The sequence below is a fragment of the Phaethon aethereus genome (assembly GCF_964289735.1).
Source record: "Phaethon aethereus genome assembly, chromosome: W".
In the NCBI taxonomy this organism is placed as follows: Eukaryota; Metazoa; Chordata; class Aves; order Phaethontiformes; family Phaethontidae; genus Phaethon; species Phaethon aethereus.
The window spans coordinates 22,690,944-22,835,122 of record NC_138581.1 but is presented as its reverse complement, the minus strand read 5'-3'; the positions used below and the strand labels follow the sequence as shown (position 1 = coordinate 22,835,122).

The 144,179-nt window shown below is 46.2% G+C and overlaps 1 pseudogene across 1 annotated transcript; it reads right to left on the bottom strand.

The window, feature by feature from the left end:
* Positions 1 to 52,073: 52,073 nt before the first annotated feature.
* On the bottom strand, positions 52,074 to 135,952 carry LOC309415144 (complement component C7-like; annotated as a pseudogene). The gene is made up of 19 exons: positions 135,835 to 135,952; positions 135,411 to 135,505; positions 135,065 to 135,190; positions 134,796 to 134,875; positions 134,020 to 134,083; positions 133,841 to 133,927; positions 132,992 to 133,096; positions 120,765 to 120,914; positions 120,443 to 120,559; positions 59,076 to 59,218; positions 58,130 to 58,269; positions 57,158 to 57,296; positions 56,093 to 56,233; positions 55,329 to 55,571; positions 54,557 to 54,668; positions 53,970 to 54,132; positions 53,261 to 53,489; positions 52,515 to 52,693; positions 52,074 to 52,141 (listed from the first exon to the last, which is right to left on the bottom strand). The product of its transcript is annotated as a complement component C7-like (transcript).
* Between the last annotated feature and the right edge of the window lie 8,227 nt (positions 135,953 to 144,179).

Genomic DNA, 144,179 nt, shown 5'->3' with positions numbered 1-144,179 from the left:
ATTTAATACAAACTGGTGCCCCTGCCACCACTGTATCAAGCTGAGTTGAATAATAGGTAACTGGCCTGTGATGGGGACCCAGTTTCTGCATTAATATTCCACTGGCTACCCCTTTACGTTCATGTACGTGCAAATTAAAGGGTTTTGTATAGTCTGGGAGTCCTAGGGCTGGAGCAGATGCTAATGCTCCCTTTATTGCTTTAAAAGCCTGTTCCCTTTCTGGTCCCCATGTAATCAGCTCTACCTCTTCATCCTTTGTAGCCTCCGATAAAGGTTTGGTCAGTTCTCCTAATCCTGGGATCCATGGTCGACAGAACCCTACCGTTCCCAGGAATCTTTGTATCTGCTTCTTTGTGATAGGGTGTGGTAGTTTAATTATGGTTTCTATTCTTTCAGGGTCTATTTCTCGCTGGCCTTCCTTTAGGGTAAATACTAAATATTTAACCTTTTCTGACACAGCTGAAGCTTGGATGGAGATGCACAATGTCCCTTTTCAGCTAAGGTTATACATAAATGAACAGTGTCTATCATACAGGTGTTATAGGAGTCACTTCCTAGTCCAAATGGAATCCATTGTATAGCATTAGTAAAAAGCCTTAGGTTGCAAGCTGTGATCTTTCACCTAGGTACTGATGAACTTATACTGAACTCTTACTTAGTTACATGAGGGAAGGCCCCAAAACTGGTGTAAATTAAAAAGATAAGATAGGCACATCCATCAGCAGAAGTTGCCTCCTCGAAAAAAGAAAAAGAATGGCCCGCCTGGAGACAGTGAAAGGCTCCAATGAGGAACAAGGAGACCCCAGACCCAAATACTACTATTGGACTGAACCACCTCGTGAGGGGAGGGGAACTTAGACTGTAAGGGTATAATTGCCCAGAGATTCTTTTGTTCGGGGTCCCTCTCCGGAGGCACCCAGCTCGAGCTGTTCTACAACGCTGTACCACCTAATAAATTCGTCTGGCGTACGTTATGTTGGAGATTCTGCTTCGGGAAACCTAGGGTCGAGCCTGAGGGAAGAGGAAGTGCCCGAGAGTGAGTGTGTGTGTGTGTGTGTGAGGAGTCGAAAGGGGCACCCGTCGGCTCACTGGAGTCGCCCGCTGCGAAGGGACTCTGGTCCTAGCAGTTAAAGTCTCGGGTGGTGCGTGTGCGACTCCTTGATTGGTGTGTGAGTGCTCAGGCAGCGGCTCCTCCCTTAACACAGGTACTTTCGCTTTTGCTTGCTCATAATAAGTCATCTACGTATTGTACAAGTGCTGATTCTCCCGGCAATTTTACGTCTTTTAAATAATTTCTTAATATCCACGAAAATATTGTAGGGGAACCCGCAAACCCTTGGGGGAGACACTTCCAGGTCATCTGCTGTCTTGTCCACGTAAACACAAATAACAACTGACTTTTTTAATCTACTGGAATGCTAAAAAAGGCTGCGGTAAGATCAATAACGGTAAAGTATTTTGCCCAATGTGGTATTTGTAAAAGAATAGTTGAGGGGTCTGGTACTACAGGATGGGGTCTTCCACATGTTGGTTAATTGCTTACAGATCTTATACAAACCAGTATTCTGGATCTCTGTCCTCATCTAACATGTTTGGTTTTTTTCTACTGGCAGTATCGGGGTACTGTAGGGTGACACACAGTTTCAGGATTCCTTGTGCCAAGTATCAGCACTTATACTTGAGCTAAATCAGATTAGCTGAAATAGCTAATTAGCTGATTAGCTAAATCAGAACTGGTCAGTGATTGCTCTTGCTTTCCTCCAGGCTATTGTAAACTGTCTGGGTTAAGTCCAGTACAGATGAAAAGTAAAGTTGAAGTATCTTGTCCTTGTTTCAGCCAGGATAGAGCTAATTTTCTTCACAGAAGCTAGTGTGAGACTATGTTTTGGATTTGGGATGAGAAAATGTTGATAACATGCTGATGTTTTGAGTTGTTGCTAAGTACTCAAGGACAGTCCAGCTTCACGTGCTGGCCTGCTAGCGAGAAGGCTGGGGGTGCACAGGAAGCTGGGAGGGGACACAGCCAGGACAGCTGACCCAGGCTAACCAAAGAGATATTCCACACCATATGACATCATGCTCTGTATATAAAGCTGGGACGAAGAAAAAGGAAGGGGTAGAGGGACGTTTGGAGTGTGCATGTATTTTCCTAAAGAAACCATTATGTGTGATGGAGCCCTGCTTCCCTGGAGATGGCTGAACACCTGACTGCCCATGGGGAGTGGTGAATGGATTCCTTGTTCTGCTCTGCTTGCGTGCGTGGCTTTTGCTTTCCCTATTAAACTGTCTTTATCTCAACCCATGAGTTTCCTCACTTTTACTCTTCCAGTTCTCTCCCCCATACCACCCTGAGGGAGTGAGCGAGTGGCTGCATGGTGCTTAGTTGCCAGCTGGGGCTAAACCATGACATATCTCGAGTACTTAGCAAGGGGCACTGGCTCCAAGTTAGAGGCCACGTCTAATGTCTCAAGCATTTCAGCACTTATCTAAAGCATCTAAATGCTTACATTCTGTATAGGATCCTATCTATAGCTTTGTGGAAAGGCTAATCTGTAACATTGTAGGAAAAGTAGTTTATTTTTAAAAATACAGGATCTACAGTTTAGTACTACACACTGATTTGATTTAGCTGCTTTGGTATATTGGGTTTGCGTGGCAAGGTTTTGGTAGTGGTGGGGGTCACAGGGTTGGCTTCTGTGAGAAGCTGCTAGAAGCTTCCCCTGTGTCCGACAGAGCCAATGCCAGCCCGCTCCAAGATAGACCCTCCGCTGGCCAAGGCCGAGCCAACCAGCAACAGTGGTAGCGTCTCTGAGATAACAGAGTTAAGAAGGGGGAAAAAAAATGGCACATAGCATTTGTAGCCAGAGAGAGGAGTGAGAATGTGAAAACAGCTCTGCAGACACCAAGGTCAGTGAAGAAGGAGGGGCAGGAGGTGCTCCAGGTGCTGGAGCAGAGATTCCCCTGCAGCCCGTGGTGAAGACCATGGTGAGGCAGGCTGTCCCCCTGCAGCTCCACCGTGGAGCAGATATCCACCTGCAGCCTGTGGAGGACACCCATACTGGAGCTACCCGAGCTCTTCTGAATAGGTTTAACATAACCCAAATGAACTGATTTCCTGCCCCTCACCAAGAATTTTAAAAGTTGAAAATGCAGTGGCTGTCAAACTGCTTGTACGTAAAAATTAATTCTTGCTGTAGGTAAAACTCCCCCTGAAATGAAGTTTTCAAAGTTACTGCAAGCCATTACAAGTTTCAGTCGCTATTACCTTGATATGTTGCATGTTATACAAATGCTCGTTTTTCAGGAGCATGGTACATCATAATATAATTCATGCTGAGGAACTAACACGTAGCAGCAGCAAATAGCTAAGCACTTGCCTTTGCAGTATTATATCACGTTTGCAGGTCAGTGTAATAGGCTGCTCATAACAAAAATCCCACATTACACAAAGAACATCATATAAGACTTTGCAAAGGCTTTCATTCCCACTCACAGTCAGAATACCTGCCATATCACTGTCCAACTGTACCATGGTTCAACAAGCCTTTAGTACCTTGCTGACCTGTTTTAAGATGCTGAGGGGTTATTCTCACTCTGAGTGTGACATTTATGATTACTTCTTCCTACATTTGTTTCCTAGTATATCATCAAAACCCACATTTTAGATGCACTCATGAGCCCTGTGAATACATAGATGTGCAATATGTACAAAATGTATTTTTAATTTAACAGCTTCAACACCACTTTCAGACTTTCAGGAGGACCAATTGAAAGTAGAGTGAGTACAGTATATTTGTTACATACTAAGAGAACAGCAGGGCAAGATTTCTCTCTCTCTCTTTTTTTTTTTTTTTTTTTTTTAGAAACAGCCTAAGTCGATACACTCAATTATTCAAAAGCATTAATATAAGAAAGTACAGTCAGGCACACTCCAATTTCAAACCTGGCTGAAAATTTCTTCAGTGATTTGCAAAAGCTGGTACATTTGTTGACTGCTGATCCTTCAGTACTGACAAAGCAGTATGCTACTTCTGGAAATTCATGATAAAACCAAAGTAATCATAGAACAGCCTCAGAAGCTTAAAGTGTCATTAAAAAAACAAAAAAAACCAAACCACCAAAACCTAAAGTATTTTCTCTTCAAGACATCTGAAAATCCTCCAAGCCCTTGCAGTGATTACGATCTTCTAAATTCCCAAAACTTTCATAACAGCATCTTATAATCACTTTTTTAAAGCAGAGTTTGAGAGCCAGCTGAGTGACCCAGTAACACACCATTTATTGTTTATACCCAGCATAATTAAGTCTGATCTATTTGTGTGTCAGCTTTCCACACGGACCTTCCCAGACCCTTTGGGTAACTTCTGTCTCAACTACAGCAGATCTCCAGTCCCTTTATGTCTGTCAGTATGTGTGCTCCAGGCTTGGGAGTTTCTTTTTACCCAAGAAGCAATGACCTACTATTCAGACAATACTTTTGCAGGCCTATCAGAGCCACATAACAGTGAACAATAGCTAAGACTGGGTATCCCTCTTAAACTATTCCCTCCCAGAACAGCACTTTAGAGCCATTATTCAAGTTACTATCTTTGAGATAAATTCTGACTCTCCATGCTAGGGCACAATGAAACTCAGTCCATAGTGCTGATATTCCATTTCTCTTGCAGGTGAGTTCTTTTGAGTAACACATACAAGCCTCTAAGTTCAGCACAGAGATAATGGTCCTTTTCAAGGTGGAGGTGCTATCAAATGAAAAGTCAATTAAAGGATTATTTTTCATGAACTGTGTGTAAACATATATTTTAAGGAACCCCATATTTCACTGAAGTAAAACATGTATAAAAGGTAACATTTTCTGGATAAGACCATTTATTTTCACAAAAAGATGAGTCTTCACGATGAACTGGAGGCTGCAACAGCTGCTCTCTTGGGCTTCGGCATGGTTCCCTCATGGAATCCATTCCTACAAGTAGAAATATGGTTACCACTTTTTGAAAGGATTTCTGCTCCAGGTTATTTTCTATCAAGTAATGTTTTAGATCAAGTTCACCAGTTTTTTTCAGCTTCTCTCAGTAATGCACTGAAATCACTATGGAGTTCATGTGTTCAGATATTTTTAATAAGAAACATCATTGACAAGCTGTTTGCAATAAGCAGTATGGTTTTCTCTCTTCTGCTGAAGTAAATTTGACTTCTTCAAACAGGAAGATTTCAGTAACTGAGTAAACACTGCAAGACTGAATCAGATACAGCACAACCCACTGAAGGCACTCCTTACTTTGTGTTCCTACTACACAATTCAGTAAATGATTTCACATTTGTTAGTACTGCAGTGCAAGTCAATTATGTCTCCAACCAGAGATTAAGACAGGCATGAGAAGAGTCAGCCCCAAGCTTGCTTTTGGATATGACATTTCTACTTCAGCAACACTTGGTGGAAATCAGGCTGCAGTTGCACATCATAAGGTATTTTCTGGCTGCTGCTGGGAAAGACTGCGCTCACCAAAAAAACCCTCCAGATAAATGGATCCCTCAACTACGCCTAGGTCCAGGACTCCAAGAGACTTCTACTTTTCACTATTAAATCCAATCTACATTTTTAGGAAAAGACTCTTGAATAGCTTGGTATTTTTCATCCAGCTTTCTGGTGTATTAGGCCAGAAGTTACAGAGCTCTGTTTTAGAACATGGAGGTCATACAAAAGAAATCCTTAATGAGTTTAACAGTACAGTACCTTGTAAGTACAACTCAAAGCTTTATAACACATTTTAGAAACCTGTAACTCAGAATCTGATGTTATAGTTACTCACTGTTAACTGAACTCCAAATTAGAGAGTGACTACTGAAGTATTTCAATCCTGAACTTTTTTTGTGGGCAAGAGAGGATTGGAACACATTTCAAGAATTCTCTCTTACAAAAACCCACACTTCAGCGCAACCAGCAATTTCACTGACTCACAAATAGAGGCAATGCTACACAAAGCATACCTTTTCAACTGTGGGCATTTTACTACAATACCCTCTGTGTTCTGTACTATCTACACTTAACAGAAACATCAGATCTTGCTATACATCCTATGTATTAACAGCAAGTGAGCTTTTTATAATTGTGAGCATGTTCCTTTGAAGATATAAGGCATCATTTATTGCCACAATATATTTAAAAAGAAAGACCATACCACATTAAGTGTACTAAATAAGAGTGTTAACTTTGAATAGTGAATTTTATAATTCTGTGAAATCCATGCAAGATTTCACATTACACTAGTTGGTAATGTTATACCTGAATCGACGGTAGACCCTTTTCAGGTGCCTCATGCGACCAGTACCAGTGGTATTGCGTCTTTTAGCCTTTGCGCTCCAGTTATCTAGAACACAGAAATTACTGTTACTCATCTGCACCAAATAATTAGTTGCACAGTACATCTGAATAGCACAACTATTTAATCTGACAGAAACAAAAGAAAAAAAAATTATAAATTAAGTCAATTTCTATGCAGTAATACTGCATGTTAGCTGAAATATATTTAAATCAGCATTAACTTCGGAAAAAAGCTCCAAACACTGCAAGTTGACACAGTATTCTTCCTTGGTTGGAAAAAAGCCAGACTACTGAAGATGACAAAGAAACACAAGTCTGTTACTTACACTTTCTCTTACGCTTAGCGGGGTAACCACATTTCCCGCAGGCAGATTTCTGCAGATGGTACGCCTTGGACCCACATCGACGACACAAGGTGTGTGTCTTATTTCGTCGCTTACCAAATGACGATGTACCCTTCGTCTGAAAAAGATTTCAGGACATTGCACATTTTAAATATCACTAGCACTTGCAAGTCATGTAAATCAAAGCATAAGCTCCTCTAAAAAAATGCACAAATTCACAAAGTCCAATAAACACGTCAGAGGCATACTGAACTCTGAAACACCAACTCAGTTTCACCTATAGGTATCCTCCATTTTTAGAAAAGTTCCTTAAACCTCTCTTCGCCGTTCCTACCGCCCACCCAGTACTGAAATAAAACGAAGCCACTGAGTGGTTATCTCCAACTCCCTTCTCATCTGCCCCAAATTCATCAGTGATAAACAGCAAACTGCTTTTTCCTGAGTAAAAGTATTTATTTCACGCAGATCAGCCGTATACTCACTACAAGACGTTTTAGCGACCAAACCCCTTCTTGCTACGTTATCTGAAAAGGCTGCCTCATCCCCAGGGAGAGCGCCGGCCCGGCCAGGCCCGCAGCAAGCACGGAGGAAACCCCGAAGGAGACCCCAGAGGCGCCCCGGCAGCAGCACAACCCCACACCCCACCACGGCCTCCCCAAACTAGGCCCTCAAATTCAAGCCCGAGCCCCGCAGCGCCCCCCCACCGCCGAGCCCGATCACAGCAGAGCGCAAGACCGCCCCACACCCCAGACGAAGCCCACGGCCCCACAGGACCCGGCACAACGGCAGATGGTAACAGATAACCCAGACCCCAGTACTCACCATCTTCTTCGGGCGTAAGCACCAAAGAGACCAAGCCCCACCCCGCTTCCGCTATAGCCCGGCAAGCGCTTCCGGGTGCGCGTCGGAAGTGTTTGGTTGAGCACGGCGCAGGGGTCCGGCCCGGCCCGGCCCGGCTGGGGAGGCCCGGCCCGGTAGAGAGCGAGTGCTCTCCTTAGCTTGGCTTCGCCCCAGGTTGTGTTTAGGAGTTCCCTCCGTGTGGTGGCCCCTTCCCGCCAGGCCCGGCCTGCTGGGACAGACCGAGGTTCCCAAAAGCCCTGGTGTCCTGGGTGAGACCCTCGGGGGCCTGAGCCCCAAAAGCTTGGTTGTCCCCAGTGTCACCACCCCAAAACTGGTGCTTATTAGGGCATCGCAATGTGTCCTAGGCCATGGTGCGACTGGTCCTGGAAATAATGACTAAGGGGTATCTATGTGTAAATATGTCTCTACCTGGTCAAGAAAATATTTAACACACCTAAGTTGTCTTACTAGCACATAATTTTTAACTCTAACATGTCTTCTCTCTGATAGTGCCCATGCTGCTATTCACAGGCACTTACAATTCCACTTCAGGCTGCAAAATCAAGTCCTGGCCCTATTTCTACCTTCAGTGAAAACTATTTTCATGCCTGAAATTTGGGGACAGGGTATTCTTGGCTGTAATACATATTTTCAAAGTGAACTGCCTTAAAAAATAGGCAGCCCCTACTGTATGCTCTGCTTGTCCATGTCCCCCCAAGCCCCCCATGACAGACTGCCTGCAGTCTAAAGCATCGCAATGGACATCGTTAATGCAAAATTGTTTCTTATTCAGATGCACCATTTAAATTCTCACATGCCAGCCTACCACGCATCTTCAGAAGACTCACAGTCTATAGGCAATTTTATCTTCGAAAAGTTAATTTTGGGGAAATAACATGTACAGAGAGAACTTGAAGAAATCTGTATTTATCTTATCACCAGTTCAACACCTACTTGTCTCAAAGTCAGAAATCGATAATAAAACCAATTTATTTAACCTTGATTGTAGAATTATATAACCTTGTCTAACAGCTCTTGATAAAAGTATGTATTTATCTGGCAGGCTAGATCTCATTCCTTCTGCTTCTGGTTTACTGAAGCTGACTAAAAATGCAGTTATTCCAAAATGCAGCTGTCCCTGCCTGCCACAAGCCAGCAAACTGTGAGGAACACTTCCACAATGAACGTGTGGACAGTTGAACCCCTGTAACATGGAGCTCATTGTCCAGAAAAAGGCATCATCCCATGGCACAATCCCCAAAGCAATTAAGCCGTGTCCAACTGCTGCATTTTCACTCCCGGACAAACCAGCCTTGTATGGTTGTCTCAATATTAATTTATCCTCACTTGTTTCCTGAGCGTGGCCTCTCACTGAATTCCTTTGGTACTGATTTATGTGCTGGGAGGCTTTTGACCTCTATTAAGGTTGAGGGATGGGGCAAAAAGCCATTTTTACTTTAGCTGCATTGTTTCCAGACACACAAAGGTATGGCTCAGTTTTGGGGCAGGTCTTAATATCTTTATTGATGACCTGGATGAGGGGATTGAGTGCTCCCTCAGGAAGTTTGAAGACGACACCAAGTTGGGTGGGAGTGTTGATCTGCTGGAGGGTAGGAGGGCTCTGCAGAGGGATCTGGACAGGCTGGATTGATGGGCAGAGGTCAACTGTATGAGGTTTAATAAGGCCAAGTGCCAAGTCCTGCACTTCAGTCACAACAACCCCATGCAATGCTACAGGCTTGGGGAGGAGTGGCTGGAGAGCTGCCCGGCAGAAAAGGACCTGGGGGTGCTGGTTGACAGCCGGCTGAACATGAGCCGGCAGTGTGCCCAGGTGGCCAAGAAGGCCAACAGCGTCCTTGCCTGTATCAGAAATAGTGTGGCCAGCAGGAGTAGGGAAGTGATTGTGCCCCTGTACTCAGCACTGGTGAGGCCGCACCTCAAATACTGTGTTCACTTTTGGGCCCCTCACTACAAGAAGGATATTGAGTTGCTGGAGCATGTCCAAAGAAGGGCAACAAAGCTGGTGAGGGTTCTGGAGAACAAGTCTTATGAGGAGCGGCTGAGGGAACTGGGGTTGTTTAGTCTGGAGAAGAGGAGGCTGAGGGGAGACCTTCTCGCTCTCTACAACTACCTGAAAGGGGCTTGTGGTGAGGTGGGTGTTGGTCTCTTCTCCCCAGTAACTAGCGATAGGACAAGAGGAAATGGCCTCAAGTTGCGCCAGGGGAGGTTTAGATTGGATATTAGGAAAAATTTCTTTACTGAGAGAGTGGTCAAGCATTGGAACAGGCTGCCCAGGGAGGTGGTGGAGTCACCATCACTGAAAGTATTCAAAAAACGTGTGGATGTGGCGCTTCAGGACATGGTTTAGTGGGCATGGTGGTGTTGGGTTGATGGTTGGACTTGATGATCTTAAAGGTCTTTTCCAACCTTAATGATTCTGTGTTTCTATGATTCTGTGGCCCAGGCTGTTCACTCAGCTCTTTCATTTTGATTGATTGGCAATTTCTACCCCTGGAATAACACCTAAAGCAGAGGTCTTTGCTCATATTCATTTTACCTCACCTGAAAATCCAGGCATTTAGTCCATCCATGGTCCCGCTGTAGTTAAAGGAGAGAGATAAATGGTTCCAAAGGGTAAATCATCTCATCTTAAATTAGCTGTCTAATGTAGCCTGGAAAAAATCATCCTTGGGAGGAACCCTTCTCCTTCCATTAATTCTAACAGGAGCCTAAAGAGCTCCCTTAGGCTAGGCACATAGATGTCTGAAGTTAGGTAAAATTAATTTTTCCCTGAGTGACTTAATGAAAATATTTGTATAGCAATTCTGTCTTCCTTGCCAAAAATCAAAAGAGAAAGCTCAGTGTCCTATGCATGAAATGCTATACAGAAAAAAAATCCCACTTAAATCAAAGTATGAATACATCCTACAGGCTGAAGTGGGTCATATTTCTCCCAGCAACCTTGCTGTGTGTCTTTTTAACTAGTGCCTCCTTTCCTCTTTCTTTCTCATTAGATCTCAGAAATCTGGAAGATGCTGTGAAGACATTGGACATATGCCATGGCAACAACCTACAAAGGAAGTATGTTGGTTTGGCTGCCTGCAAGGACATGCTGCCAGAGGAATTATTCTTGTCCTTTGTGGGATAAAAATAATCTTGTTCATTTACGTGTCTTCAAACCTGCTAGGAAAGAAAGAATTTTTTTATGTCATCATGCAATTTTCTTTAGTATTCAGGAGCACTAGATACTTCTAAGGTAGGGAATGAGCAGAGATGTGGCTGATCCAGTACAATCCCAGAAGCTCTTAGCCCCCGTGCAGGTCATGGGTGAGGATAGAGTTCACTGCCAATAGTGAATTCCAGCCTGCTCAAAACCCATAGACTCATGTACTAGCAACTGCTGAATGGCACCAGCCTAAATTCAGCACTGGCTAATTCACCCTTCTGCTTTGATGCATAGGAAGTAGTCCAAACAATTTAGAAGGTGACACATATGGATTTCAGGACTGTCTTTTCCATGTAGGAAACAGAAGTCTGTCACTACAGCCTGTGTCCCATCACAGCTTCTGCACAGCACTTTTGGTCCAGCCAGGTCCAGTGATGGGAGAAACTCTTTGTTGTGCCAGCAAACACTGTGATCCTATTAAATATCTAGATCAGTGTTTATTGAATACTGTGAAGGCGAGTGACTTTCTGTATCCCCTAACACCATGTTCTGTAGCCTGTCCAGTCTGGTTGGGGTTGAAAAACTGAAGCAAAATGCAACACAACATGCCCATCCATTTTTTTCTTCCATCCCTCTGTAGTACAAGCCCCTCTGCCTCAAGCTGATCCTATCCAAGATCCATAGACCTTCCTGACCTCCTTGCTCTGCCCTGGCACTTTGATGGGGAAGAGGAGAATCGCCCACAACTAAAGTAGAGCAGCCTTACAGATAAGTCCCGCTCAGGGACAGGGAGACCAAAGCCAGGGCTGGCTAGGCAATACAGAGGAAGGTGTGTATGAGCACCAAATAACCTCAGTGGCATTTGTTTTGCATAGGTTTGGTGTCATACTACGTAGCACCATTGCCAGGGTGCAGTGAGCCATACAGTCCCTGATGTGACTATGGTGGGATTTGCTCCAAATTGAGTAGTTGTATTGGTTCTATGAAACTTGAACACTGCTGAAAGGACTTGTGTGTGGCAAATGCAAGACTGATATCCAAGCAATTTCTGTCTAATGTCATCATATTGGCATCGCTTATTTGTGCACATGTGGAACGCCCTTTGTGCAAGTGAGGATGACTACAAGGTATAGGAATGGTGAAGGTTCAAGCTTGATATATGCTGATATATGCTAGAAGCTAGTCGGTGCTTGATACCAACTATCTTCAGAGCCAATTATCTTCAGAGATGCAGACAAGCTGAAGTCTTTATTTCTAAATGTGATCTCTTGGAACAAAGGAATGCTTTTAGGTCCTCTTGGATATTGAACACCTTGACCTAGGTAACAATGTTTCAGGAAGGGCTGCAGGAGAACTGAGGAATTCAAGGGCAAAATTTTCATGAGGGTCAGTTTGGATGTCTTTGTTTCTGGATATCATCTTGATTTGCAGAGGTAGACACCTCGTTGGAATTAGTGGGGAAGAAACTACCCTGAATATCTGTTACCAAGCAGCCACAAGAAGCGTAACTTTATTTGTATGGCATCCAAATTCTTCAGTTTGAAAAGAAAACTTTCACGTGTGAATTTGAACCAGAAACATTGGTCACCACAAGATGACAGGATAGTTCAACTAAAACTTTTCTCCTAAACAACTCTGTAAAAATGCTCTAAACAGTAACATTACATTAGGTTAATAAATTGAAAACAATATTATTTATACAGTTCTTAAATCTCTATGACAATAATGACAGAAAATATGGGCAAACAGCAATGCTTATGAAAAAGGCTGTTGCATCCTGCTAAGAAACTGATGATTATAATACAAAAAGCTTTCTATTTGTTTAAAATAAAAAGGGGTAGAAGAAAATTAAACAGCTGTCACTAACTTAGGAAATTGCTTGTTAAAATATAGTGGAAATGATCAAAAAGTTATCAAGCTTCTTTGTATAACAAAGCTTATACAATGTGTATAAAATACATTTGATACTGTTGCTTCCTATAGCCAGTCCTCAATGGGAAGGGAAGAGCCCCTTTATCACAACTATGTACTCTTTCTATGCTTTCAGACTCTTCTTTTCCATAAAAAACAGCACAAAATATGACCTCACATGTAGCACACTGAAATCAATGCAAGAGTTTAATAATTAAAAAAAAATTATCCAAACTTACACTAAAGAGGGCTTCTGAGTGTTTTTCTCAATATTGAAGTAGAAATTTTCCTAGTCACTCATTCTTTCTATTTATGATGTCATGAATAGGTTTGTACTGATGATCGCATAACATCTCTTCTACAGTGTTCATGAGCAGTGCTCATATAGGTAAGTTACATTAGAAGAGCAATAGTTTTTTATTACCGCTCCTTAGCATTGGACAGAGAGACAGGATAATAGTCTTCAGTCCACTGACAAATGCTCGGAGGGTGGCACTAATACTCGGTAGATCATGGTTGAAGCATGACTACCATCACAATCATAGCAGGAGCAAGAGCTTCCCACTCACTTCCTCAGTTGTATTTAACCTTTACCTTGGGATAGCTGGGAAGGATCCTGGGCCCTTCCCCACAAGAAACCCCACAAAAATCTTTCTTTGTTGTTACATCTTGCTAGGGGAACAGGGGCAACATACCTCTGTACAGCAGAGGTAACTACAAACCTGGGCCACGGATGTTACACAGTGTAACAGCATCTTACAGAATTTTAAAATTTCCCTAGGTTGTTTTTTTTTAAATGCTTATACTTAGACACATTACAGAGTTGTGGGGCATTGTTACACCAAAGCAGTAAGTCTCAAAGGGGATTTCACTGGCTAGCCTCAAGCTTGCAAAGTTGGTTGCGTGGCAATTTGGGCTGAGCACCAGAAGGGGTGCGTACGAGAAAGCTGCAAGTTCCTTTACAAGTAACAGCCATTTTCTTCTCTTTTCAGTTGTATAACAACTAAATATTCTTGTCTTGTTAGAATTCTTTTGATAACAAACAACCTATATTGATCTTGTTTTGTTTGATACTGTTGTCTTAAACCTTTGTTGCATTATTCATGCACAAATATATGAATACATAAGCCTAGAACAAAATTTTCACTGGAGATGCACAAAAAGCATTTGAGCCACCAAAATTTTAGTCTGCATTGCATTCCAGGTGGAAAGGTCCAGCTTCTAACCACATTCCTCTTAAATTGCAGCATAAAATATTTTAGTTAGTTCTTAGGAAAACTTTTGTACCAGTGTAGACTGCAAAGCACTGGACTTAAACTTCCTTCAGATGATTCTAGAGTTTTTGAGAAGAGACTGGACAAATGTTTGTCTGAAATGACTTAAGTGTAGCTGATCTTGTATTGAGGAGGCAAATAGGCTGGATGATCTTCTGAGGTTCCTCCCAGCCATATTTCTGTGATGCTATGATTGTATGAGGCCTCTAAGTATAAAGACATAACTGTATCTCTAGACTTCCTGGGTGTCATGTTCTCAGACAAACACATTTGACTAATTTTATGCTTGGAAAAAAAGGTCAGATCTTCACAAACTCTGTGTTCAAATGTTGTCTGCTTTTCCCATTATGTTAGTTGGCCAAATAAATGCTATGGCCTCTACCTTACAAACTTGCCTTGCACTGACAAGTTGACATTTTAAACATTCATCCTTCCTCAGGGTAATGTATGTCTCTGACTTGCATTTTCAGGATTATTCTAAAGCACATTAAACCAAAAAGATTTATTACTGAACAGAAGAAAACCAAATGTTGCCCAGTCATATGTGTATATATGTGTGTATATCTCTATGCAGGTGCACACACGTGGATGGTTACATACTTAGCAGTAGTAGCAATGTTTTCTTGCTTTTCTTTTCATAAAAAAAAAAAAACAAAACACAAAAGCTTGTCTGATTCATAGCTAGACACAGCCTAAATCTAAGCCCAGATATTATGGCTGAAATTTGCTAACTTGGAAGCCCAGGGCTGAGTGTCTAAAAATAACTAAAAATGTTAATTCTTTTATACTTCCAAATGTAAAGTTAGATTCAAACAGTTGGCTACATAACCCTCTCAATATTCTCACATTTTATGTAGAATTATGTGCTTGCCTAGGTATATCTCTGCCATCACATTCCCTCCATGTGTTACTCAGCTATGCTTCAAATGCATATGTGAATGATTTTACTTCTCACCAAGCATTCCTTAGAATGTGACTTGATGTTGTTCTTCTCCCAGAAGACTTCTGGGTAGCTGAAGAAACACACATGCATGCCTTATAGCACCTTCTGTCTCCAAAGGTAAACAGGTAATTCAGTTTTACAAGACCCATTCAGAATTGTCACCTGTTAGTGTTAAAAGCACTGGTACAGCATGTACATGGTACAGTACATTTTCAAATTTTCCACGTATGTTGCATTTAGAAAGCATCTGAGTACGTGAATAAATGAAAAGCTGTGCACAAAATGTGCATTAGGTAAATATAAGGTGTCTGATTTTCTTTCAGAAACACGTATTTGCTTCTCACAAATATTTGCTGTTTATACATTGCGGGAGAAAGATGGACTTCACAACTCTATGAGAGTTATACTCCGAAGCCGTTTATTGTCTTGTCTGACTCCAATATATATCATAATTCTTGTACAGTCACCGCACACACACTCATGATTGGTTACAGCTTGTTACACACATTATTGCCATTTGCTATATACAAAATATCACGCGCTGTCCACGCGCCTCTCACACAGTCATTTCTACATTTGTTATTCCACAAATATTACGAATCCAATTCAAATCTCCCACTAATTTTTGAACATCGTTCAATGTTCTGATTTTCGGTTCTCAACATTCTGTGGAAAAATTTGTATTTATTTATTTATTTTTTTTTTAGGAATTACAAATACAGCTGTATTCCATGGACTTGTAGTGGGTTTATTATGTTTCTTTTCTAATTGCTCTTTTACCAATTCCTGTAGCTTAGCGACCTTTTCTTGTGATAGTGGCCATTGATCCACCCAAACCGGTGTATCAGTTTTCCATGTCAATTTAAGTGTCGGTCGCTCCTCAATGGCCGCTCCACAAAATGTTCAGGAGTGCTACTCAGAACACAACTCATTTGTCCCAAAATGTCTCTCCCCAGCAAATTGATTGGGTTCGGAGCTACATATGGTTTAATGGTTACATCCGCTCCCATATCTATTAGCATGACAACTCCATTCTTTTGGGTCTGCTTGGTTGTTGCAAAAAGTCAGTTTTAAGGTAGGTTGTCGTTGCCCTATTTCGAGCACCCAAAAAACTTCTGGCAGATTGCAAGTTACCCAAAATTCTCTATCCCCCCAACTCTGTTACACCGTATACACCGTGGGGAGAGTGTCTTATTCAAATATACTCTTTGATACCCTGCAAAAGAAATGATACATTTGTGAGAATAATTACAATGACATAGAACAAGCCCACAACACCATTTTATAAATATGGCATATTGAAGTTCCTGCTCTTCACCGTCCAGGGAGTGCCACTGAAACGGTCAATGAGCCGTCATTCCCCATACAAAAGAGCGAAAGCATCAGCTGGCGATACGTCGGAGTCGGACTCTGCGTCCGTGGTACATGTGACAGGATCTTCTGGTCTTTAGCAGTGGGGCGGGGGCGCGGGTGGGGGGCGCGGGCGGGGGTTGTTCGTTCTCATCATCCCCAACTCGGCCTCCCTTCTCTCCCGGGGCTGTGGCGGCAGCAGCTGCTGCCGCCACTATCTGCTCTGATTTTTTTGCCTTTATAGAGTCTCTGACTAATCGCCAGGTTGTTAACACTTTCGCAGCCGTATGATCCCCTTTGGAGACTGCGTCAAACACCAATTTCCCTGCTTTCTCCCAAGTAGATAACTCAAAAGCTGTTGCAGAGTCTGCTGCTAGCCCCTGGCTCTTCAAAAGAGTCTCCAATAGCAATTGCCACATTGTTGCTAGCTCCGCTGCTTGCCCATCTCCTTTCGAGACTCGCCCCATTGATCTTTCACATGGGTGCACAGGGGAACATTGAGTACATTGTTCTGGGCAACGTTGTCCCGTCTTGCCCTCATATACATCATCGTAGATCTGTTTCTCTGACTTATCTAATGCAGCCGGTTCACCCGGTGCATCTGGCACCTCAGGCGGTGCAGTCGGAGTCGCTGAAGGTCCTGGACCCTCTGACTCGGTTAAAAAGGGATTGGTTGAAGGCGGTTTAACAGCCTCCTCCATACCAGCTGCAGCTTTTCTCTCTGCCTTCAAGGCTTTTAATGTGGTTAATATCAACTTCCACGCCGTCACTAACTCTGCGGCGGTTTTATCTCCGTTCCCAATATGTTCCTATAACATTTTTCCTATCTCCTACCATGTCTCTGCCTTAAATGCCACAGACAGTTCGGGGGGGTACCCTTTCTTTCAGGACCCAATTATGAGCCTTCTAAGTGTATATTCATCATATTTCAGTCCTCTCTTAGAGAGCATATGCGGGAGAAGGATGGACTTCACAACTCTATGGGAGTTATATTCTGAAGCTGTTTATTGTCTTGTCTGACTCCAATATATATCATAATTTTTGCTTAGCCACTGCACACACACACTCATGATTGGTTACAGCTTGTTAAACACATTATTGCAATTGGCTATGTATAAAATATCACGCGCTGTCCATGCGCCTCTCACACAGTCAGGATTCGCTGCTTGCAGGTGTTCCTGCGCTCCTTTGCTGCTTCTTAGTTGTTTACCACAGTTCCTTCTCCTCAAGGCCAAGCCGTGCAGATCAACGCCACAGCTTCTTCTCCTTAAGGTCGAACTCTTGCAGGGTGATCCCAACATTTCCCCCTTTTTGTTTATCTATAAACAAAACCTGATGGATCATTTGCAACCCGAGGACTGTGAGGAAGATGGACCATCTGTACATTCTTGTATCGTCCTGTGCTGCGAACTCAGCCCAGCAGTCGGTAGGTGCCAGCTTTGCGTGGGGGTCACCACAGAGGCAATGGTGGCCTTGCCGTACACTGGCCCACTGCCCTTTGGGAAATCCCGGTATTACACATTTGCAGAGGAACGAGTTTTGACACACGTGGCCAGCGAGTGTCGGAACACGCCTCGGTTGCCACCTTTCAACACAGGGAGCCTATGGCGCATGCACCCGCTGGCCAGATGTGCTGCACGCGCCGCAGCCATCCTGTCTATTGGTTCGTAGGCTTTGTTCACACGGCATCTTACCATAACCCAGCAGTCACATATCAACTATGCTTAAGCCAATAGCAGAATGTTACAAGGCAAGCAATTCTAGCTGTACTACTCCTAGCGATAGAAGCTACTTCTAGTGATGGAAAAAGTGCTTGTATAAAGCTATGAAAACCAATATTATATCTTACCAAAGGATTTGTAGTTATAGAGCGCTTTGCCTTAAAAGCTTTCCATGTTTGTCTAATGATACTGCTAATTTCAGTGTGATTAATTATTTGCAAATTAGGAACTAGGACACCCATGGTACAGTCCCCTGACCAGTTCCCGGGCTGCTGTTTCCCAGCCCATTGATCTCCACACAGCCACCATAACCCTTCTGGCAGATTGAAAAGGGATTGCCCGGGGAGGAAAGAGACAGACAGAAGGTGTCCTGTCCTGTTTGGTTTGCTAATGTTACCCATACGTTTTCTTTTGGCTGAGGTGGCATCCAGGTTGCGATGACACCTGACAGTGTCAAGATATGTCTGACGATGACGATGGTGACTATTTCACCCATGGTTTTACCCATTTTGCGGGTACCCAACGAGTTCCAGAATCTGTAATGACACAAGCATAATCTCGTCCCCAGGTTAGCAGTTGAAAAGGTCCTTCCCACATATTCTTTTCCAAATTTTTAACTTTTACTTGCACATTTTGTGTTAACTCACATAGGCTTCCTGTCATTCCTTTTACATGTTTTATTATGGGAGGCACTGTTTCTCCTTCTGCTAGATGCAAATAATTTAACACATATAAGACTTTATTCAAACGTTCTTGGGGTGGTGTGGTAGCCTCTCCCCCTTTTTGTTTTTGCAATAAACACTTCAGGGAATGATTCATTTGTTCAACAATAGCTTGTCCAGTTGGGGAATGCGGTATTCCAGTAACATGCGTCACTCCCCATTGAGCAAAAAATCATTGGGTTGACTGGGCTACATAACAAGGACCATTATTGGTTTTAATTTGTAGGGGTATACCATGGGCTGCGAATGCAGCTCGCAAATGCTTTTGTACATATCTACTAGTTTCTCCTGTTTGTGCAGTGGCCCAAACTACTGCAGAATAGCAATCAATTGAAACATGAACATATTTAAATCTTCCAAAGTCAGCAACATGTATCACATCCATCTGCCATAGTTGTAGCGAATGCAATCGTCGGGGACTAACTGTAATCGCGATTCCTGGGCCTATTTGTTGACAATCAGCACAAGTCTGTATAACAGCTCTAGCGTCACCTGCACTTAGATTAAATTGTCTCGCTAAAACTTTGGCAGATTGATGGAAAAAGGCATGAGAGGCTTGTGCTTGACCTAAACGGTCCGGGGCAGGTCCAGCCCATACTGCGGCAGTCAGCCGATCGGCTCTTGCATTTCCTTCCACCAATTCCCCTGGAAGGTTGGTATGGCTGCGTATATGCATAACGTAATAAGGATGTCGTCTTTTCTGCAATAAAAACCAAAGCATTCTAAATTGTTGATATAGCTGTTCCCGCTGTACTTGTCTGAGGATTGAACCTTCCAATCTTTGGAGTACTCCAACTACATATAAAGAATCAGTAATTATATTCACAGGTTCTTCAGACCATAATTTAAAGGCTTCAATTACTGCCTGTAGTTCTACCTTTTGAACTGATCCTGGCACGACAAGTACCCGTTCTTTCCATTCTCCGTGCTCTCGCCATACTATTGCTGCCTTGCCTGTTTTCCCACCACCATCCGTAAACACTGTAGCACCTTGAACTGGATATTGACTACACTTTGATTTTTCTTCTACTTCATGGTTTTTTAGAAAGGTAAACATTTTGTGTAATGGATAATTAATCTGAATGTCACCTTCAAATCCTGCTAATGCAGTTTGGAAGGGAACAGAGTGCTGCAAAGCCCAAGTCAAATATTCGTGTTGTAATGGTATTAAAATCGTTTTCGGGTCCTTTGCTGATATATCAATAATTCTGTTGCGCCCTTTCATAATCAAATTTGCAAAACAATCTACTTTCATGGTGATGGTTTTTCTGTGCTGCTGAGGCAAAAAGACCCACTCTAAAATTCTCAATGGGTCTGCTTTTGATTCTAGCTTTGTTATCTACTGTATTATAAGCGCATAGGGATGTCGCTCGTGATTGATGATCCCTATTGAGGGATCCCTATTGAGGGGTCTATCCTAGAACTAAATGCTTGAGTTACCTTTTCAGAAATGTTTGCTACTGCTTCCCAGGCTTCCTTGGTCAATTGCTGAGGAGAGTTTAACCTGCTATCCCCTCGCAACAGCTGAACCAAGGGCTCCATATCTTGGTTTGTGATCCCACAAATAGGTCGAATCCAATTAACGTCTCCTACCAATTTTTGTACATCATTTAATGTTTTAATCTGAATTCTCAATTCAACCTTTTGGGGGGTCACCGACATTTCAGTGATCATCCACCCCAAGTACCTCCAAGGCGCTTCAGCTTGTATCTTTTCCAGCGCCACTTGCAGCCCACTTTGTCTGAAAAGCTCAACGAGCTCCCCGATCATTTCTTCCGGATTTAATTGATCACCGGCCAACAATATGTCATCCATATAATGATAGATGAGATATTGAGGCCACCTTTTTCTGATTGGCTGTAAAGCCCAATTTACATAAATTTGACACATTGTGGGCGAATTTTTCATGCCTTGTGGCAATACTGTCCAATGATATCTTTGCATGGGTTGCGCCTTGTTTGTACTTGGGACTGAGAATGCAAAATGTTTGGCATCATCTTCATGCAGAGGGATTGTAAAAAAGCAATCTTTGAGATCTATAATCAAAAGCTTCCAATACTTCAGTATCATACAGGAAGATGGTAGCCCTGGTTGCAAGGCTCCCATATCCACTATAACCTTATTGACTTCTCGCAAGTCATGTAATAGTCTCCATTTTCCACTTTTCTTTGGAATCACAAAAACAGGTGTGTTCCAAGGACTAGTGGTTGGCACAATATGGCCTTTTTCGTCAATGACTCCAGGGAGAACAAAAAGTCCCTGCTTTGTTGCTGAAGATCGTCCTAATAACAAAGCACTCAATCCATATCCTAATGGTCCATTCGCATTAGTCGGGACATCATAAACCGACATGTCCCATAAGGTAACTTCTACTGTTGTTTCCACGTCCACTCCGGCGCTCCCTCTGGTTCGGGCGCTGAGGCTTGCCAAGCAGCCTGGTGGTGCTTCCCCATTTGCGTCATCGCGCAGGGTGCCTTCTCGCTCGGTCGCCCGTTTCCCCATTTCATACCATCCCGATGATACTTTGAACAGCATTCTGAGGCTTGATGACCAAATTTTTGATATCGACTACATGGTGCTCCTGCTGGGCCTGTTCCTTGCTGAAAGGGTCCTTGCTGGAAGGATTTATGACCTGTCTCAATCTGCCTAGGTCCTTTCCTTGTGGCCTTGCACTGAGCTCTAAAATGGCCTGTTTTTCCACAATTAAAACATTTTTTCTCCCCTTTTCCATTTATAAATGGCTTAATTGCTGCTGCAAAGGCACTTGTGAGTGTTTCTGCCTGATGTGTGGCAGAGCCTACTCTGTTGCAGGCTTCTACCATTTGTACTAACATTGCTTCTTTTGGCAAAGTTAACAAAATTCTTTTACAATCTACATTGGCATTTTCTACCACTAAAGTCAACAACACTGCTAGTTTTGCGTCTTCATTGGTATATGTTGGGATCACTCTGCACGGCTCGACCTTAAGGAGAAGGAGCTGCAGCATTGAGAAGCTGGTAAACAGCTGGATATCTGCACGGCTCGGCCTTGAGAAGAGGGAGCTGTGGCATTGGGAAGCTGGTAAACAGCTGGACATCTGCAGGGCTCGGCCTTGAGGAGAAGGAGCTGTGGTAAACAACTAAGAAGAAGCGAGGAAAACAGGAACACCTGCAAGCAGCAATCCTGACTCTGTGAGGGGCGCGTGGACAGCGCGTGATATCTTGTATATAGCCAATAACAATAATGTGTATAACAAGCTGTAACCAATCATGAGTGTGTGCGCAGTGACTAAGCGAAAATTATGATATATATTGGAGTCAGACAAGACAATAAACGGCATTGACCTGATCATATTGGTCGTACGCGTTGTGTCCGAGACTTCCGCGTCAGGTATACACTTTATTCAAAGCGTCTCTCAGACGATCAACAAAAGACATATATGGTTCATCTCTCCCTTGTCTAATTTGAGTGTAAGATGGTTGCCTCTTTCCCTCCTCAGGGACTGTTCACAACGCATTCAACGCTAGTCGCCCAACTAATTGCAAGGCTTCTAAGGGCAGCCGAGCTTGCAATATAACATCCACAAATGGTCCCTGGCCTGTCATTTGTTCCATAGTAATGTTCTGAAGTGGATCGCCATCTTGACGCTCCAAGTTTCTCAGGGCTTCTTGCATACAGAGTTTATACCATCTGTCTACCCACAATAACCTTTGGGTTGGTGTCAACAACATATCTATCATCTGCCGACAATCCCATGGTGTAAGAACCATTCCCGTGAATATGTTATCTAATAGAGCTTGCATGAAAGGTGATTGCAAGCCATAATTTTGCACTGCCTTCCACACTTTCTTAATCAAGTCCCAATGAAATGGGTCCCAGCGATTGGGCCCGTGAGGTTGTACGCTAACGGGAAATGCCATCAGTAACTCCAGTTCCTCGTCTTTCATTGCTCCTAAAAAAACGTCTTTCCACCGCTCCCTAGGGTTGCCTTTCATTCTAGGCTCTTGCCTCCCTATAGTCTCTACAACAGGCTCTTCTCCTTCATCGCTGCTATCAGGCAATGGGGGCCGTAAAGGTGGCAGGGGCTCGGCTGAGGGCTTCAAAACTACAGCTTTCAATCGGTTAAGTCTGGGTGGTTTCGGGGGTGGTGAAGCCCGCCCCATCAGTCTTTCACACAAGCACACAGGGGAACATTGAGTACATTTTTCTGGGCAGCTTTGCCCCGTCTTGCCCTCACATACATCATCGTAGATCTGTTTCTCTGACTTATCTAATGCAGCCAGTTCACCCTCAGGAGGTGCAGTCGGAGTTGCTGAAGGTCCTGGACCCTCTGACTTGGTTAAAAAGGGATTGGTTGAAGGCGGTTTAACAGCCTCCTCCATATCAGCTGCAGCTTTTCTCTCTGCCTTTAAGGCTTTTAATGTGATTAATATCAATTCCCATGCCGTCAATAACTCTGCAGCGGTTTTATCTCCATTCTCAATATGCTCCCATAACATTTTTCCTATCTCCTCCCACGTCTCTGCCTTAAACGCCACAGACGGATCGGGGGGGTACCCTTTCTTTCGGCTCCAAATTAGAAGTCTTCTAAGTGTATATTCATCATATTTCAGTCCTCTCTTAGAGAGCATATGCAGCAGGAGTCTGACTATCGCCCCTTCTTCATGCGATGCGTTCTGCCCCATGTCGCCCCGGTTGCTCACCTCACCTCGCTGGGTGCTTTTCCGTTGCAACGTATCCCTTTTTCTTTTTCCTTGCGTCAGTCCCGCTGACTGCAATTCTTCCAACCGGGCTTCTCCCGTGGCGTCCTCTGCACTCGACCGGTGTTCAACGATGAGATCCCATAGATCGTATCACGTCGGGGTCACCAGTTGCGGGAGAAGGATGGACTTCACAGCTCTATGAGAGTTATATTCCGAAGCCGTTTATTGTCTTGTCTGACTCCAATATATATCATAATTTTTGCTTAACCACTGCACACACACACTCATGATTGGTTACAGCTTGTTACACACATTATTGCAATTGGCTATGTACAAAATATCACACGCTGTCCATGCTCCTCTCACACAGTCAGGATTCGCTGCTTGCAGGTGTTCCTGCACTCCTTTGCTGCTTCTTAGTTGTTTACCACAGTTCCTTCTCCTCAAGGCCGAGCCGTGCAGATATCCAGCTGTTTACCAGCTTCTCAATGCCACAGCTCCTTCTCCTTAAGGTCGAGCCGTGCAGATCAATGACACAGCTCCTTCTCCTCAAGGCCAAGCCGTGCAGATGTCCAGCTGTTTACCAGCTTCTGAATGCCACAGCTCCTTCTCCTTAAGGTCGATCCGTGCAGAGTGATCCCAACAATACATTTCAAGTTTTACTTTAGATCCAACATTCAGGAAAAAAACCAACATAAGTTTACAGTGAAGTGGAAGGTCAGAGAAGAAAACATTGGAGAAAACTGGGACATTTATGTTTAATCTGAAAACAAGTCAAAAAAAGCCTAATATATTATGATAGGTAGCCCTTGTCCTTATGGGAGCCTTCAAGTGCCCAGACATCAATCGGGAATACTATACTGCTGTGATGAGCAAGTTTGGGAAATTCCTGAAGTTCGTGGAAGAAAACTTCTTGTCACAAGTACTCAACGAGCCAACAAGGAAAGATGCCCTCCTAGACTTGTTTGTTAATAGGGAAGGACTCATGGGAGATGTGTTGGTAGGTGGCTGTCTTGGCCACAGTGATGATGAAATGGTTGAGTTAAAAATTTTTGGTGTAATGAGAAAAAAGATCAGTAGAATTCCTACCCTGGAGTTCAGGAGAGCAAACTTTAAGCTGTTCAGGGAGCTACTTAGCTGTGTCCCCTGGGAGACCTTAGGAGTCCATGAGTGCCAGTCATTTTTTAAGAACCACCTTTTTAAAAGCACAAGAGCAGGCAATCCCATTGTGATGAAAGTCAAGCAAGCAGGGCAGAAGACCAGGTTGTGTGAATCATAGAATAGTTTGGGGTGGAAGGGATCTTTAAAGGTCATCTAGTCCAACCCTCCTGCAGTGAACAGGGACATCTTCAACTAGATCAGGTTGCTCAGAGCCCCATCCAACCCGACCTTGAATGTTTCCAGGCATGGGGCATCTACCACCTCTCTGGACAACATGTTCCAGTGTCTCACCACCCTCACTATGAAAAATTTCTTCCTTATATCTAGTCTGAATCTACCCACTTTTAGTCTAAAACCATTACCCCTTGTCCTATGGCAACAGGCCCTGCTAAACATCTGTCCCAATCTTTCTTATAAGCCCCCTTTAAGTACCGGAAGGATGCAGTAAGGTCTCCCCGGAGCCTTCTCTTCTCCAGGCTGAACAACCCCAACTCTCTCAGCCTTGCCTCATAGGAGAGGTGCTCCATCCCTCTGATCATTGCTGTGGCCCTCCTCTGGACCCGCTCCAACAGGCCCATGTCTTTCCTGTGCTGAGGGCTCCAGAGCTGGATGCAGTACTCCAGGTGGGGTCTCACCAGAGCAGAGTAGAGGGGCTGAATCACCTCTCTCGACCTGCTGGCCATGCTTCTTGTTATGTAGCCCAGGATATGGTTGGCCTTCTGGGCTGTGAGCGCACATTGCTGGCTCATGTACAGCTTTTTGTTCACCAGTACCCCCAAGTCCTTCTCTGCACGGCTGCTCTCAATCGCCTCATCCCCCAGCCTGTATTGATACAGGGGGTTGCCCTGACCCAGGTGCAGGACCCTGCACTTGACCTTGTAGACCCTCATGAGGTTCACAGGGGCCCATTCCTCGAGCTTGTCCAGGTTCCTCTGGATGGCATCCCGTTCCTCAGGCACATCTGCATCTGGTGTCATCTGCAGATTTGCTGAGGGTGCCCTTGATCCCACTATGTCGTTGATGAAGATATTAAAGAGTACTGGTCCAAATATGGACCCCTGAGGGACACCACTCGTCACTGATCTCCATCCGGACATCGAGACGTTGACCACTACCCTCTGGATGCAACCATCCAACCAATTCCTCATCCAACCAACAGTCCACCCATCAAATCCCTCTCTCTCCAATTTAGAGAGAAGGATGTTGTGGGTCACCATGTCAAAGGCCTTACAGAAGTCCAGAGAGAACATCGGTAGCGCTTCCCTTGTCCACTGATGTAGTCACTCCATCATAGAGGGCCACTAGGTTGGTCAGGCAGGACTTGCCCTTGGTGAAGCCATGCTGGTTGTCTTGAATCACCTCCCTGTCCTCCATGTGTCTTAGCATAGCTTCTAGGAGGATCTGTTCCATGATCTCCCCAGGCACAGAGGTGAGGCTGACAGGTTGGTAGTCCCCAGGGTCCTCCTTTCTACCCTTTTTAAAATGGGTGCAGTTGATGTCAGAGACAAATGAAAGATTCAAGGGGGGCAGGTCAGTAGGAGACAACACAATTAAAAGAGATTAATGAACTCACATTTAGTGGTCAAGAAGATGAAGTAGTTGTACTTAAGCAGTAAACCATGAAGACCGAGTTGTTCTTTTACTCTTGAAAAATGTAACTGTCATGAGGTCAGCAGAATCCACAGTAACTAGGGTAAAGGTAAAGGTGGCAGGGGGAGATGGCAACCACCGACTCAGTTGAGGGACTATGCAAATTGGCCCCCCTCTCTTTCTAGGAGCATGCACAATAATTTAAATATGTGTAACCAATAATAAGCAATGTGGCAACTACTAGCCAATGAATATATATTTGGGAGGGTTCTCTATTGTTTCCACTAATCGGGTAATGGGATAAATATCTGGTGATTCCTTTGTGTGGTGTGCTAGCTTTGTGGAATACCTCCTAGCACCCATATCTGCACAAATATGCTATAAATAAAATCCCTCTGCTCTGTGTGTATATGGGCGTGTTGCACACCGGGTATACGAACCCACTTTCAGGACAACACAATGTTTCCCTCTTTCCAGTCACCAGGGACTTCACCTGACTGCCATGACCTTTCAAGTATCATGGAGCGTGGCTTGGCAACTACATCAGCCAATTCCCTCAGGAATCTCTGCGGGTCCCATAGACGAACCTGATGTTCTCTTACAGTGGGAGGAACTTTTCTCCTCTAGTCCCTGTCTTGCAGTCTGTTGGGATCACCCTGCATGGCTCGACCTTAAGGAGAAGGAGCTGTGGCGTTGATCTGCACGGCTCGACCTTAAGGAGAAGGAGCTGTGGCACCGAGAAGCTGGTAAACAGCTGGATATCTGCACGGCTCGGCCTTGAGGAGAAGGAGCTGTGGTAAACAACTAAGAAGAAGCAAAGGAGTAGAGGAACACCTGCAGGCAGCGAATCCTGACTGTGTGAGAGGCGCATGGACAGCATGTGATATTTTGTATATAGCCAATTGCAATAATGTGTGTAACAAGCTGTAACCAATCATGAGTGTGTGCGCAGTGACTAAGCGAAAATTATGATATATATTGGAGTCAGACAAGACAATAAACGGCATTGACCTGATCATATTGGTCGTATGCGTCATGTCCGAGACTTCTGCGTCAGGTGGCGCCCGAACAGGGACCCTCTAGTCGATGCTTCCCGGAGCAGAAGAGACAGCAAAGGGGGTGCGGAAGCCAGCCGTAGCAGGCACTGCCCTGGTGCCTGGAAGTCGCTAGCGCAACCGAGGAAACTGTTGGAATCTCACCCTGATCAGGTGAGCGGCTGGGGAGGAGATGGGGTCGACGCTAACAAAAGAGGAAGAAGCACTGGTTAAGCTCCTCCAACATATCCTCTCCAAGAGAGGTGAACAGTATGAGGAAGCCGGCCTAAAAAGATTATTGGTATGGGCGCAGCAAAAAGGACTAATTCCCTCAGTAAGTGCGGCTTTTGAGATCCGATCTGGGAAGGAATTGGTGCAGCACTGTGGGAGGAAGTCAGCACAGGCAACAAAGACAGTATAAAGTTTCTGACGCTCTGGAGGTTGATCCTAGAGACGTTAAAAGAACTAAAGGCAGAACACATCGCATGAAGAAGGGGCGATGGTCAGACTCCTGCCACATATGCTCTCTAAGAGAGGACTGAAATATGATGAATATACACTTAGAAGGCTTCTAATTTGGTGCCGAAAAGGGTACCCCCCCGATCCGTCTGTGGCGTTTAAGGCAGAGACGTGGGAGGAGATAGGAAAAATGTTATAGGAACATATTGGGAACGGAGATAAAACCGCCGCAGAGTTAGTGACGGCGTGGAAGTTGATATTAACCACATTAAAAGCCTTAAAGGCAGAGAGAAAAGCTGCAGCTGATATGGAGGAGGCTGTTAAACCGCCTTCAACCAATCCCTTTTTAACCGAGTCAGAGGGTCCAGGACCTTCAGCGACTCCGACTGCACCGCCTGAGGTGCCAGATGCACCGGGTGAACCGGCTGCATTAGATAAGTCAGAGAAACAGATCTACGATGATGTATATGAGGGCAAGACGGGACAACGTTGCCCAGAACAATGTACTCAATGTTCCCCTGTGCACCCATGTGAAAGATCAATGGGGCGAGTCTCGAAAGGAGATGGGCAAGCAGCGGAGCTAGCAACAATGTGGCAATTGCTATTGGAGACTCTTTTGAAGAGCCAGGGGCTAGCAGCAGACTCTGCAACAGCTTTTGAGTTACCTACCTGGGAGAAAGCAGGGAAATTGGTGTTTGAGGCAGCCTCCAAAGGGGATCATACGGCTGCGAAAGTGTTAACAACCTGGCGATTAGTCAGAGACTCTATAAAGGCAAAAAAATCAGAGCAGATAGTGGCGGCAGCAGCTGCCGCTGCCACAGCCCCGGGAGAGAAGGGAGGCCGAGCTGGGGATGATGAGAACGAACGACCCCCGCCCGCGCCCCCCACCCGCACCCCCGCCCCACTGCTAAAGACCAGAAGATCCCGTCACACGTCCCACGGATGCAGAGTCCGACTCCGACGTATCGCCAGCTGATGCTTTCGCTCTTTTGTATGAGGAATGACGACTCATTGACCGTTTCAGTGGCACTCCCTGGACGGTGAAGAGCAGGAACTTCAATATGCCATATTTATAAAATGGTGTTGTGGGCTTGTTCTATGTCGTTGTAATTGTTGTCACAAATGTATCATTTCTTTTGCAGGGTATCAAAGAGTATATTTGAATAAGACACTCTCCCCACGGTGTATACGGTGTAACAGAGTTGGGGGGATAGAGAATTTTGGGTAACTTGCAATCTGCCAGAAGTTTTTTGGGTGCTCGCAATTGGGCGGCAATCGACTTCCTACTTTTGGCCCAAGGGCACAGGTGTGGGGAGTTTGATGGCATGTGTTGTATGAATTTAACAGATACCTCACAGACGGTAACTCAACAATTGCGAAAACTGAAGGAGTTAACAGACAAGTTAAAGACAAGTTCGCTTGGCCTCGAATCATGGCTGTCAAGTTTGGGCCTAGGCAGATGGTTACAAGACTTAGTTAAAGGGGCAGTTGTAATATTACTTGTTATCTTAATAATAATGCTTATTGTACCGTGTTTATTACACTGTCTACAAGGAAAGGTTCAAAAGGTAATAAGGAATGTCTGGCTAGCTAATAATTCAAACAAGTGTCTTACCCAATGAATGAGCTTTGTTAGATAAACACGCTCAAAACAAAAAGGGGGAGAAGCTGCCACACTACCCCACGAATGTTTGAATAATGCCTTATATGTGTTAAATTATTTGCGGAAGGAGAAACATGTAAAAGGAATGACAGGAAGTCTGTTTGAGTTAACACAAAATGTGCAAGTATAATTTAAAGTGGGAAGGACTTTTTCAACTGCTAACCTGGGGACGAGGTTATGCTTGTGTCATTACAGATTCTGGAACTTGTTAGGTACCCGCAAAATGGGTAAAACCATGGGTGAAACAGTCACCATCGTCATCGTCAGACACATCTTGACACTATCAGGTGTCATCGCAATCTGGATGCCACCTCAGCCAAAAGAAAATATATGGGTAAATCACACTGAAATTAGCGGTATCATGAGAGGAACATGGAAAGCTTTTAGGGCAAAGCGCTCTATAACTACAAATCCTTTGGTAAGATATAATATTGGTTTTCATAGCTTTGTGCAGGCGCTTTTTCCATCACTAGGCGTAGTTTCCATTGCTAGGAGTAGTACAGCTAGAATTCTTTGCCTTGTAATATTCTGCTATTGGCTTAAGCATAGTTGATATGTGACTGCTGGGTTATGGTAAGATGCCGTGTGAACAAAGCCTACGAACCAATAGACGGGATGGCTGTGGCACATGCAGCACGTCTGGCCAGTGGGCGCATACGCCATAGGCTCCCTGTGTTAAAAGGTGACAACCGAGGTGAGTTCCGACACTCGCTGGCCACGTGTGTCAAAACTTGTTCCTCTGCAAATGTGTAATACCGGGATTTCCCGAAGGGCAATGGGCCGGTGTACAGCAAGGCCACCGTTGCCTCTGTGGGGACACCCACGTAAAGCTGGCACCTACCGACTGCTGGGCTGAGTTCGCGGCACAGGACGATACAAGAATGTACAGATGGTCCATCTTCTTCACAGTCCTCGGGTTGCAAATGATCCATCAGGTTTTGTTTATGGATAAACAAACAGGGGGAGATGTTGGGATCACCCTGCATGGCTCGACCGTAAGGAGAAGGAGCTGTGGCACTGAGAAGCTGGTAAACAGCTGGATATCTGCACGGCTCGGCCTTGAGGAGAAGGAGCTGTGGTAAACAACTAAGAAGCAGCAAAGGAGCGCATGGACACCTGCAAGCAGCGAATCCTGACTGTATGAGAGGCGCATGGACAGCATGTGATATTTTGTACATAGCCAATTGCAATAATGTGTGTAACAAGCTGTAACCAATCATGAGTGCGTGAGCAGTGACTAAGTGAAAATTATGATATATATTGGAGTCAGACAAGACAATAAACGGCATTGACCTGATCATATTGGTCGTATGCGTCGTGTCCGAGACTTCCGCGTCAGCAGTCCATCCACTAGAGAGGTGTGGGAAGAGACACTGGCAGTGAGGACTGAGGCAAAAAATTTGTTGAGTACTTTGGCCGTCTCCTTATCTGTTGTTACCAGTCTTGCTTGTTAGTGGGGGATATGCTTTCTTTGACCTTCCTTTTCTGGCTGACATACCTGTAGAAGCCCTTCTTATTATTCTTTGTACCCCTTGCCAAGTTCAGCTCCAGCCGCACCTTGGCCTTCCTGGCCCCATCCCTACACAACTGGGCAGCATCCCTGTACTCTTCCCAGGATACTTGTCCCTGCTTCCACTGCCTGTGCATTTCCTTCTTGCCCTTTAGTTTGACCAGCAGGTCTCCACTCAGCCATGCCAGTCTCTTGTCTTCCTTTCCTGATTTCTTTTACCTGGTGATCAAGAGCTCTTGCACTCTCTGGAAAGCATCCTTAAAGATCTGCCAGCTCTGTTCTGCTCCCTTGTCCCTGAGGGCAGTTTCCCAGGGGGTCCCATTGACTAACTCCTTGAACAGCTAGAAGTTTGCTTTCCTAAAATTCAGGGTCCTGACTTTACTTTTCATCTGTCCCATATCCCTCAGGACTGCGAACTCCACCAGTGCATGATCTCTGCAGTCCAGGCTGAACAGGGAACTCCTCTTGGAATTCAGGAGGAAAAAGAAATTGTATGATCTCTGGAAGTGAGGTCAGGCTCGCTTACAGGAAGATTACAGATTCGCATGTGCACGGAGAAAACACGAAAGGCCAAAGCTCAATCAGAGTTGAAACTGGACAGTATTGTGTCAGAAAACAAGAAAGGCTTTTTTAATTATGTTAATAGCAAGAGGAGGTCCAAGGAAAGCATTGGACTGATACTTGCTGAAGATGGTCACCTGACTAATAGGGACGAAGAAAAAGAGGAGGCATTCAATGCATTTTTTGCCTCAATCTTTAATAATACTGATAGACCTTGGGCTGCCAGGTCCTCCGAGTTGGAGGACCATGACTTCGGGAACAATGACTTTCCATTTGTGGACACTGAAATTGTAAGAGACCAGCTGTATCAGCTGAATGTTCATAAGTCCATGGGGCCTGACGGGATTCATCCCAGAGTACTGAAGGAGCTCGTGGATGTTACAGCAGGACCCCTCTCGATAATCTACCAAAGGTCTGGGAGTCTGGGGAGGTCCCCGCTGACTGGAAGGTAGCCAATGTTATTCCAATTTACAAGAAGGTCATGAGGGAAGACCCATGAAACTACAGACAGAATCACAGAATCACAGAATCACTAGGTTGGAAAGGACCTTCAAGATCATCAAGTCCAACCATTAATCCAGCGCCACCATGTCCCCTAAACCATGTCCTGAAGTGCCACATCCACACGTTTTTTGAATACTTCCAGAGATGGCGACTCCACCACTGCCGGAGTGGGAGGCGATCCCGGAGTAATGATGAGTCCCAATGTGGGTATGGTCATTCTCCTTTATTTTAGCAAAGTACACAGCTTTTATAGGTTAACATACGGTCCACGCACCAGACATCGCCCCCCATTGGTTACAAGCATCTGATCACGCACTGTCCACGCGCCCCTCATACAGTCAGGATTGCTGCTTGCAGGTGTCCCTGTTTTTCTTGCTTCTTCTTAGCTGTTTACCACAGCTCCCTCTTCTCAAGGCCGAGCCGTGCAGATATCCAGCTGTTTACCAGCTTCTCAATGCCACAGCTCCCTCTTCTCAAGGCCGAGCCGTGCAGCTCAACGCCACAGCTCCTTCTTCTTAAGGTCGAGCCGTGCAGAGTGATCCCAACATCTTCCCCTTTTTGTTTTTGTATAAACAAAACCTGATGGATCATTCGCAACCCAAGGACTGTGAGGAAGATGGACCATCTGTACATTCTTGTATCGTCCTGTGCCGCGAACTCAGCCCAGCAGTTGGTAGGTGCCAGCTTTACGTGGGCGTCCCCACGGAGGCAACGGTGGCCTTGCCGTACACCGGCCCACTGCCCTTCAGGAAATCCCGGTATTACACATTTGTAGAGGAACGAGTTTTGACACACGTGGCCAGCGAGTGTCGGAACTCACCTCAGTTGTCACCTTTTAACACAGGGAGCCTATGGTGTATGCGCCCGCTGGCCAGACGTGCTGCATGTGCCACAGCCATCCCGTCTACTGGTTCGTAGGCTTTGTTCACACGGCATCTTACCATAATCCAGCAGTCACATATCAACTATGCTTAAATTAATAGCAGAATGTTACAAGGCAAAGAATTCTAGCTATACTACTCCTAGCAATAGAAGCTACTTCTAGTGATAGAAAAAAGGTACTTGTATAAGGCTATGAAGACCAATATTATATTTTACCAAAGCATTTGTAGTTATAGAACGCTTTGCCTCAAAAGCTTTCCACGTTCATCTCATGATACCGCAAATTTCAGTGTGATTTACCCCTACATTTTCTTTAGACTGAGGTGTCATCCAGATTGCGATGACACCTGATAGTGTCAAGATGTGTCTGACGATGACGATGGTGACTGTTCCACCCATGGTTTTACCCATTTTGCGGGTACCCAATGATTTCCAGAATCTGTAATGATACAAGCAAAACCTCGTCCCCAGGTTAGCAGTTGAAAAGGTCCTTTCTCCTTCCACAAATAATTTAACACATATAAGGCTTTATTCAAAAGTTCTTAGGGTAATGTGGTAGCCTCTCCCCCTTTTTGTTTTGAGCGTGTTTATCTAACAAAGCTCATTCATTGGGTGTGTAAGATACTCGTTTGAGTTATTAGCTAGCCAAGCATTCTTTACTACCTTTTGAACCATTCCTTGTAGACAATGCAATAAACACAGTACAATAAGCATTAGTATTAAGATAACAAGTACTATAACAACTGCCGCTTTTACTAAGTAACCATCCGCTTAGGCCCAAACTTGACAGCCATGATTCGAGGCCTAGTGAACTTGTCTGTAGCCTGTCCGTTAAGTCCTTCATTTTTCGCAATTGTTGAGTTACCATCTGTGAGGTATCTGTTAAATTCATACAACACATGCCATCAAACTCCTCATACCTGTGCCCTTGGGCCAAAAGTAGGAAGTTGATAGCTGCCCTATTTTGCAATGTCGCATGCCTTATTGAGTCAGTTTCCATTAACAAAGCACTGAGTGTTGCAGAAGTAGCATTGGTTTGTTTCGCTAGCCAACATCCCAATTTATTTAAAGTGGTTAAGCCTTGGGCAGCAGCGACCCCAGGGGCAAGGAAAGAGGTTAGTATGGTTTTGTCCGCAGTCCAAAAATCCAATTGGTCATTGCGCCCTTCCTGATATTTTCGAATCAGTCGTCTTATTCTATGCCGTCGGGTAAGGTTCAATATCATAGAAGTGTTGGGAGTTAGCAATGTCAGACGCCCCAATGTGCAAGGACCACCTCTCAAACGGGAGGGAACACCTTGCCATGCATGATCACCACAAATCAAAAATATTCCTTTAGGGAGTCTTATTGGGACAATAGTAGAGCACGAGATGTTGCTCGTTGTATAATTACACCAATTAAAATATAAACAGGTAGGGGCTGTAATGCATCCTAAAATACCCAACTCCTGCGGCTCCAACAACTCCTGTGGTCCGTGTGCCATCCATCCGTCCCACTTATCCATAGCTGCAGAGGTGTTTGTTATTTCTAAAAACAAGGCTAGATCAGGGGCGGTCTTCTTTACTACCATTGCCGAATCATAGTCCCCTAAGGGCAGACCAACCAAGCATGTTGTAAACGGATTCTCAGCAGTGGATATAGATAAGCAAAGGTGGCCTTGGCCCGTAGCTAGTGTAACCCAGGTATTTTTTCTTGGTTGAACGGAAAACCATGCCTGAACCTGGCATATCAAACACGTGACTATCAGACTCACGAACAACTTTCTTCCGCTTGTGGAGAGAGGTGCGCTCGGCATGGTCAAAGCCATCGACTTGGAACCCATCTCACTCCGCTATCTGTAAGAATACAAGCATAGCCTCGACCAGTCATTTTTAACTCTGCAGGTCCTTTCCATTCTCCAGTGACCACATCTTTATACTGTACTAAAATTCTTTCCCCAGTCTGGGACACACCAGATCGTAGACTTGAAGCATGAATCACCATTGGAGGGTCTTCCCTGTCTCCCGTAAAACGCAAATAATTTAACACATACACCGCCTTTGCAAGTCGTTCTGTCGTGTCCAGCACACTTTCCCCTTTTTGTTTTTGCAAAAGCGCTTTCAGTGTTTGATGCGCCCGCTCCACGATAGCTTGCCCTGTAGGGGAATGAGGAATCCCTGTAATATGTCAAATGCCCCAAAGCTGACAGAAATGGGAAAATTTTCGAGACACATACGCAGGCCCATTATCCGTTTTTAACTGTAAAGGAACTCCTAAGGCCATAATAGCAGCATGCATTTGCTTGATAACATGTCGCGCTGTTTCTCCGCCTTGTGCGGTAGCCCAAATGGCATGCGAAAAGGTGTCTATCGAGAATCCGAGACAACATTAACAGCCTCTTGAGAACATTTTTCGAATACCCAAAGGACTGCCCGAAGTTCCATAGTTTGTAAAGAATCTCCACACACCCCAGGTAACAGTTGATGTTTCCCTTCGTCATTTTCCTGCCAAGTGACAGCCGCTCTATGGGATTTGCGTCCTGCGTCAGTAAAGACTGTCATCCCGTTCACTGGGGTCTCCGATCGCATAGGCATTTCTTCAAACTGTTGATTAGCCAACAGTGACAATAATCTATCGGACGGAGAACTATTTGTAATGCGTCCTAAAAAATTGCGATCTGAAACTCCGGAGAACTGGCCAACAACCAATCTAAGTACTTTTGAGATAGAGGAACATAAATTATTACAGGTTCTAATCCAGATATTTCTACAATTCTTTGTCTTCCCTTAATAATGAGTTGTGCAAATAATTCATATCTGGTGGCCACTGTTTTTCTGGGTTGATAGGAGAGAAAAACCCATTCCAATACTTTCAAACTGTTTGCCGTATTTCCTAACTGCACGATCAATCCTAGTGGATGTTGCTGTTGCCCTCCTGAATTAACTATCATAAGCGAGATACTCTCAGTAGGGGAACATCTGTGAGCATAGGCTGTTGCTATCTTCTCAGTAATTTTCTGCAAAGCTTGGTGTTGATCCTCGTGCAGTTGACGTCGCTCTGGAGCCTCCACCGAAGACCCCACAAGCGGCATCAACGGCCTCAGATCATCATTAGTAATTCCGCAAATATTGCAAACCCACTGTATATCCCCCATTAATTTTTGGACATCAGAAAGATTTTCTATTTTCGAATTAATCTTTATTTTTTGTGGGCGGACCGCTCCCCTGGTAATAATCCAGCCCAAATATTGCCATGGTCCCTTCTTTTGAATTTTTTCCGGCGCTATTTTTAAACCCAGTTTTCCTAAATCATGCTCTAAGCGCTGTAGAATGTGGTCTGTATTCAATTGTGTCCCTGCTATTAATATATCATCCATATAGTGATACATTATTAAATCTGAATACTTTCTCTGCACCGGCTCTAGAGCCCATGCCACAATGTCTGACACATCGTAGGTGAATTTTTCATTCCTTGCAGTAACACTACCCAATGATACCTCTTTGCTGGCTCTCCTTTATTTACCGATGGTACCGTAAAGGCAAACTTCTCTGCATCCTCAGCTGCTAAGGGAATGGTAAAAAAGCAGTTGAAATATACTCTTTGATTCCCTGCAAAAGAAATGATACATTTGTGACAATAATTACGACATAGAACGAACCCACAACACCGTTTTACAAATATGGCATATTGAAGTCCCTGTTCTTGACCGTCCAGGGAGAGCCGCTGAGATGGTCAATGAGCCGTCATTCCGCATACAAAAGAGTGAAAGCATCAGCTGGCGGTACGTCGGAGTCGGACTCTGCGTCCGTGGGACGTGTGACAGGATCCGTCCCCTCCCCCTCTGCCAAGGCCTCTTGTCTCATGCCTCACCAATGTTGGGCAGGGTCGTATCTTGTCTTGGGGGAAGGATCGCCCCAGGCAGCCCCCTCCTGTTGCAGCATGGCGACCAGTGCTCATGTTCCGGGTCAGGAGGCGAGGGCCAAGGAGGACTCGCCACCTCCGTTGGTTGCATTAGCGGGGGGGGCAGGGGTGTGTGGGGGGGCGGGCGGGGGTCACTCGTTCTTATCATCCCCAGCTCGGCCTCCCTTCTCTCTGGGGGCTGTGGCAGCGGCAGCTGCTGCCACCGCCGTCCGCTCTGATTTTATCGCCTTTATAGAGTCTCTGACTAATCGCCAGGTTGTTAACACTTTCGCAGCCGTATGATCCCCTTTGGAGGCTGCCTCAAACACCAATTTCCCTGCTTTCTCCCAGGTAGGTAACTCAAAAGCTGTTGCAGAGTCTGCTGCTAGCCCCTGGCTCTTCAAAAGAGTCTCCAATAGCAATTGCCACATTGTTGCTAGCTCCGCTGCTTGCCCATCTCCTTTCGAGACTCGCCCCATTGATCTTTCACATGGGTGCACAGGGGAACATTGAGTACATTGTTCTGGGCAACGTTGTCCCGTCTTGCCCTCACATACATCATCGTAGATCTGTTTCTCTGACTTATCTAATGCAGCCGGTTCACCCGGTGCATCTGGCACCTCAGGCGGTGCAGTCGGAGTCGCTGAAGGTCCTGGACCCTCTGACTCAGTTAAAAAGGGATTGGTTGAAGGCGGTTTAACAGCCTCCTCCATATCAGCTGCAGCTTTTCTCTCTGCCTTTAAGGCTTTTAATGTGGTTAATATCAACTTCCACGCCGTCACTAACTCTGCGGCGGTTTTATCTCCGTTCCCAATATGTTCCTATAACATTTTTCCTATCTCCTCCCACGTCTCTGCCTTAAACGCCACAGACGGATCGGGGGGGTACCCTTTTCGGCACCAAATTAGAAGCCTTCTAAGTGTATATTCATCATATTTCAGTCCTCTCTTAGAGAGCATATGTGGCAGGAGTCTGACCATCGCCCCTTCTTCATGCGATGTGTTCTGCCTTTAGTTCTTTTAATGTCTCTAGGATCAACCTCCAGAGCGTCGGAAACTTTATACTGTCTTTGTTGCCTGTGCTGACTTCCTCCCACAGTGCTGCGCCAATTCCTTCCCAGATCGGATCTCAAAAGCCGCACTTACTGAGGGAATTAGTCCTTTTTGCTGCGCCCATACCAATAATCTTTTTAGGCCGGCTTCCTCATACTGTTCACCTCTCTTGGAGAGGATATGTTGGAGGAGCTTAACCAGTGCTTCTTCCTCTTTTGTTAGCGTCGACCCCATCTCCTCCCCAGCCGCTCACCTGATCAGGGCGAGATTCCAACAGTTTCCTCGGTTGCGCTAGCGACTTCCAGGCACCGGGGCAGTGCCTGCTACGGCTGGCTTCCGCACCCCCTTTGCTGTCTCTGCTGTCTTGCTTGAACCCCGACGACTTCCGCTTTTTCTGGAGAAGGCGACATTCTCGTCGAAAGCGGGGAGCATAGATTATCTGGCTCTTTCGTCTCCGAATCCTGCTCAACTTTATCACACAACTCAGCTACAGTCTTACACGTAGACCCCGTCATCCCTTTCACAGCAGGTAGCCCAAAGAACCGCGCGGTTGGCCCCGCCTTGGCTTCCCCGTTTTTCGCTTTCTCTGGCATCAGACCTGGAGTTAGGATCTGAGCAGCCACACATGCAACTTCTCGTTCCGCTTTCATAGCCTTTAAAGTTTCTATCACATCTCTCCACAGTTCTCTCACAGACTTTATTTCCTTTTCCAGCTTTTCATCTCCTTCAATAAGCTTCTGCCACATTTGTTCTCCCATCTTCCGCCACTCCATTATTGAAAACAACATGTGAGCGTCCTTAAAATGTCCTAGGCGTTGTCCTAATTTGATCAGCTTAATAAGCTGTTTTGCCGTTGTCTCGATTCCTCTCTTAGAGAGTATACTCGCGAGCAACGTAGCAGCTGCCTCACTCTCCATGATGGCAGCTCACCCTCTGGGAGGCAGTTAGCTAGACTGCTCCGTATCTGTCCCCACGCTTGAGGATTACAGTACGTCTCCCAGTCGCTTGTTTCCCACTCCCCTTCTCTCGCTGCGCTTACCGCAGTCACGAAGAATTGTAGCACGTAACCATCCTCTGCTACCAGATGCCGGAGTGGGAGGCGATCCTGGAGTAATGATGAGTCCCAATGTGGATATGGTCATTCTCCTTTATTTTAGCAAAGTACACAGCTTTTATAGGTTAACATACTGTCCACGCACCAGACATCGCCCCCCATTGGTTACAAGCATCTGATCACGCACTGTCCACGCGCCCCTCACACAGTCAGGATTGCTGCTTGCAGGTGTCCCTGTTTTTCTTGCTTCTTCTTAGCTGTTTACCACAGCTCCCTCTTCTCAAGGCCGAGCCGTGCAGATATCCAGCTGTTTACCAGCTTCTCAATGCCACAGCTCCTTCTCCTTAAGGTCGAGCCATGCAGAGTGATCCCAACACACCACCTCCCTGGGCAGCCTGTTCCAATGCCTGACCACCCTCTCAGTAAAGAAATTTTTCCTAATATCCAATCTAAACCTCCCCTGGCGCAACTTGAGGGCATTTCCTCTTGTCCTATCACTGGTTACTTGGGAGAAGAGGCCAACACCCTCGTCGCCACAACCCCCTTTCAGGTAGTTGTAGAGAGCGAGAAGGTCTCCCCTCAGCCTCCTCTTCTCCAGACTAAACAACCCCAGTTCCCTCAGCCGCTCCTCATAAGACTTGTGCTCCAGACCCCTCACCAGCTTCGTTGCCCTTCTCTGGACACGCTCCAGCACCTCAATATCCTTCTTGTAGTGAGGGGCCCAAAACTGAACACAGGATTCAAGCTGCGGCCTCACCAGTGCCGAGTACAGGGGCACAATCACTTCCCTACTCCTGCTGGCCACACTATTCCTGATACAGGCCAGGACACTGTTGGCCTTCTTGGCCACCTGGGCACACTGCCGGCTCATGTTCAGCTGGCTGTCAACCAGCACCCCCAGGTCCCTTTCCGCCAGGCAGCTCTCCAGCCACTCCTCCCCAAGCCTGTAGCGTTGCATGGGGTTGTTGTGGCCGAAGTGCAGGACCCTGCACTTGGCCTTATTAAACCTCATACAGTTGACCTCTGCCCATCGATCCAGCCTGTCCAGATCCCTCTGCAGAGTCTTCCTTCCCGCAAGCAGATCAACACTCCCACCCAACTTGGTGTCATCTGCAAACTTACTGAGGGAGCACTCTATTCCCTCATCCAGATCATCTATAAAGATATTGAACAAGACTGGCCCCAGAACCGAGCCCTGGGGAACACCGCTTGTGACTGGCCGCCAGCTGGATTTAACACCGTTCACCACAACTCTCTGGGCTCGGCCATCCAGCCAGTTCCTCACCCAGCGAAGAGTAAACCCATCCAAGCCACAAGCCGCCAGTTTCTCCAGGAGAATGCTGTGGGAGACGCTGTCAAAGGCTTTACTAAAGTCCAGGTAGACAACATCCACAGCCTTTCCCTCATCCACTAGGCGGGTCACCTGGTCATAGAAGGAGATCAGGTTGGTCAAGCAGGACCTGCCTTTCATGAACCCATGCTGGCTGGGCCTGATCCCTTGGTTGTCCTGCAGATGCCCTGTGAGCACTCTCAAGACCAACCGCTCCATAATCTTCCTCGGTACAGAGGTCAGGCTGACAGGCCTGTAGTTCCCAGGATCCTCCTTCCGGCCTTTCTTGTAGATGGTCAGTCTAACCTCAGTTCCTGGAAAAATTGTGGAGAAGATCATATTGGGTACCATTGAAAGGCATTTAAAGAACAATGCAATCATCAGGCACAGTCAACATGGATTCATAAAAGAAAAGTCCTAACTAATTTGATATCCTTCTATGATAAGGTCACCTGCCCAGTGGACGAAGGGAAGGCGGTGGATGTAGTTTTTCTGGATTTTAGCAAGGCTTTTGATACTGTCCCTCACAGCATCCTTCTGGACAATTTGTCCAACTGTGAGATGAACAGGTACATGGTGCGCTAGGCGGAGAACTGTCTGAATGTCAGGACTCAAAGGGTTGTAGTGAATGGGGCTACATCTAGCTTGCGACTGGTCACCAGCGATGTTCCTCAGGGCTCAATCCTAGGGCCAGTTCAGTTCAATATTTTTATCAGTGATCTGGATGCAGGAGCTGAATGCACCATTAGCAACTTTTCTGACGATACCAAACTGGGAGGTGTTGTTGACTCTCCTGAGGAATGAGAGGCCTTGCATAGGGATCTAGATAGATTGGAGCATTGGGCAATGATTAATGGGATGCAATTTAACAAGACCAAGTGCCAGATTCTGCACCTGGGACGGAGTAACGCCAGGCACAAGTAAAATTTGGAAGAGGAGTGGCTGGAGAGCAGCCCTGCAGAAAGGGATCTGGAGGTGCTAGTCAACAGCAGGCTCAGTGTGAGTCAGCAGTGTGCCCTGGCAGCCAAGAGGGAAACTGCATCTTGGGGTGCATCAAACACAGTATAAGCAGCCGGTCAAAAGAGGCGATTATACCGCTGTATTCAGCGTTTGTGCAGCCTCACCTTGAGTATTGTGTGCAGTGCTGGGCCCCACAATTTAAGAAGGCTGTTAAGGTACTTGAATGCGTCCAGAGGAGGGCAACGAAGCTGGTGAAAGGGCTGGAAGGCATGTCCTGTGAGGAGCGTCTGAGGACTGTGGGTTTTTCTAGTTTGGAGAAAAAGAGACTGAGGGATAACCTCATTGCTCTCTACAGCTTCCTGAGGGGGAAGTGCAGAGGGAGGTGCTGATCTCTTCTCCCTGGTATCCAGTGACGGGACGCGTGGGAATGGTTCAAAGCTGTATCAGGGGAGGTTCAGACTTGACATTAGGAAACATTTCTTTCCCGAGAGGGTGGTCAAACAGGCTTCCTAGAGAGGTGGTCGATGCCCCATGCCTGTCAGTGTTTAAGAGGCATTTGGACAATGCCTTTAATAACATGCTTTAACGTTTTGGTCAGCCCTGAATTGGTAAGGCAGTTGGACTACTTGATCGTTGTAGGTCCCTTCCAACAGAACTATTCTATTCTATTCTATTCTATTCTATTCTATTCTATTCTATTCTATCCTATCCTATCCTATTCTCTATAATTTGTTGTTTCTTTACTTTATCTCACATCTCACTTCAGGCATCATAAAGAATTTACATTTATCTTCCTCTGGGACTACCACAAATGAATGCTTTCCCTTGTCACTCTGGCTCTTCTCTAGAAAAGAAAATATAAGCTCGCTTTGAAGTAGAAAAGCCTGTCACTTGTACAGCATGGTTTACCTTGTATGGAGTTGTGTGGTTTGCCTTTAATATTTGTGTTATAGTAGTCACTTCCTAGTTCAAACAGAAACCATTGTATAGCGTTAATAAAAAGCCTTAGGCCACAAGCTGTGAACTTTCACATAGGTACTGATGAACTTATACTGAACTCTTACTTAGTTACATGAGGGAAGACCCAGAAACTGTTGTAAACTAGAAAGATAAGATAGCCACATCCATCAGCAGAAGCTGCCCCCTTGAGATAAGAAAAGGAACGGCCTGCCTGGAGACAGTGAAAGGATCCAATGAGGAACAAGGAAACCCCAGACCCAAATATTACTACTGCACCAAACCATCTTGTGACAGGAGGGGAACTTAGATTATAAGGGTATAATTGCCCAGAGATTCTTTTGTTCAGGGTCCCTCTCTGGAGGCACCCAGCTTGAGCTGTTCTTCACCACTATACCACCTAATAAATTCATCTGGTGTATGTCATGTCGGAGATTCTGCTTTGGGAAACTTAGGGTCAAGCCTGAGGGAAGAGGAAGCGCCCGAGAGTGAGCGTGTGTGTGAGGAGTTGAAAGGGGCACCTGTTGGTTCACTGGAGTTGCCTGCTGCAAAGGGACTCCAGTCCTAGCAGTTAAAGTCTTGGGTGGTGTGTGTGCAACTCCTCAATTGGTGTGTGAATGCTTGGGCAGCAGCTTCTCCCTTAACAATTCGGATGTGAGACACAAACTTTAAAAATAAAAGGTTTTGCAGTGAAATGAAGTGGACAATTGCAAGTTCTAAATTTACTGAAGATAAAGCCTCTTTCCCCAGGTGAAGTAAGTTTGCCTGCCTTCATCAAAATCACTGTTGCATTTTACTATTTTCACCAGCTGCAAACCTTCCCTAAGTACAAATGCTTTGCTGATGAAGATCAGCTCAAGTCTGCAGTTACAAATGTTATCTTCTGTTTATTCTGCAATATGTTTTTCCTGCAGTCCAGGCTGCCTCCAATCTTGATGTCTCCGATTAGCTCACTTGTTTTGGTGACTAACAGATCCAGTAACGCATCCCCTCTGGTAGGGCTGTCTATTACCTGGCTTAAGAAGTTATCCTCAATGCATTCCAGGAGTCTCCTGCACTGCCTACAGCTCGCTGTGCTACTTTTCCAGCAGATGTTGGGGTGGTTGAAGTCCCCCCGCAGGACGAGAGCTTGTGAGCACAATGCCTCCTGTAGCTGGAGTAAGAAGGCTTCATCAATAGACTCCCCTTGATCGGGCGGCCTGTAGTAGACACCAACCACAAGGTTCCCTTTGTTGCCTTGGTCCCTGATTCTTACCCATAAGCTTTCAACCTGCTCGTGGCTATTCTTCAGAGACAGCTCTCCACACTCTATCCATTTCTTGACATAGAGGGCAACACCTCTGCGCCTCCGCCCCTCCTTCTTTGCCTGTCCCTGCTGAACAGCCTGTAGCCATCAATAGCCGCACTCCAGTCATGAGATTTGTCCCACCAAGTTTCAGTAATGGCAACCAGGTCGTAGCTTTCTAACACGATGGTTTCTAGCTCCTCCTGTTTGTTGCCCATGCTGCGTGCATTGGTGTAGAGGCACTTCAGCTGGCCTGTTGGCCATGTCACCTTTTTAGAGGAACACCCCTTTGAGGTCTTTCACTGATGTTTCCCCATTGGCTCCTATCATCTCAGGAGCCCCTGGCTCATCTCTGTAAGACTTCAAGTATGCTCCAGTGTACCCAACATGTCTCAGAGCAACAGGTGGAGGGCCCTTGCTAGCACCCCGTCCCTCTAACCTTGGCATGTCATCCCACAGCTTGTCAGAGGCAAGCCTGATGTTACCCCCCTCCCCCTTCAAGTCTAATTTAAAGCCCTGTCAATAAGCCCCGCTAGCTTGTGAGCAAAGACCCTCTTCCCCCTTTGAGAAAGGTTAATCCCATCCGACGCCAGGAGGCCTGGTGCCATCTAGACCATCCTTTTCCACAGGATGCTGCACCTCAGCAAAACCAAAATCTTTCCCTTCTGTAGGACAGGGATATTACTGGGTACTTACCATTGACCTCAATAGCAGTGAGAGTGAGACTTTAGTTAAAAAGACTTCAGACATCAATTATTCTCTAATATATTACACATGCATAGACCTAAATACATACACAGAAACATTTCATATGCATATGATATATACACACATATTAAATTATTTTATAATTATTTCTTAACTATAAGAAATGAGAATGTACTTAAAGACCTTTTCCCTGCTGTCCTTTAAAAGCCTCATCTTTTACTAAATAAAATGTTATGATCCAACATCAGAGACCAAAGCTATTTCTGGAAATATGCATACATCTCCACAGAAATTTTATGAAAAACCTGCTCTTATTTATCCAGGGAATTTACTTGTTTATTCATTGACATTCAGACATTGTGCTAACACCCACAAAAATTAGTTTGTAAAAGTGGTAATAACAATTCTTGGGCAACCTTGAACAGCAGTTGCTTTGGGGACAATTCCAGGAAGTTGTTACCATTTGTGTTTCATGCTGTAAGTGTAGGAGGGGAGGAAAAAGTACTTCTGTTATTTCTGGATTTTAATCTCAAACCTCAAACTTCTCCACTTGTTCTCAATGCAATCAGTGACATCTGTGTGGAATGAACAAAAACATACCTCCCCATACCAGGGAATGCTCTCCTGGCTGCACTTTACAGCCATAGGTAAGGTGCTGTGCAGGGTATGAGAGAGCAGAGATGCACTCCTAGAGGAAAGAGAGCTTTGAAATACAGCTCTAAAGGCTTATTTCCCTTTCAGCACAGCTCTTCTTTTTGAGCTCAGAAACACTCCCACAGAAATTATTACTATCTAATGGGTCAGTTCTGAGGGTCAACCTCAGCTAAACAGGTGTTTGGTGGGGAAGAGAGACTGATGAGGAATGGGCAAATGGCCCTAATGAGTTTCATGAGGCTGCCTGAAGGGGAGGTAACAATCCATATAAAAGTGGCCTGTCAGGGGAAGAAGAATGTGGAGGAGAGAAGCTTTAGTAAGGAAGTTATGAGTCAAAGCTTGTTTGTGTACTGGCTAAATGTTAAGGTTTTTTTTTTTTCCTTGGGAATCAGAGCTGGGGTTTTTTTTGGTAGGTCTATAGCTAAGGTACTAGGGAAAAGTACCTGTTCTAAGCTTTAAGGATGGTTCTTTGAGAGATGATTGATTTTGAAGCTTTGTAAGAGCTGGATTTACAGATAGTTTAAACTACCTGTAACATAGCGCACCTTTAAAATACTTGAAGCCTGGTATAGAATTAATCAGCTGATTCTGAAAACTTTGATTGCTGTATTTACCTGCAACTGAATATGTTTTTCAAAGATTATTAACTGTATTATGTATCTAACTCCTATGTAAATTAACATCCTTAACTGCAGTGGGTCAAAATAACAGCTACTAAATCCCTAGTAAGCTTTTGTTGCCTGAATTTTCCTTAATGTTGTTCTGTTAACATGAAGAATAAGGTTAGTGCTCTTATTCTGAGGCACAAGAGGACAGCCCAATGGATGCACAGTACCAAGTAGCTAATAAAGGAAGCTTGTACATTTGTCTACATTATATTGTTTGTCTGGCTGCACAGACTGTGAGATAGCAGTGTACTATTACTATAATGTAAAGGCTGCCTTTGCAGGCAGAGGTGTAAGAAGTATTTTATGTTTAAATATCAGCTTGAATTTGGAAGAACAAAGTGTGATCCAGGGGAAGCTTCTAATCTATAGTGAAGTTGTTTGTTATGTTTAAAATTGTTCAGAGGCCTTCTTTATTTGCCTGAGGATGATAAATCTCAAGATCTGTGTCTTAAGGACAAAAACTTGTATATGAGTGTCCTGGTTTCAGCCAGGATAGAGCTGGTTTTCTTCACAGAAGCTAGTGTGAGGCTATGTTTTGGATTTGGGATGAGAAAATGTTGATAACATGCTGATGTTTTGAGCTGTTGCTAAGTAGTCAAGGACAGTCCAGCTTCTTGTGCTGGCCTGCTAGCAAGAAGGCTGGGGGGTGCACGGGGAGCTGGGAGGGGACACAGCCGGGACAGCTGACCCAGACTGGCCAAAGAGATATTCCCTACCATATGACGTCATGCCCAGTACATAAACTGGAGTTGGCCGGGAGGCGGAAATTGCTGCTCGGGGATGGACTATCAATCACTGGGTGGTGAGCAATTGCTGTATTGGGCATCACTTGTTCTTGTACATTCCTTTGTTGGTATTATCGTTGTTGTTATCATTGTTGTGTTCTTCTCTTTCTGTCCTATTAAACCATTTTTATCTCAACCCACGAGTTTGTTTTTTTCCAATTCTCTCCCCCATCCCACTGTGGGAGGGGGAGTGAGCGAGCGGCTGTGTGGTGCTTAGTTGCCAGCTGGGGATAAACCACGGCAGTCTTTTTTGGTGCCCAACGTGGGGATGCTCTACCGACTGAGCTAGCCAACTCAAGTTTATGTACTGGGCATGACTGACCCTAGTAACTGCTGTGTTTAGGATTTGTCTGGGAGTTGGCACTTGCCAAATATCTGCCAGGAGCTGCTTTAGCAATTTAGCAGCTCTAGTGCCTAGGATTGTTCCCTGGCTCTAATTGATGAGGATAGATGTAGCCGAAGGCACTCTTTCATGAGTGACAAATTACCCCTCACAAGCCTGTTGTGGGGTTTTGTACTGTCCCTGGACGTCTCTGTTGCTAGTCTCTTGGAAACTGAAAGGATGTAGGATGGGTCTGAAACCATGGTGTTCCTGAATTCCTATGTGAACTGTTGTTCCCAGTTCTCTTCCAACCAGAGGCTGCTGCTGAGCGTCACCATCACAGCAAAGCAAGCCAAGTTATTTCTAATCACTGAGGAAGGACCAAGATCTGCTTATGTGCCTTAGTTCTACAGCCTTAATAGGCTGTCAGATTAGTCTGCTTTGACAGCTGATGATTTATCTTTCTATTATTAGATATGTGATTTCAAGACAGAGTGAGAAGATGGCATCAGGTAACAGAAATGACTGTTATCTATCTTCCTGCCATTTTGAATGTAATTATAAAAAATAAACAGACAGGTAGTAGGTTAATTATAACTGAAGCCTGAAAGCAAAACTGAATGTAATTAACTTCCAAGGTTATTGTGACTGCCCAAGGCCTTCCCTAGCGTTGTGGACTCTCATTGTCTTCTATGTAATTACTATCAATGCACCCATAAACCAGAGGAGGGGTTGTTGCCTCACTTTAATGAGTATTGAGACAAAAGCATAGGACCCAATTATTTAAAATATTTAGGTGTTTAAGGTTAGGATTAGAGTCTTAGAGTTGTTACAAACCTGGCACTTACCTTTACATGCAAGCTAATAGCTTCAGATCCTAGGGAAGTGCCCAGTGGATCTACAAAACCTGAACTAAATTCACAAATTTTAATTTTGAGATGCTCAAGATGTGCCAATTTTGGCTGGGAACCAGAGTCACTGTGCAGGGAACTCCTGAACTGTATGGCTGATGTAGTACACATACTCCAATGAAGTTCTGTTAGCTTGAAATAACTTGTGACGGCTTCAAAATCTCTTCTGCCTGCTACAAGACGAAAAGGCAAATTGGGTCTCTTGTCAGAGTTTTGTGTTGGGTCTGGCTGAGATGGAGTTAGTTAACTTTCCTCATAGCAGCCTTCATAGTGCTGTGCTTTGTATTGGTAGCTAGAAAGGTGTTGAGAACACACCAGTGTTTTGGCTACTGCTGGGCAGTGCTCGCACAGCATCAAGGCTGCATCTCCAACATTCTGCCACCACCACCAGTAGGCTGGGGGTGGGCAAGGTTTTGGGATGGGACATAGCCAGGACAGCTGACCCAAACTGACCAAAGGGATATTCCATACCATATGTCATCAGCTCAGAAATAAAAGCTAAGAGAAGGGGTGGTGGGGTGGTGTCATTTGTTTTTACGATATTTGCTTTCTGGAGCAACTGCCATGCATACTGAAGCACTGCTTCCCAGGAAGTGGCTGGACATCGCCTGCTGATGGGAAGTAGAGAATAAATATTTTGTTTTCCTTTGCTTCCATGTGTGGCCTTTGCTTTTTCTTTATTAAACTGCCTTTATCTTGACTCATGAGGTTTTTTTAATCTTATTCCCTCCCCCAAGAGGAGAGTGATAGAGCGGCTTGGTAGACACCTGTCACCCAGCCAAGGTCAACCCACCTCAAGTTTCCAAACTGTTCAGCTCCTACTGTGACTTAAACCTGGCCAGATATCGTATCCAGAGCTCACACCCACTGTGGTGACTTTATAGAAGACTTCATCCAGTCTATGAAAAACAGCCCAGATGTTGGAGTGCTGAGCTCTTTGGCACATCTGGCCATCAGCACCAGGTGGTCTCAGGTATCTTCTTGTTACTCCTCTGTTCTGTTTCTGTTACCTCTACATTTATCAAAGAACTGAGAGTTACTAATTTCCATACATTTCTCCTGCATTGCTTGTTGCAGAATGTAGGCTTAGATCAAATGGAGAACAATAAACTCTGGTCTGCACATTATGAGGTCAGAACACATGACTGGGCTGTGCAAACTGCTGTGTAAATAGGAGATTAAATAATTGTCTTTCATAACTCTTCAGTCTCTCAGCAGGGAAAAGAAATCTGCTTTATTTCACTAGCTTACTGCTTTGATGGTTTATATCCCAAGGGCCTCTGTTCTAACTTTTCCTCTATCTTCTAAATCTTCAAAATAACACTTTATTTTTTCTATCTATTTCACAGGTCAAGTGGAACTGAAATTATCCCTTCACCTTCTGTGGAAGGTGAATATTTAAAATATTTCCATCTTTCCACCTTTAAAAATATCCACCTTCACCTTTGTCATCCAATCAAATTCCATCACTGCTAAAACCCACTGATGGCTCTGACAAGGCAAGTAAGTGATGAACAGGACATTGAGTTGTAAAGCAAGCAAAATACAGTGCCTCCTTCTCATCTGAGTAAAGCTTTCTCATCTGTCATGGACTGAAGACTTAAGAAATCTAATTGGTCTTGAATAAAGTGAGAAAGTTATTGCCAAATTCAGCTTGAATTTACCCCCACTCATAGGGCATTTCGCACACACATTGTGACTGCTGCACTTTCTCCCATGGCTGACATTTAGGCTCTGTCACTTCTCGTTTCACACTGGGTACTGAAGTAGAACACAGTGCTATTAAGGATCAGAAAATCAAAGGCTGTTAAAGGTTTACTCTGAAATTATCCTATCAGTTGAGCTTGTGTTGGGTTGATGTTTGGACTTGATGATCTTAAAGGTCTTTTCCAACCTTAATGATTCTGTGAAAGGCACTGAATTGTACAACTGTGACAAAGTCCTGCATGTTTGTCCTGGTTTCACCTGGCATAGAGTTAATTTTCTTCATAGAAGCTAGTGTGAGGCTGTGTTTTGGATTTGGGTTGAAAATAATGTTGATAATATACTGATGTTTTGAGTTGTTGCTAACTAGTCAAGGACAGTCCAGCTTCTCCCGCTGGCCTGCTAGCAAGAAGGCTGGGGGTGCATGGAAAGCTGGGAGGGGACGCAGCCAGGAGCACTGACCAGAGTCCATACCATATGACATCATGCTCTGTATATAAAGCTGGTATGAAGAAAAAGGAAGGGGTGGAGGGACATTTGGAGTGATGGTGTCTGTCTTCCCAAGAAACCATTACGTGTGATGGAGCCCTGCTTCCCTAGAGATGGCTGAACACCTGCCTGCTGATGGGAAGCAGTGAATGAATTCCCTGTTTTGCTCTGCTTGCGTGTGTGGCTTTTGCTTTCCCTATTAAACTGTCTTTATCTTAGACCATGAGTTTTCTCACTTTTACTCTTCCAGTTCTCTCCCATCCCACCGTGGGGGTGTGAGTGAGCGGCTGCATGGTGATTAGTTGCTGTCTGGGGTTAAACCATGACAATGTTCAATACAAGTATCTACTGCATGGAAGGAATCAACACTATTAAAAAGATATGATACACTTTGCAAAGTTACTGTTCAGTAATTTATCCATGGGTCATGAGTCAGATGGAAGGAGATGGGAACTATGTTCAAGCTTAAACATTCATCTCAGTTCTGCAGCAGCTGTTTGTTTCTGTTAAACTTAGCACTGCTGAATCATAGCTGACAACAGCCTTATTAGGTTTGAGTTACTGGCTTCACTATTGTCACCAGAAAAGCTAAGACTCCAAAGCCCTATGTAGAAAGGTGAACCTGAATATCTTTATGCACTGATGGTAACAAAAACTCCAAGTTGTATCATGTAGTCCTTAATCTGCATGTATTGGGTTTGTGTGGCAAGGTTTTGGTAGCAGGGGAGCTACAGGGGTGGCTTCTGTGACAAGATGCTAGAAGTTTCCCCTATGTTTGATAGAGCTGGTGCCAGCCAGCTCCAGGATGGACCTGCTGTTGGCCAAGGCTGAGCCAATCAGTGATGGTGGTAGCGCTTCTGGGATAACATATTTAAGAAGGAGAGGAGAACCTCCTGCACAACAGCAGCTGGAGAGAGGAGTGAGAATATATGAGAGAAACAACTCTGCAGACACCAAGGTCAATGAAGAAGGAGAGGGAGGAGGTGCTCCAGGTGCTGGAGCAGAGATTCCCCTACAGCCTGTGGTGAAGACCATGGTGGGATGGGGAGAGAATTGGAAGGGTAAAAGTGAGAAAACTCATGGGTTGGGATAAGGACAGTTTAATAGAGAAAGCAAAAGCTGCACATGCAAGCAATTCAAAACAAGGAATTCATTCACCGCTTCCCAGCAGGAGGCAGGTGTTCAGCCATTTCCAGGAAAGCAGGGCTCTGTCATGTGTAATGGTGACTGAGGAAGACAAAATGCTATAACTCCAAATTTCCCCCCTTCCTTCTTCCCCCAGCTCTTTATTGTTGAGCATGACATCTGGTATGGAGTATTCCTTTGGTCAGTTGGGGTCAGCTGTCACAACTTCTTGTGCACCCCCAGCCTACTTGCTGGTGGGGTGGTGTGAGAAGCAGAAAAGGCCTTGACTCTGTGTAAGCACTGCTCAGCAATAATGAAAACATTCCTGTATTATCAACACTGTTTCTGGCACAAATCCAAAACATAGCCCCATACTAGCTACTATGAAGAAATTTAACTCTATCTCAGCTAAAACCAGCGCAGGGACATTTGAGATAGCCACAGTGGCTTACAGTGAATCAGTGGCTTACAGAAAGCAGTCGCATATCTTCTCTTAAATTCCTTAACAAATTGAATGGTAAGATTAGCTGATTTTCCTGTAGAAATGTAGCGCAGGATATAAACACATCACACCACCCAAACATATATGCAGTGCCAAGGACAGAGTGACAATATCTTTTCCTATTGCCTGCAGGGCTGGCCCTAGCTTGAAGAGGGCTTCTCTGTTCTTAGGACCTGTGCTTCTGTTGACGGTTCATGCTAGAGAGTAATATCCTAATAGAGACAGGTCATACATGCAGGACCCTGGGAGACTGTGTACTGATACACAAAGAGATGGCATTCAAGCAGTGTGACTAGTGTTTGTGGGTAGTCAGTCCTGGTTGGAAGGAGGAAAAGATGGTGTTGAACTACAGGTCTGCAAATTCCCATGTCTATCTGATCACACTTAAAGTTGACTCACAAATAAACCTTGCAGGGAAAAAAAAGAAACCTTAATGGTTAATGACTGGGTTGGAGGAAAAAGAATGAAGTGGGGAGATCATCCAAGATGTAAAGTGATCCTTGGAGTTATGCTCTTATGACAAGGAGATTATTTGAGAACTTTGTGGTTGCCTGGTGCTGCCCACTAGACCTTTTACACAGTTTTCTTTAGATATAGACTTATCCCCACGGTTCTTGGATATAACTACAGGACTGAATTAAGGAGCAAAGTTTGTTTCCACAGGAAGTTATTTAGACCTGATTGTCTAGGGAACTGGGAAATGCAGGTGTGTATTCCCCCCCCCATTGTTGGAAAGGAGAAAATTTTTAATATGTGTATAGGGTAAACGGCAAGTAGATTTCTTTTCTCTGTAGGTACCATGGTCCAGAAAAGCAAAGATTTTGTTCTGGTTTTGGGGTCAGGCTTTTTTGGTTTTCTTTTATTTTTAGTAAGAAGTCTTGGCTAATGTCATGTAAACTTCAGCCAGGAACAGTGCTGAGAAAGCTGCTACACAGTAGCTCTGATACTAAGCTTACCAAGATAAATACAAATTTTCAAGTGAATCTCTGTATTAACTGCAAGTAGGGATAGGACAGATAATAGAGTAACAGAAATAACTTGAACAAATTCATTTTCCAAGAGGTGAACAGAATTCTGTAAGTTATGGATACATCAAAACAGTGTGGTTCAATCAAGCTATAAAGCAAACAAAAGTATGTTTTAGTTTCAATTTAGTCTCCCTTCCTTTCAAAATTCTACACTTCTCAGTGAAGCACATTTTCAAGCCTATTGTGTGTCCTGTTTACATCATGATTATACTTAAATCAGGCACTGCCAGGCTATCTGAGAGAGTACTAAATAGAATGGTGTCAAGTTCACTGGCTTTTACCCCATTTTCTAGTTTTATCTTGTAACAGATTCACAGCTTCTGAATTTCATTTTGTTTCAACTTAAATATGAAAGCTCAGTAAGTGACCTTCTCCCTGAATTCAATAGCTTATGCATCCTTCTGAAATAAATTTTTTAAATCTTCCCATATTCGCGCTCCAAATGTTTCTTTTCTGCTTCCCCAAAATGCTGCAATTCTTCATCTTCACATGGTCTGCTTTCACGCTGCTCTCCTAATGCAGGCCTTCTCACTGCCATGCAGGGAGAGGTTGTTGCAGGTTCAATTCCTTGATTTCCTTCCCCCTGAACAAGGGCTCCAGGAAGACCAGCAGCTCCAGTGTTCAACACCACCGATGTAACATTTGAGAATATTTCACATTAAACCATTCTGTAAGTTGTTGTCCTTAAAAAAAAACCACGGTGGTATGTGCTGTTTAAAGCTAGTGAATATCCAAACTGTGCCCTTGCAGAGAATTCCAGATTGCAATCATCTAATCTTTCACAAACTCACCTTTTACGTAAGTATAATTCCATGGAGTCTACGTGTTATCAGAGTCTAAGAGAACATAAAAGTAGCTATCAGTTATAACCAATAAAAATAAAAAGCAAAAATTGTTGAAGTTATTGATACTTATTCAGTATATATATTTATTTATAAAAGGTTGCATTTTGAGTGGTATTATGGTCCACTGCATTTAACAATAATAATAAAACCAAGTTTTTTTGTTAAGTACTGTTTGGACATGTTAAGCAAAGACTCGGGCTCAGCAAGAAGACCCTCCCTGTGCTGTATGTCTGCAGTGATATCTGACCCAAGCAGCCACTGCACATCAGTCACTCATTCAATTTGTGCAGTGGGACAGACTCTGGAAGCAGGAGAGCACGCTTTTGCCACTTTAAATTCTCATGGGTTTAAAGAGTGCTGATCTGGCTGATCTTGCATGAGAGTTCCCAGCTCACAAGCTGCTCCAAAGGTACAAGGCTTGCAGTAACACATGCAGTAAGTTCCTTCCATGGCCACCTCACCATCATTCTGGCAAGGGTGACATTTGCAGGGATCATTTTTAGCCATATATTCTTCAATGGCTTGTTTTAGGTAATGCTTTTTGACTGAGGAGCAGGGCACTTCCTTTACCAGCTCATATAATGGTGTTGGCTACACACAGTAGAGAAACATTTATATTAAATAGTTATAGTGGGGATATAAGAGTTTATGAGCACATTTTGTCACGTAAAATAATTTGTGATGTATGCTCCTGAACATGGGAGTTGAAAGATGCTTCAATTTGCTAGCTAACTAGATAAGGTCTTATGTTAGTATTTAATATTAGCCTTTTTCTGAAAAGTCAGCTGTGCTTAACAGCATCCCTTAAAGTTAGTGGTTGCTTAGTCACGTTTAAACATATTTGAGATATGAGATTATGGTTATCCTGCCAAAGGACCTAGATTTGTGATGCTGATCATGTTAGCTTCATGGGATTTTCTTCCTGTGAATTTTTCTTTACTTTTTTATTAAGCAATCTGAAAACAAAATGATTGCAGACTACAGCCTGATTAATCACCAGCTATATCTTAATCATTTCTCCCCTTGAGGTAATCCCATCTGCTCATCTCTGCTTCAGGAAAATAGCCTTACTTTTTGTTTAATTCCTCTCAGATAGTCTGACACTGATCTGGCCCAAAAGGAGTATCTCCGTTCCCAGCAGGATTATTCAGCTCTAGATAACTAAGGCCAGAAACAGCACCTGGGCTTCCTCCTTCTATGTAGGAGACTCCTTTAATCTTACTACCACTGCTTCCTGTAGATTCAGGATAGGAAATACAGAAAATACCACCATTGCTATATTTACAAATGGAAATAGAAACAATACATGCAAAACCTATATACTAGCAAGTAGTGAAAAGACTCATCTATGCAGATCAACCACCTGTGCCTGAATCAAGAGCTCCTACATGGATATCACATAAGAAGTATCTGGTATTGCAGATGTCTTGGCAGCTCTGACTTAGGGTGTCCAGAAAAGTACTAGTTACTGGGAAAGCATTAGCAATGACTGATGGGTGTTGGAGAGCCTTTTAAACCAGACACTTGGTGTCTGGGTTCAATGTGTTAAGATAGAGTTCAACAAAGCTATCAACACCTGCTACCCATTTTGACAGCTATTTAGGAGGAGATGAAAGCTGGAGACATGACAACTGTACGAGTCACTGTTGAACATTTACCTGTAGAAATCTGTAGCAGTTCATCTAGTTTGGAGCACTTTATTTTCTTCTTTTTCACAATGAATGTGTTCCAGCCTGATGTGCTGCGCTGATATGTCTGTTATGCTCATACCTGCAGATAATCCATTAACAATGCTGTACAAGGAAAGTGTGTTGGCTTTATTTCCGAGTTTCCCATTGACTTGAAATGTGTTTTAGAAAGAAAAGAACTACCAGGTATCATGCTTAAATTAGAAGGTAACTAACTAGCATGCCCTGTGGGAAGGTCCACGCATTGCTAAAGTCTATGGATGGAGGCTGAGAGATGGGAGGCGTATCTGGAAAAAGTTTATTATTTCTTTCATCTCTTCAGTCCCTAATCCTACAGCACTGCTCCCCGCTGAGTGCCATCATATTTGTCACTCTGGTGTTTGCTCTGTTTGTAATTTATTCTGCTGTACACAGTCTTACCCAACCTCCATCTCCAAGTAACTTTTAAGCTTTAACATTATTTGAGATTCAGATTGTCACTAGAATTCAATTTTAGCCTGATGAGGTCCTGAACCAACTATCAAATCTACCCAGAATACTGCAGGTCACAAATGTGGATCTGGAACTAAATGTTGTGGTTTGGGCACTTTTTCTAAACTTCTTTCTTTTGCCTGTGAAAAGTGTGTGGTGACTAGTAGAAGTCTGTTATTTGATTTTAGATATTAGCTGGGAGAACATGCAAAGAAATTTTTATTCTTATTTATTCACTTTGTTTCTTGTAAAAAATACTCTAGTACTCTACCTTCTGCTTTCATTTTGTCAGTATTCATATGAAAAATAACTTTGTAATGTCCTCCTAGAGATCATTGTGTAAGAAATGAGTCCCAAAATGTTCAATAAGTCTTTGGTAGGTGTTGTACTCATAGATGACTGGAAGGTTGTCGAGTTCCTTCCAGAAGGGCTCTGCAAGAGTGAGAAAGTCTGGGTGGTTGTTAATAAACTGAGCAACTTCTACACTGTTCTCAACAACCATCAGCTGCTGACTCTGGGGGAAGGAAAATAAATCAATCATGCTCCATTTTGCTAATGGGGTGGTCCCTGCTAGCCAGATGATGTGCATATTATATTGGCTACTAACCAACAGCTTTACAGAGCTGTTAGATGTGTCTAAGCAACTCTGTGAATGCAAAAAGAATATCCTGAAGCTAGGAAATATCTTTTAGACCTTCCTTTATAATTGCTGTATCATCTTTCTTTTCATCCTGTGTACCTGAAAACTAGCATAAAGACAAATAAGAAATGAAAATATCACTCTCCAAAGCTAATGGTGGTTTCCAACACCAGCAGCCTGGCAGTAGCATGTTAACAAGCTTTGTTTGAAAGCAAATAGGAGGCACTAGAGAGGTTTTCTTTGCACCTTGATTTCTCTAGAGGAGCCTTTCTTTGTAAGGGGCTCTAGCCATTTTGAGGATGCTGCTGAATTATAAAATCCTATATGCCTATACAATAATGGTCAGCTCAACCTCTCAAGGTTACTTTTGAACTTTGTTATGCTAAGTCTCTACCCTTTTGACTGTGTTGCAGAATTTTATTCTGTGAAAAACTGTGTCCACTGTTTGATTTTTCATACCTCTCTGTGTGTTTCATATAAGACTAGCTACAACTAGCTATGAAAAACTCATAACTGAAATAATTCTGAATTTTAACCTAGAAGATGAAAGATAGAATTCTGTATAAAGAACTTCATGAAGGATGTTAAAAATGATAAGTTAGAGTGGAGCAAGTCCTTCCTGATGCAAAAAATCTGATGGTTTTTTCAGGCTGAATCCATTTCAGATTTCACAAAAAGTAGTGAACACTATTGAAAAAGTATTACATATATATTTGTATTTTAAGTATTTATGTTATGAAGTAAAGTACATTAAGGATTGCTTGGCATGCTATTGATAAGTATGAGACAAACCAAATCTTTGAGATAATGACTTGAAATAAAAGCATATCTCTGGAAGATCTCCACAAAGCACCCCAAAGCTTTGTGCACATAACATTTCTGAGGGTGATTCAGGCTGCTACTTATACTAAGGAGATGGCTTTACATTCAGTCTGTGAGGGAATTAGAAATCACATCCAAGTAATTCTAATTTTTTTCCTTTTGTTTTAGCAAGATATACACCAGTTTGTATTTCAAAATCAGCTTATGTATGCACTTTTCTAATAACTATATATCCTAATTTATTTATTTTAGCTTGACATGAGCTGACACAACTTTAACACAGCATCTGGTGGTATACAGCCCTCAACGCTGCAGTGGCACTGAAGCTTTTTGCTATTGACGGTGTTGTTTGCTTGATACAAGCTCTGGGCAGAAGATAGCTGTGTTCAGTGGCATGGGATCCTTCTCTGCATTTAAATCTGCGAGAGATGAAGAGCAACCAGTTAGCAGTGTCCCCACTCCTACAGGCGCAGCTGGTGGAGGAGCTGTGAGTGGAACTAGCAACTGCAGAGAGGGAACAGGCATCATTCAGCTGCGTTTAGGGAAACCTACCTGCCAAGAGACCCTACAAGCTTTGCATCATTCTCACAGTTTTAATAATGACTCTAAATATAAAGCTGTGCTTAATGGAAACATACCTGGGAAGTATAAGCAAGAATGCTTTCACTCAGCCTGTAGTATTCTCTCCCATCACCGCTAAAGACCTTTCTGCATTGTCCTCCAAAGATTTTTGTATGAATGACTCTTCCCCTAGTCTTGTCAGTAATGACATCATAGCTATGAGAAGAAAAACATGAAAAATCATTAAGACAGAGAGGTAGCAAAGTCTTTTACGGGAGGTGAAAATTACAGAGCCATTATAACTGAATGCTGTATCTGCAGATTAAGATCATAAGCTGATTTACCCAAGAAAAGGGGATATTGACTGATAGACTTCTATACCTGCAGAACTGCAATGTGCATAGCATGTTACAATATGAAAAGCAAAATGTTGCTCTTGGTTTGTCAACAAAAATGAACACATATCAAAATCTGTTTACATTAAGGCATCCATATCTATCATAACTGATTTAATTAAGTTTTATTGTTCCAGCAATTGATGCAATACAGAAACAACAGGGCATCCATTCCAAAATGTTTTTGTATTATATCTGAATTATATCACATACCAAGTAATATAACTACACTAAAGAAACTTAAGATAATTATTTTCTAGGTTGCAGATGGAATGTATAAACAGAAATTCATATGGATCCACAGTACTAAATGCAACAGCAATGAACAAAAAGAATGAGCATTGCTGGATCATTTTTTCCATGCTGATGATTATGTGTTATTGGTTTACACTTTATTTCACATCTTAAAAAATGTTTGTAAACAGAAGGAAAGAAAGATAAAAAGCTTTATTCTGTGCTTCAAATCAAAGAGCCTGTACATCCTGGATGCACTGAGCCACTGGCATGATGGAGGTAGTTGTACTGAACACTTTTGCATATGGGACGTTTTACCATAGGCCCAGGAAGTCTATCTGTACAGCCAGAGCTTGTAAATACAACAAAAACAAAATTGCATTTGGCACCAGTACTACTGACCCCAACACAGAACATTACCCTGTTCCTATAATTTCTGAATTTGGAGGTGTTTTATCAATGTCACATACAGTCATCTTCACACAGATCTTCATCTGCACTATCATCTTCCTCACAGTCCTGATCGCCGTTGCACGGAAGAGATCTGCTAATGCACTGACCTAAATCAGAACAAAAATGCATGGGGAAAGGAGAAATATTTGTTTGAAAATAGATCACCTAAAATCAAAGCAAGTGTCTGATTTATCTACTACATTAATTAGCTTATTCACTCCCACAGTGAGTGGGAGCCCAGGAGGGCTTGTGAAACAACAGTAAATGTAGACATAAAGAAATAGTGTGTAGTACACTTGAGGGAACCACAACCATTTAAGGCTTAAGATATATTAATAAAACAGTTGACCAATTTATTTCCCGAGCTTTCATCCTTTGACCCTGTCACTTGTGATTAACTGTGAATATCTCTCTGGTAGCACCAAAACATGTTTATCATATTCCTCTGTGAAAAATGTTTACCTACTGAGGTAATGTGCTTTTTTTGTGAAGGTAATCGATGCTGCTTGGATACTAGCACTGTTTTAGGGAGTCTTAGTTTCCATGACCCAGGTGGTTTCCAAGATATTTGGATATAGCCTAGAACAGCCTCGAACAATCACATCTAAGGTTACATTCCTTAATTACCTTCTCGTAATAAATAAAACTGTACTCTGGGGCAAATTAGTAAAGCAGAATGACTTAGAGAGGCTCACAGGGCTACAGCATATTTTCTGCAAAGCTTTGCAACACCCCAGATGAAATTAAAAACATGCAGTCGAGGCCGAAAAAAGGGAAACATCCTGCTAAATAAAATTTATCTGTAGGTCAAGGGTTCTGCAAAGCCATTGCCCATTTACTAAAGTTCAAAGATAACAAGGTTATCTTCTTAACTTTATGACCAGAAAATGGTGAAAAAGATCTTGGATGGTACCTGAGAAACACCTGAACTGATCACCACAGCCATCCTCTGTTGGGCATCCCCCTTGTGGGGGTGCACGGTCTTGTTTCAAAGGCATCCCAAGAGTAGGGGTTTCCCCCATTCTGGCTATAAACTGCTACTGTCCATCTCCGAATCTGAATGCAAATCAAGGGAGATCTTAGAAAATCTAAATGCAAAGCAGAAATAGCTTACTAAGTGTCAAGACAACGCTACCACTCTACTGCTGTAAGGAAATGAGTCATTCACTATTTTTTTTCTGAGAACAACCACACTTTGTATTACCACAGTATGGTAACAAACTCTCAAGTTAGTTAATGGAAAGACAACTATTTTATCTATAAGGTCTTTAGACTGAGACATAAGCTTGGCTGGTTTGTTCAAAAATCTAATACGTGACTGAAACGAAGAGAAAGTTTCAGTTTTGTTTTACATTTTTAATAGGACCAATCATGCCTGATATGAATTTGCTAAAAAGTTCTTCAAAGTAAACAATGCCATTAAGGAAGACGATAAAATCTAACATCAAGTGGGCTACTTTTTGCTTCTATAAAGAATAAGTACAGTCTCATGGCACATCTTTAATTTTGACTAATCCCTCCCAAATTGATGCAACATCAAAATAAATGAGAAGGAAAATCAAAAGCAAAAGTCTTGCACATCAATAGAGTTGCACTGTAAAAATCATCAACTTGTTTTCATTGAAGATAATATTTTGCAACAAAGTTTTCTTTCCTTGAGATGTGACTTCTCTAATGAAAAATCGGTGGAAATGATACAAACCAGCATCAGCTGAGGAATGTCTCAGTTTGGTAAACAGTTCAGTCGAGCTTTTTGGAACTATCACCAAAATAAAAAGTGCACAAATTATTTTTCAACATGAATATCATAGTTTTGAAAGGGAACATAGAGGAGACAGACTGGAGGATTTCTATTCTCAAGAGTTCTTTGTTCTTCAACCTTCTTGTTCTGCTGGGGTGAGGCACTTCAAGTGCCTTTGACACCTGATTTAGGGTTTTAAATGTGCATTGCTGTGGCTCACACCACCACTGTGTGCTCTCTTCCCAAAGGGTGGCTGACTCCTCTGGGCAGATATAGGGGACACCATAATTCTTCATTCTTGTCACCACTGATGGCAGTGGCAGTGCTGACACCGAACAGTGTCTTCTCTCACAGGAAATATGTCTGAAGACCCATGTCACACACCAGAAGAAGTTGTCTGTTAAATTATAGTCTTTAGCATGTAATTTTCTAAAGAAATATTGACCTGGAAAAACAGGGAAAGAAGCCTGAAACTTCCAGCAACAGAAAAATCCCCAGCACCTGAACAAAGAGGAGCAAAAGCAAACTTACTTTGTTTTTCTGCTTTTTCTGTTAGCTCATGCAGCTGTTCAAACTTTCTGCAATCTTTACACTAGTCAGCTTAAGAAATAGAGCATCACACTGATTTTCCTCAGCTTTGTTGTGCAAGCCATTGTTTTTTAGTTTTCTTCTTTCTTGCAATACTGCCCAATTACATTTTCAGCCAAGTATTTCTCCATATAAATTAATATTTCATTGCACTTCCCATATTCTCTTCATCAGTACAAATTAAGTAAGCAATTGTCTTACTTTCATGTTAGATGAAATACTCATATATCCAGCAATTACTAAGGAAAATGCACTTCCACTCAATTCAGTAGCTGAAGGAGTCAGTCTCTCTGCTACTGTATGTCTCTTCTCACTCTGCCTTGCTATTCTGCTCTTCTTTCCCCAAAAAGGCTGAATATTGCCAAGGAATTTTTATCTTAACCCAAGTCCTCTCCAGGGACACAGCCTGCTTTTGGAGCTGCTCAGTGTTTTTAAGACATATAAATCAAGGCTTGGCTATGCTGACTGGGGCTGGCACAAAGTTGTGAGGAGTGCTTACTGGAAGAACATTCATATTTTCCTTATCTTCTGTCTCACCGTTTCTTTCCTCTGAACAAGACTTTTCAGAGATCCCAGGCCAGTCCTGGTATCACATACACTATACCAGAGCTGAGCCCCTAGCTTCAATAGGAAGAGCTGCTCTAGAATTAAGCTGATGTTGCCAAGGTTTAATTTTGATCACGAACCTTCAGTCTCCACTTCTGCAGTCATGCTAATTTCTGTGTATCAGTTCTCACACTGAAAATCAGCTTATGGATCTGAATGCAAGTTTTAGCCAATTTTGGCATGGTCCTGCCTGTGAAAGACATCCTGAGATTGTACACAGACCCTAGTTTCAATGACATGTCAACAGCTGGCTTTTTGTTGGAATGCTCTTACAGAAGTAAGAGCTCTTCACTTTCTCTTTCCTCACCCTGCCATGCCCTCTTTTTTTTCTTTTGACTTTTTTCACTTTCCAGAGCTGATCCAAAATGCCACCATTGGGGAAATTTTCATTATTTTGTCCTAGCGGAGCCTGGATGAAGCCCTCATGGAAAAGCAGCTTCCCTGTCTGAAAACTCTTCATACCTCAGGTACTATATCTATTTTGAACAGTTTAACACAGTCCTCAGAAAACCAAATGCTTCATGTCACAGCATCTCTATATGGTGCCTTTTAAACCCTGCACTCTGTTGGCATGGTCTGCTTTCTTTAAGAAGATGCCTACATCTTGGGTCACATTACTCCATTCATGTGAGGGATGCCTATGTCCACTCCTCAGAAGTTAGCAACCCCAGAGCCAATGTAGCTAAGCCAGAGCCTGTCTTTGGGACTTTTCAGGTTTAGTAATTATGAACCTCTTTCATATCGTGATTTATACTCTTTCATAACTTCTGTACATATTTTATTGCTTTTAATCAAAATCATGCTCCTATTAAGTTTTATGACTGATTTGTGCAACATTGTCAGTGGTCATTTGCCTATTGTCATGGTTTAGCCCCATCTGGCAACTAAGCACCACGCAGCCGCTTGCTCACTCCCCTCTCCCCCAGTGGTATCCTGGTTTCAGCCAGGGTAGAGTTAATTTTCTTCACAGAAGCTAGTGTGAGGCTATGTTTTAGATTTGGGATGAGAAAACGTTGATAATGTGCTGATGTTTTGAGTTGTTGCTAAGTAGTCAAGGACAGTCCAGCTTCTCGTGCTGGCCTGCCAGTGAGCAGGCTGGGGGTGCACGGGGAGCTGGGAGGGGACACAGCCAGGACAGCTGACCCAGGCTGGCCAAAGAGATATTCCATACCATACAACGTCATGCTCAGTATATAAAGCTGGGACAAAGAAGAAGGAAGGGGTGGAGGGACATTCGGAGTTATGGCGTCTGTCTTCCCAAGAAACCATTACGTGTGATGGAGCCCTGCTTCCCTGGAGATGGCTGAACACCTGCCTGCCCATGGGGAGTAGTGAATGAATTCCTTGCTTTGCTTTGCTTGTGTGCGCGGCTTTCGCTTTACTTATTAAACTGTCTTTATCTCAAACCATGAGTTTCCTCACTTTTACTCTTCCGATTCTCCCCCATCCCACCGTGGGGGAGTGAGCGAGCAGCTGTGTCGTGCTTGGTTGCCGGCTGGGGCTAAACCACGACAATTGGGACGGGGGAGAGAATTGGGAAAAAAACTCGTGGGTTGAGATAAAAACAGGGACCTGCTTCCATTCTCCCTCACCTCTTAGGTCCTCTCCTTCTGCCCAGCAGCAAGAGGGCAGGGGATCCCCTGCTGCTTGCGGAGCCTCCACTGGATGCCTTTGCCTCAGGGATGGCAGGGTGTGGCTCCACCAATCTCTCTCCCTCTCACACTCCCTAATGCTCCTCAGCCTCTCCACTTCCTCTTTCAGCTCTGCCACCAGGCTGAGCAGATCATTCACCTGGTCGCACCGCACGCAGGTGGTGTCTCCACTGGTCTCTGGCACAAGTGACAGGCTCAGGCACTCTTTGCAGCCGGACACTTGGACAGCCACGTGCTTGAGTGGGAGATCAGTCTGGGTCGCCACATTCCTTCTGGCCACAGTTTTCAGCCGAGTGGAGACCATGGTTGAGCCTCTTCTGGGAGGCCGATGACCACTCGTCAGAGAGCCTCTAGCGCCAGGGGGGACTGCGCCCTGCCCACAAGCCATCTCTGCACTCCCTGCCTGTGCGAACATTTAAAACGTCTGCCTTAGCTCACCATGGCACTGTGTGTTTGAGGGTGATGGGGATGGGAGTGGAAGTGGGGCAGCTGAGACAAAATTGATCTGGGAACAGGCAGGTACATACTTGAGATATGCTTGATACACTCTGCAAAGCCGGATAGGAGAAACCATACAGAGGGCAAAAGTCTTGAGGGTTGCTGGGCATACGATGCAGCACAGAAATAATGCCCTATGCAGGTAGAAGCTGCTTCCCCTTTAGTATCATAACAACTATCCTAAATATCATATCTTAGAGACCCTGTTTCTGACCTCCCTTTATAGTCATACCACCCATCTAAAGGTTGTCTCCAAAATTCCCTGCAAGCCAGACACTTAGTGGAACAGCCGAAGTTTGGTGGGGGCAGGGGTGCATGAACTAGGGCCCTGAGCTGTGAGGGGTCTCAAGGTCTCTGCTGCAACTCTGTCATGTTTGACCTGTGATATTTCTGTGCAGACCTAAAAATCAAACCATGGTTCTTGTCAGCTGAGATGTAAATACTCAACATCAGTGCTCATGAAAACCAGTAGTCTAGAAAACTTTTCCTCTGGCTGGTACATACACTACCCAGCCTCTTTACCTCTTTTGTGCAGGGCAACACTGACTACTAAAGAGATGAAGATCAGCCTCAGCTTTGTAGCAAACACGGCTTCAGCAAACCACGTTTGTAGCCAGCAAACGTGGCTTCAGCAAACCAGGGAGTGAACAGCAAGGTGCATGTGCAGGCAAGTTTACCTCTGCTCATTTGGGCTCATGTCCTGAAATATCCATGTATGCACTAACACACCTGCTTGCAGTGAAGCCAAGCATCAGCTACTGGCATCCGTTAACAGTCAGCCTTCTCCAAAGGAAACATTGGATGAATCCTACTGCATCTTTCTGAGGACACAGACTCCACTTTCCTGCAACCATCCCCATGAAAAGCAGGGAGATGGGCTCAGCCCTCCCTGCCAAAGCACTTGGTCGGCCTGGGCCACCCTGCACCCCATCCCAGCAGCAGCAGCAGGAGCTGGCCCTGGAAGCAGGCCGTGCTTGGAGACATCAGCTACAGCAGGACAGTGCTGTTTGCCCAGGCTCCAGCACTGCTGAACCTGTATTTTGGGAAAGGCATAGGAGAACATGAGGCAGCCCTGACCTGGTGCTAATGAATTTGGTCATGACTGCATCGCTATAAAATGATTTCAACACCATTCAGCTCAGCTGAGTTATTTTTGTTTCATGCTTGTGTGAGTGGGAAATGTGCATGCAGTGATTGACAGGTTCATGATGTTATCTGAAGATACCCCACTATCTATCTAAGACAGCTCTTAAAACTGAATTTACAGTAGTCAAGCCTTCTTTAGAGACTTAATCAGTTTAACAATCATCCCAGCAGGCCAATGCTAACTTTACAAAAATAAACCCAGAGGACAGAGAGTGGATTCAGGTAGGTAAGAGTAAAAGTGAGAAAACTCATGGGTTGAGATAAAGACAGTTTAATAGCTAAAGCCAAAGCCATGCACACAAGCAAAGCAGAATAAGGAATTCATTCACCACTTCCCATCGTCAGGCAAGTGTTCAGCCATCTCCAGGAAAGTAGGGCTCCATCACGCGTAACAGTTACTTGAGAAGACAAACGCCATAACATCCCCCTATTCCTTCTTCCCCTGGCTTTATATACTGAGCATGATGTCATATGGTATGGAATATCCCTTTGGTCACTTGGGGTCAGCTATCCTGGCTGTGTCTCCTCCCAGCTTCTTGTGCACCCCCAGCCTACTTGCTGGTGGGGTGGTGTGAGAAGCAGAAAAGGCCTTGACTCTGTGTAAGCACTGCTCAACAATAACGAAAACATCTCTGTATTATCAACACTGTTTCCAGCACAAATCCAAAACATAGCCCCATACTAGCTACTATGAGGAAAATTAACTCTATCCCAGCCAAAACCAGCACACTATTTCTCTGTCACTCCCCATGTCCCACAGTGGGATGGAGTTGATGGTATTGCCATTCCATCTTTACATTACTCACCTGCAATTACGGGAACTGTGCCCTTCTCCATGATTCAGAATGTTTTATTCATGATTCATTTATGGTAAGACAAAGCACAGGGGACTCTGATGGTACTGAAGCTCCTTTGCATGCTAATGGATAGGTTTTTAGCTGTGGGTCTCTAATTGTCATGCCTTACACTGACATTTGTGTGTCTGAAGGAGAGTTGCATGCCAAACTTGCTGCATGCGATATGCATACACAGTGCAGCTGGCTGTACAAATTTAATGTGTATGCCTCTGTATCCAAGGATACAGAGGACTCAATGATCTTAAAGGTCCTTTCTAACCTAAATGATTCTATGATTCTATAACAGTGTGCATGACTCCTTGAACACCTGTATGAAGATGGGTGAAAAATTATATGCTATGTCATCTGGCCCAGGCAGTCATTCTGCCAGACACTCTCCTTCTCACCCTTCCCACTGCGCTCTTTCAGAGTGCATGGTGAGACCCTCAAGCTGACCCAACTCCCAGCTCGGCCGCATCTGTCAGCCTTAATCTCCTGAGCTGCACCATAAATCAGTGCATATTCAGGAAAATAAAGGGGGATCTCTGCTATGCCTACACTATCTACTCACGCTGCTAGGTCCTCCGTAGCAGACATGGGTGGAAACCCACACAGTTAGATTGATGAAGAAGGAGAACTAACTCCTCCCTTGTTCCCTGCCATGGATGTCCACACAGTCACAGGCTGTCCCTTCCCCTGCCCAAGGTGTTGATAGGTCCTCAAGGACTCGTTTTTGAGTGGTTTATGATTTTCAGCCTTACCACCAAAATACCTGTATTAACACATCTTGAGACATGCAAGAGGTGGATCCAGTAGGTCATACTGTGGTTTTGTTTTTGTAAGTCTACCTGTCACACAACTCTTGGTTCTACATTTCTTTGGAATTATCTTAAAAATGTACTATAGAAAGCATAACTGTGTACTTACCTGTCAAGGAACCTGATGGCTACATGCAATGGCCAACAAATACAACAATCAACTGACGGCTCTACCGGGGTCCACATAATTCTTCTGACCTCTTGCTCTGCAAGCCAAAGGAAAGCAAAAGAACTTCAAACTCCCTAAGCCACCATTTACAAGTAACTGAGAACTTGTCTTTTCAACAAAATCCCTCTGGAAACCAGCAGTGAGTCTCTGAGTCCCTCAACTGTCCTTGAAAATCCCAGCCTAAGGTCTTGCTCCTGTCCTCATCGAAGTAATTAAATTAATGAAATTCAAGATAGGGCAGCAGAGGAAGCGTAGTCCAGACAACCAAAGACAAGGTTGGGAACACCCAGTCCCATGCCTCCTTTTCTATGGATTTTGCCGAGTGTTGTGGTTTAGCCCCAGCCGGCAACTAAGCACCACGCAGTCGCTCGCTCACTCCCCCCTCCCCCAGTGAGACGGAGGAAGAGAACTGTGGAGAAACAGGGCATGGACTCTGGCCGGGATTCAGGCCAAAGACCTTTATTGCTATAAGTGTCTGCTTTTTATGCAGTTACAGCTCTTTCACGCACCACAAAATACGTCCTGGTTGGTTACCACACACAGTCCACGCACTTCTCCACAGTCAGGATTCGCTGCCTGCAGGTGTCCACGCGCTCCTTTGCTTCCTCTTAGTTGTTTACCACAGCTCCTTCTCCTCAAGGCTGAGCCCTGCAGGTGTCCAGCTGTTTACCAGCTTCTCAATGCCACAGCTCCTTCTTAAGGTCGAGCTGTGCAGATCAATGCCACAGCTCCTTCTCCTTAAGGTCGAGCCATGCAGGGTGATCCCAACATCTCCCCCTTTTTGTTTATCTAAAAACAAAACCTGATGGATCATTCGCAACCCGAGGACTGTGAGGAAGATGGACCATCTGTACATTCTTGTATAGTCCTGTGCCGCGAACTCAGCCCAGCAGTCGGTAGGTGCCAGCTTTACGTGGGCATCCCTACGGAGGCAACAGTGGCCTTGCCGTACATTGGCCCACTGCCCTTTGGGAAATCCCGGTATTTACACCTTTGCAGAGGAACGAGTTTTGTCACACGTGGCCAGCGAGTGTTGGAACTCACCTCAGTTGTCACCTTTTAACACAGGGAGCCTATGGCGTATGCACCCGCTGGCCAGACGTGCTGCATGTGCCACAGCCATCCCGTCTACTGGTTCGTAGGCTTTGTTCACACGGCATCTTACCATAATCCAGCAGTCACATATCAACTATGCTTAAGCCAATAGCAGAATGTTACAAGGCAAAGAATTCTAGCTGTACTACTCCTAACAATGGAAACTACGCCTAGCGATGGAAAAAGCGCCTGCACAAAGCTATGAAAACCAATATTATATCTTACCAAAGGATTTGTAGTTATAGAGCGCTTTGCCCTAAAAGCTTTCCGTGTTCCTCTCATGATACCGCTAATTTCAGTGTGATTTACCCATTTTCTTTTGGCTGAGGTGGCATCCAGATTGCGATGACACCTGATAGTGTCAAGATGTGTCCGACGATGACAATGGTGACTGTTTCACCCATGGTTTTACCCATTTTGTGGGTACCCAACGAGTTCCAGAATCTGTAATGACACAAGCATAACCTCGTCCCCAGGTTAGCAGTTGAAAAGGTCCTTCCCACATATTCTTTTCCAAATTTTTAACTTTTACTTGTACATTTGGTGTTAACTCAAACAGACGTCCTGTCATTCCTTTTACATGTTTTATTATAGGCGGTACTGTTTCTCCTTCTGCTAGACGCAAATAATTTAACACATATAAGGCTTTATTCAAACGTTCTTGGGGTGGTGTGGTAGCCTCTCCCCCTTTTTGTTTTTGCAATAAACACTTCAGGGAATGATTCATTCGTTCAACAATAGCTTGTCCAGTTGGGGAATGCGGTATTCCAGTAACATGCGTCACTCCCCATTGAGCAAAAAATCGTTGGGTTGACTGGGCTACATAACAAGGACCATTATTGGTTTTAATTTGTAGGGGTATACCATGGGCTGCGAATGCAGCTCGCAAATGCTTTTGTACATATCTACTAGTTTCTCCTGTTTGTGCAGTGGCCCAAACTATTGCAGAATAGCAATCAATTGAAACATGAACATATTTAAATCTTCCAAAGTCTTGATAACAGATTCAACAATGGTGTCATTTCTACATTTGTTATTCCACAAATATTACGAATCCAATTCAAATCTCCCACTAATTTTTGAGCATCGTTCAATGTTCTGATTTCGGTTCTCAACATCACATTCTGTGAATTTTTTTTTTTTTTTTTTTTAAGGAATTACAAATACAAGTGTATTCCATGGACTTGTAGTGGGTTTAATATGTTTCTTTTCTAATTGCTCTTTTACCAATTCCTGTAGCTTAGCGACCTTTTCTTGAGATAGCGGCCATTGATCCACCCAAACCGGTGTATCAGTTTTCCAAGTCAATTTGAGTGCTAGTCGCTCCTCAATGGCTGCTCCACAAAAGGTTCAGGAGTGCTACTTAGAACACAACTCATTTGTCCCAAAATGTCTCTCCCTAGCCAATTGATTGGGGTCGGAGCTACATATGGTTTTACTGTTACTGTATACCCATCTGGGTTCTTACATTGCAAGAGTACTGAACTTTGCATGGTATTAGAGATGCCTCCGACCCCAATCAACCCGTGGGCTGGATTATGTGTTGGCCAGGTTGCAGTCCAGCCCCTGCTGGAAATAATGGTTACATCTGCTCCTGTATCTATTAGCATATGACAACTCCATTCTTTTGGGTCTGCTTGGTTGTTGCAAAACGTCATTTTTAAGGTAGGTTGTTGTTGCCCTATTTCGAGCGCCCAAAAAACTTCTGGCAGATTGCAAGTTGCCCAAAATTCTCTATCCCCCCAACTCTGTTACACCGTTTACACCGTGGGGAGAGCGTCTTATTCAAATATACTCTTTGATTCCCTGCAAAAGAAATGATACATTTGTGACAATAATTACGACGACATAGAACAAACCCACAACACCGTTTTACAAATATGGCATATTGAAGTTCCTGCTCTTGACCGTCCAGGGAGTGCTGCTGAGACAGTCAATGAGCCGTCATTCCCCATACAAAAGAGTGAAAGCATCAGCTGGCAGTATGTCGGAGTCGGACTCTGCATCCGTGGTACATGTGACAGGATCTTCTGGCCTTACAGCCGGCCGTACCGACCTGGCCGGTACCCACTTCGCTCCGTCCCCTCCCCCTCTGCCGAGGCCTCTTGTCTCATGCCTCGCCAATGTTGTGCAGGGTCGTATCTTGACTTGGAGGAAGGATCACCCCAGGTACTCCCCTCCTGTTGCAGCACGGGCGACCAGCGCTCATGTTCCGGGTCAGGAGGCGGGGGCCAAGGAGGACTCGCCACCTCCGTTGGTTGCGTTAGCGGGGGGGTGGGGGCGTGGGTGGGGGGCGCGGGCGGGGGTCGCTCGTTCTCATCATCCCCAGCTCGGCCTCCCTTCTCTCCCGAGGCTGTGGCAGCGGCAGCTGCTGCCGCCGCCGTCCGCTCTGATTTTATCGCCTTTATAGAGTCTCTGACTAATCGCCAGGTTGTTAACACTTTCGCAGCCGTATGATCCCCTTTAGGGGCTGCCTCAAACACCAATTTCCCTGCTTTGTCCCAAGTATCTAGCTCAAAAACTGTTGCAGAGTCTGCTGCTGGCCCCTGGCTCTTCAAAAATGCTAACAATAATCGCAAAGTTTGTTCATCATAAGTAATCCCCCTTTTCTTCAAATTTTTTACTATAATACAAAGGATTGCTTTTTCTTCTGAAGATATTTGCGATCGCATTACTTAACGTCCCCAGTTGCTCACCTGTTCGGTGATTATTCGTCTGGACTGCAGCTCTCTGGTCCGCTGCTATTTTCCCCTGCAGCTCTCTGGTCCGCTGCTATTTTCCCCTTTCAGGTGGGCTACTCCACCGGTCATTCTCTTCCCACGATTCGTGTCCCTGTTCAGGTGCGATTTGTGGAGTAACAGGGCACGAACTCTGGCGGGGATTCTCCTTAAGGTCGGGCCACGCAGGGTGATCCCAACAGAGAACTGTGAAAAAACTCGTGGGTTGAGATGAAAACAGTTTAATAGGACAGCAAGAGAGAAGGAAACTATGATAACAACAATAATAATACTGACAAAGCAATGTACAAGAACAAGTGATGCCCAATGCAGCAATTGCTCACCACCCGGTGTTCGATAGCCCATCCCCGAGTAGTGATTCCTGCCCCCCGGCCAACTCCAGTTTATGTACTGGGCATGACGTTATATGGCAGGGAATATCTCTTTGGCCAGATATGGTAGATAGCAATCATAGTAGTAATGTCATACTGTATTGTATAACAATTAACATAATACAATTTGAATCATTGACTATTTTCACCCAAAATCAAATCTCCTTGAGGTACACTTCGGACTTCCCCATCCTTCCACATTACCCACCAAGTGCACCCAGGTCCCTGGGCAAAGGCAATCCCACGAATGGGTTTGCATTTGCCTGAGGCAGGAGTAACCCAGACTGTCTTCCCCAGCATATTTTTTTATGTGCACCACAGGGACTTTATCCCCTTCTACAGTACGTAAAAGTTTTGATTGGGTGGGGCCGGCTCTATTAGTAGATCCCCTAGTGTTGACTAACCAGGTGGCTTTTGCTAAATGTTTATCCCAATGTTTGAATGTCCCATCACCCATTGCTCTCAGTGTAGTCTTTAACAGTCCGTTGTATCGTTCAATTTTTCCGGAAGCTGGTGCATGATAGGGGATGTGATACACCCACTCAATGCCGTGCTCTTTGGCCCAGGTGTCTATGAGGTTGTTTCGGAAATGAGTCCCATTGTCAGACTCAATTCGTTCGGGGGTGCCATGTCGCCATAAGACTTGCTTTTCAAGGCCCAGGATAGTGTTCTGTGCAGTGGCATGGGGCACAGGATATGTTTCCAGCCATCCGGTGGTTGCTTCCACCATGGTAAGCACATAGCACTTGCCTTGGGGGATTTGTGGAAGTGTGATATAGTCTGTCTGCCAGGCCTCCCCATATTTATATTTCAACCATCGTCCTTCATACCAGAGGGGGTTTTAACCGCTTGGCTTGTTTGATCACAGCGCCCATTTCACATTCATGGATAACCTGTGCAATAGTGCCCATGGTCAAGTCCACCCCTTGATCATGACCCATTGATATGTTGCATCTCTTCCCTGATGGCCTGAGGTGTCATGGGCCCACCGAGCTATAAATAATTCACCCTTATGTTGCCAGTCCAGATCCACCTGAGCCACTTCAATCTTAGCAGCCTGATCTACCTGATGGTTGTTTTGATGTTCTTCAGTGGCCCGACTCTTGGGTACGTGAGCATCTACATGGCATACTTTTATGACCAGATTCTCTAATCGGGCAGCAATATCTTGCCACAATTCAGCAGCCCAGATGGGCTTGCCTTTGCATTGCCAGTTGCTCTGCTTCCATTGCTGTAGCCACCCCCATAGAGCATTTGCCACCATCCATGAGTCAGTATAGAGATAGAGTATTGGCCATTTTTCTCGTTCAGCAATATCTAAAGCCAGCTGGATGGCTTTCACCTCTGCAAACTGACTTGATTCACCTTGTCCTTCAGCAGCTTCTGCGACTCGTCGTATAGGGCTCCATACAGCAGCTTTCCACCTTCGATGTTTGCCTACAATACGACAGGACCCATCAGTAAACAGGGCATATTGCCTTTCGTTCTCTGGCAGTTCATTATATGGTGGAGCCTCTTCAGCACGCGCCACCTCCTCTTCTGGCGATATTCCAAAACCTTTGCCTTCTGGCCAGTCCATGATCACTTCCAAGATTCCTGGGTGATTGGGGTTTCCTATTTGAGCCCGCTGTGTGTTAAGTGCAACCCACTTACTCCACGCAGCATCAGTAGCATGATGTGTAGGACCCTCCCTTTGAACATCCAGCCTAGCACCGGCAGTCGGGGTGCCAGGAGGAGCTGTGCTTCAGTACCAACCACTTCTGAGGCAGCTCGAACTCCTTCATATGTTGCCAATATCTCCTTTTCAGTTGGAGTATAGCGGGACTCAGATCCCCTATATCCTCGACTCCAAAACCCTAGAGGTCGACCTCGGGTCTCTCCTGGTGCCTTCTGCCAGAGACTCCAGGTAGGGCCATTCTTCCCGGCTGCCATGTAGAGCACATTTTTAACGTCTTGTCCTGCCCGGACTGGCCCGAGGGCTACTGCATGATCTCCTGTTTGATTTGTTCGAAGGCTTGTCGTTGCTCAGGGCCCCATTTGAAATCGTTCTTCTTCCGGGTCACTTGATAAAGAGGGCTTACAATCAGACTGTAATTTGGAATATGCATTCTCCAGAAAGCCACAATGCCTAAGAAAGTTTGTGTTTCTTTTCTTGCTAGTTGGTGGAGACATAGCTGTTATTTTGTTGATCACATCCGTTGGGATCTGTCGACGTCCATCTTGCCATTTTATTCCTAAAAACTGGATCTCCTGTGCAGGTCCTTTGACCTTACTTTGTTTTATGGCAAAACCAGCTTTCAGAAGGATTTGAACTATTTTCTTCCCTTTCTCAAAAACTTCTGCTGTGTTGCCCCAGATGATGATGTCATCAATGTATTGCAGGTGTTCCGGAGCTTCACCCTGTTCCAGTGCAGTCTGGATCAGCCCATGGCAAATGGTAGGGCTGTGTTTCCACCCCTGGGACAGTCAATTCCAGGTTTATTGGACACACCTCCAAGTAAAAGCAAACTGTGGCCTGCACTCTGCCGCCAAAGGGATTGAGAAAATGCGTTAGCAATATCAATGGTGGCGTACCACTTGGCTGCCTTTGGCTCCAGTTCATATTGAAGTTCTAGCATGTCCGGCACGGCAGCGCTCAGTGGCGGTGTGACTTCATTCAGGCCACGATAGTCTACTGTCAGTCTCCACTCTCCATTAGACTTTTGCACTGGCCATATGGGGCTGTTAAAGGGTGAACGAGTCTTGCTGATCACTCCTTGGCTCTCCAGCCAATGAATCAGCTCATGGATGGGGATCAGGGAGTCTCTGTTGGTGCGATATTGCCGCCGGTGCACTGTTCTGGAAGCGATCGGCACCTGTTGTTCTTCATCTCTCAGCAACCTCAGAACAGAAGGGTCCTCTGAGAGACCAGGCAAGGTGGACAGCTTTTAATTTCTTCCATCTCCAAGGCAGCTATACCAAAAGCCCACCGGTACCCTTTTGGGTCCTTGAAATACCCTGTCCTGTGGTAGTCTATGCCCAGGATGCATGGAGCCTCTGGGCCAGTCACAATGGGGTGCTTCTGCCACTCATTCCCAGTTAGGCTCACTTCAGCCTCCAATACAGTCAGCTGTTGGGATCCCCCTGTCACTCCAGTAATCCAGATGGGTTCTGCCCCTATATGGCTTGATGGCATTAGGGTACACTGTGCACCGGCATCCACTAAAGCCTTATATTCCTGTGGGTCTGACATGCAAGGTCATTGAATGCACACATTCAAATAAAATTGGTTGTCCCTTTCCTCTGCCTGGCTGGAGGCAGGGCCCCTCTAGTCCTGGTCATAGTACTCGTTACCCACTTCTTGTACACAGGAATCAGAAGTCCCTTCAAGAGGATCAGAGGTGAGATCAGCCCTTCTATTCTTTCTGGGGAACTGCCCACTGGAAAGTGGAGCAACGATTTTTCTGGAGGAACCTGAACCCCCTTTTGTAATTGTTTTTCCTTGCAGCTCGCGTATTCGTGCCTCTAGGGTCGAGGTAGGTTTTCCATCCCACCTCCTCATGTCCTCTCCGTAGTCACGCAAGTGAAAATACAGGGTGGCTTGCGGTGTGTATCCTCTATATCCTCTCTCTTGAGCCGAAGAGCGCTTACTCCTAATAGCTGAGACACTGGTCCGTACGGCTGGAGGGTAGGGCATATCCTCTTTGAATTGCTGGAACTCCCAGGACAGTTTCTCTACAGCAGAGACGCAGGCCCGTAGGGAGGAAGAGAGACTTTCTTCGTATTGCCGGAGTTGGCCAGCCAATTCATCCACCGTTGGTCCCTCTCCGTCTTTCCAGGACATTACTGCTAATGAGTTGGCATATGATGATGGTGCACTCCGTACAAACTTCCGCGTGCAATTGACTTCATCTGGATCTTTGGATGATTGCCCATTGTCCAAGTCGCCATAAATCACCTCCAGCATAGCTAGCACCCTCAGGTACTGCATACCTTTCTCCATGGTGGTCCACTTGCCTGGGTGACATAGAACATCTTCCTTGAAGGGATACCTTTCCTTCACGCCTGACAGGAGTTGTCTCCAGAGGCTGAGGACTCGTGCACCTTTTCCAATAGCGTTGTCAGTGCCCCCTTCCCTAGAAAGGGATCCCAGCTGCTTGGCTTCCTTACCCTCTAATTCCAGGCTACTGGCCCCATTATCCCAGCATCGGAGCAGCCCAATGACAGTGTGCTACCCTGGATGACAGCTGAAATCCTTTCGCATATCTCGCAGTTCACTCAGGGATAGAGATGGGGTAGTTACGGTCTCTTTTATGAGTCCTTCCTCTTCCTCCTCTTCAAGCAATGACCCGCTCTCTTCCCTCTTCTGTCCTCGTGATGGCCCTGCTTTGGAATACTCTGCCTCCTCACTCTCTTCCTCTGGCTCCTTCTTAGAAAAAGCTTCTTCGTCCCTTACTAAACGAGCTGCCTTCCACTTCTTAGATTTCTTCTTTTGTACAGGGGTGACATACGGGGACGGGCTGGTTCTCTGGTTCAGCTGCAGTACCTGTCACAGGGGTTGGAGTAGTCGTAGTCCCTGGTGCAAGAGTCTGAGTAGCTACAGTGCCCATTGCAGGGGCTGGAGTAGTCACAGTGCCCCTTGCGGGGATTGGAGTAGTCGCGGTGCCCGTTGTGTTGTCGCCAGATCCAGAGACCCTCTCTTCCCTTTCGGAGGAAGAAGTATAATTGCTAATTGTCTCCACAAGATAGTACCCAAAATACTGTAACGGCTTTAGTACAGAGCTCAGATACCACATTAAGCTCAAGGTCAGTGTCCTAAAAACAAATCTCCCGGGCAAGACATTACTAATCATTGCAGAGTATAGCAGCCTGCAGAATCTAACACCAAACTTTAATGTGTACGGCAAAGACGAGAGCATGATGCAAATCAAATAAACTGATATCGTGACCTGCAACCGTTTTTATCTTAAGCCCTTCTTGCTCCACATTGGGTGCCAAAAGGGACTGTCATGGTTTAGCCCCATCCAGCAATTAAGTACCACACAGGCGCTCGCTCACTCCCCCCTTCCCCCAGTGGGACGGGGGAGAAAATTGGAAAAAACTCATGGATTGAGATAAAAACAGTTTAATAGGACAGAAAGAGAGAAGGAAACAACAATGATAACAACAATAACAATACCAACAAAGGAATGTACAAGAACAAGTGATGCCCAATGCAGCAATTGCTCACCACCCGGTGATCGATAGCCCATCCCCGAGCAGTGATTTTCGCTCCCCCGGCTAACTCCAGTTTATGTACTGGGCATGACGTTATATGGTAGGGAATATCTCTTTGGCCAGTCTGGGTCAGCTGTCCCGGCTGTGTCCCCTCCCAGCTTCCCATGCACCCCCAGCCTTCTTGCTAGCAGGCCAGCCGGAGAAACTGGACTCTCCTTGACGACCTAGCAACAGCTCAAAGCATCAGCATGTTATCAACATTTTCTCATCCCAAATCCAAAATATGGCCTCATGTCAGCTTCTGTGAAGAAAATTAACTCTATCCTGGCTGAAGCTAGGACACCTATGTAAGAAATGATGAATATTTTATCTCTCCAGATATATGACTTCATCCTGCAGTTAGCTGTTTTAATGGTTTAGGTAGCAATTTCAGTTTCTTTAAGTACATCATTTAGCTATAATAAGCCTCAAGATAAAGTTATGCTGTAATTTTCTCACAAACAAAACAAGCAAATAAACTCAAAAGAGGACAAATACAGCTAGCAAAGAAAGCATGTGTTGTGGTGAGAGTCTGCTCTTAATTAATGGGTAGTAAAATCATTGATAGTAATGGGTATCTGTTGGGATCACCCTGCAAGGGCTCAACCTTAAGGAGAAGGAGCTGTGGCGTTGATCTGCACGGCTCGGCCTTAAGGAGAAGGAGCTGTGGCATTGAGAAGCTGGTAAACAGCTGGATATCTGCACAGCTCGGCCTTGAGGAGAAGGAGCTGTGGCATTGAGAAGCTGGTAAACAGCTGGACACCTGCAGGGCTCAGCCTTGGGGAGAAGGAGCTGTGGTAAACAACTAAGAGGAAGTAAAGGAGCGCGTGGACACCTGCAGGCAGCAAATCCTGACTGTGGAGAAGTGCGTGGACTGTGTGTGGTAACCAACCAGGACGTATTTTGTGGCGCGTGAAAGAGCTGTAACGGCATAAAAAGCGGACACTTGTAGCAATAAAGGTCTTTGGCCTGAAACCCCGCCAGAGTCCGTGCCCTGTTACTCCACAAATGGCGCCCGAACAGGGACACGAATCATAGGAAGAGACAACCGGTGGAGTAGCCCACCTGAGGAGAAAATAGCAGCGGACCAGAACTGCAGGGGAAAATAGCAGCGGACCAAAGCTGCAGGGGAAAATAGCAGCGGACCAGAGCTGCAAGGAAAATAGCAGCGGACCAGAGCTGCAGGAGAAAGTAGCAGCAGACCAGAGCTGCAGGGAAAAATAGCAGCGGACCAGAGCTGCAGGAGAAAGTAGCAGCGGACCAGAGCTGCAGGGAAAAATAGCAGCGGACCAGAGCTGCGGTCCAGACGAATAATCACCAAAGAGGTGAGCAGCTGGGGACATTAAGTAATGGGGCCGCAAATATCTTCAGAAGAAAAAGCAATCCTTTGTATTATAGTAAAAATTTTGAAGAAAAGGGGGATTACTTATGATGAACAAACTTTGCGATTATTAGCATTTTTGAAGAGCCAGGGGCTAGCAGCAGACTCTGCAACAGTTTTTGAGCTAGATACTTGGGACAAAGCAGGGAAATTGGTGTTTGAGGCAGCCTCTAAAGGGGATCATACGGCTGCGAAAGTGTTAACAACCTGGCGATTAGTCAGAGACTCTATAAAGGCGATAAAATCAGAGCGGACAGCGGCGGCAGCAGCTGCCACTGCCACAGCCTCGGGAGAGAAGGGAGGCCGAGCTGGGGATGATGAGAACGAGCGACCCCCGCCCGCGCCCCCCACCCACGCCCCCACCCCCCCGCTAACGCAACCAACGGAGGTGGCAAGTCCTCCTTGGCCCCCGCCTCCTGACCTGGAACATGAGCGCTGGTCACCCGCGCTGCAACAGGAGGGGGCTGCCTGGGGCGATCCTTCCCCTAAGTCAAGATATTGGCGAGGCATGAGACAAGAGGCCTCGGCAGAGGGGGAGGGGACGGAGCGAAGTGGGTACCGGCCAGGTCGGTACGGCCGGCAGTAAGGCCAGAAGATCCTGTCACACGTCCCACGGACGCAGTTGACTCCGATGTACCGCCAGCTGATGCTTTCGCTCTTTTGTATGGGGAATGACGGCTCATTGACTGTCTCAGCAGCACTCCCTGGACGGTGAAGAGCAGGAACTTCAATATGCCATATCTGTAAAACGGTGTTGTGGGTTTGTTCTATGTCGTCGTAATTATTGTCACAAATGTATCATTTCTTTTGCAGGGAATCAAAGTGTATACTTCAATAAGACGCTCTCCCCACGGTGTAAACGGTGTAACAGAGTTGGGGGGATAGAGAATTTTGGGTAACTTGCAATCTGCCAGAAGTTTTTTGGGCGCTCGAAATAGGGCAACAACAACCTACCTCAAAAATGACTTTTTGCAACAACCAAGCAGACCCAAAAGAATGGAGTTGTCATATGCTAATAGGTACGGGAGCAGATGTAACCATTATTTCCAGCAGGGACTGGACTGTAACCTGGCCAACACATAATCCAGCCCATGGGTTGATTGGGGTCGGAGGCATCTCTAATACCATGCAAAGTTCAGTACTCTTGCAATGTAAGAACCCAGATGGGTATACAGTAACAGTAAAACCATATGTAGCTCCGACCCCAATCAATTGGCTAGGGAGAGACGTTTTGGGACAAATGAGTTGTGTTCTAAGTATCACTCCTGAACCTTTTGTGGAGCAGCCATTGAGGAGCGACTAGCACTCAAATTGACTTGGAAAACTGATACACCGGTTTGGGTGGATCAATGGCCGCTATCTCAAGAAAAGGTCGCTAAGCTACAGGAATTGGTAAAAGAGCAATTAGAAAAGAAACATATTAAACCCACTACAAGTCCATGGAATACACTTGTATTTGTAATTCCTTTAAAAAAAAAAGAAAAAAAAAAATTTCACAGAATGTGATGTTGAGAACCGAAATCAGAACATTGAACGATGTTAAAAAATTAGTGGGAGATTTGAATTGGATTCGTAATATTTGTGGAATAACAAATGTAGAAATGACACCATTGTTGAATCTGTTATCAAGACTTTGGAAGATTTAAATATGTTCATGTTTCAATTGATTGCTATTCTGCAATAGTTTGGGCCACTGCACAAACAGGAGAAACTAGTAGGCATGTACAAAAGCATTTGCGAGCTGCATTCGCAGCCCATGGTATACCCCTACAAATTAAAACCAATAATGGTCCTTGTTATGTAGCCCAGTCAACCCAACGATTTTTTGCTCAATGGGGAGTGACGCATGTTACTGGAATACCGCATTCCCCAACTGGACAAGCTATTGTTGAACGAATGAATCATTCCCTGAAGTGTTTATTGCAAAAACAAAAAGGGGGAGAGGCTACCACACCACCCCAAGAACGTTTGAATAAAGCCTTATATGTGTTAAATTATTTGCGTCTAGCAGAAGGAGAAACAGTACCGCCTATAATAAAACATGTAAAAGGAATGACAGGACGTCTGTTTGAGTTAACACCAAATGTGCAAGTAAAAGTTAAAAATTTGGAAAAGAATATGTGGGAAGGACCTTTTCAACTGCTAACCTGGGGACGAGGTTATGCTTGTGTCATTACAGATTCTGGAACTCGTTGGGTACCCACAAAATGGGTAAAACCATGGGTGAAACAGTCACCATCGTCATTGTCGGACACATCTTGACACTATCAGGTGTCATCGCAATCTGGATGCCACCTCAGCCAGAAGAAAATGTATGGGTAAATCACACTGAAATTAGTGGTATCATGAGAGAAACATGGAAAGCTTTTAGGGCAAAGCGCTCTATAAATACAAATCCTTTGGTAAGGTATACTATTGGTTTTCATAGCTTCGTGCAGGCACTTTTTCCATCACTAGGAGTAGCTTCCATTGCTAGGAGTAGTACAGCTAGAATTGTTTGCCTTGTAACATTCTGCTATTGATTTAAGCATAGTTGATATGTGACCGCTGGATTATGGTAAGATGCCGTGTGAACAAAGCCTATGAACCAATAGACGGGATGGCTGTGGCGCATGCAGCACGTCTGGCCAGCGGGTGCATACGCCATAGGCTCCCTGTGTTAAAAGGTGGCAACCGAGGCGTGTTCCGACACTCACTGGCCACGTGTGACGAAACTCGTTCCTCTGCAAAGGTGTAAATACCGGGATTTCCTGAAGGGCAGTGGGCCGGTGTATGGCAAGGCCACCGTTGCCTCTGTGGGGACGCCCACGTAAAGCTGGCACCTACCGACTGCTGGGCTGAGTTCGTGGCACAGGACGATACAAGAATGTACAGATGGTCCATCTTCCTCACAGTCCTCGGGTTGTGAATGATCCATCAGGTTTTGTTTATAGATAAACAAAAAGGGGGAGATGTTGGGATCACCCTGCAAGGGCTCAACCTTAAGGAGAAGGAGCTGTGGCGTTGATCTGCACGGCTCGGCCTTAAGGAGAAGGAGCTGTGGCATTGAGAAGCTGGTAAACAGCTGGATATCTGCACAGCTCGGCCTTGAGGAGAAGGAGCTGTGGCATTGAGAAGCTGGTAAACAGCTGGACACCTGCAGGGCTCAGCCTTGGGGAGAAGGAGCTGTGGTAAACAGCTAAGAGGAAGTAAAGGAGCGCGTGGACACCCGCAGGCAGCGAATCCTGACTGTGGAGAAGTGCGTGGACTGTGTGTGGTAACCAACCAGGACGTATTTTGTGGCGCGTGAAAGAGCTGTAACGGCATAAAAAGCGGACACTTGTAGCAATAAAGGTCTTTGGCCTGAAACCCCACCAGAGTCCGTGCCCTCTTACTCCACAGGTATCTTATTCAAATGAGTTTATATTGATGGAATATCTTCTTGCAAGAAGCATTTCAGCAAGACAAAAATGTTGCTTTGGCAGATGCTGTATAATAGTCCTTTTAGCATGCATTTAAAGTACCTTAGCCCAAAGACTTTATCTTCTTACATTTGGAAACAGGACCCTGCTTTCTTATTGGTCCTGGCTTCATCAGTAACAAAAGCAAAGAGACTGAACTGAAAAGCTGCAAAATAGAGGAAGGTTAGAGCTGGACTTGTGTCACTCCTAGGACTGCAAGTCCGAGGGTCCCGTGGCACTTTATTGGTTTGCAGTGGATTGCTGTTCAGTCTCCTCTACAACAGTGGGACTGTGAATGGTTAATTCTTCTTTCATTTCATAGGATACTTATAGTAACTTTTTTCTACTTAGCACTTAGGTTCTGGACCATTTAGATAGTTTCCTACTTTTGTGTGTTATTGATACTTAAGTCTATGTGCAGTTGCATTAACTATAATTTTGTGACAAGGCACTATGCAGCACCTAGCACAGTCCCCGTCTGACTGATAGGCACTTCTACAATAACATAAATTATAATAAAAGGCTTAATTGAGGGAGCACCCCAATTACTTCCCCTGACAGCACAGTAGTGAGGGACAGAGTGTAACTTACAGAGAAGATGGGGCTGATTTTCCTTTACTGTTAGTGGAAATGGCAACAATCTACTAACCATTTTGCAGTTAAAAATGTGTTTTATCACAGCAACTTTAAGTTCTTGCTAAACATTTCTACTGTATATTCAGAAATAAACTGTCTTTAGGCTTAAAAACTAAGTTTTGCGGGAGTAAAAGAGGAGTAGTTTGAGAGACAAAAAGGGTTAGCCATAAGGCAAGGCATTTCTTGTCTTGCACCAAATGATAATTCTAGCACAAGAATTATTAATGCAATGCTTCACTTGCTGGGCTAATGATATCCTGCCTGGTCAGGAGACAGCATGAAATGGTATTGTCTGTATTTTACTTCACACTAAGGTCAGCTAGAATATAATTATATCAGTGATATTTCCCTGTAGACCTCCAGCCTTTTATAGGATACCAAATTGCGGGAGAAGGATGGACTTCACAACTCTATGAGAGTTATATTCCGAAGCCGTTTATTGTCTTGTCTGACTCCAATATATATCATAATTTTTGCTTAGTCACTGTGCACACACTCATGATTGGTTACAGCTTGTTACACACATTATTGCAATTGTCTATATACAAAATATCACGCGCTGTCCATGCGCCTCTCACACAGTCAGGATTCGCTGCTTGCAGGTGTTCCTGCGCTCCTTTGCTTCTTCTTAGTTGTTTACCACAGCTCCTTCTCCTCAAGGCCGAGCTGTGCAGATATCCAGCTGTTTACCAGCTTCTCAATGCCACAGCTCCTTCTCCTTAAGGTCGAGCCGTGCGGATCAGCGCCACAGCTCCTTCTCCTTAAGGTCGAGCCCTTGCAGGGTGATCCCAACACCAAATGCCAAGGATCCAGTGACAACTGAGTGAAGAAAGAGCATCTTGTCATTATGGTTTTAAATTGTAAAATTGACTTGGAGAGTTTTTGGATTTGTTTCTGTTTGTTCACTTTTTCAAAAAGTGTTTTAATTGCCTGTTTTGCTTTTAATGTATTTGTCACATTTCAGGGATTAATGACAGTGCCTTGGGATGTCACTTCTATGAAATATGTTAAATAGCACTAATGCTGTGCTAACTGTAATGCAAATGATTGTCTCTCAGGGGACCTCGTAGAAGGATATTGCCTTAGATACTGGAAACCACATGCTGCAGAAATTACGCCAAAGAAACAAGGGCTATGAGAGTTCCGGTTTGAATGAACTGGGTTGGAAGAGAAGAGCTCATGTTATAATTCAAAATTCAGAGAGCTTTAGTAGTATATAGGTAATAAATCAGACTTGTCTAGAGCATAGACATTTCAGCCTGTGTGTACACAAAGTTCATCACTGGGCAAAAAAATAATTGCTATTCTTTAGAGTTAGGTTCTGATCTTAGGGCATAAGACATGGTGAACAAATTTAGCAGCTTGAAACTGCTCAAAATGGTGAGTTACTATTCTGTTTTTCCATTTCCTTCCCTGCATTCACTTCTAATCCCCACCATGTGTTTCTTCTGCACATCTGGTGCTGGCTTTGGCACACCTCAGTCTTCTCTGTGAGCTAGTTTAATTTATTACAATGACAGAAAATAAATCCAGCAAAAAATCTGTGTGGTTTTCTGTCATTTTAATGAGTTAGATCATCTCCCAGGAAGGTCTGGTGGGCAACAGAGCCAGGGAGAGGGTGGCAGTGTACAGCCAAGGAGGACAGAGAGGAGAGAAAAGAGATGGGAGGTGTAAGAGGAGGGAGGGCAGAGGGAGAGCCTTCTGCTTGTAGATCCAGCCAGCCACTGCATCTGCTCAAGTGCCAATGAACCACCACCTCACACAAACTCTTCTGGTTGCTGCTCATCTAGCAGTTATAGACCACCCCACTGCTCATCGCTTCACAGGACTCTCCTGGACATGATGGTGGCATCTAAATTCACCATCCTATCTAGTAATCAGTTGCCCAGACAGGCCTGATTTAGGTGTTCATTGAGGTTGAATATTATTTTTCATTTCTACCATTACTAGCACTTGCCTCCCTGAGACATCCCACTTTCATGCTGAAAAAATTGCTAAGGTTTAAACCATCAGTCTTTGGAAATGACTGCAACCAAAGTGTAGATAGTAAATATGAGTGAGATATTCAACAGCCTTCATCACTGAGGATTGGGAGCAGGCTTAGGTCCACCGTGAGTCCTTCTCAATGTGAAAATCATGCCCACAGAGTTCACAGGGGCCAGGGCTTCTGCACAAGCTCTTCTGAGAGCTCACCTGCCAGCTGTGTGCAGAAGCAGAGGTACTGTGTCTACAACAGATCTATACGCTCTCACATGCCTGCCCAGGAATAGAGAGGCTTGCACATACATAAAATGGGTGTATTTCATGAACTTGTGGAGTAATCGCTGAGGGGTACTTTGGAAATTTACCCTCTAAGAACAGCCTTGAAACCAGGTGGAACATAGCACTCATGTACAACGGGTCTGTGACATGGAGACTCCCTGAATGGCCTTGGATGTTGGCAACATCAGGGGCGCCTGGTGTGCTGACTCTGGGAGAGATTACATGGAGGGTGGAGCGGAGTGGAGACCTCGCGGCCACGCTCTGTGAACAGGGGAGTTTAGGGATGCACAGGATGTACATTGATAAGCTGCGCTTACGATGTCCTGGGCCAAAGACCTGTCAACTTTGATGAAGTGCTGTACTTAGAGTGAACTTTGCTAATTATAATATCATTATAATACTAAAACGCACACCCCTCTCAAAAGCTACCACCCCCCCAAGGTGCGACCCCTCCTCAATGAGTGTGCACACTGAATTTTTCCTAGTCTGTACCTTTAAACGCGAAGCGAGAGAATTCTGCACCAATCCTGATAAAGGTATGTATGACTAGAGTCACTCAAGCTCCACCTGCAAAGTAAAACACTATAAAATAATGTTTTAAGAGCTGGATGTTAGGGAAGATACCATCGTCGTGTACCACCCTAACTTCTGGGATCAGTCGACGGGCTGAGCCTCTCTTCCCCCCCATCGGGACGCCGTTGGGTAAGATTCGAACCCTTGGTCATACCAAGTGCCTTCCCGGGAAACTTAGAAATCTCTATATAGAGTCACTTTACATCTTATAACGCGTTTATAGCCAAGTAGTGTCCCTCGTAGTTTTAGCATTTGCACGTGCTTTATAGGTAGTGAATTTATCACCGGCAATCCAAAGAACCTGTATATCTGTTGCTTCAATAAATCGCACTATTGATTGACTCAGCCGTGTGTGGTCCCTGAACGCGACCGTACCTCTGAGTGCGGCCGTGTTAGTTCAGGAGGTGTCCGGCTGAGCAGGTAGTGTGATGTTAGTAGTGCATCCGGACCCGTGATAGTCCAACAAAGGTGTTGGGCGCGACTGGACTACTAACGCTGACTTTGGGCATCACTCAGAACCTAAGCTCAGCCGCCCCCAGTCCCTCTGATATCTGAGGATCGACTGGAAAGCAAGGGGGTTTAGTTTCTGCCAAATTGCTCTGCCTCTTAACGCAACAGAACTATAGAGCTGGTCTCAAGATTTTAGCACTTTAAATAAGCTAACACAGAAAAAGTCACGTGAAACAGGCTAAAGTGGAAGTATTATTGCATTTGCATTAATAGTGACACAAAACCACATGTTGGGATCACCCTGCATGGCTCGACCTTAAGGAGAAGGAGCTGTGGCGTTGATCTGCATGGCTCGACCTTAAGGAGAAGGAGCTGTGGCACTGAGAAGCTGGTAAACAGCTGGATATCTGCATGGCTCGGCCTTGAGGAGAAGGAGCTGTGGTAAACAACTAAGAAGAAGCGAGGAAAACAGGAACACCTGCAAGCAACAATCCTGACTGTGTGAGGGGCGCGTGGACAGCGCGTGATATTTTGTATATAGCCAATTGCAATAGTGTGTAACAAGTTTTAACCAATCATGAGTGTGTGCGCAGTGACTAAGCGAAAATTATGATATATATTGGAGTCAGACAAGACAATAAACGGCTTCGGAATATAACTCTCATAGAGTTGTGAAGTCCATCCTTCTCCCGCAACTGGTGACCCCGACGTGATACGATCTCTGGGATCTCATCGTTGAACACTGGTCGAGCGCAGAGGACGCTGCGGGAGAAGCCCGTTTGGAAGAATTGCAGTCAGCGGGACTGACGCAAGGAAAAAGAAAAAGGAATACGTTGCAACGGAAAAGCACCCAGCGAGGTGAGGTGAGCAACCGGGGCGGCATGGGGCAGAACACATCGCATGAAGAAGGGGCGATAGTCAGACTCCTGCTGCATATGCTCTCTAAGAGAGGACTGAAATATGATGAATATACACTTAGAAGGCTTCTAATTTGGAGCCGAAAGAAAGGGTACCCCCCCGATCCGTCTGTGGCGTTTAAGGCAGAGACGTGGGAGGAGATAGGAAAAATGTTATGGGAGCGTATTGAGAAAACCACCGCAGAGTTAGTGACGGCGTGGAAGTTGATATTAACCACATTAAAAGCCTTAAAGGCAGAGAGAAAAGCTGCAGCTGATGTGGAGGAGGCTGTTAAACTGCTTTCAACCAATCCCTTCTTAACCGAGTCAGCGGGTCCAGGACCTTCAGTGACTCCGACTGCACCGCCTGAGGTGCCAGATGCACCGGGTGAACTGGCCGCATTAGATAAGTCAGAGAAACAGATCTATGACGATATATGTGAGGGCAAGACGGGACAAAGCTGCCCAGAACAATGTACTCAATGTTCCTCTGTGTGCCCATGTGAAAGATTGATGGGGCGGGCTTCACCACCCCCGAAACCACCCAGACTTAACCGATCGAAAGCCGTAGTTTTGAAGCCCTCAGCTGAGCCCCTGCCACCTTTACGGCCCCCGTTGCCTGATAGCAGCGACGAAGAAGAAGAGCCTGTTGTAGAGACTATAGGGAGGCAAGAGCCTAGAATGAAAGGCGACCCTAGGGAGCGGTGGAAAGACGTTTTTTTAGGAGCGATGAAAGACGAGGAAACAGAGTTACCGATGGCATTTCCTGTTAGTGTACAGCCTCACGGGCCCAATCGCTGGGACCCATTTCACTGGGACTTGATTAAGAAAGTGCGGAAGGCAGTACAAAATTATGGCTTGCAATCACCTTTCACGCAAGCTCTATTAGATAACATATTCACGGGAATGATTCTTACACCATGGGATTGTCGGCAGATGATAGATATGTTGTTGACACCAACCCAAAGGTTATTGTGGGCAGACAGATGGTATAAACTCTGTATGCAAGAAGCCCTGAGAAACCTGGAGAGTCAAGACGGCGATCCACTCCAGAACATTACTATGGAACAAATGACAGGCCAGGGACTGTTTGTGGGTGTTAGATTGCAAGCTCGGCTGCCCTTAGAAGCCTTGCAATTAGTTGGGCGACTAGCGTTGAATGCGTTGCAAACAGTCCCTGAGGAGGGAAAGAGGCAACCATCTTACACTCAAATTAGACAAGGGAGAGATGAACCATATATGTCTTTTGTTGATCGTTTGAGAGACACTTTGAATAAGGTGTATACCAATGAAGAGGCAAAACTAGCAGTGTTGTTGAATTTAGCGGTAGAAAATGCCAATGTAGATTGTAAAAGAATTTTGTTAACTTTGCCAAAAGAAGCAACGTCAGTACAAATGGTAGAAGCCTGCAACAGAGTAGGCTCTGCCACGCATCAGGCAGAGACACTCGCAAGTGCCTTTGCAGCAGCAATTAAGCCATTTATGAATGGAAAAGGGGAGAAAAAATGTTTTAATTGTGGAAAAACAGGCCATTTTAGAGCTCAGTGCAAGGCCACAAGGAAAGGACCTAGGCAGATTGAGACAGGTCATAAATCCTTCCAGCAAGGACCCTTTCAGCAAGGAACAGGCCCAGCAGGAGCACCATGTGGTCGATGTCAAAAATTTGGTCATCAAGCCTCAGAATGGCGACCGAGCGCGAAGGCACCCCACACGACGAAACAAATGGGGAAGCACCACCAGGCTGCTTGGCAAGCCTCAGCGCCCGAACCAGAGGGAGCGCCGGAATGGACGTGGAAACAACAGTAGAAGTTACCTTATGGGACATGTCGGTTTATGATGTCCCGACTAACGCAAATGGACCATTAGGATATGGATTGAGTGCTTTGTTATTAGGACGATCTTCAGCAACAGAGCAGGGACTTTTTGTTTTCCCTGGAGTCATTGACGAAAAAGGCCATATTGTGCCAACCACTAGTCCTTGGAACACACCTGTTTTTGTGATTCCAAAGAAAAGTGGAAAATGGAGACTATTACATGACTTGTAAGAAGTCAATAAGGTATAGTGGACATGGGAGCCTTGCAACCAGGGCTACCATCTCCCTGTATGATACTGAAGTATTGGAAGCTTTTGATTATAGATCTCAAAGACTGCTTTTTTACAATCCCTCTGCATGAAGATGATGCCAAACATTTTGCATTCTCAGTCCCAAGTACAAACAAGGCGCAACCCATGCAAAGATATCATTGGACAGTATTGCCACAAGGCATGAAAAATTCGCCCACGATGTGTCAGATTTATGTAAATTGGGCTTTACAGCCAATCAGAAAAAGGTGGCCTCAATATTTCATCTATCATTATATGGATGACATATTGTTGGCTGGTGATCAATTAAATCCGGAAGAAATGATCGGGGAGCTCGTTGAGCTTTTAAGACAAAGTGGGCTGCAAGTGGCGCCGGAAAAGATACAAACTGAAGCGCCTTGGAGGTACTTGGGGTGGATGATCACTGAAACGTCGGTGACCCTCCAAAAGGTTGAATTAAGAATTCAGATTAAAACATTAAATGATGTACAAAAATTGGTAGGAGACGTTAACTGGATTCGATCTATTTGTGGGATCACAAACCAAGATATGGAGCCTTTGGTTCAGCTCTTGCGAGGGGATAGCAGGTTAAACTCTCCTCGGCAATTGACCAAGGAAGCCTGGGAAGCAGTAGCAAACATTTCTGATAAGGTAACTCAAGCATTTAGTTCTAGGATAGACCCCTCGATAAGGATCACTTTGGCAGTAATCAATCACGAGTGACATCCCTATGCGCTTATAATACAGTAGATAACAAAGCTAGAATCAAAAGCGGACCCATTGAGACTTTTAGAGTGGGTCTTTTTACCTCAGTAGCACAGAAAAACCATCACCATGAAAGTAGAGTGTTTTGCAAATTTGATTATGAAAGGGCGCAACAGAATTATTGATATATTGGCAAAGGACCTGAAAACGATTTTAATACCATTACAACAAGAATATTTGACTTGGGCTTTGCAGCACTCTGTTCCCTTCCAAACTGCATTAGCAGAATTTGAGGGTGACATTTAGATTCATTATCCATCACACAAAATGTTTACCTTTAAAAAAAAAAAAAAAAAAAACCAAAAAAAAAACCCAAACATGAAGTAGAAGAAAAATCAAAGTGTAGTCAATATCCAGTTCAAGGTGCTACAGTATTTATGGATGGTGGTGTGAAAACAGGCAAGGCAGCAATAGTATGGCGAGAGCACGGAGAATGGAAAGAACGGGTACTTGTCGTGCCAGGATCAGTTCAAAAGGTAGAACTACAGGCAGTAATTGAAGCCTTTAAATTATGGTCTGAAGAACCTGTGAATATAATTACTGATTCTTTCCAAAGATTGGAAGGTTCAATCCTCAGACAGGAACAGCTGAGGAACAGCTATATCAACAATTTAGAACGCTTTGGTTTTCATTGCAGAAAAGACGACAACCTTATTACGTTATGCATATATGCAGCCATACCAACCTTCCAGTGGAATTGGTGGAAGGAAATGCAAGAGCTGATCGGCTGACTGCCGCAGTATGGGCTGGACCTGCTCCGGACCGTTTAGGTCAAGCACAAGCCTCTCATGCCTTTTTCCATCAATCTGCCAAAGTTTTAGCGAGACAATTTAATCTAAGTGCAGGTGACGCTAGAGCTATTATACAGACTTGTGCTGATTGTCAACAAATAGGCCCAGGAATCGCGATTACAGTTAGTCCCCGACGATTGCATTCGCTACAACTATGGCAGATGGATGTGATACATGTTGCTGACTTTGGAAGATTTAAATATGTTCATGTTTCAATTGATTGCTATTCTGCAGTAGTTTGGGCCACTGCACAAACAGGAGAAACTAGTAGATATGTACAAAAGCATTTGCGAGCTGCATTCGCAGCCCATGGTATACCCCTACAAATTAAAACCAATAATGGTCCTTGTTATGTAGCCCAGTCAACCCAACGATTTTTTGCTCAATGGGGAGTGACGCATGTTACTGGAATACCGCATCCCCCAACTGGACAAGCTATTGTTGAACGAATGAATCATTCCCTGAAGTGTTTATTGCAAAAACAAAAAGGGGGAGAGGCTACCACACCACCCCAAGAACGTTTGAATAAAGCCTTATATGTGTTAGATTATTTCCATCTAGCAGAAGGAGAAACATGTAAAAGGAATGACAGGAAGCCTATGTGAGTTAACACAAAATGTGCAAGTAAAAGTTAAAAATTTGGAAAAGAATATGTGGGAAGGACCTTTTCAACTGCTAACCTGGGGACGAGGTTATGCTTGTGTCATTACAGATTCTGGAACTTGTTTGGTGCCCGCAAAATGGGTAAAACCATGGGTGGAACAGTCACCATCGTCATCGTCAGACACATCTTGATACTGTTAGGTGTCATCGCAACCTGGATGCCACCTCAGCCAAAAGAAAATGTGTGGGTAACATTAGCAAATCAAACAGGACAAGACACCTTCTGTCTGTCTCTTTCCTCCCCGGGCAATCCCTTTTCAATCTGCCAGAAGTGTCATGATGGCTGTGTGGAGATCAATGGGCTGGGAAACAGTTGCCCGGGAACTGGTCAGGGGACTGTGCTATGGGCGTCCTAGTTCCTAATTTGAGAATTATCATTAGACAAACATGGAAGGCTTTTAAGGCAAAGTGCTCTATAACTACAAATCCTTTGGTAAGATATAATATTGGTTTTCATAGCTTTATAGCTTCTATTGCTAGGAGTAGTACAACTAGAATTGTTTGCCTTGTAATATTCTGCTATTAATTTAAGCATAGTTGATATGTGACTGCTGGATTATAGTAAGATGCCATGTGAACAAAGCCTACGAACCAATAGACGGGGTGGCTGTGGCGCGTGCAGCACGTCTGGCCAGCGGGCACATGCGCCATAGGCTCCCTGTGTTGAGAGGTGGCAACCGAGGCGTGTTCCGACACTCACTGGCCACGTGTGTCGAAACTCGTTCCTTGGCAAATGTATAAATACCGGGATTTCCCGAAGAGCAGGGGGATCGGTGTACGGCAAGGCCACCGTTGCCTCCGTGGGGACGCCCACGTAAAGCTGGCACCTACCGACTGCTGGGCTGAGTTCGTGGCACAGGACTATACAAGAAGGTACAGATAGTCCATCTTCCTCACAGTCCTTAGGTTGCAAATGATCCATCAGGTTTTGTTTATAGATAAACAAAAAGGGGGAGGTGTTGGGATCACCCTGCAAGGGCTCAACCTTAAGGAGAAGGAGCTGTGGCGTTGATCTGCACGGCTCGGCCTTAAGGAGAAGGAGCTGTGGCATTGAGAAGCTGGTAAACAGCTGGATATCTGCACAGCTCGGCCTTGAGGAGAAGGAGCTGTGGCATTGAGAAGCTGGTAAACAGCTGGACACCTGCAGGGCTCAGCCTTGGGGAGAAGGAGCTGTGGTAAACAGCTAAGAGGAAGTAAAGGAGCGCGTGGACACCCGCAGGCAGCGAATCCTGACTGTGGAGAAGTGCGTGGACTGTGTGTGGTAACCAACCAGGACGTATTTTGTGGCGCGTGAAAGAGCTGTAACGGCATAAAAAGCGGACACTTGTAGCAATAAAGGTCTTTGGCCTGAAACCCCACCAGAGTCCGTGCCCTCTTACTCCACAGGTATCTTATTCAAATGAGTTTATATTGATGGAATATCTTCTTGCAAGAAGCATTTCAGCAAGACAAAAATGTTGCTTTGGCAGATGCTGTATAATAGTCCTTTTAGCATGCATTTAAAGTACCTTAGCCCAAAGACTTTATCTTCTTACATTTGGAAACAGGACCCTGCTTTCTTATTGGTCCTGGCTTCATCAGTAACAAAAGCAAAGAGACTGAACTGAAAAGCTGCAAAATAGAGGAAGGTTAGAGCTGGACTTGTGTCACTCCTAGGACTGCAAGTCCGAGGGTCCCGTGGCACTTTATTGGTTTGCAGTGGATTGCTGTTCAGTCTCCTCTACAACAGTGGGACTGTGAATGGTTAATTCTTCTTTCATTTCATAGGATACTTATAGTAACTTTTTTCTACTTAGCACTTAGGTTCTGGACCATTTAGATAGTTTCCTACTTTTGTGTGTTATTGATACTTAAGTCTATGTGCAGTTGCATTAACTATAATTTTGTGACAAGGCACTATGCAGCACCTAGCACAGTCCCCGTCTGACTGATAGGCACTTCTACAATAACATAAATTATAATAAAAGGCTTAATTGAGGGAGCACCCCAATTACTTCCCCTGACAGCACAGTAGTGAGGGACAGAGTGTAACTTACAGAGAAGATGGGGCTGATTTTCCTTTACTGTTAGTGGAAATGGCAACAATCTACTAACCATTTTGCAGTTAAAAATGTGTTTTATCACAGCAACTTTAAGTTCTTGCTAAACATTTCTACTGTATATTCAGAAATAAACTGTCTTTAGGCTTAAAAACTAAGTTTTGCGGGAGTAAAAGAGGAGTAGTTTGAGAGACAAAAAGGGTTAGCCATAAGGCAAGGCATTTCTTGTCTTGCACCAAATGATAATTCTAGCACAAGAATTATTAATGCAATGCTTCACTTGCTGGGCTAATGATATCCTGCCTGGTCAGGAGACAGCATGAAATGGTATTGTCTGTATTTTACTTCACACTAAGGTCAGCTAGAATATAATTATATCAGTGATATTTCCCTGTAGACCTCCAGCCTTTTATAGGATACCAAATTGCGGGAGAAGGATGGACTTCACAACTCTATGAGAGTTATATTCCGAAGCCGTTTATTGTCTTGTCTGACTCCAATATATATCATAATTTTTGCTTAGTCACTGTGCACACACTCATGATTGGTTACAGCTTGTTACACACATTATTGCAATTGTCTATATACAAAATATCACGCGCTGTCCATGCGCCTCTCACACAGTCAGGATTCGCTGCTTGCAGGTGTTCCTGCGCTCCTTTGCTTCTTCTTAGTTGTTTACCACAGCTCCTTCTCCTCAAGGCCGAGCTGTGCAGATATCCAGCTGTTTACCAGCTTCTCAATGCCACAGCTCCTTCTCCTTAAGGTCGAGCCGTGCGGATCAGCGCCACAGCTCCTTCTCCTTAAGGTCGAGCCCTTGCAGGGTGATCCCAACACCAAATGCCAAGGATCCAGTGACAACTGAGTGAAGAAAGAGCATCTTGTCATTATGGTTTTAAATTGTAAAATTGACTTGGAGAGTTTTTGGATTTGTTTCTGTTTGTTCACTTTTTCAAAAAGTGTTTTAATTGCCTGTTTTGCTTTTAATGTATTTGTCACATTTCAGGGATTAATGACAGTGCCTTGGGATGTCACTTCTATGAAATATGTTAAATAGCACTAATGCTGTGCTAACTGTAATGCAAATGATTGTCTCTCAGGGGACCTCGTAGAAGGATATTGCCTTAGATACTGGAAACCACATGCTGCAGAAATTACGCCAAAGAAACAAGGGCTATGAGAGTTCCGGTTTGAATGAACTGGGTTGGAAGAGAAGAGCTCATGTTATAATTCAAAATTCAGAGAGCTTTAGTAGTATATAGGTAATAAATCAGACTTGTCTAGAGCATAGACATTTCAGCCTGTGTGTACACAAAGTTCATCACTGGGCAAAAAAATAATTGCTATTCTTTAGAGTTAGGTTCTGATCTTAGGGCATAAGACATGGTGAACAAATTTAGCAGCTTGAAACTGCTCAAAATGGTGAGTTACTATTCTGTTTTTCCATTTCCTTCCCTGCATTCACTTCTAATCCCCACCATGTGTTTCTTCTGCACATCTGGTGCTGGCTTTGGCACACCTCAGTCTTCTCTGTGAGCTAGTTTAATTTATTACAATGACAGAAAATAAATCCAGCAAAAAATCTGTGTGGTTTTCTGTCATTTTAATGAGTTAGATCATCTCCCAGGAAGGTCTGGTGGGCAACAGAGCCAGGGAGAGGGTGGCAGTGTACAGCCAAGGAGGACAGAGAGGAGAGAAAAGAGATGGGAGGTGTAAGAGGAGGGAGGGCAGAGGGAGAGCCTTCTGCTTGTAGATCCAGCCAGCCACTGCATCTGCTCAAGTGCCAATGAACCACCACCTCACACAAACTCTTCTGGTTGCTGCTCATCTAGCAGTTATAGACCACCCCACTGCTCATCGCTTCACAGGACTCTCCTGGACATGATGGTGGCATCTAAATTCACCATCCTATCTAGTAATCAGTTGCCCAGACAGGCCTGATTTAGGTGTTCATTGAGGTTGAATATTATTTTTCATTTCTACCATTACTAGCACTTGCCTCCCTGAGACATCCCACTTTCATGCTGAAAAAATTGCTAAGGTTTAAACCATCAGTCTTTGGAAATGACTGCAACCAAAGTGTAGATAGTAAATATGAGTGAGATATTCAACAGCCTTCATCACTGAGGATTGGGAGCAGGCTTAGGTCCACCGTGAGTCCTTCTCAATGTGAAAATCATGCCCACAGAGTTCACAGGGGCCAGGGCTTCTGCACAAGCTCTTCTGAGAGCTCACCTGCCAGCTGTGTGCAGAAGCAGAGGTACTGTGTCTACAACAGATCTATACGCTCTCACATGCCTGCCCAGGAATAGAGAGGCTTGCACATACATAAAATGGGTGTATTTCATGAACTTGTGGAGTAATCGCTGAGGGGTACTTTGGAAATTTACCCTCTAAGAACAGCCTTGAAACCAGGTGGAACATAGCACTCATGTACAACGGGTCTGTGACATGGAGACTCCCTGAATGGCCTTGGATGTTGGCAACATCAGGGGCGCCTGGTGTGCTGACTCTGGGAGAGATTACATGGAGGGTGGAGCGGAGTGGAGACCTCGCGGCCACGCTCTGTGAACAGGGGAGTTTAGGGATGCACAGGATGTACATTGATAAGCTGCGCTTACGATGTCCTGGGCCAAAGACCTGTCAACTTTGATGAAGTGCTGTACTTAGAGTGAACTTTGCTAATTATAATATCATTATAATACTAAAACGCACACCCCTCTCAAAAGCTACCACCCCCCCAAGGTGCGACCCCTCCTCAATGAGTGTGCACACTGAATTTTTCCTAGTCTGTACCTTTAAACGCGAAGCGAGAGAATTCTGCACCAATCCTGATAAAGGTATGTATGACTAGAGTCACTCAAGCTCCACCTGCGAAGTAAAACACTATAAAATAATGTTTTAAGAGCTGGATGTTAGGGAAGATACCATCGTCGTGTACCACCCTAACTTCTGGGATCAGTCGACGGGCTGAGCCTCTCTTCCCCCCCATCGGGACGCCGTTGGGTAAGATTCGAACCCTTGGTCATACCAAGTGCCTTCCCGGGAAACTTAGAAATCTCTATATAGAGTCACTTTACATCTTATAACGCGTTTATAGCCAAGTAGTGTCCCTCGTAGTTTTAGCATTTGCACGTGCTTTATAGGTAGTGAATTTATCACCGGCAATCCAAAGAACCTGTATATCTGTTGCTTCAATAAATCGCACTATTGATTGACTCAGCCGTGTGTGGTCCCTGAACGCGACCGTACCTCTGAGTGCGGCCGTGTTAGTTCAGGAGGTGTCCGGCTGAGCAGGTAGTGTGATGTTAGTAGTGCATCCGGACCCGTGATAGTCCAACAAAGGTGTTGGGCGCGACTGGACTACTAACGCTGACTTTGGGCATCACTCAGAACCTAAGCTCAGCCGCCCCCAGTCCCTCTGATATCTGAGGATCGACTGGAAAGCAAGGGGGTTTAGTTTCTGCCAAATTGCTCTGCCTCTTAACGCAACAGAACTATAGAGCTGGTCTCAAGATTTTAGCACTTTAAATAAGCTAACACAGAAAAAGTCACGTGAAACAGGCTAAAGTGGAAGTATTATTGCATTTGCATTAATAGTGACACAAAACCACATGTTGGGATCACCCTGCATGGCTCGACCTTAAGGAGAAGGAGCTGTGGCGTTGATCTGCATGGCTCGACCTTAAGGAGAAGGAGCTGTGGCACTGAGAAGCTGGTAAACAGCTGGATATCTGCATGGCTCGGCCTTGAGGAGAAGGAGCTGTGGTAAACAACTAAGAAGAAGCGAGGAAAACAGGAACACCTGCAAGCAACAATCCTGACTGTGTGAGGGGCGCGTGGACAGCGCGTGATATTTTGTATATAGCCAATTGCAATAGTGTGTAACAAGTTTTAACCAATCATGAGTGTGTGCGCAGTGACTAAGCGAAAATTATGATATATATTGGAGTCAGACAAGACAATAAACGGCTTCGGAATATAACTCTCATAGAGTTGTGAAGTCCATCCTTCTCCCGCAACTGGTGACCCCGACGTGATACGATCTCTGGGATCTCATCGTTGAACACTGGTCGAGCGCAGAGGACGCTGCGGGAGAAGCCCGTTTGGAAGAATTGCAGTCAGCGGGACTGACGCAAGGAAAAAGAAAAAGGAATACGTTGCAACGGAAAAGCACCCAGCGAGGTGAGGTGAGCAACCGGGGCGGCATGGGGCAGAACACATCGCATGAAGAAGGGGCGATAGTCAGACTCCTGCTGCATATGCTCTCTAAGAGAGGACTGAAATATGATGAATATACACTTAGAAGGCTTCTAATTTGGAGCCGAAAGAAAGGGTACCCCCCCGATCCGTCTGTGGCGTTTAAGGCAGAGACGTGGGAGGAGATAGGAAAAATGTTATGGGAGCGTATTGAGAAAACCACCGCAGAGTTAGTGACGGCGTGGAAGTTGATATTAACCACATTAAAAGCCTTAAAGGCAGAGAGAAAAGCTGCAGCTGATGTGGAGGAGGCTGTTAAACTGCTTTCAACCAATCCCTTCTTAACCGAGTCAGCGGGTCCAGGACCTTCAGTGACTCCGACTGCACCGCCTGAGGTGCCAGATGCACCGGGTGAACTGGCCGCATTAGATAAGTCAGAGAAACAGATCTATGACGATATATGTGAGGGCAAGACGGGACAAAGCTGCCCAGAACAATGTACTCAATGTTCCTCTGTGTGCCCATGTGAAAGATTGATGGGGCGGGCTTCACCACCCCCGAAACCACCCAGACTTAACCGATCGAAAGCCGTAGTTTTGAAGCCCTCAGCTGAGCCCCTGCCACCTTTACGGCCCCCGTTGCCTGATAGCAGCGACGAAGAAGAAGAGCCTGTTGTAGAGACTATAGGGAGGCAAGAGCCTAGAATGAAAGGCGACCCTAGGGAGCGGTGGAAAGACGTTTTTTTAGGAGCGATGAAAGACGAGGAAACAGAGTTACCGATGGCATTTCCTGTTAGTGTACAGCCTCACGGGCCCAATCGCTGGGACCCATTTCACTGGGACTTGATTAAGAAAGTGCGGAAGGCAGTACAAAATTATGGCTTGCAATCACCTTTCACGCAAGCTCTATTAGATAACATATTCACGGGAATGATTCTTACACCATGGGATTGTCGGCAGATGATAGATATGTTGTTGACACCAACCCAAAGGTTATTGTGGGCAGACAGATGGTATAAACTCTGTATGCAAGAAGCCCTGAGAAACCTGGAGAGTCAAGACGGCGATCCACTCCAGAACATTACTATGGAACAAATGACAGGCCAGGGACTGTTTGTGGGTGTTAGATTGCAAGCTCGGCTGCCCTTAGAAGCCTTGCAATTAGTTGGGCGACTAGCGTTGAATGCGTTGCAAACAGTCCCTGAGGAGGGAAAGAGGCAACCATCTTACACTCAAATTAGACAAGGGAGAGATGAACCATATATGTCTTTTGTTGATCGTTTGAGAGACACTTTGAATAAGGTGTATACCAATGAAGAGGCAAAACTAGCAGTGTTGTTGAATTTAGCGGTAGAAAATGCCAATGTAGATTGTAAAAGAATTTTGTTAACTTTGCCAAAAGAAGCAACGTCAGTACAAATGGTAGAAGCCTGCAACAGAGTAGGCTCTGCCACGCATCAGGCAGAGACACTCGCAAGTGCCTTTGCAGCAGCAATTAAGCCATTTATGAATGGAAAAGGGGAGAAAAAATGTTTTAATTGTGGAAAAACAGGCCATTTTAGAGCTCAGTGCAAGGCCACAAGGAAAGGACCTAGGCAGATTGAGACAGGTCATAAATCCTTCCAGCAAGGACCCTTTCAGCAAGGAACAGGCCCAGCAGGAGCACCATGTGGTCGATGTCAAAAATTTGGTCATCAAGCCTCAGAATGGCGACCGAGCGCGAAGGCACCCCACACGACGAAACAAATGGGGAAGCACCACCAGGCTGCTTGGCAAGCCTCAGCGCCCGAACCAGAGGGAGCGCCGGAATGGACGTGGAAACAACAGTAGAAGTTACCTTATGGGACATGTCGGTTTATGATGTCCCGACTAACGCAAATGGACCATTAGGATATGGATTGAGTGCTTTGTTATTAGGACGATCTTCAGCAACAGAGCAGGGACTTTTTGTTTTCCCTGGAGTCATTGACGAAAAAGGCCATATTGTGCCAACCACTAGTCCTTGGAACACACCTGTTTTTGTGATTCCAAAGAAAAGTGGAAAATGGAGACTATTACATGACTTGTAAGAAGTCAATAAGGTATAGTGGACATGGGAGCCTTGCAACCAGGGCTACCATCTCCCTGTATGATACTGAAGTATTGGAAGCTTTTGATTATAGATCTCAAAGACTGCTTTTTTACAATCCCTCTGCATGAAGATGATGCCAAACATTTTGCATTCTCAGTCCCAAGTACAAACAAGGCGCAACCCATGCAAAGATATCATTGGACAGTATTGCCACAAGGCATGAAAAATTCGCCCACGATGTGTCAGATTTATGTAAATTGGGCTTTACAGCCAATCAGAAAAAGGTGGCCTCAATATTTCATCTATCATTATATGGATGACATATTGTTGGCTGGTGATCAATTAAATCCGGAAGAAATGATCGGGGAGCTCGTTGAGCTTTTAAGACAAAGTGGGCTGCAAGTGGCGCCGGAAAAGATACAAACTGAAGCGCCTTGGAGGTACTTGGGGTGGATGATCACTGAAACGTCGGTGACCCTCCAAAAGGTTGAATTAAGAATTCAGATTAAAACATTAAATGATGTACAAAAATTGGTAGGAGACGTTAACTGGATTCGATCTATTTGTGGGATCACAAACCAAGATATGGAGCCTTTGGTTCAGCTCTTGCGAGGGGATAGCAGGTTAAACTCTCCTCGGCAATTGACCAAGGAAGCCTGGGAAGCAGTAGCAAACATTTCTGATAAGGTAACTCAAGCATTTAGTTCTAGGATAGACCCCTCGATAAGGATCACTTTGGCAGTAATCAATCACGAGTGACATCCCTATGCGCTTATAATACAGTAGATAACAAAGCTAGAATCAAAAGCGGACCCATTGAGACTTTTAGAGTGGGTCTTTTTACCTCAGTAGCACAGAAAAACCATCACCATGAAAGTATAGTGTTTTGCAAATTTGATTATGAAAGGGCGCAACAGAATTATTGATATATTGGCAAAGGACCTGAAAACGATTTTAATACCATTACAACAAGAATATTTGACTTGGGCTTTGCAGCACTCTGTTCCCTTCCAAACTGCATTAGCAGAATTTGAGGGTGACATTTAGATTCATTATCCATCACACAAAATGTTTACCTTTAAAAAAAAAAAAAAAAAACAACCAAAAAAAAAACCCAAACATGAAGTAGAAGAAAAATCAAAGTGTAGTCAATATCCAGTTCAAGGTGCTACAGTATTTATGGATGGTGGTGTGAAAACAGGCAAGGCAGCAATAGTATGGCGAGAGCATGGAGAATGGAAAGAACGGGTACTTGTCGTGCCAGGATCAGTTCAAAAGGTAGAACTACAGGCAGTAATTGAAGCCTTTAAATTATGGTCTGAAGAACCTGTGAATATAATTACTGATTCTTTCCAAAGATTGGAAGGTTCAATCCTCAGACAGGAACAGCTGAGGAACAGCTATATCAACAATTTAGAACGCTTTGGTTTTCATTGCAGAAAAGACGACAACCTTATTACGTTATGCATATATGCAGCCATACCAACCTTCCAGTGGAATTGGTGGAAGGAAATGCAAGAGCTGATCGGCTGACTGCCGCAGTATGGGCTGGACCTGCTCCGGACCGTTTAGGTCAAGCACAAGCCTCTCATGCCTTTTTCCATCAATCTGCCAAAGTTTTAGCGAGACAATTTAATCTAAGTGCAGGTGACGCTAGAGCTATTATACAGACTTGTGCTGATTGTCAACAAATAGGCCCAGGAATCGCGATTACAGTTAGTCCCCGACGATTGCATTCGCTACAACTATGGCAGATGGATGTGATACATGTTGCTGACTTTGGAAGATTTAAATATGTTCATGTTTCAATTGATTGCTATTCTGCAGTAGTTTGGGCCACTGCACAAACAGGAGAAACTAGTAGATATGTACAAAAGCATTTGCGAGCTGCATTCGCAGCCCATGGTATACCCCTACAAATTAAAACCAATAATGGTCCTTGTTATGTAGCCCAGTCAACCCAACGATTTTTTGCTCAATGGGGAGTGACGCATGTTACTGGAATACCACATCCCCCAACTGGACAAGCTATTGTTGAACGAATGAATCATTCCCTGAAGTGTTTATTGCAAAAACAAAAAGGGGGAGAGGCTACCACACCACCCCAAGAACGTTTGAATAAAGCCTTATATGTGTTAGATTATTTCCATCTAGCAGAAGGAGAAACATGTAAAAGGAATGACAGGAAGCCTATGTGAGTTAACACAAAATGTGCAAGTAAAAGTTAAAAATTTGGAAAAGAATATGTGGGAAGGACCTTTTCAACTGCTAACCTGGGGACGAGGTTATGCTTGTGTCATTACAGATTCTGGAACTTGTTTGGTGCCCGCAAAATGGGTAAAACCATGGGTGGAACAGTCACCATCGTCATCGTCAGACACATCTTGATACTGTTAGGTGTCATCGCAACCTGGATGCCACCTCAGCCAAAAGAAAATGTGTGGGTAACATTAGCAAATCAAACAGGACAAGACACCTTCTGTCTGTCTCTTTCCTCCCCGGGCAATCCCTTTTCAATCTGCCAGAAGTGTCATGATGGCTGTGTGGAGATCAATGGGCTGGGAAACAGTTGCCCGGGAACTGGTCAGGGGACTGTGCTATGGGCGTCCTAGTTCCTAATTTGAGAATTATCATTAGACAAACATGGAAGGCTTTTAAGGCAAAGTGCTCTATAACTACAAATCCTTTGGTAAGATATAATATTGGTTTTCATAGCTTTATAGCTTCTATTGCTAGGAGTAGTACAACTAGAATTGTTTGCCTTGTAATATTCTGCTATTAATTTAAGCATAGTTGATATGTGACTGCTGGATTATAGTAAGATGCCATGTGAACAAAGCCTACGAACCAATAGACGGGGTGGCTGTGGCGCGTGCAGCACGTCTGGCCAGCGGGCACATGCGCCATAGGCTCCCTGTGTTGAGAGGTGGCAACCGAGGCGTGTTCCGACACTCACTGGCCACGTGTGTCGAAACTCGTTCCTTGGCAAATGTATAAATACCGGGATTTCCCGAAGAGCAGGGGGATCGGTGTACGGCAAGGCCACCGTTGCCTCCGTGGGGACGCCCACGTAAAGCTGGCACCTACCGACTGCTGGGCTGAGTTCGTGGCACAGGACTATACAAGAAGGTACAGATAGTCCATCTTCCTCACAGTCCTTAGGTTGCAAATGATCCATCAGGTTTTGTTTTTAGATAAACAAAAAGGGGGAGATGTTGGGATCACCCTGCAAGGGCTCAACCTTAAGGAGAAGGAGCTGTGGCGTTGATCTGCACGGCTCGACCTTAAGGAGAAGGAGCTGTGGCACTGAGAAGCTGGTAAACAGCTGGACACCTGCAGGGCTCGGCCTTGAGGAGAAGGAGCTGTGATAAACAACTAAGAAGAAGCAAGGAAAACAGGAACACCTGCAAGCAACAATCCTGACTGTGTGAGGGGCGCGTGGACAGCGCGTGATATTTTGTATATAGCCAATTGCAATAGTGTGTGTAACAAGTTTTAACCAATCATGAGTGTGTGCGCAGTGACTAAGCAAAAATTATGATATATATTGGAGTCAGAGAAGACAATAAAGGGCTTTGGAATATAACTCTCATAGAGTTGTGAAGTCCATCCTTCTCCCGCAACCACACATAGTGTATAAAGGGGTGTATCAGAGGTTAAATCACACTGAGGATTGCAGAGCTTGTTGCGTGCAACTGGTCCTCAGAGCCAGAGAAGGTAAATTTTTCACAAGTATCCAATGATTTCAGTTTTTGTTGATTTTTTCTTGTATTCTTCTATATTGTTTAACTATGAATTTAATTCTTACAGTTTAATAATTTAATAAACAGTTCTATATGACTGTCTGAGACAGCAGTATCTAGAGCTGATGATCCAGAAGGTCTTTTTTAGTCTGACATCTTGATGCTTTTCAAAATATCATCTCTTTCTGATTGTCCTTTGTAGAGTGAATAGAATGTCAAACATTAGCCATTAGCAACCTTACCCATGCTTTTATATTTCTGTTTCTTTATGAGTCATTGGTATATGTGCATTATATATTTTAGAATTATTATTGTAACTAGTTGGAAAGCTAAAATGCTTGAAGCAGCAAACTTTGAATAAAAATATTTCATCAAAATCCATCAGCCTCCCTCTGAAAATTTCCAAGCATCTTGAAATTAAAACCTAAAAAATGTTTTTCAATAAGCAGAACAAAGATTCCTCTCCTATAAAGAAGAGTTAGGGAAGAAAATGAAGGCAGGTCTTCAAAGAAACAGAATTTATGAGGATGTCTTTTTGGACTACATTTTTAGGACCATCTGAAATTCATTAAAATTTTGTCAGCTTACTTGAGAAGTCAGTAATTAACTCTAACTGCTACTGTGAAACTTTCCGGAATGAGCTTTCATAGATATCTTCCAGCTGGAACCAAAGTTTAACAAATAAACCAAGCTTTTGAAAACTTTCAGAGAGACAATGGAGATGCAGAGCATTGTGCTATTAGCACAGAAATGCCATAGGGTTGACTTTTGCCCTCCCTGATTCTGGGCTGGCTACACATACAACAACCATCAGACTGCAATAAATGAAAACACATATCCAGTAATAACAAAGGGCTGATATAGTTGCAGACATTCACCTGAGCTCCTGAGCTCTCTGATGAGACCCCACCTGGAGTACTGCGTCCAGCTCTGGAGCCCTCAGCACTCCTGGATGTGTTGGAGTGGATCCAGAGGAGGGCCACCAAAATGATCAGAGGGATGGAACACCTCTCCTATGAGGCAAGGCTGAGAGAGTTGGGGTTGTTCAGCCTGGAGAAGAGGAGGCTCCGGGGAGACCTTTTTGCAGCCTTCCAGTACTTAAAGGGGGCTTATAAGAAAGATGGGGACAGACTTTTTTGCAGGGCCTGTTGCCATAGGACAAGGGGTAATGGTTTTAAACTACAAGAGGGTAGATTTAGACTAGATATAAGGAAGAAATTTTTCACAGTGAGGGTGGTGAAACACTGGCCCAGGTTGCCCAGAGAGGTGGCAGATGCCCCATCCCTGTAAACATTCAAGGTCAAGTTGGAGGGGGCTCTGAGCAACATGATCTAGTTGAAGATGTCCCTGCTCATTGCAGGGGGGTTGGACTAGATGATGTTTAAAGGTCCCTTCCAACCCAAAGATTCTATGATTACTGCCTCAGAAGACATAATATATGGTCATCAATAAATGGGCAGAGGTGTGTACCTCTCTTGCCATGTGACCACACAAAGGAGAAAACAGAAGGCTTCATTGTCTGTTAGGGTTCCTGTATGCTAATGTTATCACTAATTTCCCTGAGTCTCCTACACTACATTGGATTTAATAGAGGGTTGCCAGAAATGCAAAGATAAAGGAGTAAATTAGGTTTTTAGAAATGCCTCAGATAGAAGGCACAGTTATTGTCATATTTTGAAAATAAAAAAGGTTACTTGATAGGAGTTCTTCTGTTTTGTCTAACAGGGTTGAACAGACAAAAATAGTAACAAAAAAAAATAATCAAAACTGGCTGGAGCTTCAACAAACACAGGCAAAAAATAAACATACAACAACAAAACAAAGACAGTTATTGAACAAGAAATCTCAGATTGGACCTTCTTTTTATTCGATTATTTAGCTATTGTCACTGATAAAACTATGCACATTTATTTGTAAGAGTAGATCCTTTGATCTTAGTGAAACTGCCTAGATATAAGTAAAAATACAGGTTGTGTTTGCATGATCAGTTTGTTACTGTCCAAGGACAGATCTCTCATCTTATATGTTATCTGTACTCTGAAACAGTAGATACATGAACCAGTGCTAGCAGATTTCAAGCAGTAACATCAGAGATGTCTGAGAGCAATATCTGAGGCACCTTGAGCAAACTTTTCTGATAAGCACAACCAACCTCTCCAAGTGTAGGAAGCCCCAGTAGTGCACCACTTGTTTGCACTTCTAATTTTTTGCACTGAACCTGAATAGCAGCTAATATTACTTCTGTTTAGGAGAAGCACCCTTCATAAATTGCTATCACTCCTACGGTTTTGCTGGAAACCTTTTAGTCTGGTTTTCATTGAGTCAGATGCCATCCTGAGCGTTTTTTCCTCTGTGCTTTTGCTTAGTGCAATTCAACAGCCGTGTTTGTGAAGATGGGCTATGCAAGGAGGGAGGCATCCAGATCTGTGCTGAAGTGAGCAGCTCTGCTGCCTGTCGGACCATAATCAAGTGCGAGGCTGGGCAGCTCAAATACCAGGGGGAGACTGTCACCCTTGTCAGCATAAGTCCCTGCAACGCACAGAGCTAATAAGATATGTTATGGTTTATTTTGCTTATTGCCAGGGGATATGTCAAAATGTGTCAACTCTTGGGCAGGGTATACTTTGAACCTCGCTCTACCAAATGTAAGCTCTGCTGTGAAGTCCACCGTAGCTGATGAGACTGTGCATTGACTCTGGTAGGCTCTGAATCAGGGCTCGAGGCTCTTCATTAGGCAGAGCTGCTCTTGCCACTACCACTCATGACAGGGCTCTTGCTTAGGCCCTGGACTTAGCACTGGCAAGTTTACCTCACATTTCCATCAGAATGAAAAAATGTTCCTGAAGTGCAATCACCAAAGTAGCATTTATAGTGATGGATTACAGTGTCTAACATTGTAAATACATTTTTCCTAAAGCCGCACAAAGATATGCATGCACTGATTAGATTTAGATTCCAAAAAAAGTAAGGCTTTACAAAGTAAGACGCATGATTCTTCTCTTTTAATAATGTAACTTCTTCCTACTGTGCCTTATTCAGTTGAGCAAACAGTATGCACAGCGCTGAGCCTGCCGTTGTGCCTGAAGCTCTTAAAGGTCAAAGCAATGTGCATTAATAATAAAGCCAGCTTAAAGTAATGAGAAGACTTCCTATGCTCGCAGCTTCTTGTACACAGAACCGCTTAATGAAAAATCGCCATTTTACATTGTCATAGCTATCACCATGAGCTACATTTGTAAGCACAGGTGCAATGCTTCCTCCCATAAACCCTAACCTCAGCTGGAAAAGCTTTGCTTTCTGTGGTGCTGGCAATGAGGATTAAGCCAGAACAAGAGAGGTATACTTTCCCTTGGAGACTCCCTCTCCTGGGGGAAGCTATGTTGGAGGGCAAGGTTGCCACTGCACTGACTGAAAGGCTCTCCTGACCTTTACGCTCTCTAGAACTTAATGGCACTTTTTGGTTATTGAGAAAATTGTAAATTTTTGCAGACAGCTTATAGATGAAAACAAGTAGAATAAAAGCGAAATTAGTTTAAGCAGTGATTTGCTCTGTATTAGTTGCTCAGGAGTAGCATGTTTGGAGAGCAGCTGGATGTTTGCCCCTTGGTTACTCCCAACTTCCTTGTCCATAATTTCTAGCCTTTTTCTTGTGGCAACTGGCACAACATGTGATTTGACCACGAGCCCACTGGGTAGCAATAGCTTCCATAGCTGTTGGAGGCAAAAGAAAATAATCTGGAAATTTCCTGATAGATAGCACAGAAATAATAGTGACTTGGTGATTCATGTCTTCAAACATAGAGAAGTGCAGAAAACCAGCACAGGGCCTCAAGAAATCTTGAGAATTCCTGATTAAGAAACAGTTCAAAAAAACAGTAAGATTGCCTGATAATCATCTTGATACATCAGCAGGAACAGACCTCCATGTCCATAAAATAAATTAGCCTGAGATAAGAGAGACAAAAGATTAATGAAGGCTGCATTTCAAATGCTTCATCCAGTCCCTTACATCTCACTGTTTATGTGACCCATCTAAATCTTCACAGGGCTCCTTTTTCTATCTTTTTTCTCTCTAATTGCTCACTCCATCTTTTCACAGAATCATTAAGGTTGGAAAAGACCTTTACGATCATCAAGTCCATCCATCAACCCAACACCACCATGCCCACTAAACCATGTCCCGAAGTGCCATGTCTACACGTTTTTTGAACACTTCCAGTGACGGTGACTCTATCACCTCCCTGGGCAGCCTGTTCCAATGCTTGACCACCCTCTCAGTAAAGAAATTTTTCCTAATATCCAATCTAAACCTCCCCTGGCGCAACTTGAGGCCATTTCCTCTCGTCCTATTGCTATTTACTTGGGAGAAGAGGCCAACACCCACCTCACCACAACCCCCTTTCAGGTAGTTGTAGAGAGCGATGAGGTCTCCCCTCAGCCTCCTCTTCTCTTTCAGGAACAAAGAAAATTGTGGGTACAAGGAGTCTCATGCATACCTTTTCCATTGCATGTAATTTGACTACAAGCCAACCACTTTATCCCATAAATATGACAGCCTAAGCGAGCCACCTTTGAGCTCTCCCTGATAAGCAGTGTGGTTGCATGGCAGTGATCTCCCCCTGAGCTGGGATGCCTCTCAAGGTTGCTCCTTGAGGCAGAGAGACCTCTTACCAATTGCAGATCTTTGGTAAGTGACCGATATCACACATAACCTTGTATTATAGTGCACTAAGATTTTGTCTTGGTAACTTTGATTCTGTCTCGGTAGTTTTGAATCACTGTTATATCCTTTGTGCAGTACAGTAATAGAGTGAACCTTGCCATTGAGCTTTGTTAAATCTCACTTTTACAACATCATATTTCAATAAAACCACTTTTGCTGATACCTTTGACAGTGGTTCTTTAAGCAGTCTAAATCGCCCATTCATGACAAATTTGCATAGTCGGCAGGATCAGGATTTGCGACAGCAGGAAACTAAGTTCACAGAATCACAGAATCACAGAATCACAGAATCACTAGGTTGGAAAGGACCTTTAAGATCATCAAGTCCAACCATTAATCCAGAACCACCATGTCCCCTAAACCATGTCCTGAAGCGCCACATCCACACGTTTTTTGAACACTTCCAGGGATGGCGACTCCACCACCTCCCTGGGCAGCCTGTTCCAATGCCTGACCACCCTCTCAGTGAAGAAATTTTTCCTAATATCCAATCTAAACCGCCCCTGGCGCAACTTGAGGCCATTTCCTCTTGTCCTATCGCTAGTTACTTGGGAGAAGAGGCCAACACCCTCGTCGCCACAACCCCCTTTCAGGTAGTTGTAGAGAGCGATAAGGGCTCCCCTCAGCCTCCTCTTCTCCAGACTAAACAACCCCAGTTCCCTCAGCCGCTCCTCATAAGACTTGTGCTCCAGACCCCTCACCAGCTTCGTTGCCCTTCTCTGGACACGCTCCAGCACCTCAATATCCTTCTTGTAGTGAGGGGCCCAAAACTGAACACAGGATTCAAGCTGCGGCCTCACCAGTGCCGAGTACAGGGGCACAATCACTTCCCTACTCCTGCTGGCCACACTATTGCTGATACAGGCCAGGACGCTGTTGGCCTTCTTGGCCACCTGGGCACACTGCCGGCTCATATTCAGCCGGGTGTCAACCAGCACCCCCAGGTCCCTTTCTGCCGAGTAGCTCTCCAGCCACTCCTCCCCAAGCCTGTAGCATTGCATGGGGTTGTTGTGGCCAAAGTGCAGGACCCTGCACTTGGCCTTATTAAACCTCATACAGTTGGCCTCTGCCCATCGATCCAGCCTGTCCAGATCCCTCTGCAGAGCCCTCCTACCCTCCAGCAGATCAACACTCCCACTCAGCTTGGTGTCATCTGCAAACTTACTGAGGGAGCACTCAATTCCCTCATCCAGATCATCTATAAAGATATTGAACAAGACTGGCCCCAGAACCGAGCCCTGGGGAACACCACTCGTGACCGGCCGCCAGCTGGATTTAACGCCATTCACCACAACTCTCTGGGCTCGGCCATCCAGCCAGTTCCTCACCCAGCGAAGAGTAAACCCGTCTAAGCCACGAGCCGCCAGTTTCTCCAGGAGAATGCTGTGGGAGACGCTGTCAAAGGCTTTACTAAAGTCCAGGTAGACAACGTCCACAGCCTTTCCCTCATCCACTAGGCGGGTCACCTGGTCATAGAAGGAGATCAGGTTGGTCAAGCAGGACCTGCCTTTCATGAACCCATGCTGGCTGGGCCTGATCCTTTGGCTGTTCTGCAGATGCCCTGTGAGCACTCTCAAAACCAACCGCTCCATAATCTTCCCTGGCACAGAGGTCAGGCTGACAGGCCTGTAGTTCCCAGGATCCTCCTTCTGGCCTTTCTTGTAGACGGGTGTCACATTGGCAAGCCTCCAGTCTTCTGGGACCTCCCCTGTTAACCAGGACTGCTGATAAACGATGGAGAGTGGCTTGGCAAGCTCCTCCGCCAGCTCTCTCAGTACTCTCGGGTGGATCCCATCAGGCCCCATAGACTTGTGGGTGTCCAGGTGGCTTAGCATGTCCTTGACTGCTTCCTCCCGGATTATGAGGAGTACATTGTGCTCTCCATCCCCGTCTTCCAGCTCAGGGGGCTGAATATCCTGTGGATACCTGGACTGGCTATTAAAGACTGAGGCGAAGAAGGCATTAAGTACCTCAGCCTTGTCCTCGTCCTTGGAGACAATGTTCCCCGCCATATCCAGTAGGGGATGGAGATTCTCCTTGCCTCTCTTTTTGTTGTTAATATATTTGTAAAAACATTTTTTATTATCCTTTACGACTGTTGCCAGACTGAGCTCTAGCTGGGCTTTTGCCTTTCTAATTTTGTCCCTGCTTGACCTAACGAGATCCTTGTACTCTTCATGAGTTGCCTGCCCCTTCTTCCAGAGGTGATAAACTCTCCTCTTTTCCCTGAGTCCCAGCAAAATCTCCCTGTTCAGCCAGGCCGGTCGCCTTCCCCGCCAGCTCTTCTTACGGCACATGGGGACCGCCTGCTCCTGCGCCTTTAAGATTTCCTTCTTGAAGACTGTCCAGCCTTCCTGGACCCCTTTGTCCTTCAGGACTGTTTCCCAAGGGACTCTCTCAACCAGTGACCTGAACAGGCCAAAGTCTGCCCTCCGGAAGTCCATGATAGCAGTTTTGCTGAGTCCTCTCCTTACTTCACTCACAACTGAGAATTCTATCATGTCATGGTCGCTAAGCCCAAGACGGCCTCCGACCACCACATCTCTCACCAGTCCTTCTCTGTTTGTAAACAGCAGGTCCAGCAAGGCACCTCCCCTGGTGGGCTCACTCACCAGCTGCATCAGGAAGTTATCCTCCACACACTCCAGGAACCTCCTAGACTGTTTCCTCTCTGCCGTGTTATACTTCCAGCAGATGTCCGGTAGGTTGAAGTCCCCCACAAGAACAAGGGCCAGCGATTGCGAGACATCCGCCAGTCGCTTATAGAATGTCTCATCCGTCTCTTCATCCTGGTTGGGTGGCCTGTAACAGACTCCCAGCAGGATGTCTGCCTCATTGGCCTTCCCCCTCATCCTTACCCACAAGCACTCTACTTGGTCTTCACAATCTTCGATTTCTATGCAATCAAAACACTCCCTAACATACAGAGCCACCCCACCGCCTCTCCTTCCCATTCTATCCCTTCGGAAGAGCTTATAGCCATCCATTGCAGCACTCTAGTCATGAGAAGCATCCCACCATGTTTCTGTGATGGCAACTACGTCATAGCTGTCGCGCTGCACAATGGCTTCCAGCTCCTCCTGTTTGGTGCCCATGCTGCGTGCATTGGTGTAGATGCACCTGAGCTGGGCTATAGATTTCAACTCTGGCACGTTGAACCTACCCTTAGGTTCAACTCTAGTGAGCCCGGTTTTAGCCCCTCCCCCCTCCAATTCTAGTTTAAAGCCCTCTCAATGAGGCCTGCCAGCTCACGAGCAAGAATCCTTTTTCCCCTCGGCGTCAGTTGCACTCCATCATTTGCGAGGAGACCTGGTGCCATGTAAACCGCCCCGTGGTCAAAAAACCCAAAATTCTGATGACGGCACCAGCCCCTGAGCCACGTGTTGATCAGGTGTGCTTTCCTGTTCCTTTCAGCGTTCTTCCCCGTCACTGAAGGGATTGACGAAAACACTACCTGTGCTCCCGCTCCATTGACCAGTCGCCCCAGTGCTCTCAAGTCCTTTTTGACTGCCTTCGGGCTTCTTAGCGCAACCTCATCGTTGCCAACCTGCATGACCAACAGCGGGTAGTAATCAGTGGGCCGAACCAGACCAGGGAGTTTTCTGGTGATGTCTCTCACCCAGGCCCCAGGGAGGCAGCAGACTTCCCTGTGAGTTGGGTCTGGTCGACATATTGGGCCCTCTGTACCCCTTAGGGGGGAATCACCTACAACAATCACCCTCCTCTTTTTCTTAACTAAGGACGTCTTGATGCATGGGGCTCGTTGACTCACCCTAGGCACCCCCTCGGACGGACCTTCGTCAGGGTCCTCATGTTCCAGTCCCTCATGTTCCAGAGCCCCATACCTGTTGTGTAAGGGCAGCTGGGACGGTGAGGGAGGCCGGGAGGGAATTCGCCGACCTCTCCGAGGAGGGACCTGCTTCCATTTCCCCTCATCTCTTAGGTCCTCTCCTTCTGCCCGGCAGCAAGAGGACAGGGGATCTCCTGCTGCTTGTGGAGCCTCCACCAGCTGCCCCTGCCTCAGGGCCGCCAGGGAGTGGCTCCACCAATCTATCTCCCTCTCACACTCCCTAATGCTCCTCAGCCTCTCCACTTCCTCTTTCAGCTCTGCCACCAGGCTGAGCAGGTCGCTGACCTGGTCGCACCGCACGCAGGTAGCGTCCCCATCGGTCTCTGGGACAACCGGACAGGCTCAGGCACTCTCTGCAGCCGGATACTTGGACAGCCGCGTGCCTGAGCGGGAGCTCCGTCTGTGTCGCCACAGTCTTTCTGGCCCCGGTTTTCAGCCGAGTGGCGACCATGGCTGAGCCTCCTCTAGGAGGACGATGGCCACTTGTACTGTACCCCGCCCGCACGCCTTCCCTGCGCGCCCTGCCCGCGCAAACTGACGCGCAAACTGACGCGCAAACTGACGCGCAAACTGACGCGCAAACTGACGCGCTACGCCCTCCTGACGTGCCACGCCCTGTTTGCCCGCCCTGTTCGCCGCGCTCCGGGTCGCTCGCGCTCCCGGGGGCTGCTCTTGTAGGCGAAGGGTTTTGGCCGCCGCCGCCCTGGGCCCCGCCCACGCTGAGTCAGAGCTGCCGCTCGTTAGGAGCCCGCTCCGCCGGCCGGGGGTCGGGGGGGGAAGCTGGGGCACTCTCTCGCTCCCTGTGCTGCCGCCTTCGCGGTTTGGCCGCCTCGGGAAGGCTCCCTCGGCGCGATCCTTCGCTCCGTAGCCCTTCGCCTCGGTGGCTTCGCCAAGTTTCTGCCTTCCCTTTCTTAAAACATAAAAAATATGCGTTTTCCTCAGTTTAGCTGCTTTCACATGGTACTGCAGTATCTTCTGCCTCTGTGTTGATACTCATTCTCAGGAAAAACAAAGCTTCCATTTCCTAGATATTTGAGCATACTCACGGGAAAGAGGACTTTTGTGGAGATGGTAAGGAGGAAAGTCCAATTCGAACCTCTTGAGCACCACAATGAAAACTTATTTTATTTAATGTATTTTTCTCCTGGTATTCTTGCTCACTCCCTCATTTTTGCTCACTGAACAGGGAATCTCTGTGGGATTTTGAGAGAAAAACACCAAAGTGCTGGCACAGGATCCAGCTTTAAGCCACTTCCACAGTGGGAGCAGATCTAGGCTTCTTAGGGGCTCTGGAATAAATTTTATTTTTTTTAAATTATAACCACCTTTCCAGGAGCCTGAGGTGCTCGGAGGCTCCACCACACCATGCCCCTCGAGGGGCAGACCTGGTCCTGCCCCCTACTTCAGCCCCAAAAGGACTAATACCTCGTGCGGTAGCTTTACAGCCACCTACTTCAAATCCTGTGCTGCAGAAATCTTGCATCTGCAAAATGGAGTTTCAGGATTGCTGCACACTGCTGTTGCTTTATTTATCATAAGCAAAGTGCAATAAGGATCATATTTATCTCTGGAACCAAGTGGAGGAATGAGCGTGGCTGCCACTCAGCCTTTTCCTGGCAAGTACTTGATGTGCACAGAGCCAGACAGCACCTCAGATGTTTACAGGAAAACCCATTGCTCTTATCACCTGGTTACACAATAAATAGCCAAGTTGCACAACGGTGTTTAGAAAATAATTGTCTTAAGGATTTCACCAAACAGTTTAACTAGTTCATTAAAACTCTTAAACACAGTTTTCACATATGGGTATTTGCAAATTTTACCATTAGAATCCCATTAAGTCTGATGGCCCCAGTCTTGCTTTTTAAGTAGTATCATAATTTAATTTCATAATTTAATTATACACTATTGAGGGTGTGGCCCAGATTAACTCCTGAAGTCCAAACTACTGGTTATAGTAGCCTCACTATGTTTCTGTGATTAAAGACTCAAATATTAATTCACCTGAAAAAATTCTTTTAATCTTTAAGTTCCTTTTGTGCCTTACTAATGGGAAGTGGCGACGCTATACCACTTGTGCTAAGGCAAAAGGGTGTAACACATAGTAGCAGGAACACGGGACTGACCACACTTCCATAATCCTCTCACTGTAAATTACTCAGATGGACCACAGTGCCTGTAAATCTCATTCTTAGAGCAGTGAAGGAGCCAGCATATTTTCTTTTTCAGTGCCTGAGGGCTGGATAAATCAGAAGTCATACCTAGACAGTCCTCCCAGTCATAGCAGGTGTCATAGCCACGAGGCACAAAAGTAGACAATTTACACACACTCCACCCCTTGTCCCTTCACCACAATTATAACAAACAGAAATTCCCCACAATTATTCCACTCTCATGTTTTGCCCGTTACGTCTCCCAGTTACTATCCTTATCTTGAATTCCTCATGCCCCACGTTGGGCACCGAAAAGGACTGTGTTGGGTTGACTTTGGCTGGCTGCCAGGTGCCCACCAAGCCACTCTATCATTCCCCCTCCTCAGCAGGACAGGGGGGAGAAAATAAGATGAAAAACTCATGGGTTGAGATAAAGGCAGTTTAATAAAGAAAAGCAAAGGCCATGTGTGGAAGCAAAGGAAAACAAAAGCTATTATTCTGTACTTCCCATCAGCAGGCCATGTCCAGCCACTATCTTGGAAGTAGGGCCTCAGTTGCTTCAGAAGACAAACACCTTAATAATGAACGCCTCCCTCCCCTTCTTAAGTCCTTTCTCAGCTTTTATTGCTGAGCACATCGTCATATGGTATGGAATATCTCTTTGGTCAGTTTGGGTCAGCTGTTCTGGCTATGTCCCCTCCCAACCTCTTGCCCACCCTCAGCCTACTGGCCTTTGGGGTGTTATCAACACCTTTCTAGCTACAAATACAAAGCACAGCACTATGAGGGCTGTTTTGGGGAAAGTTAACTCCTTCCCAGCTAGACACAATACACCCACCTACTGCAGGACCTGGACCTGATACAGCATAGTGCTGTGAGGTGAGGAAGCTTTGGTCCTGTCCAACAGATGGGAGGTGAAGGACATGTGCCTGCATAATAAAACAGGAGGTGCTGTTAACTCCACAAGACGTGGGACGCTTCCATAGGCCCTGGGGTGGCTTCACTGAGTTAACGCAGCACTGCAGCAGTGTGTGCAAGTCTGCCTCTGAGGCACAGTTAGTTTGGGACTTGTGGCAGGCAAACACAGCCATGCTGCTTGTAGTTTCTTTCTGTATTTCTCTTGGTTCCTGAGTGGATCCGTTCTCAGCAAGCGCAGGCATTTCCAAGCAGCATCATGTTGTGGAGCTCAGTCATTTCCCAGAGAGAGGGAGCAATACAGCTCACCTAATTTAGGCTCTTGAGTTAAGCGTATAGCTTTAGTCATCAAAGCCTCTCTAGTTTATTTCTGCCTATGCATTTTTGACAATGTCTATCACCCTCTGAACATGCTCTCTCTCTACTCTCTTGAGAGAGAGAAGATACTTGGTTATTTGGGAGCTGACATGAATGAGATGAATCCCATGACAAGGGACTTTCCTGTGGTCACACAGGAGCCCTGTGGTGGAATGTGTGTTGATCTCAGCCCTACAACATCCCAGTTCATATTCAATCTGTGCTCAAATCTTTCCCACATACAGCCCCATGCCACACCTCCCCCCTGGCCAGTCCTCCAGGGTAACCCTCTCTATTCACTTGAAGACTCAAAGGTCTGTGCAGATCATGTTGTGTAAAGAAACTGTAAATCTGAGTCTTATGTATTTTTATATGCTCTGGAGACTAAAACATACAGTGTATTTTGCAGTGTGTTAATCTGAAAAAGGTGAATCTCAAACGCAAGGAGCATGAGCTATTATAGCAAGGTGATGACAGTTAAAATATAGAATTTGGAGGAAAAAAAGGAAGAAAAGGAAGAGTGGGGATCTCCAGTAGCAGATGGCAATGTAGACTAGAAGGATGCACCATGGTATGCCATTTGGTTAATGTCATTGTTCATTTATTTCATAGGCTATAAATGGGGCTCTAATCTGGATAGAGGCATATATCTGAACAGAGAGTAATCCTGAAGTTACTGTTGTCTTTTGTTACTCTTCCTGTTTTGAGTTTGTAATGGTCTCTTAGTCTATCAGTGGAAAAACTGCAACTTTTCTTTTTCTAACAAAAGTATTTAACTTATCCACAATCCTTTTCTGGAGACATACAAACACAGTGAGATCGAACCTGCTTTTGTCCTGGAGTGCAAACACCTCTAATCTTAGCTTGCACATCTGAAACAAAAGTCTCTAAGGGGTCCACATGATTTGGTTGGGTTTAAGATAGTGTAGTCAAAACCAGACTGTTGCTATCAGGCAATGGTTAAAGGAGGCTGGTCTCTGCGAGCATGGAGCTGTACAGCCTGTGGTATCTAAATGAGATGAGCAACAAAGAACTGTGAAGCCCATTGCTTTTCATCTTCTCCTATCCATTCCAGAATCTCCGCTGTAGCCATTATAGCAGGGATGATGAAAATCCTGTTTCGGGTCTTGGTTCCAGCAGAAAAACTGAATCTGTACAAAGCCTTGCTCTTGAAGATGCAAGAAACTGAGCCAGTTTGGGGTTGCAGTTATGATTTTAAGTTGAAACCGTGCATACTTTAGTATGCAATTCATCATCCATTTTCTAGGAATAAACAATGAATAAATGCAAACTTGAAGCAAGTTGCGAAGATTTTCAGACATCTCCTTCTCTCAGTCCCCATCACAGAAGTTCAGACAGGACAGTTTGCTGTTTCTCCTTGGTAGTCACAAACCCACTCTGGAGGGCTCCTTAACTCTGCCCCATGACTATGGAGATCTTTTGATCTACCATCTTCTTACCTGTCCATGAACACAGAGACATAACAGTCGTTGTCTTCTTCCTGTTCACACTCACAGGGCTTCCCGCTGTTCATCTGGGAGGGGTTATTACACTACCAGGTCGTCCTCGTCTTGAAGGAAGCATTGCATGAACTCCATTCAGACCAGCAACCCCAGTGGCCATCTACAGCAACTGCAAGAAATAAAAGAAATCCCATCTTTTGATAAATCTGTACCATACATAGTATTTCTCTTAAGGGATGGTGGTGAATTAATAATAGCTGTTTTCAGAGGATTTAAAATTGATACTGTTAAGGGAGTAGATTGTCTCTAGAATGTGAAGTTTTCCAAAGAGATTGTTAGCCAAATTCCAGCTGCTTCATGAGAGCCTAAAATATACTTTCCTTTCCAGTTTTGGTTGGTAATATTCAAACCCAGAAACAGCTTATTTTCTACTTCTATTGCACAAACAGATGTTTGAGTTTTATGGTGCTGACAACCTTTTTAGATAATTCATGAAACACTGAGCTATCAAATAAATATGAGGTCTAAAAGCAAGTCTAAACCCCAAATCTACTTCTCATGCAAGCTAAATTAAAACACCATCTTTTCTTACCCCCAGGGTATTTTGTCTGTGCCACCACGAAGCATTATATGAAAAATTTTATTTACACACCATTTCTTTTCTTCATGCAATACACTTTCTACATTCAGCTCTTTATCTGCATATCTTTGTTTATTTATTTCAAAATATTTCTTTATCAGGGTCAGATAATGAGGCCTGTAGCTGCCTAAGTAATTTTCCCTTCTGTCCCCTTCTGGTCCTGGAATATAAATAATATATAATAATATAATACTGTAAGTCTCTTCTGTTTTCTATAGGTATGGCATTAGTGCCAATTTCATTCAAAAAACTGTTTGCATGAAATTGTTCTTTAAATTCTTCATAATGATGATGATGTTCCTTCTCCTTAAGACAAGTTAAACTGAGTTTTCCTTCCACATTGTAATCAGCAATTGTTATATCCATTAGCCTTTTTTTCTTAAGCATAATATGCTATAAGGAAAACTAAGAAATGGGTTTCTTAATTTTTGCATCAACTATCTTTGATCTCAGCTTCGTCCTTATTGTCAAACAGCTAATTTCCTATTATTTTAATTATGTAGCTAAGGAATCTTTTACTATGTCTTATAATTTCTTTTATAAGCCATGTCTATTCAGTTTGATTTTTTTATTTTTAATCCTGCCTTTATTCTTGTACTTTCTGACTGTTATCATGGGATAAGAAGTGCCATGGATTTGGTACGGAAAGGTTATGTCAGTTTCATCTTTGACAAAATTACCAGAGTGTTTTTGGTAAAAGGTATGATATGAATTTATTTTTTATATATATATTTATTATATTATAGTGTTTTGGAAAAACATGCTAAGAACATAAAAAGTTAACAACATTGAGGACCTGTCTCAAGGAGCTGCTGCAACCAGTCCTTCCCCACCTGGCTGATGCCTCCCTGGCTGAAGACTTCCTGGGGGTCTCAGAGGGAAAATGAACAAACTAATGCTTATCCTAATATCTTGCTAAATCCTGACTATCTTCCATGTTACCCAACAGATAACAGCATTGCAGTTTTGACTTGCATATATCCTGCATGCAGAAACTGAGCACCATGAAAGGTGTCTGAACAGAGCGACCTGGAGAGGGGCAAGGACAGGCTGTGTTTTAGGACTGTTTAATGTTTCTGCCATTTGGGAAATTGGGATGCCATAGTGCAATAACAAATGAACTTGAGACTTGGTGCAACAGAAACGAGCTGAAACTTGGTAGTTCTGAATGCAGGACTAAATATCACTATGCTAAGAAAAATACTTTTTGATAGGCATTGGAATCTTAGGACTTGAAAATAACATGGAAGACTGTCCTGGTTTCAGCTGAGATGGAGTTGTTTTTTCTTCCCGAGAGTGGGTATAGTGCTGTGCTTTGGAGTTGGTATGAGAATGATGTTGATAACACACTGAAGTTTTTAGTTGTGGCTAAATAGTTGTAGTGCTTATACTAAGTCAGTCAAGGACTTTTCAGATTCTCATGCTCTGCCAGTGAGGAGGTGCACAAGAAGCTGGGAGGGGGCACAGCCGGGACAGCTGACCCAGGCTGGCCAAAGAGATATTCCCTACCATATAACGTCATGCCCAGTACATAAACTGGAGTTGGCCGGGGGGCAGGAATCACTACTCGGGGATGGGCTATCGATCACCGGGTGGTGAGCAATTGCTGCATTGGGCATCACTTGTTCTTGTACATTCCTTTGTTGGTATTATTATTGTTGTTATCATTGTTGTTTCCTTCTCTCTGGCTGTCCTATTAAAGTGTTTTTATCTCAACCCACAAGTTTTTTTCCCGATTCTCTCCCCCGTCATACTGGGGGAGGGGGGCAGTGAGCAAGCACCCACGTGGTACTTAATTGCTGGATGGGGCTAAACCACGACAGTCCCTTTTGGCACCCAATGTGGGGCACGAAGGGCTTGAGGTAAAACCAGTTGCAGGTCACGATATCAGTTTATTTATTTGATTTGCATCATGCTCTCGTCTTTGCCGTACACATTAAAGATTGGTGTTAGATTCTGCAGGCTGCTATACTCTGCAATGATTAGTAATGTCTTGCCCGGGAGATTTGTTTTTAGGACACTGACCTTGAGCTTAATGTGGTATCTGAGCTCTGTACTAAAGCCGTTACTGTATTTTGGGTACTATCTTGTGGAGACGATTAGCAATTATACTTCCGCCTCCAAAAGGCTTTTTATGGAGGAAATGCAGAATGGCACCTTTGCTACCCTCTACTGTGATGTTTCCTCCTTCATCACAATAACTTTTCAGTATTTTGAACACCCTTGGGTAGTTAAAATACCTCTATTGCTACTTCTGGGGAACATTGTTTTGGTTTTGTCTAAGGTTAGCAAGCAATTTAAGAATATCATCCAGAGATCTACCCCAAGGCTGGATAGTTTTGAATGGCAGGGCGTGTGGAACAGCATGGGCAAATGCCTGGGGTGGTGGGCACCTCCGGTGTTTTGGAACTTTACTCCCGAACAAGTGCAGAATCCTGATAAACTAGCAGAATATTTGGAAAGAGTATGCTGTCGGCCTGGCAGTTCCAAGGAGACACAAATCATTGCAATGTGCTGGGGCCTGGCCCATGCCTACCGAGCTCTATTTAACACTATTCAAAGAGAAGAGAGGGTCTCTGGATCTGACGACTATGTGACGGGCACTACGACTACAACAACCCCTGCAACAGGCCCTGGGATTACTCCAACCCCCGTGACGATCACTGCAACTCCTCCAACCCCTGCAACAGGCACTGAACCTACTCAGACTCTTGCAGTTGAACCAGAGAATCAGCCCATCCCGGTATCAGTTGCCCTTAAACAAAAGAAGAAATCTTGGAAGCGGAAGTCAGCTCGTTTAGTAAGGGACGAGGAAGATTCTTCTAAGAAGGAGCCAGAGGAAGAGAGTGAGGAGGCAGAGTGCTCTGAAGCAGGGCCATCACAAGGACGGAAGAGGGAAGAGAGCAGGTCATTGCTTGAAGAGGAGGAAGAGGAAGGACTCATAAAAGAGACCGTAACTACCCCATCTCTATCCCTGAGTGAACTGCGAGATATGCGAAAGGATTTCAGCCGTCGTCCAGGTGAGCACATTGTCACCTGGCTGCTCCGATGCTGGGATAATGGGGCCAGTAGCCTGGAATTAGAGGGTAAGGAAGCCAAGCAGCTGGGATCCCTTTCTAGGGAAGGGGGCATTTGACAACGCTATTGGAAAAGGTGCATGAGTCCTCAGCCTCTGGAGACGACTCCTGTTGGGTGTGAAGGAAAGGTATCCCTTCAAGGAAGATGTTCTATGTCACCCAGGCAAGTAGACCACCATGGAAAAAGGTATGTAGTACCTGAGGGAGCTAGCTGTGCTGGAGGTGATTTATGGTGACTTGGACAATGGACAATCATCCAAAGATCCAGATGAAGTCAATTGCACGCGACCTATGTGGCGGAAGTTTGTACGGAGTGCACCATCATCATATGCCAACTCATTAGCAGTAATGGCCTGGAAAGACGGTGAGAGCTCCTGCAGGGGGTGAGGGAGCCTTTCTCCTTGCGCTGCAGCAGCAAGGTCTGAGCCTGAAGGACCCTGGGGCCCGTGAAGGGGGCAGCAAGGGCATTTGGAGCCATCACCCCACCTCCTGACTTCCAGCCCAGGCCAAGCCACCACATGGTTGTCTGTGCCGGCTCCTCCTGTCCTCTGAGCATCGGCAGCCTCCTCCTCTCAACGTCTCTGAGGAGCAATCGAGAGGCACAAAGAGGTGGCACAAAGGAGGCACGGCACGCGAGTGGTGGCGAGTGTCTCCTGTGCCCAGCCTTGCAGCCTGCTCAGCCAGTACAGAGGCCATGTCTCTGCCCCTGCCACAGCCCTTGCCCTGCCCCAGGTTTCCAGTCTGCAGAGCAGGGCAGGGGGATGCAGGCAGGCGGGAAGCAGAGCACTGCCTGGGCAGGCAGGAGCTGCCTGGGCTTCGTGTTTGTGCACTGGGGCCCAAGCAGCATGGGGTGGCCCTGCATGGCTGGCGCAGGGGGAACCTGGTGCTGGGCAGGTCCCTGCTGGCCCTAAGGGGCTGTGTCCGTGTGTCCCGGAGGAGGTGACTGTTTGGGGGCAGACTGGAGGGGAGAGGGCTGTGCCTGTTTGCCTGGAGAGGCAGGCACAGCCCTGAGGGTGAGCAAGGACTGGTCTGGTCACTCACAGCCAAGGGATGGATGCAGGCGTCCTCTGTGTCCGAGCTGAACGTCCTGCGCAGCTGCTGGTGCTGGAGCTTGCTGAGCAGCTCCCCCAAGACCTTCTCCACTGTGTGGGGCTGGGAAAGCATCACCTCCCACATGGCCCGAGCAGCACTGCAGGCCCAGAGCGCTCTGTCAGCAGGGCTGCCTTGGCCACCACACCGTGCCTGGGCCAGCCCCACAGGACGCAGGCCGTCCTGCAGCCCCGACCCTTCCCGAGCTCTCGTTTGGAGTGCCCGGCTCCCTGCCTGGGCAAGCGGGAGAGGGCTGAGGTAGCATTCCCCGTGGGGCAGAGAGGAACCTCGTGGTGGGGACTCTGTGCTGGCTTGGCCAGCTTTCGCTACTGCGGGCCTGGCCGATCCACCAGTGCTGGAAAGTATGGTGGGGTGGAGGGCCCTGCTCCTCAGGGATGTCCTGCGGTTTTCCGTGGCTCTGGGAGCCAGAAAGTCTCCTGGCCCCTCTCCACACATGGAACAAGCCCACGGGGGCTGTTGGGGTCGGTACCTGTCACATGACGGAGACAGCTTCAACAGGCTCGTGACCACTTCCCTGGGGCACTGGTTGGTCATCAGCAGAAGCAGCAAGTCCAGGCTGTGCCGGGCTGATGCCATGCGGATGCACTCCATGCGTTCATAGGCGCCCCTGACGATGTTTGGCACCTGCAGGGCACACAGGTGAGGATGGTGCTGCCACAGGAGTGCTGCCATTGCCTCAGCTGCCTCTGAAGCTGCTGCCCTTCCCATCCTACTCTGCTGGCTTCAAATGGCTTCAAGGTGCCTGAGGCACCTGGCTTAGGGAGGGAGGGATGGAGGGAGGAACCTTGCCTGAACGGGCTCAAGGGCAGGGCAGCCACAGGCCGCTTACCTCTGCCAGCCAGGAGGCGGGTTCTCTCATGGCCACATGCAGGATGCTGCTCGCCTTCTCCTTGTCATAGGCGCTTGAGTCTCTCATGGCCTCAATGGCCACGAGGACGATGTCAGTCTTCTCCGAAGGCTGGAGATATTTTCCAAAAGCCTACGGGAGGAAGGAAGGCAGGGAAGACATGTCCCACCGAGTGCCCTGATGGTGCTGCTTCGCTGAGCAGTGAGAGCAGCTCTGGCGAGAGATGGGCCCACGGCGCTGGCAGCAGTGCCCGCAGGAAAGCTGGAAGCAGGGCCTGCCATGGCTGCACAGGGGAGGAGGAGAGGAGAGGGCCCTCAGGGTGAGGGAGGAGGCTTGGGGTCATGGGCACAGTGTGCTGGCCCTAGAGAGAACCAGGCCTTGCTGGTGCCCGGGAGGGCTGGAGCCGCGGCTCGGGCACTGCAGTGCAGCCCTCTTCAGTCCCTGCTCGGGGACCGCGGCAACCCTCTCACCGGGGACAGTGAGGAGGCCATGTCAGCCCCACTGACTCTGGATCCCTTTGCGCACACAAGTCTCCGGCTGATGCCACGGACAAGAGGCGCAGTGAGGGAGGAGCTCATTACCGTGGCAATGTTGCTGGTGCTGGGCAAAGTAAGCCAGGAGGTGTTCTCAGCTTCCCATTCCCTGCGACGCTGTGGATGCTCAGGATTATACACTGGCAGCGTCGTGCCTAAACAGGAGGGGATCACAGAAGAGTCGGTAGGACACAGCTGTTGTCTCTGCCAGCAAGCTGACCAAATGGTGCGAAGCACTTTGAGCTAGGAATGGCTGAGGAGGGAGGTCATGACCCACAGTCAGGGGAGGAGGTGGTGGGCAGGGGTGTAAAGCAAAGGGTGACAGGCGGAGGGAACAAGAGGGACCCCAGGGATGCTGGAGAAGCATGAGAGGCACCTGCCTCAAGTGTACGTGTGCAAACGCTCACGGCCTGGGAAACTCAAAGGAACTAGAGCTCTGTGTGCAGTCGCACAACTACAACATTGTTGGAATAACTGAGGCGAGGGGGGCGGCTCGCACGGCTGGTGTGCTGCTGTTCACGGATGCAAGCTGTTTGGGAGAGACGGGGAAGAGGGGCGGGGGGGTGCCCTGTATTTGAAGGAGCAGCTCTGAGAGGGGACAATGGAGAGTGTGAGAGAGAGCACGTGGGTCAGGGGCAGAGGAGAGGCAGTGCTGGCGACATCATGGTGGCAGTGTGTTGCAGACCCCCCCACTCAGAGAGAGGGTGTGGATGAAGTCTTCCTGAAGGCACGTGGGGAAGTCTCCGTGTCACATGCCCTGAATCTCCTCGGGCCCTTTAACGTCCCCGAGGCCTGCTTGCAAGATGGCGGGAGGCAAGCAGTCAGGGAGATTTCTGGAGGGCGTGAGGGACAGCTTCTTTCTGCAGGCACTGGAGGGACCAGCCGGGGTGATGCACAGCTGGATCTGCTGTTCTTCAGTAGGGCAGAATTATTTTGGGGACGTGGTAACCAGTGATAACTTTGTCTGTGGGGACTATGAAACAGCCGGGCTCTGAGAGGTCCTGAGGGGAGCGGGGAAGGAGAGCAGCAACAAACAGGACCTGGACTTCTGGTGAGCGATCAGCTTCTGCAGCAAAATGAGAGCTGTGATGCTAGCGGAAGCAGCTGTGAGGGGCAGAGCAGGTCAAGGAAGCTGGCAGACTTTCATGGGCAGACTGGAGCAAGCACAAGAAGGGCCCGTTGCAATACGCGGGGAAACAAGCAGGCATATGAGGAGATGTCTGCGTGTGGAGGAACGCCGTCCACCACAGCTTCTCTTACATTTTTGCTGCAGGATGAATCTGAAGAGGTAATGAAGAGCATCCAAAGCCCCCCATCTGATCTCCCAGTTCTTGCAAGAGCAGCAAAGGGTGAGACGTCCCAGCAGCTGTCCCAGGATGGGGATAGGGATCTTGTGGAGTAATCGCTGAGGGGTACTTTGGAAATTTACCCTCTAAGAACAGCCTTGAAACCAGGTGGAACGTAGCACTCATGTACAACGGGTCTGTGCCATGGAGACTCCCTGAACGGCCTTGGATGTTAGCCACATCAGGGGCGCCTGGTGTGCTGACTCTGGGAGAGATTACATGGAGGGTGGAGCGGAGTGGAGACCTCACGGTCACGCTCTGTGAACAGGGGAGTTTAGGGATGCACAGGATGTACATTGATAAGCTGCGCTTACGATGTCCTGGGCCAAAGACCTGTCAACTTTGATGAAGTGCTGTACTTAGAGTGAACTTTGCTAATTATAATATCATTATAATACTAAAACGCACACCCCTCTCAAAAGCTACCACCCCCCCAAGGTGCGACCCCTCCTCAATGAGTGTGCGCACTGAATTTTTCCTAGTCTGTACCTTTAAACGCAAAGCGAGAGAATTCTGCACCAATCCTGATAAAGGTATGTATGACTAGAGTCACTCAAGCTCCACCTGCAAAGTAAAACACTATAAAATAATGTTTTAAGAGCTGGATGTTAGGGAAGATACCATCGTCGTGTACCACCCTAACTTCTGGGATCAGTCGACGGGCTGAGCCTCTCTTCCCCCCCATCGGGACGCCGTTGGGTAAGATTCGAACCCTTGGTCATACCAAGTGCCTTCCCGGGAAACTTAGAAATCTCTATATAGAGTCACTTTGCATCTTATAACGCGTTTATAGCCAAGTAGTGTCCCTCGTAGTTTTAGCATTTGCACGTGCTTTATAGGTAATGAATTTATCACCGGCAATCCAAAGAACCTGTATATCTGTTGCTTCAATAAATCACACTATTGATTGACTCGGCCGTGTGTGGTCCCTGAACGCGACCGTACCTCTGAGTGCGGCCGTGTTAGTTCAGGAGGTGTCCGGCTGAGCAGGTAGTGTGATGTTAGTAGTGCATCCGGACCCGTGATAGTCCAACAAAGGTGTTGGGTGCGACCGGACTACTAACGCTGACTTTGGGCATCACTCAGAACCTAAGCTCAGCCGCCCCCAGTCCCTCTGATATCTGAGGATCGACTGGAAAGCAAGGGGGTTTAGTTTCTGCCAAATTGCTCTGCCTCTTAACGCAACAGAAAAAATTGGTGTCACGGACAGGATTGCCATGGATAAATTGCTGCAAAACCACAAATGTGCCCCTTCCCAGGCTGGTAAGGAGTGGGCTCAAAAGTTTTGGAAAGATGAAAAGAAAGTGGTAGAACGTATTGAGCAGTGTCAGGCTGCGCAAAAGACTGGAGCAAAAAAGGGTAAAGATGTAATTTGTGCGGTGTTGGGAGCCTGTTTGTCTTGTGCTCAGCAAGAAGCTAAAGAAACTCCTGCTCCCAAACTAGTTTCCGATGCAGAACATACTGCCTTAAAATCAGAAAATGAGGTGTTAAAGTCATCATTAGCCTTTGAGAGGGAGACAGGAAAAAAACTGGGAATCAGAGTTGATAAACTTGTAAGTGAGAACGATCATCTAAAACAAATGCTAGAAATTAAAGAACAATTGCTGAAAAGGGTTAATCGTCTGTTAGATAAAATGCAGCCTTCTGCTCCAGTTAGGCAGGTTCGTAGATTAATGCGTAGTACAAACCCTGAAAATTGGGATGGCAATATTAGGTTTGATAGTGATGATGACGAGGAGGAAGAGACCTCCGATTCTGAATCTCAATTGATTTCTTTGAGACCTTTGGTTAAAACTGAGACTTGTTGATGACAATGACGAAGTCCGCACTACTGTGCGAACAATCCCGTGGTCACCAGCAGAGCTGATAAAAATACAAGAGAAATTCTCGAGGCGGTCAGGAGAATCAGAAGTCGAGTATGTGTGGCGAGTTTCTCTTGAAGGAGGAGACCAAATTATGTTAAGTGAGGAAGAAGCAGGAGGCTTTTGGGGACCAGGAGTATTTTTAACTGTTAGGCCAGGAGACCATAGTTACTCCTTAACTGCACGAGCTGCATACTGGACAGGTGGCATAGATCCCCAGGAGAGAGGAGAACCACTGGAAATTAAAACCGCCAGCTATTCCGATCTGGCCGCAGCAGTACAGAAAGCAGCCTGCATTCAGGCAATATATGAGAGAGATGAATTAAGGAAATCCCCGATGCTAGCCCCTATTGATCCAGCCCGATTAACCTCTCTTATTCGTGGCCTCCCTGATTGTCTCAAGATGTTTGTAGCAAATACCCAGGATCGCATACAAGCTGCTCGTATAGATGCTGATCGCGGTCGTGGACGAAATCGGCACACCCCCATACCCACCTGGAGTGAATTTGTACAAGACATAGACAGGTACGGACGCCGAATGGGCTGGGTCGGTTCGTCCAGTACAAAGTCCTCAGATCATGCCTGGTGAGTTTGCCAAGTCCACATTCAAAACCCCAAATACCCTAAATTCAATGAGAGATTTAAATCTAGTAAAGAATGGGGTGAATTGTGGTGTAAAGCCATAGATTTGGGTGTACCCCAACAAATCTTGCGGGGCGCCTCTATAGAGGATCTCCGTACATTAGTCCAATCCCTGGGTAAGAGGAATAACCCAACAGGGGAGAAATGCCTCGCTGGGAAACCCCCAAACCATAAAGAAAGCGTACCTTCTGCACCAGTATGTAATCTAACTGACAGGGCAGAAGTCCAGAAAAAAAAAACTTCTGTCCCCGGGGAGGGCAGTGAGCCACCCTGCTCGGCGGGTCTTAGCAATTCAATGGCTCTCTAATGAACACTCTGACCCTATAATTGCCATTCCTGTTGGACCCCGGAAGATATTGGTAAACTTTCTCATCGACACCGGGGCCCAAATGTCAGTAATCACCCATGAAACAGCACAAACCCTGGGCATAAAACCTGGACGACGCAGGGTTAAATTAACCGGAATCGATGGTGTGGAAAAGGAGGGCCCCACTGCGAGAATTTCACTCTGGCTGCCAGAGGAACGTAAATTAACTCGGGCAGAAGTACTAGTTGGTGCTGCATACACTAATATTTTAGGATTTGACATATTGCGTGGGCGGATGTGGAAACTCCCAGATGGGACTGTGTGGAGTTTTGCAAGAAATAAAAAGGATCCAGGCACTGTGAAACTGAGCCTGTTACAAACATCTATACCCTTACCCCCCTCTAAAATCACTAATGTTCGGCAATATCCTTTGCCAGCAGCAGCACTTATGGGAATTGACGGGGTGGTAACAGAATTAGAAGAAAGAGGCATTATTAAACGAACTCATTCGCCATACAATTCACCGGTGTGGCCAGTAAAGAAACCGACCGGGCAGTGGCGTTTTACGGTAGATTACCGCCAGTTAAATGCTAATACGGCACCTTTGACTGCTGCAGTTCCTAACATGGCAGAAATAGTGACATTGATACAAGGCGCTGCCCATCCTTGGATGGCTGCCTTGGATGTCAAAGATATGTTTTTCATGATCCCTCTCCTTGAACAGGACAAAGCACAGTTTGCTTTCACGTGGAAAGGGATCCAATACACTTTTAACAGGCTTCCACAAGGATATAAACATTCCCCCACAATTGCCCACAATGCTTTGGCTAAAATCTTAGCAGAAATTCCTGTTTCATCTGATAGCACAGTATATCAGTACATCGATGACATTCTGATAGGGGGAAAAAGCCAAGAGGGTGTAAGAGACACCATGGAAATCATTCGGAAAACACTGCTCGATTTAGGATTAGAAATTCCAGACGCAAAATGTCAGGGACCTGCACAGGAAGTTAAATTCCTGGGAGTCTGGTGGGTTAATGGAGCTGCTTCTATTCCTCAGGATACCCTGGAAAAAATAGAGCATGGACAAAGGCCATCTAGCGTAAAGGAATTACAACAAGTTTTGGGAACCCTAAGTTATTGGCGCAAACACATTCCAGGTTTTGCTATTATTGCGCGTCCTTTATATAGTTTGCTCAAAAAAGGAAAATCATGGGAATGGACTGAACAACATACGAGTGCATTAGAGTTGCTAATTAAGGAGCTGAGGTTATTCCAACAACTTGGTCCCATACATCCAACTGACCCTATTCATGTGGAATGGGGGTTCAGTGAACGTGGCTCTCATTGTAACCTATGGCAAAAGGGGCTAGAAGGACCGGAAAGGCCACTAGAATTTACATCTCACTCTTTCAGCGATACTGAAAGGAGATATTCAGATCTTGAGAAGGGTTTACTGTCGCTAGTGCGAGCAGTGAAACAAACAGAACAAATAAGGAGAGAACAAAGCGTGATTATTCGAGGACCCTTCCGCCTCCTGGACATAGTACGTAAAGGGACAATACCACCTGCTGGTATTGCTCAGAAACCCACAGTTCGTAAATGGTATGCATACCTAGAGGGCATTAATGAAATTATGCCAATTACTGAAGGTAATATTAAAATATCTAAACTACAAAAATACATAGATAGTACCCTGTTGTTCCAGGCTCCGCCAAACAAACCATCCCCAATTCAGGAAGCACCTCCTCTAAAGGAAGACAGTGATCTAACAGGAGTATGGTTTACTGATGCATCATCCCATAGGGAGAACAACAAGTGGAAGTACACGGTTGTAGCACTGGAAGTGGTAACAGGAGAAAAATTGATTGAAACCGGTGAAGGCAGTGCTCAAGTAGGGGAACTTAGAGCAGTTCTATTAGCTGCGCAACACGGTGCTAGCCATATCTACGCTGATTCATATGCTGTTTTTAAAGGAGCCACTGAATGGATTGGCCACTGGGCAGTCAATGATTGGCAAGTGAACAGGGTTCCAGTCTGGCAAACGGATAGTTGGAAACAACTGTTAGAAATAGGAAAACAGCGGACACTATATGTGGGCTGGGTAAAAGGACATGATCAATCAAACTCTATTACTGCTCAATTCAACCAACAGGTAGACAGCCTTACGCGGTTGCGACAAATTGATGTTGCAGATAATAACCAAGAGTGGGAACGTTTACTTGAATGGTTGCATGTTAAGCGTGGCCACACCGGACGAGCTGATTTATACCGGGAAGGTATAGCCCGATGATGGCCCATATCAGTTAAACTATGTGAACAAGTAGTGACTGCCTGTTCACAATGTCGTTTACGGCTTAATAAAGACCATCCGAGTAAGGCGCCCCCCCTACACATTCGCGACAGGAAGACATTATGGCACTCCTGGCAGATTGATTACATCGGCCCATTGCGACCGTCATGTGGGAAAAGATACGTTCTGGTGGGAGTAGAGGTTATATCTGGTCTCACCATGGCTGCTGACTTCACGTCAGCCACCGGAGAAAACACGGTGAAGGGCCTTAAGGGATGGTTCAGCACACTCCCCCTACCAGAAGAAATTCAAAGTGATAACGGCTCACACTTTACAGCTGCCATGGTACAAAGTTGGGCCAAAGAGGAAGGGATTCGGTGGGTATTCCACACTCCCTACTATCCTCAGGCTAACGGCATTGTCGAGCGCACCAATGCATTGGTCAAGCGTTTCGCAAAAACTCATGAATCTGGATGGCATTTACGATTGTATGACGCCATCTACCAACTGAATAATCGATGGAGCGGAGATGGCTGCCCCAAAATGAAAGCCTTCTGTGTATCTGCCGATACTATCACCCCAAAGGTTCATACTAAACCAGGAGACTATCCCACAGGATTTTACACCGGACAACCTGTGCTAGTGAAAATGCCCCAGATTGGAACAGTAGCCATGGTACTGACTACCCCCAAAAAATCCCTATGCATGGGAAGCCAAAGATTGCTCAGGAAAAGTACACCGGATTAGTACCCGGTGGATCTCACCCTCTTTCTAACCTTGCCGGTTGAATACAACCGAGCACGTTTATTTCTTTTTGTGTTCACAGGAATCCAGGAAAAGAAGGCTCTGAATTGAGGCAGATGTCTGTGGTTGCAAAGTGAACCACTTTGGTGAAAAATGTGGTGCTTAGTTCTGACTTTAATACAACTTCCTTTGATGTATAGCTGGAAAGATCCAGGTTGGCCGTGGTCCCAAGCCTATATCGGACACACTGGAGTCATAGGAACACGTGCTGTCAAAGAAAAATTAAACTTAGCTACTGTGGTTATGCATGGGGCCGAGGCGTTTTCAAGACATGAGTGGAGCTGGGATAACGGATGGCTTCCAATCCTGAAGGGAAAAGCAGGAGAAGGAATCCAGATAGGGTGTAGGATGATTAACGGATCAACCCATGAGAAAGCCACATTAATGGCAATATATGGAAACCCAGTAGCCTCAAAGTTTTGTGTCGCTGACAAATGGGATTGTTGGTATAACTTTACCCTGGTGGAACCCACTATTGTGACTTGTAAGTGGCAACAACACTGTACAGGTTCAGGGCCATCACAACCACATTGTACAGGGTTGTTGTTTCGGTTCAAAATAGACATAATTGAACCTAACCCAGATACACCACCAGGCCTAACTCCATCCACCCTATTTGACACCCTGAAATATGGAGCTAGGAACATACCCATTGTCACTATGACATCTCGTAATGACCCTTGGGACCATGCATTGTCACGATATAGTGGAAGTGTTGGAACACTACAAAACAAAAGGAACTTAAATCTCTCTACTCTAGTTATACATGGAGATGAAGTGTTTTCGAAGGATGGATGGAGTTGGAATGACTCTCTTCAGATGGCTGAACTTCAAGCCATTTCAGGACAGGCAATACAAATCAGCTGCCGAGTAACTAACGGACCTAATTACCATAGGCCAACCGAAATCAAAGCATATCATACTGACTCTACCAGACCAAAGAACTACAACACTGAGTGTTACAAAATAACCGAACCAAATTCGGATTGTTGGTACAATTTTACTCTGACCAAACCCATAATTGTATACTGCCTTTGGGGTTCCGAAGGCACGGAATTAATATTTGAATTTATGATTGATACAGCAACATCAAAGGATAAGAAACCTTTACCCCTGCAAACATCTAAAAATGTACCAACTCGGCCTCCCATTGGTCTAACTCCCTTCATCTTCAACACAGGCCCTTACATAATCAAATATACAGGTCAGCAACAAGTGCTGTTTAATCCGTCATACTCCCTCAAACAGGTGGAGATGTTGATGCAAATTAACATCTCTACGATTAAACCAACCTGTTCACCATTCCTAAATATATCCCATGCAGGATGGTTAGCCTGGTTACGTGGGCGAACCCTCGTCTCTTCAAGATGGAAAAGGAGAGATGCAACCGGTATTATAGGGACAGGATTGGGAGTCTTAAACAGTATAGATGCTGAAATACTCATAAATAAACTGAGCATGACAACAAGTGATTTAAGCAAATTAGGACACCCATTGCGGTCTTCTCTAGTAGCACTGGGAACTAACCAATGGCTTGTGTCAGATTTGTTACCTCAGTGGGGAGAAACAAACGAAAAGGATCACCAATTGATTGTGGATGCACTTGGTGCAGCCCAAAATAATATTTCTCTAGCTCTCAGTTGCATCCAAGCTGAACTATGGATGCAATCTGTGGTGGCAGCAATTATAAGAGAAGGTGAAGAGGGCATCTTACCTTCTGAAATTCGAAAGGTAGTTTGGGATAATGCAACTACATTTGAGAGAAAATTCCAATCATGGTGGTATTTGGTCAATTTTACCTACAACCCTACTGATGGCAAAGCCACTGCTTTTGTCTTAACAATACGCAATGCTTCGGTATATACCATATACCCAATCATTGCGTTAGGATTAAATCACAACGGAACTATACCCTATCCTATAGAGCATAGAGTATGGGCCCAACGAAATGAAAACAGATGGCAAACTATTGACGTTGCTGCATGTGTGGTACGGGAACAACAGGGATTCATTTGTGAAAGTAACATCATCAAAGGCCAAGACATTTGTCTTGACACTGAACGAAACATTTGTCATTTTGAAATACATCCCAATGAAACCCTTGAAACTGTGCTTGTATATATTGGAAAAGGGTGCGCTTGTATGAGAACCCCTTGTGATTTTGTGTTTGTAGATAATGTTACTGTGAATACTAACAATCACTCAAATATTTGTGTTTGTAACTTTACTAAAATTGTAGGATGTGACTTTATCTATTCAGCTCCTGTTACATCTTACCAACTAGTACAATCAAATTATATTCTACTTCGAGATCTGCTACCTGTCCCTGTAGGAATGAATCTTACCCTGGTGAGAAAACTATTACAACATGAAGACCTGAAGCGGTTGTTGAAACAAGTTCGGGAAAATGGACAAAAGACTCTGATTACTGTCCATCATGATGTAGAGAGAATACATCAAGTGTTGGAAAGAGTAAGAAGGGATGGAGGACACCACTGGTGGGACACTTTGTTTGGATGGTCACCTACCACAACAGGAATCTTCAACGAGATGCTTCACCCTGTTGTTGTCTTATTAATGCTCACCGCATCATGTTTTATTTTAACAATTGCTTTGCATTTTAGACTTTGGATTATGTTGAAACGTTTGTCCATATCCCCAGAAAATATCTGTGCGCTCGATGATCCTCATAGCAAGAGTGTATGTGACACTTCCCATCTATTCTAAAAGAAAAGAATCGTGAAGCTTGAGTGACTATAGTCACGGGGTGGATAATGTGGAGTAATCGCTGAGGGGTACTTTGGAAATTTACCCTCTAAGAACAGCCTTGAAACCAGGTGGAACGTAGCACTCATGTACAACGGGTCTGTGCCATGGAGACTCCCTGAACGGCCTTGGATGTTAGCCACATCAGGGGCGCCTGGTGTGCTGACTCTGGGAGAGATTACATGGAGGGTGGAGCGGAGTGGAGACCTCACGGTCACGCTCTGTGAACAGGGGAGTTTAGGGATGCACAGGATGTACATTGATAAGCTGCGCTTACGATGTCCTGGGCCAAAGACCTGTCAACTTTGATGAAGTGCTGTACTTAGAGTGAACTTTGCTAATTATAATATCATTATAATACTAAAACGCACACCCCTCTCAAAAGCTACCACCCCCCCAAGGTGCGACCCCTCCTCAATGAGTGTGCGCACTGAATTTTTCCTAGTCTGTACCTTTAAACGCAAAGCGAGAGAATTCTGCACCAATCCTGATAAAGGTATGTATGACTAGAGTCACTCAAGCTCCACCTGCAAAGTAAAACACTATAAAATAATGTTTTAAGAGCTGGATGTTAGGGAAGATACCATCGTCGTGTACCACCCTAACTTCTGGGATCAGTCGACGGGCTGAGCCTCTCTTCCCCCCCATCGGGACGCCGTTGGGTAAGATTCGAACCCTTGGTCATACCAAGTGCCTTCCCGGGAAACTTAGAAATCTCTATATAGAGTCACTTTGCATCTTATAACGCGTTTATAGCCAAGTAGTGTCCCTCGTAGTTTTAGCATTTGCACGTGCTTTATAGGTAGTGAATTTATCACCGGCAATCCAAAGAACCTGTATATCTGTTGCTTCAATAAATCGCACTATTGATTGACTCAGCCGTGTGTTCAATAAATCGCACTATTGATTGACTCGGCCGTGTGTGGTCCCTGAACGCGACCGTACCTCTGAGTGCGGCCGTGTTAGTTCAGGAGGTGTCCGGCTGAGCAGGTAGTGTGATGTTAGTAGTGCATCCGGACCCGTGATAGTCCAACAAAGGTGTTGGGCGCGACCGGACTACTAACGCTGACTTTGGGCATCACTCAGAACCTAAGCTCAGCCGCCCCCAGTCCCTCTGATATCTGAGGATCGACTGGAAAGCAAGGGGGTTTAGTTTCTGCCAAATTGCTCTGCCTCTTAACGCAACAGATCTCTGTGTGGCAGGCAGGGCTGTCATCGCGTCCGACAAAGGTGCTCCAGACCTGGGCGAGGGAGGCAGGACAGGGAAAAGGGCTGAGGGGCAGCAGCTGTGACCAAAGGCCTGAGCCCAAGAGTCTGCCTGGGGAAGGATATCCCCGGTGAGCTGGCGCTTTGGAGGGCCCTCCCAAAGCAGCTAGCTGGGCAGCAGGGCAGGGAGAGCTGCCAGGCCTGGGCTCCCGCCATGCTCCTTGGGCAGTCCTGTCCTGCACAGGACTGGGGGCCGAGACAGCTCCAGGCATCTGGGCGGAGAAGACCATGGGGAAAAAGAAAGAAACCAAGACCCTTGCTCCAGGACAGAGCCTTGCTGAATGCCTCAGCTGGTGCCCAGGCTTGCCTCGCAGGCATCTCTGAGCTGCAGGCTGCTCCCGTGTGCGGGGAAGGGGAGAGAGCCTGGCTGGAGGGTGCCTGGCTCCTTACCTGCACTGAGGAACAGCTGGCCAGCAAATCGCTCAGCCTCCCAATTCTCCCCACGGCCCTCTCACACGCAGCTGCGCTCTGGCAGTTGGTGAAGGTTAGCAGCATCTGGCAGGAGAGAAACTGCTGATGTGCCCCGGGAGCTGGCGCCTGTGCCAGCGGAAGCAGTGCTGCTGAAGTCCTGGCTAGGCTCGCACAGTCCTTGTGGCCAGGCAGGTAGGCAGGTAGATGCCAGCCCCAGGGCAGCGCCTGCTCCTTTCCCCGCCCTCCCCGAGAACACAGCCCTGTGTCCCCTCTCCATGAAGACTGAGCTTTTGGGCAGGAGCCTGCCTTGGGGGGTCTGCCGTGGGGGAATGGGGATACGACCCCCTGGGAAGCCAGGAGTGCAGAGCTTCAGGACTGGGCTCCCTGTGCAGGACAGGCAGGTCCCGGTGGTTCTCTGCCCTGCTCAGATCTGGGGGCGAAAGTACGAGGGACGGCAAGGTACGGGAAGAGCAGCACCGGCTGCCACCCCTGCAGTGCCTAAGGAGAGGGGTCAAATGCCTCCCACTGCTCTGGTGCAAGGAAAGCTCTGAGGCCAGAGCTGGCCCAGCAATGCCATGGGCAAGGCTTTGCCATGACACAGGAGGAGGCTGCAGAGGGGAGGTCACGTTGTCTGCAGCCAGGGGACACCGGGCTCCCAGAAGAGCACAGTGGGCCACCCCTGGCTCCCCCAAGGGAGCTGGGCACCCTCCCCGCAGTGTGCTCTGTGCAAGGCCCTGGGGTGGGGACCGTCCACTCAAGAGTGGACACTCCCTTCCCTCCAGGCTGAGGAACAGCCCCTGTGAACCCCACTCTTTGCCAAGGCCAGACCTGGAAGATTGTCTGCAGCTCCGTGAAGCTGGAGGCAGGAGAGCTGAGCACCAACGCCCGCAGCATGGTGTCCATGGCATCCAGGGTCTGCAAGGGGAGGACCAAGCATTGTGGCAGTCTTTCCGCAGCCCCTCTCACCCCGGAGATGGATCTGAACTCCCCACGCCAAGGGAGGATACCCACACTGCCTCATGGTGCCCAGGGAAGGCCTCGGGGCAGACAAGCTGCTGTGGGCAGAGCAGCCTGCAGCACTGGACATGGCCAGGCCCACGGGAAGGGGACAAAGGGCTGAGGGTGGGAAAGCAAAGGTGAGACCCTGCCCTGCCTTGGATCTCCAGTTGTCTCTGAGCATGCAGCAGCCAGGGAGCAGCCCAGAGGGCCCGGGGGGGCTCCTGTAGCTCAGCCAGCACTTACCTCAGAGACTATTGACATTGTCCTCCACGTCCGTTTTTGGAGGAAGCAAGAAGACACTCCTGAAGCAGGCCTGCAAGAGGCTTTTCTTCTTTCCCTCCAGCACCATCTCCACTTTGCTGCAAAGAGAGGGAGGGGCCTGCCAGACACTGATGCTGGGAGCAGTGCCTCAGTGCCTTGCAGCTGTGCATCACCCCGGCTGGTCCCTCCAGTGCCTGCGGAGCAGGGGTCCCTGAGAGGGATGGAGGGTGTGTGGGGAGCCCTGCCAGGAGGCACCTCCTCCCTCCCTGGCATGGCCTGGGCCAAAGGACAGATGTGGCAGGCAAGCCTTCCACTTCCCGTTTTGGGGAAGAGCCGAGACATGGTGGGGATCTGCAGCATCCCTCTGCCCTCCCCTGCGCCCTCCCAACAAGCTGCCAGAAGGGCAAAGCAGAGGCCCTCTGACGGCACCACTGGACTCTGCCACAACAGGGGATGCCCCCGGCCAGGCCCAGGGCCATGGGCTGTGGAGAAGTGCCAGCCAAACCAGGGGCTGGGCAGGTACCTCAAGGTGGCAATGGCAAGCATGGCTTGCCGTGGCACTACCGTGTGCAGGTGATCCCTGGGCTCCTCTTCCAGCAGCACCTGCAGAGTACAACCCGGATGGGAGCTGGCAGCCACCAGCACCCAGTGCCAGCAGAGCCGGCCCCTCGGGGCAGCTCAGTGTCCAGGCATGCTTGCCCCTGCCCTCCCCCTGCCCGTGCACTGTCCTCACAGTGTGCCGGTGCCCGGGGACCTTGCCCCACTCCCCAGCCTGGCTGAATATCCCCTCACCTTGATATTCTCCGCCACCTCAAGTCTGTGGCAGAACGCATTCAGGCCCTGTGACAAGCCCTCACGCCTCGCTGCTTCGCACAGGGTGCAGATGGTCTCTAGGAATCGCACCCTGTTGGCCTCCTCCTGTCAGCCGGGAGACAGACAGACAGACGGGGAGCGTGAGAAGGTAGACACATGGCCAGCAGGACTGGAGCACTTGGGCTGCAGTGCTGTGCAGGAGGCCTGGGGGGAGCAGCTCTGCCCAGCCAGCAGCCCCCCAGCAGCCCCAGCAGCAGGCACCAGAGCCGGCGGCGGCCCTGTCGGGAGACGCAGGCACAGCTACCGGGGAAATGGCCGCCGTTACCTTTGCTGAGCTCTTTAGAAAAGCCTGCACGAACTGTATGGATTCTTTTTCCTTTCTGTACAGAGCCAGCCAGCTGGACGCAGCACAGGAGGCACCTAGTAAAGCAGGAGAGCTGGCAGGGCTGTAGAGTGGTGCCGAAGGCAAACACGAGGCGAGGACGGAGCTATGCCCTCCGTCTAGCCCCGTGCCCGCTCCCCGTGCACAAGTCTCCTCGTGGGTGTCTGGGCTGGAGGGTGCCCGGCGATGGTCTGTGATGCTGGAGCGCAGTGCGGCGCGGAAAGCCATGAGTCCAGCGGGCTTAGGAACTCACTTGCAGACAGGCTGGAAGGGTCCCCATCCCACACCAACCACCTCCCTTCCCCCCGCTGCCAGGCCAGCTGCCTCTTGCTGCCCACATCCCAGCCCGGTGGGGCCCCCCACTTACTGGTCTGCAGCAGCTTGGGCACGCACACCTCATGGGGCTCCGGTGGAGAGCTGCTCTCCTGGGGAGCCCTCTTCTCCTCCCAGGCCACTCTGGGGCGGCTGGGGGGTCTCTCCGCCATCCTGAAGGATGGAAGAAAGGTGTAGGGATGGGGAAAGGGGAACTTTTGGCGAAATGCCTCGGCGCGGTGGGGCTGCCGGGGGTGGTGGGGAAAGACGTGGGTTGTGCTCAGGGGCTCCTCGCCAGCACCACACTCCCGCCCTGTCCCGTCGCCATCCTGCCGGACACTGCGGGCTGTGGCTGCGTTGACCATATGCAGTGCCACGGGCTGTCACAGAGGCGGGTCACAAAGGGCACCATTGTGATCCGCCACCCAGGCCGGGAGGGGCAGGGTATCCCTTTGTGGGCGCACAAAGCCCACTCGCCCCTGGGTCCTCTTGGGGTGCCCCAGGCCCCACATTTGCCCTCATGTGCCCTGGAGACCTCCCTGTTGCTCTCCAGCTGTCCCAGAGCCCTGTGCCCACACGTCCCGGCGTGCCTCCAGGACCTTCTGTTCCCTTCAGTGCACTCCCAGAGCCCTGCCTCTCTCCCTTGGCAATGTTACATGTCTGAGGTTTACTCAAGCTTAACACAAGTCGCCTTGTTTGTCGCTTCATCTCTTCTCTTCCAAACAGGAAGAGCTCATGCAGAAAAGAGGGAAAAGAAAATTAAGCATCTGCCACTGAGTTTGCCCTTGTAGGATTTGGGAACCTTTCAGAAATGGAGATTGCCGTCTTGCTGTTTTTCTCTTGGTCTGTTTTTTGACCATGACCAGGAACTGCTCATCCTGGCACTGGTGCTGGCTGACCACCATCTCCAACCCTCCATGGACACCTTCTGGGCCACTTCTCCTGCCTAATGGCCTTCTCCCCCTGCCAGCTTTCAGAACAGTGGGAGGCCCATTTCTGCAGGGGCTGCACAGAAGTTTTACAGCTTGAGAGTTTTGGCTTGTGGGGAATGTTATCTCCAGGCAGGAGTGTGTTACGCTTGCTTTTTAGCAATATGGAAACTTCTCCCCTGCAGCGCAGTAGGAAACGCCACTTTCTGCTTTAAGCTTGGAGCCAGGTAAGAAAACCCAAGGCTAGTATCCTCACCGAGTGTTTCTCTCCTAACTGACTTTTTATGTTGCTACTGACATTTCCCAATTCTTTTGCAATCTCATGCTAATCTTCAATCATTCCTGTGATGATACTACACTGGCCACAGTGCAGAGTTCACCACAGATGTGATGAGATGCTCTCTTCACATTTCTACAATTTCTGGCATCGTACAATTCACATCCTTTCCTCCGTTCTGAAAACCTCTTTCAGCAAAAGGTGTTTACGCCTGCTGCTCTTGTCCGATCCTTGCTTGGTGTTACAGCTGGTGACGGAACAAGAACATGGGGTATTGCTTACCAGATGCTATCAGAATAGGAAACCTGAACAAAATAGGCTCTCTTTTCTAACCTGTCTCAACATTTTGAAGCAGTCCCCTCATCTACAGTCTAAGAGACAGAGAGCTCAAAGGGTGGTTCAGAAAGGTCAAACTCAGGCAGCGACTCCCAGAGCTGGTTGCCCAGCACGTGTCCAGATGGCTTTGGAGGGTCTCCAGAGGTGGAGCCTCCACAGCCTTCCCGGGCAACCTCTGCCAGGGCTCAGTCATCCATGCAGTAAAGAAGCATTTTCTGATGTCCAGGGGGAACCTCCTGTGTTTCAGTTTGTGCCCATTGCCTCTGGTCCTGCACTGGGGACTGCTGGGAAGAGCCTGGCTCCATCCTCTTTGTGCTCTCCCTTTGGGTATTGATACGCATTGATGAGGTCCCCGGCGAGCCTTCTCTTCCCCAGGCTGAGCAGTCCCAGCACTCCCAGCCTTTCCTCACAGGACAGGTGCTCCAGTGCCTTCATCGTCTTCGTGGCGCTTTGATGGACTCTCTCTAGTATGTCCCTGTATCTCTTGTACTGGGGAGCCCAGAAGTGGACACAGTGCTCCCGGTGTGACCTCACCCGTGCTGAGTATGGGGGAAGGTTCACCTCCCTCCAACCACTGGTGACAGCCTCACTGCTTACAGAGGCTCTCATCCAGCTCTGGCTTGCCTGGAAAAGAACTCTTAGGTGTTTGTAGCTCCGTCCACTTACATATTCATTCATTCAATTCATTCAGGAGGCAATAAACCTGCTGCGCTGACTGTACTGCATGTGCACAGCTTGCTTCTGCAGCCAGGCAGACCTGGAGTGCTTGCCCAACCTCAGCGAAGGGGCACGCCGGAGAGGACAGAGGAGGGGTCAAGCCTCCCTAACCAAGGGTTTTGTCAGTTAACCAGCAGGCGACAGAGCTTGGGGAAAAGCTTAGGCAGCACAAAATCCTGGAAGAAGTAGTGGTAAAACAGCAGAAAAGGTATGAGGCCCAGGATGCACAAGAGTTGGAGACTGATGGTGACCAGGCCGCCCGCAGCTTCCGCCTCCAAGACGAACTGCTGCTGCAGAGGTGACTCTTCCTGCAGTACATCCTGGAGCGGTTCGAGCATCCCTGTTACCCCACAGTCCCCAGAAAGGGGACCCAGTCCCGGCCAGGCGTTCCACTGCCCCAACCCCAGCTGCCGATGTAGGGCAGTGGCTGGGGCAGGGGAAGGTTTGAACGACTGCGGGACACACCCCGCCAGTGTCATCCACACACAGAGACCCTGGCCTGGGGCTGCTGGGCCTACCCAATGGGGCTGGGGGTCAGCTGGGCCTGGGGCTAAGGCCCACCCCATCACGGCCACCATGTCATGGCCACCAGCTCCCCACAGGCACCAGTGTCTGTGCCAGCATCACCGTTCCTGATCCAGGGGTTCCCAGGAGGTGACATGGCCGCAGGGTGATATAACATGGCAATGGACTGTGAGGGCGTGGAGAAGAAAACTGGCAGCTCTTACTCCCCAGAAGGTGTCATTTTCAACTGAAATAACCAAAAGGTCTCCTGATGTTCAAAGGCAGACTCGTCAAAAGGACTCAGAAGGACTATGAAAAGAACTGCACATTCACAGGAGACAGCATTAGACAACCAACGATTGTTTTCTTGTCCAGTTCCTATGTTTAAGAATGCCCATAAACCCCCAATTTTATATTAAAGATTGGGAATTCCTCCTATCATCCACCAACAACTTGGAAATCACAGGTGCATGTGCGCTACTGCTTCAGGTTATAAGGTAGGGAGATGCTGCTTTGAATTTCAGAGCCTTGCGAGCACACGTTTAGGGCATTATCATCATGAACATGGCTAAGCGAAGTGCTTGACTTGCAACTGTGCGAGGTACAGCAGAAAATTGCCCTCAGGGTTGTCCGCTTGATCAGACACCTCACGAGGCAAAGCCACCGGCGCATGACTGCTTCCAAGAAAGCCGTCCTCTGCCTCGGTTTTGCCTCAGAAACTGCACATACGGGTTGTTTTGGAACAGGGTTTGTGAGCACGGCTTTGCCTCATACCCCTCCTTCTTCGGCTCGTCTGTAGTCCTTCACCCCCAATGGCATGCGGGCAGCTGTAGTCCCCATCCCAGCAGCTGGGCGGGTGCGCTGGTTTTGGCTGAGAAAGAGTTAATTTTCCTTGTAGTAACTGCTATGGGGCTATGCTTTGGATTTGTGCTGAAAACAGTGTTGGTAACAGGGATGTTTCAGTTATCGCTGCACAGTGCTTTACACAGCGTCCAGGCCTTTGCTGCTACTCGTGCTGCCCGGCCAGCGAGGAGCCTGGGGGTGCCCAAGAAGTTGGCAGGGGACACAGCTGGGACAGCTGACCTCAACTGACCAGCGCGATGTTCTACGTCACAGGATGTCGACGCTGAGCACAGCAATAAAAGCTGGGGGAGGAAGGAGGAAGGGGGGAAGTCTGGAGTTACAGTGCTTGTCTTCCCAAGTAACCGTTATGCGTGATGGAGCCCTGCTTCCCTGGAGATGGCTGAACACCTACCTGCCAATGGGAAGTAGTGAAGGAATTCCTTGTTTTGCTTTGTTTGTACGCACGGCTTTTGCTTTACCTATTAAACTGTCTTTCTCTCAGCCCACGAGTTTTCTCCCTTTAACTTTCTGATTCTCTCCCCCATCCCCCTGAGTGGGGAGCGAGCGAGCAGCTGTGTGGTGCTGAGCTGCCGGCTGGGCTTAAACCAAAACAGCGGGTGCCATTCCCAGCTCTGTCTCCTGGCCTACCTGGGCCAGGCTGTCAGCCCTGGGCTGTCGGGAGGGACCATCCCTGCAGTGCTTGGGCGTCTCCTGCAGTGCAGCTCCAGGGCTCAGCCCTGAAAGACTGAAGGGGCACAGGGGCCGTGTCCTGGTGCGGGTCCTCGTCTCTCTGGGCCCCGAGGACGGACGACACTGGCCGAGGGCCCTGGCAGCAGCGGCCCGGGGTATGGGATGTGATGGCCATGGCTGCTGTGGCCCTGCCAGAGTGGCCGGTGGCCCACAGGGCGGCTGAAGCTGGGGCTACCCTTCTTACGGCCCATCCTGGCTGCGTGCCCCCAGCCAGCCCACATCTGTCCTTCAGCACCGTGCCCCTGTATCGCAGGGCGCTGGGTGCGGAGCAGGGTGGAGAGGTTTCCTGGGGACTCTCGGGGACGGCCCGGGCTTGGCCCCAGAGAGGGGAGCTGCTGGCCAGGGGTGGTGAGGAGCTCTCTCCTGCTGGGGATTTGGTGCCCTCCCTCCTCCCAGCCCTTGGGGAGGAGGCTGTGGGAGCCTGGCGCACCCTGGCCCCACGGCCTGGCTGATGGCCCCGGGCTCGGCCTGGCCCTGTCCTGTGGATGCAGTGCTCTGCTCATCCCTGGCAGCTGCTGGGGGAACGGCGGCCTTTGGGGTCTGGCCAATGCCGTCGCATCAGCAAGCAGGACGTGTCGGGGGCAGGGGACAGCTGCTGCTGCTGTGGCGGGAGAAGGCCAGAGCAGCCCACTGCCCCAAGGGCTGGCAGCCCAGCCCCAGCAGCCCAGAGGAGGTGGGGCAGGGTGCCCCTGGGGGCACAGCTCTTCCCTCTCCACAGGGAAACTTCTCCCCTGGCTCATGGGCAAGGATGTGCAAGCCCAGAGCATGCCAGATGTGGCCGGCCATGTCTAAACACCAGCATGAAATCTCCAGGTTTCCTTCTTCCTGATCTACCTGGGGAATAATTCTCAGCATGTCACAAACGGTATTTTCTGCTGTGCTTTACCAGTTTAAAATAATTTCTTGCCAGAAATGTCTTAGTGCCTGCACAGAACAAGAACCTCCAGTAGCAAGGGCATGCTGACCCTCAGGCAGCTTCAAAGCAACAGGTGCTTGTAAATAGGTTAAAAAAACAATCTCCTGGAAGCAGTATGCATATCTAAGTCTACCTGACTACTACACTCAGCACCTCAGAAAAGCCCCTTCCTCACTGAGTATGCCTGGGAAGAAAGAAGAATGCTGTGACTTTAAGTGGAGACGAGGCTTGTGAGAACCAAGGGGAACAAGGGTGACGGAGCCAACTGTTACAAAATACTGATAACTGTTGCTCAAAGCGTATAAGTATCTTCCGTGTGTTAACCGAGGCGTGCTAGCTTTGTGACCCTACCACCTATCACACAACTCTGCACAGATTTGGAATAAAAGCAAATATCTCAACTCTTGTGTGGTTTTCGGCTCTCTGCACGCCGGATGGAAGAACCCATATTTGGGACAACAAAAGCTCCAGGTTTTGCAGTCCAGCAGGGCAGCTGGGGCTTTGTTGCACAGACACCCTGGGGCAGTGTGCGCTGTGCTGCCGCGGGCTGCTGGAAAGCCTCGGCATCAGGCAGCTCTCAGGACGATCCTGGATCCTTTGGGGTCCGCCTTTTGCCTTTTGCCCTCTGCCTGCCTAGAGTAAAGGCTTCCAGAGGAGGTGAACAGGCAGAGTTCACTGACATTATAAAACAGTAATGGGGCCAGGGTGTGCTGAGGGAGTGAGCTGTCCTGCACACAGTGGTAGAGGCCGGAACAACACCGTCTGCTCAGGGTGGTTCCTGTGTGAAGGACACAATGGCCTTGGCCTTGTGGTTCCAGCTTTAATCAAAAAGAGCCACTTTCTTGAGGAGACCTTCGCTTCTGCCCGGCTTTGCAGGGCCAGCAGCACAGTGCCCACAGGGTCCATCCTGATGTTGGCTGCTGCCTTGGAGATCTCAGGGTCAGCACGGTCTCAGCTGCCAGGGACAAGACTGAGACTTCGGGGTCTTTCTCCAAAAGCAGGAGGGCTGCAACAGAAGGAAAGATAACAGAGCTGAAAGCCACCTGCCTGCAGAGCCCCCTCCAGGCATCCATTCCTTCCTAGCACCTTCCTTGGAGGAGAGAGAGTGCAATGTTTCAATGTCACAGTTGGGAGCACGACAGTGAGAAAAAGCAGAGTGCCTGTTTGCAAGGCTCAGAAAGAGCAGAGCCCCAGTCTTGCTGTTTATCTGCAATGACTGCAAGGGCCAGTGAGGACCAGCAAGACAATTACTGCTGGGATCACCCTGCATGGCTCGACCTTAAGGAGAAGGAGCTGTGGCGTTGATCTGCACGACTCGACCTTAAGGAGAAGGAGCTGTGGCACTGAGAAGCTGGTAAACAGCTGGACACCTGCAGGGCTCGGCCTTGAGGAGAAGGAGCTGTGATAAACAACTAAGAAGAAGCAAGGAAAACAGGAACACCTGCAAGCAGCGAATCCTGACTGTGTGAGAGGCGCGTGGACAGCGCGTGGTATTTTGTATATAGCCAATTGCAATAGTGTGTGTAACAAGCTGTAACCAATCATGAGTGTGTGCGCAGTGACTAAGCGAAAATTATGATATATATTGGAATCAGACAAGACAATAAAGGGCTTCGGAATATAACTCTCATAGAGTTGTGAAGTCCATCCTTCTCCCGCAACTGGTGACCCCGACGTGATACGATCTCTGGGATCTCATCGTTGAACACCGGTCGAGCGCAGAGGACGCCGCGGGAGAAGCCCGGTTGGAAGAATTGCAGTCAGCGGGACTGACACAAGGAAAAAGAAAAAGGAATACGTTGCAATGGAGAAGCACCCAGTGAGCTGAGGTGAGCAACCGGGGCGGCATGGGGCAGAACACATCGCATGAAGAAGGGGCGATAGTCAGACTCCTGCTGCATATGCTCTCTAAGAGCTGCCCTTAGAAGCCTTGCAATTAGTTGGGCGACTAGCGTTGAATGCATTGCGAACAGTCCCTGAGGAGGGAAAGAGGCAACCATCTTACACTCAAATTAGACAAGGGAGAGATGAACCATATATGTCTTTTGTTGATCATCTGAGAGACACTTTGAATAAAGTGTATACCAATGAAGAGGCAAAACTAGCAGTGTTGTTGAATTTAGCGGTAGAAAATGCCAATGTAGATTGTAAAAGAATTTTGTTAGCTTTGCCAAAAGAAGCAACGTTAGTACAAATGGTAGAAGCCTGCAACAGAGTAGGCTCTGCCACGCATCAGGCAGAGACACTCGCAAGTGCCTTTGCAGCAGCAATTAAGCCATTTATAAATGGAAAAAGGGAGAAAAAATGTTTTAATTGTGGAAAAACAGGCCATTTTAGAGCTCAGTGCAAGGCCACAAGGAAAGGACCTAGGCAGATTGAGACAGGTCATAAATCCTTCCAGCAAGGACCCTTTCAGCAAGGAATAGGCCCAGCAGGAGCACCATGTGGTCAATGTCAAAAATTTGGTCATCAAGCCTCAGAATGTTGTTCAAAGTATCATCGGGATGGTATGAAATTGGGAAACGGGCGACCGAGCGCGAAGGCACCCCACACGACGACACAAATGGGGAAGCACCACCAGGCTGCTTGGCAAGCCTCAGCGCCCAAACCAGAGGGAGCGCCGGAATGGACGTGGAAACAACAGTAGAAGTTACCTTATGGGACATGTCGGTTTATGATGTCCCGACTAACGCAAATGGACCATTAGGATATGGATTGAGTGCTTTGTTATTAGGACGATCTTCAGCAACAAAGCAGGGACTTTTTGTTCTCCCTGGAGTCATTGACGAAAAAGGCCATATTGTGCCAACCACTAGTCCTTGGAACACACCTGTTTTTGTGATTCCAAAGAAAAGTGGAAAATGGAGACTATTACATGACTTGTGAGAAGTCAATAAGGTATAGTGGACATGGGAGCCTTGCAACCAGGGCTACCATCTCCCTGTATGATACCGAAGTATTGGAAGCTTTTGATTATAGATCTCAAAGATTGCTTTTTTACAATCCCTCTGCATGAAGATGATGCCAAATATTTTGCATTCTCAGTCCCAAGTACAAACAAGGCGCAACCCATGCAAAGATATCATTGGACAGTATTGCCACAAGGCATGAAAAATTCGCCCACGATG